We start from the raw sequence: 118,503 nt of genomic DNA, 5'->3' as shown, positions 1-118,503 counted from the left end.
TTTTGGTTGAGAATATTTTAAGATCAAATGTTACCATTATAAACGCTGAATTAATACCAACATATGAAATTCAGTGAATGACAGAAAAATTAGGAATATTCCAACTGGACAACAGCACAGATACACAGAAATAGACAGAATAACAACGAAAGAGAAGTCAAAGTGGAATAAAAGAATGCAATGTTGGGCAATCCACTGCAAAAGCTATCAGTGTGACAGTAAAAATAATTATTCACATCGTTTTCCCAAAGACCCTGACAGGTAATTATTCAAAAATATTGTATGGTTTGAAGTGGGACGTAGCGCTGTCTTATGCACCTGCTAACTTGTTAAAACTGTTTTTAGTCTAACTTAAATCCTTTTAGGAACTGTAGGTCCTAGCCATAGAAACCATAATAATGATTTATATGGATATGACACTAGGTTAGTATGAACTCATGTGACTTTACACATTTACTATTACTATAGCTCCACTAGGTCTGAAATATATATTGTACATTTTAATTCCCTGGAACACATTACAAACATGATGATCTTATACAACATGATGCATTGCTGTGTCTGTCATAAGTAAATTTTAACAATTGAATTAACAATTCAAAAATTAAATAAGTTTGGAGAAAGTGTCTGTACGTGTTTTTTTTTTTTTTTACAGTCTTCCTTTAATACATATTAATATAAGACAATACTGCAAAAACAGTTTACTGTCAAGCTGTTATATTCCTGTTATATATATTTATTGTCCAACATTCCTTAGATTAGAAACACACTAAGCAATTTTCTGTGAACTCTGTCAATGCCATCCTTTATGTAATTCTATTATCACAGATCTCTTGCATAAGGTCAATGCTTGGTGTCAGTAACATTAATAAAAAGTGGAATCTAACAGACATCTGCTTGGTCTTGAAAGTCTCAAGGGCAGACTCTACTGATAGGTTTGTGCCTGTTCTGATGGCAGGTGAAGCATACCTTCATAATTATACGCATCTGCTACATATGAGATTGACATTAAAGAAATTAAAATATAAAATTTTAATTCTAATAAAAAAATTGACTAGCATCATTTGATGAGAAACTGTATTGTAAAGACAACTCAATTGTTTTAAAGAATGTGCTCTTTTAAAAAATAAATACATAAAATCATTTAATACTAGATTAGAATGCAAAGACTCAGAATCAGAATCAGACAAGAATATCAATGTCATTTACAAAATCCCCTAAACAATAAATGACAGGGAAGCAGAAGGGGAAATCACACTGTTGTTTGCCAGATGAGGAATTGTCTCTGGTTCAGTGGAAAGACGTGACACTTTTTTTTTTTTTTTTCTTTGAATGTCATAACAATATGAAATGTACACTGGACTTCTGCCAGGGTTATTTCAAGGAGGAAGAGGATTTATTCCATTGCTGATTATTTTGATACTGGAGGTTTATTACAAGAGACAAACTCAAAGGTTAGGATAATCCACCTTGGTTGACAATATAAGAGTACATTTATTTCTAATGCAGAAATAACCAGCAGAACTTTGGTGACAAACTTGGCTGGAAGACAAAAAGTACATCAAACTGTACCTTAGTAGTTAAGAGCTCTCTGCTGTGAGAAACAAATATGAAACCAAAACTGATTCTGGGTTACATACTAAAATGTCGGTGTCTTGTTTTTTTATGCGTTTTCAGTTTCATACAGTAGATCCTGAAAGCCCCTGAATTTACCTAATTTTATTTCTAACCTATATGGAACATAATCTCTTATGTAATATTGCAGCAGGTTTGAACAAAGCCTCAGGCCTTTTCATTAAGCAGTGACAGTCAGTTATGAATCAATCGGATTCTCGCTGGGCCCTACAGCAATTTCTAGAGAGATCTGGTCATGTGTTAAAATTTGATCTGTCGAGGTTAATATAGGCCACGGATAAAGATTTCCCAATTATCAACATCACATCTTCATAATCTGACACAAAAGAATATTACTATCTCATAACTACTCTAGGAAATTAAAGCGTCCTAGAGTGGCTTACAGTATTAATACAACTGTATGTGTGATACTGTAATGTAACAGTTTAATAAGTTAATATTGCGAAACTTGCTTTAGATACAATATCGCCAGTTAATTTGTTTTTGCTCCCCCAATGAACATAATTCCAAAAAAGCAACCACAGTCAAGTCGTTGCTAATCAAGTGAATCATTGTTTGAATCGGTTGAATGAATGATTCAGTGACTCACTCATTAAGACACCTGCTGTGTTCCAATTTGCATACTATCTGTCATATAATATTCAAAATTTGAATTAGTTTGTCCCAAAGCGTAGTATGTTGAAAAAGGAAAGGAAAGGAAGTGACATCCCATTCCTGGAATTTGAGATCTGCATTTAACCCACCCAAGTGCACACACACAGCAGTGAGTAGTGAACAAACATGCACACAACATGAACACACACCCAGAGCAGGGGACAGCCAATGCTGCAATGCCCAGGGAGCCGTTGGGGGTTTGGTGCCTTGCTCAAGGGTCTCATTTCAGTCATGGTACTGAGAGCACTGGTAATTCACTCCCCCCATCTACAATCCCTGCCAGACCTGAGACTCAAACCCACAACCTTTGTGTTACAAGTCAAACTCCCTAACCATTAGGCCATGACTGCACGACTGAAAAAAAAAGCATCCCAAAGGTACCCAGATGGTTTACTATTTCTGGTGGAAGTGCAGATCCATGCACACTGTAATGGCTGATGTTGCTGGAGACAGGATGCATGTAAATAAGCAACTAAGCCACAGAACTGTCCATTACAGATGTAATTATAACAAAGTAGTGTGTCCCAAAGCTTATTCTGCTACACTCTCAAAAGAATGTTCTTCTTCTTCTTCTTCACAAAAAGAGTGCATACATTCAGGGCGTAATACAATGCAGGCAAATTGGGTTAAGTGACTGATTCAGTGACTCACTAAAGACAGTCTGTTCTTGAACGAATCAGTGATTTGAACGAATCATTTGAATGAATGACTCATTCATGACTTGTTCACTGTCACTTGTCTCCACTTACTAGCATATCGACGTTAATCTGCGGAAAGAGTTATTGAAAAATCCCTACCACTAATGCACAGACGGGACAGTCTGTGGTACAAAACAGTGAAAAGTCTGCTGGAGTGAATGCTACTAGCATACTCTATACTCTCTTCATGTAAATTTATTTCTTTAAGAAATAGTAGTAGGCCTACAAATAGTATTTCAGTAGTAAGTAATAATAAGTAATTCAGTCCAATCAACTCTTATGGAATGCCTCTCTGCCAATCAGCTTCGAGGACAAACTGTTGAATATATAAGTAGACAAACACACACATCTACCCACCATGCCACAGCAACAACAGTGTTTTAACTTTTCATTTTCACACTTAGAAAATTGTAAAAAAGAAAAAAGACTGAGGGTTTGAGAAGCTTGAGCAAGCGTAATGTTGCTATGTTTACTTTATCAAGGTAGGTTTCTGTTTATTTGGATCCCCATTAGCCTAATTGACCATATAAATGCACTTTTTTGTACATGTGATTAAAAAAAGAGATACGGATGAATAACCTTATCACATTCTCGTGGGAAACAAATTCTGACTTCTCTGTTTTCAGGACAGTTAAATACACTTGCCACTGGCAAACAGGAAGATGTGGTGAAGATTACTTATCAAATGCAAAATCATCTTGTGAAAAAATTAACTCTTTCTTTCTGTATTTGTTCATGTATACTGCTAGTGACATAACATTCTGTATTTCTCTCAAACACTCTTATGTGAAACGCACACACACACACACACACACACACACACACACACACACACACACACACACAAAATTGCTCCTTTTGATCATTGTGATGATAGTTTAGTTTCCACACTGTCATTGTCCAACATAATCATACATACTGAGAGGGACATACATAGAGCTTTCCTGAGAAGACCACTGTGCTGAGGCAGCCGAAAACTGCCTAACGGTGATGAACAAAGAGCAGTGACCAGCATCACCAGGTCTCTATCACAATAGTCCTAAAAACAAAGAGCCTGCTTTCCAGAAGGCCTGAGCACAATAAAGAGGCATGCACTCTTAGCTGTTGCTGTTTAGCAGAAGGGAGGTCAGTGGATATTTACGCTTGCATTGTGGTCATGTCTATGGACTGATAGTGGCCTGTCACTTAAAAAGCATCAGGACAGGAATGCCTCTGCCACGACGCCGATCCTCCTTCCTGGGCCAGGCTGCTTCCGAGCGGCCCGGCGGTGTGGGCCACATGAGTGCAGCAGGCACCTCTGCGCCTCGGGGAGTGTTTGTAGGCATGGCTCCCACCGGAGGAACCAGCAGCCTGGGTGCACGTGTGTCCCGCAGAGCTCTGGGCATCAACAGTGTGTTTTTGCATTGCCTTAGAAGCACCAGTATTCCTGTGGTGACCCAGCCCAAAGATATTGGCCACCAGTTTGGCTTCGACAGCCTCAATACGTGCCTCCTGGAGTACCGCGATAAAGTTCACGCTCTGGAGCAACTCAACCAACAACTGGAGGAACAGATCAGACACTGCTTGGATCGTAAAGCCGTCAGCGCCGGGACATGGACTGGCCTGAAACAAGACTGGGAGGATGTTTATATGCAGGTAGGAAGATGTTTGACAGGGTTGGATTAATACATCATGCATATGGCGCTTTTCCACTGCAGTGGAAACACAAACTGTGCCGATCCGAGCCGTGCCATGGTATGCTGAGCCGTGCTGAGCCAAAACCAAAAGTGCCAATAGAGGTCACACAGCAAAAAAAAAAAAAAAAAAATTTATATATATAAAAAAAAATATATATATATATATATATATATATATATATATATATATATATATATATATATATATATATATACACTAAATGATTTTTCATTTATATAAAATTTTTATATATAAATAAATGAACATATATACAGGTGTACAAGCGAACCTATTTCTTCTTTCTCTCAGGTCAGTGAGGCTATCCTGGACAACGCTAGACTTATGCTCCAGACTGAGAATGTTCAAGCCAATGCAGAGGACTTTAAAGAAAGGTGTGGGTGTGCTTAAAATAGAGCAACAGATTTTAATCATTCCACTAGCTTTTATCTGCATCAGCAGATTTCCTTTAAATGTTTTTATGCATAATTGTGTAGGTATGAGAGTGAGCAGCCTTTCCGTAAAGCTGTGGAAGAGGAAATTAACTCTCTGTACAAAGTCATAGATGACGCAAACCTGACCAGGATGGACCTGGAGAATGAGATTGAGAGTATGAAGAATGAGCTGATGAATCTGGAACAAAATCACATTGAGGTGAGATAAGACCAGTTCAACAACAGAACCCTCTTCATGAGGGAGATGTTTCAGTGGTAAATTAGCATCTTCTTTTGCTCTTCTTCAGGATGTTAAAGTGCTCTATAAGCAGATATCCGGCCATGAGGTTGATGAGCCAGATGCTCCCACTGAGACCAGCCTGGACCAGATTCTAGCTTTCATCCGCTCCCATTGGGAGAAGGTCATTGAGAGGAACCGTGCTGAGACTGATGCCTACCTGGAGTGCAAAGTAAACCATTGAACACAAGCCTATATAGACTATTTTATCACACAGTGCTCTGCGATTCTTGATTCTAAATGTTTTTGCACAATGACCACCAAACTATATATAACTTTTAATGAGTTTTCATTCTGTAATTTCTTTCATTTCACATAAAATACTTTGAAAACATTTAAAGGTCATTTAATGCATTAGGTATCAGGAACAACATCATTTATGAATCTTTTTCTTGAGCACCAAATCTGCATATTAGAATGATAATAAATAACATGAAATATATGAAAATAGAAAACTGTTACATTGAATACTAATATTTCACAATAATTCTATTTTTCATATTGTAATTCTATTCTTATATTGTATATTTGTGAATGTGCAGCAAGCTGACAGTGTGAAGAGTAAGCTGAGTCGAGAGGAAGAGGAGCTTGAGAGTCTGAAGACTGAGTGCAACGATGCTGGGTGCAAGATTCAGAGTCTGCAGGCCGAAACCGAATCTATTAGAGCTCTGGTAGGACAACCTTCTCAAAGCAAAGTTCATAAAGCACAACAGTATTCAAAACCCTAGACTGAACTATGCATGATCCCTACAGAAACGAGGCCTGGAGAATGCTCTCAACGACGCCAAGCACTGGCATGACATTGAGCTCCGAAATCTGGGCTCCGTTGTCGGAAAGCTGGAGGCTGAACTCAACGACGTCCGCGGGGACATCGAGCAGCAGCGTCGTGACTATGAAACCTTACTCGACAATAAGATGAAGCTGGAGATGGAGATCGGAACATATCACGGAATCCTGGATGGAGAGGAAAGCAGATTCTACTCCTCAACGTAAGGCTTGTTTTCAATGCTTACTACTGCAGACTCAATCTTCTTCCTTGTTCCTTCCGTAACTTCTTAGAAAGATTCCCTAGATTCAGTTTCTGTGATCCCAGAATCTCAGATCTCTCAGATAATCACAATGTTCTTCTATACTGCAGGTTCTCCGGTTGTTCTTCAGTCCCTGAGGGACGAACTGATCCCACATCTGGACCACAAAGCAGTCCACAGACTGAAGGTACTGTTTCCCTCTACAGAATATAGTTCTTAAATGATCTGATTGTATTGTGAGTAATAGGTTTAACATTAACGATGAAGATTAAACATGTTTTGATCTTTTCTATCAGGTTCTAATGCTCCTGTTGCTCCAGAAGAAAGCAAGCTGGATTGATATATTTGATTAATCCTTGCAAAAAGCTTGATTTTCATTTGTTTCTCTTCACTTGTAATTTACACCATCTGTAGACTACATGATTACTGTGCAGGTTAGAAATAAATAAAAATATAAGGCAAAAACTAAAGATGCACTCATAAAATATACATTTTTATTGAGCATTTAGCTAAGATTTTATATATGAAGACTAGCCTCTATGATTCCATATTCTGATCCTATGTGCCTATATCCTATTTTACTCCCACGGGTAGCAAAGCCAGAAATGATAGAGTGGGAAATACGAATAATTGACTATGGTCAAAACTGAAGCTCCTTAACACGATAATAACACCTTGTGGTTATAATGACACGTCTATGAAACAGCCACTTAGACATTACTTCAAATCCATGTTATCGTTCTGAACTATCATTTCTTTGTTTAGGAAATCTTCAAATAGCAAGTTTACTGCATGCATGAAAAAAAAAAGCTCAAAGCTATAACAAAAGTCAATAGGTGACTGACATGTCTAGGACAAATACATAACCATATTTTTAAAGAAAAAAACAGTCCTGCACTTACACTGAATGTTTTTTGAATATTTAATTTAAAAAAAAAAAAAGTGCGGTCTTGCAACATTTTAAGAAGTGACAGTCTAGAATAGTATACTAAAATATAGTTGCATAAACAGATTTCCAACAGAAACTTCATATTTAGGGTTATTCATTCAGCAGATACAGCAGATTTAATTTCTCTGGTCTCGTTGGGTCTCCAATGACAGAGAAGCATCCAGCACAGTAACGGGCCGGTTTCTTTGTGTTAACAGAACTGGCTCTTTTCAGACGAAATCCAAGACTGCTGACCCTCATGTCCTACGAACATCAGCATAGCTTAATATTCCACATACAAACAAATAAGTCTGATTATGTCACATCATAAACACTCTTCACACCTGGGAGTTTCCTAGTGTTACACTTTCTGACGGCTGTGGATCTGATGGTTGGATCAGTACAGGGGTCTGTAAGATGAAAAACAAATGCAATGCATCAGTTACAGTTAGTATTGTCAATACCAGACAGTTCCAATTATACATTTTGGTTTTTTTCTAAAAGAAAAAAAAAAGATTCTTATACCTTTTGAAGTGGCTCCATAGGAAAAGCAGCTGAGAGGTTCAGCACAGAGATGATCAGCAACAGCAGCAGTAGGGCTCTTTTCATGTCCCCAGTCATCTTCAGTCTCATACTAACAGTGACCAGACAAACGCCTGTTTAATTAAAACACCACTCAAAGGGTGGGACCCAAAGCTGTTGTGCGTCACAGAGAAAATTACAGCACAGGGCGGCATCGTGTCCTTAAAATCAATGTTTATTTAAGACATTTAGGAATTACGTGAAAAAGAATATTTTAGTCCCACACAAAAGATCTCAGTTAATGCTGTTCCTTCGGGTTTAATGGAAATGTTTTAAAAGGGTACAGGGCGGCAGATTCGATATTTGTCCCTGTTGAGCTCTCCCATCTCATACGGAGGTAGCCGAGGAATATATTCAAACACATACAGACATGTGATCCATATATATATATATATTAGATTTCTGTAAAACGTAAACTTGATTCTTATTTATGTGACAAACTAACATGTGCAATGCTATAAAAAGAGGACAAATTACAGCTAATAATAAATTAAAAGCAGAAATACTGCATCACAATTGGTTAATACAAAATAAATCATCAAATATAATCAGCAGAGAAATGCAGTATTGGTAATATAAGAAGAAAAATATAAACCGTGTTAAAAATTCACAGTCAGTAATTCTAATTTCAGATTTGTTATTTGAAATTAAAAGCATCACGTTGAAAATGTATACGTCTATACAGTCATAAAACATAATTTGGATATTTTTTGCACAAAACGTGAGGGAATGTTCCATTTAAATCTTCACACTCATACTTCAATAAGAGGATTTGAAGCCACTATAGTGACTAATCCTTAAAGCACGTGTCTGACAAGAGTCCTACGTCAGTTTCACTCTCCCTGGTATGTGTGCTGGTTCTCAGAAACACACAGGACAAATTGAAAAGTAAAAGCAAGACATGGGACTGGATGGGTGCACCACAACCCATCTATACAGGAAGCAGAGCTGGTGATCGGTCATCCCCAAATTGAAAAAGAGCGCCGTTTCAATAAAAGTGGTGAAATCAAAATACAGTCCCATGTAAAGTGTAAATTCATGGCACATCTAGCAGATGTTTTGCACAGACACATAAGAGGTCAGTTGCTCACATTAAATTTCCATTAATATCCCAAATAAAATACGATTAGTACTTCGAAGTAAGAAATATTCTTGATAAAATATCATGTCTATCCGCATTAATCAAACCTTCTTGATTATACTCTCCCAATTATGGCATGGTTTAACAGTGGTTAACTTTCACCTGTCTAGAAATCTAAATTGGCTTCCAGTTTTGAGGAACAAAATTGCTAATTTATATGTATATATGATTATATTCCCCAACAACTGACGCTTTAATGGGCCTGCTATACCCATTGATCTGATAACAGTGCAAAAGTGTGGTTTTTAGCAGAAGTGTGCCCCATTTCCTGTAAATGTTTTCGTATGTATTGTATGAATTCTATATTTGGTTGTCAAAAAAAAAAAAAAAAACGGGACTACATCACCATTAAAGGTGTACTGGCATATCTGCTTTAGGCTTTTTCAAAAAAAAAAAAAAAAAAAAAGCCTGAAAAATAGTACCTCTGATACAAACATGAGAACCAAGGTTCATGAATGCATTTTGTAAGACCACACAGTACAAAAACCTGTTTTTTTGTTTAAATAATTAAAATGCCCTTATGGGCTGAGGGAGACTGTGGCATTAAGCGGGCTGTAAGGGTATACAGCCCACCCCTACCCCGCCTTCATGGCAAACCATCGGTGCCATAAACATCCAGCGGTTCGTTTCTGGGTCATACATTTCCATAGAGCTGAGATTGGACTGTCCATCATAACCTCCCACTGCATAGAGTCGACCACAATTGGCCACCAGAGAAACGCGACTGCGTCGAGTGTTCATGGCCACTAAGTGGCTCCACTGATCTGCTACTGAGCTGTACACCTCTGCACCACTGAGGAACGCAGAGCCGTCATAACCTCCTGCCACATACAGACTGCTGCCCAAGGCTGCAGCACCATGCCGACAGCGCTTGTTTATCATGGGAGCGACAGGATGCCATAATGCTGTATGATGGTTGTAGTACTCCACCTAGTGGCAGAAACATGAAACAACAAGGTTATTTTTTTCAAGGCCTATAGAATTTCACAACGTTATATTGTAGCATTTTGTAACTTCCATCCTGAAAAGACCAGGAAAAACTGTGCAAATTGCATCCTCTAAACTGAAAGATGTTTACTTACCGTGTTGAAGATCTGTAGACCATCATGACCACCTGAAACATATATTCTGCCTTCAAATACAGTAACACCAGCAGCACTGCGGCTTGCGCTCATTTCTGTAACTATCGTCCATCTGGTAACAAACACGCATAAACACATGAAATCAGACGCATTCTGATTCCGAAGAAAGCTACAATAATTGTTGAGACAGAAAATAAATGAACACCTAAATGGATAGTTTAATAAACAGAAAAATAGGGCTGTCACAGGCCTAATACCAGTGAAAGGATTTTCAATACCAATACCAATCTGCTATTGAACACGTCTTTACTTAAAACATGAAATATTTATATATTAATAAATTAAATGATGAAAATAAATATGGTTTTTAATAAGTAAACACTTAATCCTTTAAGTAATCGGTTAGTAATACATTAATTTTACACATCTCTTTATTTAAAACATATAATAAGAATAAGAATGGTATATAATAAAAATATAGGTCCAAGTAGTAAGTAAGTAATAAAATTAGGAACAGAAAAACAAATCATTAGAAAAGGAATAAATAATATTAACAGCATTATTATTTGATAGACAGTAGCAAACCTATTAGGCAGCATTTACATTTTGTATCTGCTCAAATATTGAAGACGGTGTAATTTTGAATTAAATATAGTTTGGCCAAGATTAAATAAACATTTAATTATAGTGTCGTGTGTAACAACAATGGTCAAGTTGTTGGCGCCCTCTGCAGGCTAGAAAGTGTATCCACAATCATTGTTACATTACAAGTAACGATTTCAAATTCAACTGATTTGTATGATGTTAATGTAATAGTTTTTAAAAATTATTATTAATGGTCTCTTTTACAATATAAATGGGCACACATACTATTACACTATGCATTTTAATGTGTTTTATGTATGTTAGCACGTTAAATATGTATTATTCAAAATTATCATAACATTTTAGATATTATTGTTCCTCATTGTTATTATATATATATTTTAAGTTCGTCTTCATCTTTTTTTTTTTTTAACAAAATCTTTTCCCTTCCTAATTGCTTGATAAACAAATTAATGTAAGGTGACAGCCCTACATTAACCCTGAATTTTACTTGAAGAATGTATGACTTACCTGTCAGTCTCTGGAGAATAGCACTCAACCGAATTTAGAGAAGATCTGCCATCATATCCACCACACACATATATATGCCCATCAACTACGACTGTCCCCATTGCACTAATGCAGAACCAAGAGAAGAAATACCAAAAGCATCAGATATATATCACATGTACCAAAAACTCTTTGTAAAACCTTAAAAAAAAAATGTCAATTCTTTCTCACTGAACAAGTCAAGTTAGCTTTCCAAAGAAAAATATTTCCCTCACATATTAAATATGACAATTTGAGGATTTCCTACCTGCGTTGAGTATTCATGCTAGCAACTTTGGTCCATGTGTCAGTTTCTGGGTTGTAAACTTCTACAGTTCTAAGCCGTGATTGACCGTCGTAACCACCAATGGCATAAAGCATCCCATTCACGACAGCAACACCCACTCGACTGCGGGCTGTGCTCATAGGTTGGCATCGCTCCCAACAGTTTCCAATGGGATCAAATACTTCCACAACATTTAATGAGTCACCTGTGCATAATATATTGACTTAACAAAACCTGACACTCACATATTGCAGTAACTAGCACATGAGGTTTTTAAAAGGACAACATGAAGAAATAGATACCAGCACTATTGAGGCCCCCAACTGCATAGATTAAGCCTGCGATGGATGTGCAACATCTCTGTCGGGTCTTGTAGGCTGGGAGATGTGGCCTTCGCTCTGGCATCAGATGGTAATCTTTCGCCTCATCGACAAGGTCCCTGTTAGAGGAGTAAAATTCAAATGAATCCCCAAAAATGATTAATCCCATATCCTTTCAAAAGTATTACTAAGAACTAAAACTGTTACACAGAGTTAGTCATCTCAGTGAAAATCAGTGATTCTCTTCAGAGATTTTGTTGAAAAATATGATTTCTATAGATTTGGATCTGCAAAAATCCATTAATGTCATATTTTGGATGTGTTTTGCCAAAAGGTCCAATTATTGACCATAGGTTATATTAGAAAGAAACATATTTTATCTAAGAAACTTGCCTGCATTTGTGGCAGCAGCGTACAAGCTCGTCTTGTTGGACTCGGTCAGCAAGGAACTGAGGTCGACATAGAGGCAGACGGGTTTTAGACATTAACTCTGGTAACTGTGACTCCCGATCTTCACGTGAATGTCGTACCCAAGCAAGTATGGCCTCAAACACCTACAAACAACAAGATCAGGTTTTCTCTTTAGTAATGTCTCAAAAGAAAATACCCAAAACTATGACACAATGAAAATGTCTGATCTACATCCATTCATTCAGCAACATCCTTTCTTGCCATTACAATGTCTCCAGAGACTCTGACCTGCTCCTCTGCTTGGACGTTGAGCTCATCACAGCCCACAAGCTCAAGCACCTCCTCGGGCCGAAGGGTCAGGAACTCCTCAGACATGGATACCTCCACAAAGTGCTGGTGAACAAAGCTGTTGGCTGCATCATAAAGCGTGGTGCACATCATAGTCTCTGCAAACTGGCGTACACCAAGGCAATTCTTTGGATGCAACCTGTAAATTAGGAGCAAGTCGGAACAATGAATCTTCTGAATGAATCACTTTAATAACATAACCTGACAGAGTCTTGTAACAGTTATTACATAATGGTCTGTCATGCTTTTCCAAAAAGCAACTATGGTCGAAATTTCTGTCATTAACAATTAAGTTCAGTGGAACTAGCAACCATAGTTACCTAACAATGCTTTTGGAAACCGCACACCTGATTGTGATTATATCATGTTATCACTTTTATTTAATATAATATTGATATATATATATATATATATATATATATATATGTGTTATATATTTACTGTTTTTACTATATATATATATATATATATATATATATATATATATATATATATATATATATATATATATATATATTTAGTAAAAACAGTAAAATTGTGAATTATTACAATTTAAAATAACTGATTTCTATTTGAATTTATTTTAATATGTAATAAGTGCAAAGCTAAATTTGAATATATTTTAATATGTAATGAGTGCAAAGCTAAATTTTCCAGTCTTCAGTGTCACATGATTCTTCAGAAATCATTCTAATATGTTGATTTGGTGCTCAAGAAACATTTCTTATTATTATAAATGTTAAAACAGTTGTGTTGCTTAATATTTTTGTGGAAATAATTTTTTTCAGGATTCTTTGGTAAAATTAAAGTTTTTAAATTATTTGAATTCAAATAATTGTAATTATTGTAATTATTAATTGTAATCTTCTTTGAAACCGAAGTAGAAGTCTTTACTGTTAAATTCTGATCAATTCAATGCATTCCTGCGGAATGAAAATATTAATTTCTGTCTTGCCAAAATCTTACTGACCCTTTGGTCTTATGAAGAAATCAACTTTACCTCTTTTGTAAAAAAGTGCAACAGGCATCTTTGACATTTTGAAGCTGCAGGAAACTGGCCCCTATCAGGAGGGCCTGGACGTTTTGTTGGTCTATGGCTATGTGTCCATTGTAGGCAAAGTTTATTAGGGCTTCAAGTGCACTGTTTAGAGGCAAAACAGAGATGAAAACTTTAATGTACATTTACAAACAACAAAAATAAGAGTTCTCAATTGTCCCTTTGAGGTTTGTATCTTCACCTGGGGTCCATGCCCTGCATGACGATCTCATCCTGTTTGCATTCCACCATGTCATTGGTGAACATGGCATGGAAGTATGGAATAGAAGCAGCAAGGACTATTCTGTGAGCACTGAATTTGTGCTCTCCTACCTGCATAAACACAGACATAACAGATACAGAAATCATCTCACATACACATAAAAAAATCTCCTGGTTCAATGTTGATCATTACTGAGGGCCAACTGAAAAATCTGAAACATTACCACCCAAATAAAAACAAATTATGACCTTTCTTCAGACAACAGACAACAATTTCAATGAATAAAGAAGCAAATGTGAAAAAATGGAGCAGTGAGCAAGATATCCATCTTTTTCATCAACGTGAAAGTAAACCTAAGGGCAAGACTAATAAGTTGATTAGTCGCTATAGAGAAATAACGAGAAGAATAACAACAACCACCAGTGTGTTCATAATTAAGATAATACATTAAAATAATATGGTAAGACAACCCAATTTTTTTATTTTGTATAGCTATAAATAGCTGGACACAGATGAGACCAGAAGCTAGACCCATAGAATTTACAAATGTCCGCGCCCGCTCTTATGGGAAGAAAAAGGTGGGTACTGAAAGTGCACCATAATGCTCAGCATCATCTGTAGTATATGTCATATAAGCCAGCTGTTAGTCAGCAAAGACATGCATACAGCAGGTCAGGTGAAAGAGATAAAGAGGATTATTGCTCTCTGTGACCCACATAAAGGGCTGATGAGATCAGAGACTGAGCACAGCTTTCATCACCTGATGCTTCTCCTAATGCTTCTTTATACAGAAACATAATAATATATATGCAGATCACTATAAAACAAGGAGGCATCAGCAAACCACCTCTATTTTTATTCTGGTAAAGAAATCTTTTTCTGAAAATTTGCCCCATTGATCACTGTATATTACATATTGTATATGCATGTAATATAAAATATATAGGAAATATATACACATACATGTTTACATTTTTAAAAATGTTATATTCTGCATCTCTTTTCTTCTACATTTCTGTTCATTCAGTAATACTAATGTATTTATGTTCCCTGCAGTTACTGATGCATGCTTTATTTATGTGCTTTTGATCAATAAATCTTAACTTGACTCGAAGCAGGCCTAATTTGGCATGTTATAATGAACCTGAAGAAGTGGATCCCATTTGGATCTTGAAGCTTCTGGAATAACAGAATACAATTATTGTAATTTTACCTATTCACAATTATTTTACTAACTTGCTCGTTTAACACATTACCACCTCCTAGTTTCTGTAAATAGAGAAGTACCAGAAATATCTTCGTCTAAAAGGGTACATTAACCTTCGAAATTTGTCTGGGGCCCTTGGTGTCAAAAAGGTTGAGAACCACTGATGTAAAGAGCTTATAGACACTATAATGTCTGATGTAAAGAGCTTATAGACACTATAATGTCTGATGTAAAGAGCTTATATACACATTGTAGTAGTATTTAGTCAGACTAAATAATTATATATATAAAGCAATGCCAGAGCTAGAAACTGTTGTTTAAAATAAGTCAAACAGATCAAGATATGTTGGCTGTCACAGGTGTTTCTATTAAACTCAGCCTAACAATATAGTTAAACATTAAACATAAGGAAGTGACAACTTCTTAACAGACCATGGAAGGCGAATTCACAACCAAAGTCGTTTAAAAAAAATTCTACAGGTTAAAATAATAATAGCAATAACTGTAGAATGTATTGTTTCTCCTCCGTGTTTTACTAGTTTATGATATACAGTTCATGTGCAGCTGATGAGGATGTTAGCCGCACATGCTAACTAAATAACACTAGAACAACAACTCACTCTACAACTGATACAAAATATACAAAAATCTATTTTAAGAGCCATCTGCAATGACACACATTAACAAACGACCTTACAAGCTGGAACATTGCAGCTCTTTCTTCTGCTAACAGTGTCTGTACTTCACTAGCCTCTCCCAATGCTGACAGCCCAGTGCTACTAGGATAGCATTTCACCAGCAAATTAACCCCAACAAAGAAAAGCGCAGTACTTTTAGAGTAACGTCACACAGTTTCCCTTGTCGTCGGATCTCCTCCATCACTGCATATCCACGAGCGGGCAAATCCTCAACAGAAAAATGCATCAAATCTTCTAATTCTTCAAAAATCGTGTCACCCATCGTCATTGATGGACTGGAAACGACACTTTTTGTCCAAACCGAGACGCCGTAGCTTGAGCTGTATTACTAAGAGCCAGCCCTCCACCGGCGGTGTCAGTTCCCTCTCATGCAGGGGTTATATACAGCTCAAAACAGATTTATATGGATGTACTGGTCTTATTCGTCTGATTCACATGTACATCATGGCTTAGGTTGAGTTTAGACTACAAACCAGACTACAGTTCCTCACAGAAACCCACGTGACAAAAAGATAGTGGCTGAATTCTAATATAGGATAGGCTACTGTTTCTGCCATATAAAGATAGGTCAGCCTTTTTAGGACAATATTTTGCTAGTATAAAGCAAAGGACAGATGAGTTATAACATCTTTGTACTATAAAATGGAGGGTTTTGTCAATCATACAAGTATCTAATTATTGAGCAAATAAATTCGTTTAGTTAAGCTATACAGTTTTAGCTTGGAGGTAGGTCTCTTGAAGGATCTTGGAGACGTTGCCACAGTTCTTCTGGATTTAGTGTGTCTCAGTTTCTTCATGTGATTCCAGGCAGACTGGATGATGATGATGAGATCAGGGCCCGTATTCACAAAACATTTTATCTTACCACTAAGAGTTCTCCTAAATAGCAGTCTTCTCTTAAAACCTATTCACAAAGCTGCTGAGACAAACCTTTACTAAGGAATAGAGAGAAGTCTAAGAGAGAAGTCTTGAGCTAAGAGAAAGGTCGGGGTTGACCTCGGTGCTATGGATGATGTCAGGGTGCTTACTAACTATGCCCACAGTGATTGGCTGAAAGTCTGTCAGAGATTTATTCATAGAAATATTGAGGAGCCCAATATTACGTTGCCATATTCAAATAAAGGTTTAAAAATAAAACTGCTAATTGTCACATTCAATTAAAGATTTTAAAATGCAGGCTACGTTTCACTAATTATATGTATATGTATAATTCTAAGTATATGTTTAGCTAACTGTCAGCCTCTGGTTAATAAAAACAGATATAATAAAGGAAAATTTGGAGTTGGGATAACCTCTAAAACCAAAGGTGATACCTTTTTAAAAGCTCATTATCATCAAATGTTTTTAAAATGTTTATATTCTGAGGCAGATTGCCAACAAACAGCCATTTAAGGATAGTTTGTGGTTTCATTTTAGTGACTTCGGAGTCCTCTTCACTACTCCTAACCTTTCACAGATTTAGGGGGTAGTTTTGGAGCTAAAACACTTTGTGAAATACTCTTAGAGCAAAAAATTAGGAGTCCTAAATTTAGCATTTAATCGCCCATTATTTTTATGATTTTCTTCTAAATCGGTGAGTTATGAGCTACGTTTAGCCTTAAGATGTTTTGTGAATACGGGCCCTGATCTCTGTGTGGAGCACTGGCTATTGTCAGAGTCCTTGTGCAAACAAAAATCTCACTGGACAAAAGATAGAAATAACTGACTTAAAACCATTTTTAGCTGGTGAAAATACTAATGTTCTAATCATTTTGGCCACCACTGTAGTCGCCAGCACTGATTCCTTAGACATTAGACAACTTTACCTACCATTATATTAAAATAACACTTCCATTTTAAAAATTAGACTATTCTTAAATCAATAGAATGTTCTTAACATAGATCTGCCATTTAACATAGTTACCTCAGTATTTATTTTAATAAAATTATGGCATAACAAATTTATCACTACTACTCTTAAAACTGTTGGTGCTCATAAAGTAATTACATCATATAGATTAAAACAAATAAGAAATAATACAATTAATCATATGAATAAGCTCATTCTCAGGCTAGGAACACTCAAAAAGCAGAGCAGATATTTCCACTGTCAGGTTGTCATGCTTTTGCTAACATTTTGGGGGGAAAAAAGAAGAAGAAAAAAAAAGAAAGAAGAAAAAACACCTCCTGGAAAATCTTCTGTAAGCCCTGATGGACTCCAGGATACTCGGACTTGTGCCCTTGTTGTGTTTTGTGTCAAAGCAATGCAGAAGTTTGTGGCAGAGAAAACTGGTTTTGAAACAGTCAAGTTGATTGTCTATGACTCTTCTCAAGTTCTCCATATTCTAGTTCCAACACATCTTCAGAGCTGTATGTGACTAGTGTCGTTAGATGATTGTTTAATGATAGACATTTGAAGTTAATGAGTTGCATGAACAAATCATTCTTGTTTACTCTTAATTATTGAAAAGGACTTATTCCTGTTAGGGTGACAAAAGCTACAGCCCGTACATGTGAACACACAACCAACACAAGTACCCATGTTAGCTAAGCATATGTCAGATGTTAGTGTTTTATTAGATATTCATTTGTTACTACAAACCACAAACTACAAACTTGTTACCAGCAGGTGGCGCAAAATATCCAGTAACAGATGACTGAACGTTCCTATGAATTCTATTTACAAAAATAAACAGAGAACAGACAGTCATTCTGGCAGACGTGAACTGACAGGAAAAAAAAGTTTTTCAGAGCTGTTACCCCAGGGAGAATTTAGTAGAAGTGCTTTTCTAAGAAACAAAATTGAAGATGATTTCAATGAATTAAACTGACCGTAGTAAAACTTTTTAGAAAAGCAAAACAATGCATAGAACCGATGTAAGTGGGATACCTGGTCAAATAAACTTTTAGTATCTGATTAATAATGTGGTAAAAAGTGAGTATTTTCATATATGTTAATTTCAAACAAAATATTAAAGCGATGTTCAAGTACAATTGCTGAAGACTGGCATATTAGCAACAAATTTATTCATACTAGTAGTAACTTATGCAACTTCTGCATTTTGGACACTTAAGACACTCTTAAAAATGTCTAAATGTCATACTGTATGAAGTTTCCCTCAAGTTTCTTAGCAGAGTCAGGTGTAGTAACTTGTAAATAATAATTTATCATTTAAAATAGAAGCAGAAATGTATTTTTGTCACGTGTACTTGTACTATATTTCTTAAAAATAGAAGTAAATGCCCTTTGGTTTGAAAAACTGGTAAATACCCTGCTGAAAAACAAAAAAACAAAAAAAACAGCTAAAACCAGCCTAGCTGGTTGGCTGGTTTTAGCTGATCATCCAGCCTGGTCTTACACTCTAAAAAAAGATGTGTTAATTTTTAACACATTTTTTGTGTTGTCTATTTTATTGTTTTGTGTCATTTTGTGTACATAATTGACACAAATTGTGTAACTATAACACATTAGTGTGTAGAAATTAGCAGGAGTAACACATTTGGTTGTGTTAAAAGTAACAAAATGTGTTGTACTTAACTAGACACAGAGGTGTGTTAAGAAACAACACAGCTTGTGTTGTTTTTAACACATCCTTTTTAAGAGTGAGCAACTGTGGCCAGGCTGGGAGACCAGCTACTTCCAGCATAAACCTGCTAAGACCAGCCAACCAGCTTAGGCTGGTTTTAGCTGGGTTTTTGTCTTTTGTTTTTCAGCAGGGTAATCATTTTAAGTGTGTCTTAAGTGCCCAAATACATTCTGGGGCCACTGTATGTTATCCGAGAAAGGGTATTAAGAGGATGGGGAAGGTTTTCATTCATGCCTATACCCTGTCACTCATTTTAAATACTAGTTGCAACACTCATGCAAGCCTTGACATGAGGAAGTCTAAATAACATACACAATTCACTGTTTACACCCAGTCACTATTTACTAGGAACTCAATACAATACTGTGCTAAATGGCATGTTAAGGCAACATTGCAAACGTGTATTGTCATTTGAAGCGTTATTATAATGTATAGGCTATTTTGTTTATAGACCAATCATCCTTTGCATTGTGTAAATTACGACTGGGGTTGAGTAATCTGACATGCACTGAATTGTTTTATGACACAAGACAGATCACTGTGCATATTGTCTAAGCTTTACGGTAGCATATTAAAAAGAGGAAATTCAGAACGCTGCAGCCAGTAGGGAAAGCTGAACTGAGATGAAATGATGCCTGTAGGTCGGGCTCTTTAGTACACTGAGTATGTGTAGGGTGGACTGCGTCTCTCACGTACGAGACTGTCTATTATCCGGAGCCTTATTCTTTTTCTGAGAATCCTTAAGGATGGGATTACATTCACCATAGCACTGAATATTTTTTGTCGCTTTAAAAACGCTTTTCGCAAATCGCGTCGCGTGTTGCAGTATTTATAGACTATGCGATTGACGACTAAACTGTAACTTGAAATCGTGACCAGCGATATTCGTCAATGAAACACGTTTGCAGCTACAACATTGCAGCAAGCCTCAGGAGGTCCTGTGTGCTCAGTTGGTCTTAAAGGAGCAGGCGAAGCAGCACGCGAGGGTAAAATGACTATGTCCGTCCCAGAGAACATATCGGGGTCCGGGGGGAAAGAGGAGGAGAGTGAAGATGAGAGTGAAATCTTGGAGGAAAGCCCCTGCGGCCGTTGGCAGAAGCGACGGGAACAGGTAACGTTACGTCTGGAGGCTAATAGGCACGTGAAGCTTCGCTGTCATTTTCTTTGCAAAGACGATGACTGGATGAAACTTAAATCTGTATTTAACTGTTATTAAATCATTTAAAGGGCTCTCCAAATGCAAACACATAGTATGGTGTGTTTGTGGGTGTCTTGTTTGTTTCTGTCCACATGGAGAGTTTACAGTGATTTGCCGCTGGTAAACACTAGAATATCTATTAAAAAAGCAACACGTACATCGATGCACATCTGCTCTAATAACTAGTGTTTGAGTTTAAAGGACATTTAACAGCATTTCAAAAGTGGTTCATGTAGTTTTCGTAAAAGATTTAATGTAAACATTTTGACCTCACGTACAGCCCCTCCCCTTCCGTGCACATACATCCAAATATACACATACAGCGCATGCAGAGTATAAGTTGCTATTATTTTTCAAAGGCTTGTGTTTCATATTCTTGTTTTTTCTTTTGTTTTATGAGATAAAGGGGCGTGTTCGTGTCAGCCCACTCCAGTCGGTTTGTGTTGAAGCGTTAAGAGCTCGACTTTCTTTTAGATAAGTCACAGATACAGTATATCACAGATACAGCTTATCAGTATTGGCACACGTTCAGCATATCTATCTTACACTGGAACCTTATAATCTTCTCTTTTAACCACACACACTACTCGTAGTGTTAACTGTAAAACTCTTTTCGTATGTAAATTAATGGTAATTAAGCTTTAGCCAACCCCTCCCACCTACAGTGTAAAACCTAATTGGTTGATTTTTACTTTTCAGAAGTACAGTATGCAAACCGATTGACTTCCAAGTAGCTTGGTAAGCATACTTATTTGACTCAAGTAAAGTGGACTAGTTATTGCATGTATTTCTCTAAGGAAGTACTTGTCATTAAGAAATGTTTTGACATTTCAAGTAATTTTTATTAGGATAGTTTGGTTATTTTTGTTTGTGACAACTTTTGGGTTTAACTTTTAAGATAAGCCAAAAAAAAATGCGCTTGAGTAAAGCCAAACAAATAGTTTGAAATTCCTGTTAGTATTTACTGTGTGCTTAAAAGCTTGGAACGTAATGCATTCACTTTACGTGCATATTTGTGAAAGTTTTCCATTTTATGTTACAAGCCATCTTAAGTTTCTCAGAGGTCAAGGGTGAGTCTCAAGAGGGGGTGATTTATGTGTTCTTTTTCCATGACACTTGATTGTGAGAAGCAATAAAGATGCAAAATTGGATAAAAACAGTGGGACAAAGTGGCTGGAGCACAACAAGCAATTATTTCCTGCATGTGTATAGTCTGTTAGTACAAGAATGTTATTAGTATGTGGCCTGCCCTTTTATTGCATCAGTGTTGTTAAATGGTGCCAAAGCGCAAGCTAAGAGGAGGACTGACGTGTGCTTGTACAACAAGAGTGAAAGTTTTGTTTGTGGTGATGTGGTGATGTTTTCTTTCCTCAGTGACTCTGACATTTAAATGGAGAGACATGGATCGCGCCTCCCAGCTTCTGTTCTGCAGGTTGTTTCAATGTGCACTCTGATTGTTAGAAGCTGTAATGTTGGGAGTTTTTTGGGTAGTTGCAAAACGCTTGCATTATTGTTTGTTTCGACAGTTTTAACTTTGTGACCTTAGGATTGCCTCCATAAAAAATGAGAACTACCAAATGTTTAATTTTTTATATTTTAATCAATGCAAAATGAAGACTTCATTTGCAGAAAGATTGTAGCACACCCCATAGTTAAAAAAGGACAATTTTGATCTGAATGTGTCTGTAAAGTTTCAGCTCAAAATACCCCACAGATCATTTATTATATCATTATGAAAATGCCTATTTTGAGTGGAAACAGAAACACACTGTTTTTCGTGCCTGTCTCTTTAAATGCAAATGAGCTGCTGCTTCCCGCCCCCTTTTCCAAAATAGAGCTGCATCATTACAGCTCAGATCTGCTAAAAACATCTGTTTTGATTCTGATGATCATGTTTATTGCACTGAAATCATGCGTTTTAAACCATATTAGTTTAAGCTTCTGATATAGGGTTTTCTGAGGGCACACGGACAGAAAGTGGCCCATGTGAGTACTAAACTAAGTTCTTATTGACACACAAGTTTACATTAAAAACACATGAGTTACAAAAACAGTCGGTTATGTCTGTGAAGGTTTTAGATATGTGTGGCAGCAGCAATATACAGTAAATAAATCAATAATTCCACTGCTTTCTTATTTCCTCTGAGGCTGGGACTCTAAATAGTGTTCTGTTCTCATCTGTGCAGCCAAAGACAGAACAGTTAACATGTTTTGCTCAAACTTTCAACATGGCATTAGAACTGGAACACCGTTGTTGCTTGCAAAATCAAAATGACGGCACCAGATGGAACCTTACAGATTAAGGGGCGGTAATTTTATAATGAGATCCCTTTGCCACGTCACCAATGGAGTGAAATCAGACTTGCTCATTTTCTCAGACGCTTGCTGAAAAAGGCTTACCAAAACAAAGTTACTGGGTTAACCTTTTTCACGTTTCCTTGGTTGGTAGATTGGTTAGATAGATAGATTGGGACCTGATTATAGCACTTAAAACCTGGAAAAAAGTCAGATTTTCATATGTCTCTTTTAAATTCCATCTACACCGATTCACAATAGCATTCTTCAGAATGAAGTAAAATCACTTTGCAAGTGGTTGCAACGTTATTGTTCTCCTGTGCCATTATCATTGCAGTTGGAGTAGACTTCTTTTAAATGTACAGTGATTTTTTAAAACTATATCTTAATTGTTGTTATATATGAGCCTTGATGTGAATAGGCCCTTACACACCTCAGATGTTTCTGAGGACATGCATACCGTTTAGAATTTCAGAGATCTCATATTTTGCTTTTAATAAACAAATTTATCATCAAATTCCTTTTATTTAATTTTATTATTTCATTTTAAAAAGTCTCCCTTTGGGAAACCACCTCAACAGAGTTTTTGAGCAGATGTTTACCGCGGTTCATCCCCTACACTTAATTAGCACCGAGCACGTGTGTGTGAATGAGAAACTCAAAGTGAAAATGACTCAGCGGATAGATGGGTAAACGATGATGTTTTCTGGCAGTAGTGTGTTATTTTTCAAATAGGAATGACACATACAGATGAGTGCAAATCAAACCATTGTTGGGTTCAATTAGCTTTTATTCAAATTTTCTTTTTATCTGTATTCTGTTATGACATGTGAAGACGCAGAAATGAATTAGCACATTTTCGAGTTGAGCTGTTATTGAGGAGGCAGAATAGAGTCATTATTGGAGAGATTTCTGTGATCACAGCCAGCTTGGCATAGCTCTTGAACACTTTTGTTATGCAACTGTTTTCCAACGTTTTGCTGTTTCTCAGAAGACTTAATAAAACCTATCTTAGCAATTTCATCAGAAGAATTAATACATGATGGGCGATAAATAAGCAATACATACAATTATGCTGTTCTACTGGGTATCAGCATGGCTGTGATTTGGCTGCAGATGACACCACAGTTATTTTTTCTTTTTATAATTGGATTGCCTTACTTTTTAGACATAATATTTCCAGTTATTCTATCTATTTTTGCCTTGTTAACAGTAATAATTCCAAACAAACTGTTGTATAATGTGACATTTAAAATTAATGCTTGCCAGTTTTTCAGCAGCTGTCTTCCCTAAAGATTAAACCATGCAATAATGAAATCCATTCCCAGGGAGTGTGCTGTATTATATATTACACAGTCAATAGAAAATGGATTGAAAGAGGTTTTAAAGGTGCACTCCCCTATTTTTGGAAATAGGCTAATTTTCCAACTCCCCTATAGTGAAACAGTTGAGTTTTACCATTTTTGAATCCATTCATTGAATCCATTCAGCTGACTTGACTCTTCTGTAGTTACATCGTGTACTAAGACAGACGGAAAATGAAAAGTTGCGATTTTCTAGGCCGATATGGCTAGGAACTATACTCTCATTCCGGCATAATAATAAAGGAACTTTGCTGCCGTACCATGGGTAATATCATTGCGTCTGCTGCACCCATGTACGGCAGCAAAGTTCCTTGATCATTACGCCGGATTGAGAGTATAGTTCCTAGCCATATCAGCCTAGAAAATCACAACTTTTCATTTTCCATCGGTTTTAGTACTCGATTATATTTAAATATTTTCCCTATTTAAAACAGAAGAGTCAAGTTTTAAATAGGGAAAATATTGAAACTCTTTGGTCATTTTTGCGCGAGATGCTAACGGTCTAATCTGATTCAATGTCTGTGTTAAGCTAAGCTAAAAGTGCTACCGTCAGACCCGGAGATCAGCTGAATGGATTCAAAAATGGTAAAACTCAACTGTTTAACTCTAGGGGAGTTGGAAACTGAGCCTATTTTCAAAAATAGTGGAGTGTTCCTTTAAGACAGAGAAGGTAAAAAATATGCTTGAGTTGGGCAGATCTGCATCAGCATCACCGCTTTGCTGTAATCTCAGCAGATAGCAGGTTTCTTGTCTGAACTAAATGAGCCACATCCCAGAGACTAAAAAAAGCCCAGTCATCATCACTTTTACAAAGGACATCAGTAAAGGAAAATAATAATTACCCTGTGAGGAGGCTCAGTAGCACTAAAGTTCACCCAGTCTCTGTGTTTAATGAGCAATGCTTATTAAGTGTTCTAATAGTTAGATCTGTGACTGTTAAATATTCCCAGAGGCAAGTGCTTTTCATGGCTGTGCCTGCATTTACAACCATCTTAAAGCTACAGGCACCCTCATTTGACACAAATCTGCATACACTTAGTCATTCTGCTCAGCATGCACCAGTTAACATCTCTGTCTCAGTCTCCCTCTCTCCGTCTTTCTGTCTCTGACCCTTACACACCAGCGTGAATGATAAGACATAGTAGATGTTGTCTTTAAATGCATGTTGCCAATGGATTAACTCTGCCAATTCACTGGTCTCATGATGCAGTTCTCGTAAACATCGATTGCTTTACTGGATATTTCACTTCCTTTGACATGGCAATGTAACAGGAAATTGCATAGTAGCATTTTGTTCCATCAAAAAAATTGGGCCATGGCTAATATTAGTGTATGCGATACAGATACTATCTATCATATAAACAATAATAGAAGCATTCAAAACCTTTATCAGTTTCTAATAACATGCAGTGTCTTATGAACACTGTTAAAGTTAAGTTAGTTTTGCATTCAGACATTTTTCAATTATGTCCTCACACTGACAAAAGATTCCACAAGCATCTGTGAAAAATGCTACCTGCTTGAGAGCCTAAAGGTGAATAAGCCTTTAAGGGTAGTTTGCATTTTTCACAGTTATTTCACAAGTCCTTTGTCATTCCTCAAAAAGAAGCAAACCTTTCTACTGGAGGCCCTCCTAGCGAGGCTAGAGGAAAAAATAGCTTGGCAGGTCTTTAAGAGATTCGCCATGTTTTAAGCGAGCGAACAAAATGTTCCTGTATATCTCAGGATTAGATAGAAACTTTGGGTGCTGACCACTTTATTTCATGCAAACTTCCAAATTTTGGATAACACTTTGTTATTCTGATTCACATAACTCTTGATTTACAGATCAAATAGAAATCTGATGTTTTTAACTTTTTTTCTTTGCACTTTTCCTATGGCAGAGTGACAGTATATGTATTGATGGTAGAAGTAGTAGATACCTGTTTATGCCATTGTTTTTTTTTTGTTTTTTTTTTCGGATTCAAAAAGGTGTTGTTGGTAAAGGCTATTTTCACCCCATGCCTGCTGTTGCTCAGACAATTTATCATAAGTACAAAAAACATGTCATGTCTTATATCTAAATATGTCTAAATAGTATAATTTATATATACTATTTAGTATTTAACATTAAACATTACTGTTTTATGTGTTGGTATTTTCTGGGACAAAGTAAACTGTTTAGCGGTAGTGTAAATAGCCGCTGCCAACAGCTTTGCTGATTATGATGTGAGCAACCATGCATTGGTGGCTACGTTTGCCAAATAACATCACAGTAGTTCATTAACAGAGAATTAATAGAGGTAACTGTGTGCAAATATGTAAGTTTTTGATCATACTGCCCACTCCTGGTGTGACTGTATCGGTATTATTATTATTAAAGATGGTGATATTGCATTTACACAAATTAACCCAGTGGAAAGGAACAGCAGATTCATTGGTGTGTGTGAGGGAGAGAGAGAGAGAGTGTGCCTTGGCTTATGTCCAGTGTAAAGCAAAACCAGCAAGCGCCATCTGTCTCACTGCATTAAGCCATCCATATGGTATTCTCTCTCTTACTCTCATAGCATGTTCATTTGTCCAGATTCTAGGAAAGCAATAACGTTGGTCTTCTTATTCTGACCACTGCTCATATTTCTTTGACAGACTATATTATCAAGATGGCTTTCAAAGCCCCTCTCTGATTTGTGTTTGGCATTGGGCTCTAAAAGATCGTGCCAACTGCTAACCTCTTTCAAAGATCCCCAAGTCCCAGAAGACTGGCAGAGTTGGTTTCCTGTGACAGCCAGAGTGTTAGTGGTTGGTAGGAGAGGATTTAGATTAGTTCAAGGAATGTTCAGACCTTCACACTTCAATAATAAAACAATGGTTTTTGTTGTTCTTTTGCCCATTAAAAAAAAATGGCAAGTCAATAATTGTCAAAACAAATTATACATTTTGATTATACTTTTCCAGAGCATCACTGTGTTAAAAGGATCTCTTGTTTTAGAGGTTTATTTTGTTTACTCGTAGATTATATTTTAATTGCACCGCATTTGCGTTCCAAATCTGTATGGCTTGCTTTCTTTTACGTTACGCAAAAGAAGATACTTTGCAGATGTTCAGGTCCAAACAGCATTTATTTGACCCCATTGGCTTATTGTATGGCCAAAAAATATGTGTTTTTTTTTTTTTTTTTTTTTTGGTTTCAAAGGAAGCAGAAGAAAGTCAGTAACGCAGTTTTGGAATGATGTCGCAGAATCCCCGTTCAAGGCATCTGATATAGAAATAGTTTTAATACCTATTGTATTTTTAAGCCACATAGGTTTTCTATATCACTTGTGAAATTTCCTCTTTTGTGGATTCAGTGTAAAACTGAACTTTTTGTTTGTGTCCCATTTAAAAATCCATCTGTCTGTTATAAATTCACAACTGCATTTTTTTTTCAATTGCCGTATTCGATTCACTCATTCCCTCAGGAGTTGGTCTGATTAATTGTGCAAGAGTAATCTCCCGTGCTTCTTCAGTCAGTCGAGACAATGCATCTATTCAGAGATTTTAATTCAGAGACGTTAGATGACAATGATAGGTTGTCTGAACTTATTAGTGTCATGTGTTATACTGTAGAATTAGCTTTTGATGACAGCTTGAGTATTTCAGCTCACTCATGCTCTGAGAATCCCAAATGAATCTCATGTGACTGACTAGCAGTAACTAGACCAGAACTGTCAGATTTCACAGATACAAGATTTAGCTGGAATTTCATCCAGCGTTCAGCTTTACTTCCACTGCTAGGGGTTAAATAATGGCTCAAATCATCCATAATGTATGGATTTTTACACAGTTCCCATGGTCTTGTAAATATCAAATTGTTTTTTTGTTCCACTTAAAAAAAAAAAAAAACTATCAGCTAGAAGTTGTGCATGTGTAAAGTAATGTAAAAGCCATTTATAATTTTTGATTTGTGAGTGAATATTTTTTTAATTTACTTGACCTTGATATTTCATCATGTACTTGGTGTTTCTAAAGATCTTGCATTGAGCAGATGGTATTTTTGATTCATATAGCATATAGATTACACTGTGCCATTGAGTGTGTGTGTGCATGCTTTATTTAAGCATTTTTCCTTTTTGTTTTTTCAGAATGTCACAAGTAAATACACTCCTTTATTGCAGCCACCCATATTCATGTGTCACTCTTGTAATCTAGAACTTTGCTCAGCTCTCCATTCACTTATCACTAAGACTGCAATTATGTATGAGTTCACTTTGTTTTAAGACAAGATTGTGTCTAATAACGGTGATTGTTGTACTCAGGTTGATCCTTCAACCATCCAGAAAGTTAGGTATAAACTACTTGTTTATCTTATTGAAGCTAGATAGTTTTGGTTTGGTTGCTGCAGGTGTTTCTCTCTTGGCACAGCGCTGGAAAATACCGGTTCTCCGAACTTTGCGACAGAAGCTATTTAGAGGAAGAAAAAGAACTGCTAGAAGAGCAGACAAAGCTTTCAGTCCGTTCACACCATGGCTTCCCACATCTCCATCATCACAATGCGGGGCATTCATGAGTCGTGAGTGTGGTGACTAACACTGTTTTGCGTGGACATCACATCATGCTTATATTCTCTAATGCTCTTTGTTTATATCCCTCTCATCGTCTTTCTCTCTACTTCTCTTTTTGCTAAGTCATATGATGTCGCCGCCTGCTACATATTGCACTGTTCTTTGTTTATGATCCTTCCAAGTCCTTCAGCATTGATCGCTCTTTGCATCAACCCCTCATTCAGAGTCAGAGCTCTCAAATCTTTAAATGCAGCAGACTTCGATCCTACAAGCCTGCTGTGGCAGTTCCTCACTTCAAAAGTGCCTGTCATATTCAAACCCAGTGGCGCACTTGACCTGATGTAGCTTTTAAAATGTTCCGGTTTCTATAATAAAGTGGTGCATTAGGCACCACTGGCCTGAATTTGGGCTTCTGGTGTACAGAACAATACTATGTTCTGCAGATCACAAAGAGCAACTAAGCACATATTTACAAAAGAGCGCAACTGTAGACCTGCATTAGACTCCTTAAATTCCTGGCATACATTTCATCCTCCTACTTCCACAAACACACCTACTTTGCTCGGTTTACCCAAAAGCAGAGCTATTCATCTCTTAATGCTGATTCTGCCAGCTCTTTATTTCATACGTGAATGCAAGATAAAAGGTTGAGCGCTTTGGGAGAGGGATGCCCTGAGGCAAGAGCTGAAAATACGACGCCTCTGTCAGCACTCTTTCTTTGGAAAAAGTTACCCAATACAGCTTAAGCTTGTAGAGAATGAAATGAAAGCTTGATGAGTGTGACACTTTACTCATAGGATTATCATGTTGAGGACTCCTTTTGAGTATCTGCCAAGTGTGTCAATCTCAGGAAGGTCAAACTGTTAACGTGTTTATGTACATTTCCTGAAGATCAGTGGTTTTTATGCTTGTCCTGTGCTTGTGATTTAGTCCATCCAGACAATTTCTAATTTCCACTAGCTAGATGGGAAGTGTTTAACCATAGTCATTTTTAAACCAGGATTAATGCAACTCTGTGTTACCTGTTCATATTTAACACTGGGTTAGCTGTTAATCCTGGTAAGACTTTCAAAAAGATTTCACACTGTACATTGATAAACACTGAATAATTGTTCATTGGTTGGACAAGTGTAAAAGTGGCCTGGGTTTTGATGCAGATTTCCCGATTTATATAGGCCTCGTTTACACTGAAGGTCTTGATGCCCAATTCTGATTTGTTGCCTATATCCGAGTTTTTTTTTGGGTTTTTTTGGCTGTCTGTTTACACATTCTTTCAATTGTTACCCATATCCGATTCATGTGTTTACACTTGCTATACCACCTGAAACATCGTGCATGCATTGTTGTCATTTACCACCTTCACATGTGCTTCCTCATGAGAATACTGTGACCTGTGCTGACAAAAAAAGAAAAAACGAGCAAATAAAAAAAAAAAAGACATTCTCCATTAAAAGACCTTCAAAATTATTTATAATTTGTTGGAATCAGACAAAAAACAACTGAGTCACACCCATTTTACAGTAAGTCAATATGTGAAGTCCTCCGTCTTTTCTTATTATTAATTACTATATTTATAATCACAATACAGATTTTTTTATTTTATCTTTGCTATTATAAATAAGAACTTATGCAAAAAAAAAATTGCATAACCTTTATTATTTTATATCTAAACTAAAGCATTCGTGTACGAAAAACAAATAATCAAACGTAAAAATAACAAGTGTGTTCTTTACAAATAAATTGATTATTCAAACTACAAAAGCAGTTCAATGAAGTGCAGCGAGTGATTCCCTCTTTTCTTTTGTTGTTAGATTAACATTATGATAATGATACAGACGTCCTATACTGTAATGCACGGACCTAATATAATGTTACACATCAGATGTTTTCTGCGTGCCGTCAGAAGTGCCCTTATATGCATGCACTTCGAAAGACAGTCAGCGCGAGCGGAGAAAAGGTAGCTACTGTAACGTTAATCCTCTCAGAAAATATACAAATAAAGATAATTTTAGATGTTTAAATTACTACTTGGAGCATTTTTCCCTTTCTTTGCCTGTAGCTCAAAATAGCCCGTGCAAATTTACACTAATTTTGTCTGCACAGGTCACATATGACGTCATTAAACCACGGAGAATTACCAAATTGTCGCAGTTTTAATGACGTACAGAACGCAATGCCTCAGAAAATCCGATCTCCCTGTTTACATGACAGTCGCATTGGCACATATCTGATTTATATCCGATTTATTTCCATATATGAATGAGGCCTGAAACCAATCTCACAATATCCGAATGCATGCGCTTTTTTCCTGTTTACACTGTCATAGAACAGATCCGATCTGTGTCACATATGAGCAAAAAATTGGAATTGGGTTACATTTAACTGGCAGTGTAAACAAGGCCTTAGATTCTGATTCATTCATTAACTCTTGAGCAATGGTTTTCAAACCATTTTAAGGGCAGCCCTATTTATTTTTATTTTTTTAAATTGACACGACACATACTTTCATACATACTGTGCAGCGTGTACACCAAGTTGGTCCTCTTAGCAACATGAAAACCAGATTAAAAAAAAAAAAATCTAATTCTGATTGGATTATAGCCACGAAAGTGCCCAAAGAGTGCTCCCTTTATAATAATTGAAAACCTGTCACTCATTTAAGTTTATCGCAATCTTTGGAAATTCCTTTGTAATCAATAAATCTCTCTACACCACACAATTAATCTCTTGTTTACATCGCGTCTACACTTTGTTCATTATAACGAGAGGGTTCATAAGCTTGCAGTACTCATGACTGAACAAAAACTTCTGAGTTTTGATCGGTGAGTAGATTCTGACTGAAATGCCTCTGGTTGGCCATTGCGTTCCAGAAATCAAAAGATATGTCTGTGATTGGCTACAATGTTTAACAGTGCAAAAATGTGTTGTAAATAGAAACCTTTGATGCTCTCAAGAGCACAGACACAAATATGCATTGGAGTCTGCTGTGAGATTCCAATGCATATTTGAACTTTTATTTTGTTGTTTGTTTGTTTGTTTTTATTTAAGTTACGTATATGGTATATACATATATATATATCTTGAAGTTAGTTACTACATGCGCATATATATATATATATATATATATATATATATATATATATATATATATATATATTATATATATATATATATGTATGTATATATATGTATATATATATATATATGGGCTGTAAATATGTATCACGATTAATCACATCCAAAATAAAAGTTTTGTATTACATAATATATGTATGTGTGTATATATATATATATGTATATATATTATATATACATATAAATTATATATTTAGAATATATATTATATGTATATACATATATATATATGTATATATCTATATATGTATATATATATGTATATATTTAATATATATATACATAACATAATATATATATTATATATATATGCATGTATGTGTATATATATGTATATATATATATACACAGTATATATGTATATATTATGTAATGTATAATGTATTTATATTGGATGTGATTAATCGTATTAATCATTGTGCTTAAATAAAAATTTTTTTAAGTCTCGCTGCCCACCCGAGGGTCTCGACCCAGGGTTTGAAAACCACTGCTCTAGAATGTATTTCAGTTACAATGTCTATTTTGCTTGAATATAAAAGTAAGTCCATATTATAATGTATATTTTGCTTAAATAATACTTTTTTTTTAAGTCTCTCCTACCCACCCGAGGGTCCCGAGGAACTGCTCTAGAATGGTTTCAGTTACAATGTCTGTTTTGCTTGAATATAAACTTAAGTCTCAAATCTTAGCTAGCATACTTTAATAGGAAAAGCTGCATTTTATATTACAAAAATATCAGTTTTCAACATGACTCAAACTTAAATTGATTATTATATCAATGTTGGAAACAACAGCTCAAAACATTATATTTATAAACTTTTAAATAAATAATCATTTTTTCAGTATTGTTTGATAAATAGAAAGTTCAAAAGAATTGCATCCTTTTTAAAATATAATATATTTTGTTAATTATATTTATAAACTTTTTTTTAAATAATTAGGCCATTTCTAAAAATTTCTGACACCTCATAAATTGATAGCATGAAACACTCTGCAGATTGAAGTGCCTTGTTTTCCATTTCCATATCTGGGTGATCAAAACAGATGGAAATACCAGCATTTCTGCTCATCTTAGGCAACTCCTTAATTCTTTTCAAGAACTTTACCACAAGAATGCAGAGCAGCACGTTTGTATCTCTGTCATGTCATGTCATGTCATGTGTTCATCTCCACCTCCAGACCCCTAAGTAGGGTGCCTTCAGGCTGTACTGGTGGTCTTGAGTGACACTGGCAGTTTAGCTAACAAGAGTTGCTTGTTTTCACATCTGGAATTGGGTCTCTCTCCAGCTAAGTGTGTTTTACACAACCTGTTTTGTTCCAACATTACAGCAAAGTGCACACACAAGTGTCTCCTGTATGTCAGTTAAACCTGTTGCTTCAGGTCACCATTCTCCATCACAAAAGATAGCCACCCCATAGAGAGAGGCTTAGCATTTGTACTCGGACAAGACTTTTAGTTGTGTCTGAGGGGCCCAGTAGGCATCTAGGGTTAGCATGCTGAAATCAAGCACCATTCGTGATGATAATTGTATAGCTGGAAAGCTGTACCTGCATATAAAGTGCAGAATTATCCAGTTATGCATGCCAATCCATTCACATTTTCTCTCTGTTCATCCTCAGAGATGTTTGATAGGATGTATAAGGGAAAATTGAGCATGCACGGTTAGGTTTCCAGAGATGAAAGTAGTTCCACAGTAGAAGAACTTATTAGATTTCATACATTATGCAGGAAGAGGCAATACCGCTGGAAGTGTATCTGTGACAGACGCAGAATAGGGGATTAAAGGGCAGGAAATGGAGATTGTAATGTTTGTTTTCATTGGGAAAGCTGTGGTGTGGGTTTATGTCAGAAAGGATTTCGAAGAACCATGCGTGAGATGATATCAGCTGGTTTTATGGGCACAATGTTCCCTCTTATTTGGTATTTAAGAGTTTCTAACAACTTACTCTCAAAACATTCTTTATAAACACCCACAAAAGAGAAACCAGAAACCAAGAACTAAACACCACAGCTACATTATTTTGAAAGCAGCTTACTTCATTTGACTCGTTACATATCAATGGGCTTTTTTTATACACAAGATGTTTTAGGATTCTTAAGTGGACAACACTGGCTGCGCTGTATGTTTTTGATTCACTGTGAAACGAACTGGCTCATAAGATCATTCATTCAAGAATGAGATTACACAGGTCTTACTGTATGTTTTTTGATTCACTTAAAAGAACCAGCTCATAAGAATCATTCATTAAGGAATCAGAATACACTTATCACTGTATGTTTCATGCTGTAGATTCACTAGTATTGTGGTGCAGAACTGAACATCCATTATTTTGTAACCGGTTCTGAATAAAATTAAATAAATAAATAAAAAAACTTCTAAATGATATAGTATTAAAAGAACATTACAGTTTTAGTTACATGCTTATGTCAACAACCCCTGTGCATATAGTTTTGAACACTGATTTTTAAATGCTCTAGACAATAACTGAATAAATCTTAACATCCTATCTGTGCATCACTAGAGTGCATTGAGGTACAATATTAGCCAGGCTCAGCTGCCTGTGATTGCACATAATTTGGAGACACCAGCTGGGTAGAAGGACACTGTCTGGCTTTCAGAGGAAATGGAAAGTTTTTCATATGTTTTCAAAGACATTCCTTGCCTGTTTGTGTGGCATCTAGGGAATTAACTAACTACAAATGTAACTGGACATGCTTTTAGTGTCCTTGTGTTCTCTGACTTACATAACCGAGCTTTGCTGTGCTCAGCCATTATTAGTAAAATTGTCATAAAAGTTATTTTACTGTTGTCCCTTTTAATGGCCATTATTCAACCTGTGAGCCTGGCACACACTGGCAGTTGACGGTCAGTGTGCTTAAAATACCAAAATAAACTGTTCATTTATAAGATAAACCTTCATAGAATTAGACTTTGGGATATTTAATCAATCATGCACATTATTTGTGCTTGAACTGCTACTTGACTTGATGCTGTTTAGCCTAGTAAACTTTACAGACATTGACACCTTGTTCTGTTCTTATATTATTGTGCTTGAATGCCCTGACCAATTAAAACAACTCTTTGTTTGAAGCATACCAAACAGTATTATCAGTTTATAGTCATATGTTTCTGAATCTGAGATAAAGTGAAATCCAAGGCCTTTTAGAAGGCAGCTGCATCACAGCGTGACTAGAACATGTTGTGTCTGTCTCCAAAACACATAGCTTTAGTTCACCGATCAGCGGGAGGGGAGCAAATTCAGCCTGTAAATATAGAAAATAAAAATCTGAAAACATTGGGTTTGGGTTTGTTTTCTTTTAAACAGTTGAATCTAAAATGACTGGTTCTGTCCAAAAAAGGTGGGGACTTGAAGTGTTTGGAGAGCAAACAGCAGTGTGTTCTTTTCTGTATTATGAGCTTTATTTACAACATTACAAAGTAAAAAAAAAAAAATCAGACAAGAATTTACAGGCCATTTAAAGTCTGTGTTGTCATGCTTGCTCTGAACAGCCCAAACCACAACGTACATCATGGGAGAGTTGTGGAGCAAGGGGGCGGAGAAGGGGGTGTGACCTTCTTCTTCACAGAAATACTCATTTCCTGTACTAACAATACTAAGAAGTTGATATTAAAATATCACATTTGCAAATACTGTTAAAAAGTTGTGCAATGAGAAGTAAATATTGCAGATATCACTGACTAAATGGTACTTTGTATGAACTTGGCTGAGTCTGGAGTGCTAAACTCACTTTCCACCCTTAACTCTTTCTCCATGTCCTTTTTTTCTGGTTTAAGGTCAGTCAGGGAAATGTCCCAGGCATTGAGAGTGCGTACTTGGCCATGGACACGGAAGAGGGGGTGGAGGTGGTATGGAACGAAGTGCAGTTTTCAGACAAGAAGGTTTTCAAGTCCTTTGAGGTAAGACCATGTTTGTTTTCTAACATCAGTGTTATGGGTGGGATACTTAGTATGCTGCACCACAAACATCTGTGAAATGTTACTGTATTGGCATCATGTCATCATGCTGGAATGGTGACAGAAACAAGATGTGAAACCAAGAGTGGGTGCACTTTGTGTTAATACAGGAGCGGATAAGAGAGATGTTTGAGAACCTGATGCAGGTGGAGCATCCGAACATTGTGAAGTTTCACAAGTACTGGTTGGACATGAGAGAGAGCAGAGCGAGGGTGAGACACGAGACCCACCTGGTAGAAATGAAAGCCTCTGTGAACTTTACTCTAAATTCAGACATTCACGTTTTCTTTCATTTCGTGCCACACAGGTGATATTTATCACTGAATATATGTCATCTGGAAGTCTCAAACAGTTTTTGAAGAAGACCAAGAAAAACCACAAAACTATGAATGTGAAGGTGAGATGTTTATCAATCATTGAAATTGAAAAACCTGTATGCAGAAAAGTTAGAGAACAATGCCACCTTCTGGTACAAAGATGACAAAATCATAACCGACTGGTACTACCTGTATGTCTCAGGCATGGAAGCGTTGGTGCACGCAGATACTCTCTGCACTCAGGTAGGACATTGAGGATTTCATATCATCTGAACTCATCTGAAAATTTTAATCTGCTTTTAAAGCTGAAATGTGTGAGTAAAAGAAAAATCTTTTCCTAGCTTAATACACAGAGGCAACTATAAGTCAGTAAACACTGGCTCAGTGCCGCTGTCAAAACATTGCTTTGTTTGTTTGAGCATCTTGACCATCCCAGCATAGCAACACTGACTCAACCAATGGTGTGAGTTTTGGGGCGGGGCTGTCTGTTTGTTTGGCCAATGACAGACAAGGGGAGTGTTTGGGGGGGGAAAAAACGTTGGAGGCATGTTTGCAATTATGTTTTATGACACGAAGTTACACATTTCATCTTTACAGCTAGTACTTTTTTCTCTTATTGTATGGAAAAAATTATTTGTTATTTTACTAGTTTAAACTTTTTATTTTTCCGTGTATTCATTATTTTATTTAAATACATAAATTGTTTTTAAATGTTTATTTGTATGGAATTGCTTTTTAACTTTCAGTGTGTTCAAAGGAGGCTTTGAGTACAAGTACTGATGTTTTCTCATTTCTGTCTTTTAGTTACTTGCATTCATGTGATCCACCCATTATCCACGGTAACCTGACCTGTGACACAATCTTTATCCAGCACAATGGCCTCATAAAGATCGGCTCAGGTTTGACAGTCTTTTAATCCTTGTGTTTTAGGTTTAACTCAAAACAATTTGATGTCTGTTTATTTTTTTGAATAAAATATCTGTTTTTTAGAAAAGTTAAATGTCTCTTCTTTCTTTTGCAGTTTGGCACAGGCTGTTTGTTAATGGTAAGTCCATTCTGAGCTCTCTATCCATGTGCACAGGAACTTGGTTATAACGTCAGAAATAAAACACAGACCATACTTAGACTTTCTTTTCCTTCCTTCCTTAAACAATGCTTTGCGTATATTGGCCCAAAATCCTGGCAGTTAAGTAATGTACTGTAACATTTCTTGTCAGCTTTAACAATCTAAGACATAAATAAAGAAAATATGGCCCACTTCCCCCTTTAGAGTATTTATCTTGGACTCTACCCCATGTGCTGGAGGTCTTATATGTTTACTGGCTATAATTTTTCCATTCAAACAATGTCATAAATAGAGTTTGAATGTGGTGTGTTTCCCTTAGTGTTTGCTGAGGCGATTCATGGGAATGTGCATCAACATCGAGATGAAGTGCGGAACCAGCATTTCTTTGCTCCAGAGTATGGTAGTGAGTATTGAATGCCTTTACCATATTATCATCTTTCTCAAATTGGAAAAAAATCAGAAATCTAGAAAATATCTGGAATGTTTTTAATTTAAACCTAGGCATAAAAAGAAAGGTGTAGGATTAATATTTTATTTTATTTATTTATTTTTTGAGCAAAGTTTTGCTTATAATTTTTAATATTTTAGAAAAATGCGAAATAGAAATATGTTCATTTTCATGACATTTCTTCATTTTCTTTTTCTGAAGTTGCTGGAGATGATTACGCCATTGATATATTTTCATTTGGCATCTGTGCCTTGGAGGTTTGAAAATTATTTTATCAGTATAACTAAACTATCAAAAATGGCTAATTATAATAATTCCAAAAGAACAACATTTTAAGTATGACTTTTCATTTTGTTTTCCCCACTCAATTTTAGATGGCAGTACTAGAAATCCAGGCCAATGGAGACAACGCCGTTTCGAAAGAGGCCATTGATCATGCTGGACAATCACTTGAGGACCCTCTCATGAGGGTAAAAGACATTAAGCGTATATTTATAACTAATACAGCTCTGTTAATTTTTTTTTTTTTTTGCTTTAATCTAATGCCTTCATGATTTACACTGACAGGAATTTATCCAGTCGTGTGTACTCACAGAAGCCAAGACAAGACCTACAGCTCATGACCTGTTGTTCCACAGAGTGTTATTTGAGGTCCACTCCTTAAAACTGCTTGCTGCGCACTGCTTTATCAATAACCAGTGTAAGTGGGACATGGAAAACACTGTTCATCCCTTCCTGACTCCTCAGAGAAAAAATGCTTTGATTTTGATCTTAGACATGACAGAAATGTTATGTATGGCCCATTTAAGCAAAGCAAATTATTGCTCTTTCGCATTTCCATTTCTCTTTAGTTTATGTCTTAAACTTATTTTCATGTTTTCCAGATCTACTTCCTGAGAATTGTGTGGAAGAGAAAACAAAATCTTTTGATCCTAACGGCATCATGGCAGAGATTAATCATCGTGACCGACCTGGAGTCCATCTAAAGTGAGTTTCTCTAAATAGGAAGTTTCTGATTCTCTTTTCTAATTGTTTCCCACTTTCCTATGACGTCCTTCTAATTTTTTTCAAGTACTCTCATGTTTCTCCTCTGGAGCTGGACAAATTCCTTGAGGATGTGAAGTGAGTCACAGAGAACATCAGCTGATCTTAGATTTAGACTGTTTTTGTGTCCATGCTTGAGCATTTGAAACCTTTCTTCTTCTGCACGAACAGGAACGGCATATATCCCCTCATGAACTTTGCTTCCCAGCGGCCGCATCCTATCCCCCGCGCTCTTTCTTTGTCACAGGAACAGATGGAGACTGTGAAGACCCCAACCCCAGAACCACAGGAGACTGAAACCAGAAAGGTTAGAATAAGATTTATGTTAGAAATAATATTGAGGGTTACTAATCCCAAGTATTGCTATGCCTCAAACAAAGCTTTGGGGAAGACAGTTTGTGTAAATAATGCTCAGATTCACAGTTCATCTTAAACTTAAAAGTTGTCTAACAAATGTTGGCAGACTGATGGAAAGTGTGTGCAGATCTGATGCTGACGTCTTGATTAAATATTTCCCAGAAATGGTGATTAATGTATCTCATCCATGTACAAGCAGTATTTCACTTACTTTATAATAATCCATGACACTCTGGCCTCTAAAAAAACCTGATTTGTGTAACAGAAAAGAGGCATTAAATAACCAAATCATCAAATCGTTTTCATACAGGTTGTCCAGATCCACTGTAATCTGGAAGCGAATGAGGAAGGCACAAGGAGTCATGTGAGTTAATTTATTTGGCATGTAGTTTTGCTTAGTTTCTTCACCTTAAAAGCTGTTGACATTGTGCATTATCTATCCTTTATTTCTCTGTAGCTCTCTCTCTTTTTAAAAATGGATGACAGGCTTCACCGGCAGCTTAGCTGTGATGTTTTGCCATGTAAGTCAATTTAAAAACATTCAAATGTGTTCTTGTTGCATTTACTTTTTGAGAATAAAATTGAGAATATATGAGATATGTGTAAAAGTAAATTCTTTTTTTTTTTTTCAGCTGACAGCCCCAAAGATTTGGCTAGTGAGTTGGTTCACCATGCTTTCATCAGTGAGGTAAGCACAAGATCTTCTAACCATCAGGCCTTTTAGTCGCATTTGAGCAGATAAGAGCTAGGTGATAATATAGTTCACATTTTGTGACCATATAAACACTCAAGCAGTTGACATTTATATAGTATATATAATAATATAGTATATATCACTTTATGTGAGTGTACTGTATGTATGTAGGTAAGGTTGGCTGTATTATCCAACTTTAATATATTGCAAGGCAATAATATTGTTATCAATATTTTGCAATAGTATAAAAAAATCAAGCAGTTGATATTTGCTATGTATTATTTTACATGAGTATATTAAATGTATGTGAGAAGTTGATATAATTATAGTAGTTGTAAGTTAGAGTTATTAATTTCTTATGTGATGAAAACCAAATGAAACCTGTAAGGTTTTGTTCAATTTATAGTAATTATGTGTCGTGACATATCACCCAACCCTAAGCAGTTTAACTGTGGAATTAATAGAAAGTCAATAATTACACATAACACATTGTAGATAATACATCTTTAGTCCTGTAGTACAAGTCAAGGAAACTGTGGCAAGGAACGAAAAACTTTGATGTTACCAATTCTTGTTTAGTATTTTCTGATGAACCGAATAGATTTGCTTCATGTGTGATTATCTTGTTTTTGTGTCATGCAGGAAGACTGCGAGAAGTTGGCATGTTTTCTTGAGGATGCATTATGTAAGCACTGGTCAGGGACGTCTACCTCCCCTACTGCCATGGCTGTGATGTACTAAGCCCAGCTGGTCCCATTATAGACAAACAGAGATTAAAGACTGGGCCAGAGGTTGAGAAAAAGTGATGGCGAGAGATCCAGAAGAGGGAAATGAGACCAAAAGCGCAACATTACATAATGAAGGTCATGGCTTCAGAATAAGTGATGGGCCTGGGGAGAAAAGCTTGCACCATACCGCATGGTACCTGCACAAACCCCAGAGAGCTCATACTGTTCATATTGATCTTGAAGGTCGAATAACTGCTATCATCTCACCATGACGAACATTTCTGTCACTCGCAGAGATTCTGCTTCAGTGACAGGATTTTGGTTGTAATTTTTTTTATGGTTTTAAAGGATTTTTAATAACATCACTCCAAATCCATCCTCATCTCGCAAAGGACAAAATCTCAAACAGACAGTTTTGTTCCAGATAAGTGTGTTATTTATTATTTTAAACAATTAATGCCTGGTCTTGGTATACATGTTTAAAAGTTCAAGCAAGGAAATTCTTTAAAATGTTTGATTCTGCATTTCTAAATGATCTTATTCTGTATGCTTTAACAAGCTGAGGTTGAGCAAACGAATGTGCAGTACTATGACAAAAGTTCTCTTGGCACCTATTATACTAATATATTTCAATTTCATTACTTAAACTTCATTTCTTGTTCTTAATCTTGAATTTGTAATCTTAATCTTTGAATTTTACAGTTTAAGATGACTTTTTTTATTATTGGACTATGTTGATCTCACTTGCTTTTTTCATGCAGATGGTAACTTTGCAGATGTTTGTAAACAGTGGCAATAGCGGTATTCTTAAGTAGTACGTTACCGTTCAAAAATTTCAGGTCAGTAAGATTTTTGGGGATTTTTTTTAAAGAAATTAATACTTTTATCCAGCAAGGGTACATTAAATTTATTAAAAGTGACAGTAAAACATTTACATTGTTATGAAAAAAATCTGTTTTGAATAAATGCTGCTCTTTTAAACTTTCTGTTAATCCTATAAATTTGAAGAAAATGTATCATGGTTTCCATAAAAATATTAAGCAGCACAACTTAATTTTTTTTAATACAATATTATTTTTTTTACTGTATTTTCGATAAAACTTAATGCAACTTCAAAGACTTCTTTCAAAAAATATTCAAAAAACTCTTTCTGACCCCGAGTGTACAAGATGTTCTATCTGATCATTTCTCAATTTTAAGCAATAAAGCAGAAGAGCACTTCATCCAGATGTCTTTTACCAAGAAAAAGGCAGAACTAAAATCTATAAATTTCAGTAAGACATTTGTTTTTATTAATTTAGCAGAAATTTGTAACCAAAGCAACTGATACAAACAAACAATTAATCATAAGAGCATTTTGAGCAGCTAATGACACAGGGGTGCTGTTCATGTGTCTAACAATGTTGACATGGGATTTTTTCATTTGCCTTCTTAATGTGAATGTGACCTGATCCTAGATCAGCTGACTGCTCAGAGGTGTTTAACATATATGGGCTCTGTTTACTTAGTTATTTCTATGTCCCTTACACTAATTAATGCATAGCGATAACATACAATGAACTGACTGTTGACTGATCAAAAGAAACAATGGTTTACTTTAATAAATCCCTCCACTGGGTATGAAGGGCTTTTATTCTGTTTTGCATTTACATATTACCACAGTATGTGTATGTTTTATGTCATGTAAAATGATTCATACACTACTTTGTTTGTATTCTGTATGGTAGAGCTTGAACCATGTTTAGGCCAAAGATGTCCTGGGTGCAGTGCTGGCAAGAGTGGGTACTACACTGCAAATATAATGTCCTGTATATGACTGATACTTGCATATTTACAACGGTATTCATTCTGTGAAAACATCTACCGTATGTTGCCATGCCGCCCAAAGCAATAGTATCTGTTTTAGGGATGCTTTCAGTACTGTATTCTCCAATGGCTTTGACTTCCCAATATTACTTAAAAATATGTGCATGTCAGGAAAGGAATGCTTTTACAGAATTGTTCATTTTTTGTTATATTGGCATGGTTGTACAATGGATGTATTGCAGCTTCAGAAAACTATTACAAGGGATTTGTAATCTCCATTTATTCTTGCAAGTACAAATAATTCAGATGTCAAGAAAAAAAGTCACCATCCTCCCAGTGTTATTATGAGACTCCAAGGTCAAGAGATATGAATGTACAGTGAGTAACTGTTTTAATATACTCTTCCTAATTCCTTTCTCATCTTAATCAAATGCATTAACCAGACTTTTGCTTTGGGCAGTTTTATTGTTTGTTTGTTTGTTTTTTTTGTGTTGAAATTGTATACTGTGACATGAAATACTATAACATTAAAATATAAAATTAACACTTTAATATGGCTGAATTTATTTTATTTTTTTGAGTAAAAGCTCTAATATATAATGAACGTAGATTTCAAATTAAATATGTATTGTGCTTAGTTAGGTACAGGTACAGTTGTCAGTCAGTCACTAATGTATATAATAATTATAATATGTATTTTTATAAATTTAAATTTTACTGTTGAATGATTTTTGTTTTTTGTCTGTTCTCTTTTCATATTGCTAAAAAAACAACATGCTGCTTAATGTTAGATGATCACTAATAGCCTAATATCTATTAATATATAAAAATTACGCGTATAATTGAATACGTGCGTCTAGAAACATACTTTCATAAACCCATTTAGACAAATATTAACTGCAATAAAAGAAATGTGACAACTAACCCGGATCCTCTATAGACTTTTACGTTATTTCTCTTGATTAGAAATATTGATTCATCTTTTGCTATCGTCTTAGCAATGGCGACTCATATTAATAAAAGAAAATGAGAAATTAAGTTTTATTGTGCTCGCTAACGTACATCATTATATTTTTGTTATTCAGCGAGACTTGCTTTCCTCTAATCACAGCCTGGTGGGCCACACTGCAGCTGCGCGCCTCTCACCTAACGCTCTCTCTCGGTATCGCGAGATTTCATAGTCTTCCTCGCCGTGTGGACGTTAGCGCTGGAAGGTGTGCTCTATGGCGGTGGCTGTTTCAGCGGTAAATGTAATATTTTGTTTACCTTCTCTCTTAATATGCACACAGTTATATTTCAAGTGCACATAGTAATGTTTTTGGACAGAGGTTTCATTTAAAAAGTCAAAAAGAACAGGGGTATGGCCAACTAGCCTAGCGCACCGAGAGCGGGATTTTCTCTCTGGCCTGCTGCTGCGTGTCTTTGTAAAATCACAGCGATTAAATCATGCTCGACTGACCAAGTCGTTTCTAACTGTTGGGATTTGTTTATAATGGTTGTTTTCAACGAAGTATTAGTACGTTTGTAACCCAAACGCCTGCGCTCACTCGCTTTCTTCATTCGTTACTCGAGCTAGCGTGTTAACGCGTTCACATTGTCCTCCACGAGCTCAACCTGCACGACCCACAAGAAACTAAACGCTCCCGTTTAATGGGTTAAGATTTGTTTGCATTTACTATTCGCTTTTGAATAGTAATTCTGCATTGAAGTGGAACGATCTTTTTGAGTGTCGAATTGAGTATCGTTAGACCCAACATTACATAAGGCCTAATGGCCGATGAAAACGTATGGGACATATTCATATTTAATTGAATGCTGCCTTTTTGACCTCCTAGTCCGTGTGGTTACTTGATGTTAACATTAACTAGGTAACGTGTTTGTAGTAAATCCGAGCAGGCCGCTTAAATGGTTAATTTAGAGTTAATTTCTCATCACTATTCTGTTTACAGACATCTCAAAACCCATGCTTTTATAAGTAACGTTAGGTTGAAAAACATTTAAGTTCACCCTTTTAACTTGGGAAATGTACGCAGTGTACATGAGTTTACTGAAACCTCTCTCTTTCCTTATAGACTCTGTATTGAACTGTAAAAGCTCCCCATATATAATCTCACAAGACACCCCAGCGGAGAGCAGGTGCTAGGTAAGGGGCCTATCCACTGCTCACCCCGAGACCACTCTTCCCCTGTGATATGAAAGGGGTTTGCAAAGAACTATGAATGTGTCTGATTGCTTTTCAGTTATTGGAGTATTACACATATTTGGTAAACAACAGGTTGCATCAGACAACATGTACCTCCTTTCTATGTCGTTCAAGTGACACCAGTATATGTGTAATAAAGTGTTACAGCTGTTAGGGAATGAAAAATAGTAAAAATTGTGTTTGCATAGGCATCGCAACAAAAACACGTTTTTATTGTTGTTGATCTTTATTTGTCATCCAGGCCAGTCATACTATACTTGTAGTTCAAGTACTGTAATTTTTGGATGAGTTTAAATGGTTAGTTCACTCAAAAATAAAAAAAGATTGTCATTAATTTACTTTCATGTCGTTTTAATGAAGTCCAAGAGCTTTCTGACCCTGAAACAGTCAAAGGCCAGAAAGGTAAGAAGGACATCGATAAAAAATAGTTCATGTGACATCAGTGGTTCAACCATAATTTTATGAAGCTACGAGAATAGTTTTTGTGCACAAAGAAAACAAAAATAAGGATGGTATTCAACAATTTCTTCTCTTCCGTGTCAGTCTATGCAGGGTCAGAAAGCGCTCAGATTTCCTAAAAATATATTTTTCCAAAGATGAATGAAGGTCTTATGGGTTTGGAATGACATGACCTGTTCACATGAATAACAAAAACTAAATTTTAACCAAAACAATCAAATAAAGCAATATGAATGTTCTTTGTGCTTATATTCATAAATTGGTCAAATTTTGTTGTCAGTCAAATTAAGGAACAATTCAGCTAAAATTAACTCATTTACTCATCCTGATGTTGTTCTTAAACTTTTTTGGTCGCGCCCCCCATTAAACCTATAGAACACATTATAAACCGTGACTCAGTTTACACTGGATGTGGTGCAATACAACAAATCCCCCAACATTAAACTGATGCCTTGTTCTATTTTTGACGTACTGACACAAAGTTAAAATGATTTGCAACGGTCACTTTGTCGCGTCCAGTGTAGACTTGCGGCGCGACGTAACAACTGTAGCGTCTGGTGTAGTTACCGGTGAGTGAAGCCGAGACCAAGATATTGCTCGTCATATTTTCTGCATTTAGTTTTGAATGACCAGCACCTTGGTCTGTGCGACTTCATCTATGGCTTTTCTCTTCCCTTTCACAAACCGATCCTTTGGCTGTTTACCCTTTTATTTCTTTTCTTTTTATGCTGATGGCCTGTGCAACGTTACAACTTAATCCAGATATTTTTATCAAATCCGCAAATTTGTTTTTAGATCTGGCATCTTTCAAATGATCTCATGTATTAAGTGAGGTATGAAGAACGGGCTCCAGGAATGATAACTAAATGACTATATAAGCATCCATACCTATAGACAATGATGTTTTGTTTAATTGTAAGCATGAATTTTGATTGGCTGGTCATGTTTTTTTTTTTTTTTTTTTTTCCTATACTGTTTCTCATTTGTTATAGTTGTAGTGTGTCCCTGTTGTCATGAAAGTAGAATGATTATTGAAGTTTTATACTTATCACCCTTACTGTGAATGGGCCGTGAGTCACAATTTTCATTATTTGGGTGAACTGTCTCTTTAAGGATCACTGCCACAGAACTTATGTGTACAAAATATATTGCCTTAAAGTTTGTCACCCAGGGCTTCATGTCCTAAACATCTTATGCCGCTTTTCCACTGCACGGTATGGTTCACTTCTTGGGGGTTTTCCACTGGGTACAGTACATGGTACTTTTTTTTTTAGTACCACCTCGGTTGAGGTTCCAAGTGAACCGTACCGTTACCAAAATGTGGCATGGTAAATACTGCTGATCACTGATTGGCTGGAGAGAATCGTCACTACCTGGGTCACTGAACTTGCGACGCAAGGTTTGAACGAGCTCAACTCTTTTAACAACCAAAAAAATGGCTGTTTTGTGCTCTTACGAGGAAGTACAGATGTTGATAGTAGAGGAGCGGATCCAGCGAGAGCTTGATGGGGCGACGTGGGATAAAAGTTTTTCAGGAGTCACGGCAGTAGAGGCGGCGCAACCATAACGACATGTGAATAATCCCGCCCACTCTAAAGCGGCCGTGCCGTACCACGCAGTGGAAAAGTGCCATCAGAGACAACTTTTTTTCCCCTGAATTTGAATGTCAGTGATCTCAAATTGTTGTCTCCCTATCCAGTTCTGTTGGTCTAAGTAGGTTGTGTTTTTCTTTTCTTGTTTTCTTTTTTGTCGTTTCTCTCTATGTGTCGTCTGTGCTGTAGAAAATATCTCTTGACTGTACTATATTTCCAAAGCCAATGGCAGAAAATTTTGGGTTCAAACCTCCTTAAGGGGGTGGGCAGTGCACCACTCTGGAGTTCATTTGAGCAAAGGTACTTAAGTTTTCTCTTGTGTAGTAATCAATAAGAGGGCTCACTGTAGCATATGAACTCTAAGAGTATATGGTCCTCCAGTGACCGACAGAATCAAATATCTCAGTGTTTCCACTGAGGAGAGAAATCACCATGTGGTACAAATTCATGGTTCCCCTTACAATACTGTGAGAAGCCTGTTAATTAAATGTATACAGCCTTTCAGTTCAGTGTAAAATATCTTTAACAAAGCCCTACACTAAACTGAAGGTGTCCAACATTTGCTAAAATGTAGAAAGCTGTTTTAGAGCAAACTCAAAATTATTTAGAATCATTTGCAGTCATGTAAATATGAGAACTTGTTTCCAGCTCTAATCTTAATGCTTTTATATTTTTACGCTTTTGTAAAAAAATAAATAAAATAAAATCAATAAATTGTAAAAAAAAAAATCTCAGAAAAAGGCATAATTTATACTGTACTATGTTCAATAGAAATATTGTCCAGATTTATTGTATGACTGATGTAATTTGAGTTTGCTCTTAAACTAGATGGTTTTAAAGCTGTAAGCTGTCCAGTGTGTGTCTTGAGTAGATGTGCAGTTTCCTTGCAGCTCACGTTCATCAGGTCTGACAGATGCCTGTGCTCTGTGCAGGGAGGTGAGGCTCTGATGATGGAGAATGGACAGAGCACGGCCTCGAAGCTCGGCCTGCCGCCCCTCACCCCAGAACAGCAGGAGGCGCTACAGAAGGTGAGACTTTCCCCAGACACTGCTTCTGCATATGGGTACTGAAATCCATTATATTGATGCGTGACGTGACTTTACCATACTCAATAAGTGTTATACACAAGTGTATCAGTCAGAGGCTTTCATTTATGGTTTTGTGATCTTTTTCATGTCCTCTAGCTTTACAAGCATGTGTTTGTTCAGTGCACATGTAAGCAAGCAGTGGACAAGAGCAGAACCAGTGTTATGCCTTCGGTGCTAGTGGCATCTGATTATCTGCTAGTACTATTCTCAATAGCTGGGACACTGTTTAAAGTGGATGACTATTCTTATTTAAAATTTGTGAATTTTAGAAGATTTGTAAAATTTCATATGTGACAAAATTTTAGAGATGTACAGTTGGTTTACTTGAAGCAGGGCTTAACGTTAAGCCTTGACGTGCTTGTCTTTCGGACAAGTAAATCAGTCATTCATCTTGTCAATAAATTAAATTTATTCAGAATAGGGCTGCACGATTATGACAAAAATCATAATTGTCGATTATTACCTTGAAACTGTAATTGCGATTATTAATTACGATTATCACAATTTACATTTAATGATGTTTATACCATCTTCTTAAAAAACTAAAAAAGTAAAAATATGAATGGTATTAAGTATTAGGCCTCAAATGTCAACTATACATTGGATTGTTTTCTTCTTTAAATTCTAAAAAAGTAAAAATATGAATGGTATTATAATGTTATACTAAAACTAAAATTTAAATAATGGGAAAAACCCTTAAGATAACATGCAGAAAGAAAAAAACGCACCTTAAGCATGCAGTAAAACATAAGTGGACTTTGAACGATTAATTGCAACTTTGAACGATTACGTAATTGTGGCATCCATAATTGTAATCGCGATTAGAAATTCGATTAATTGTGCAGCCCTAATTCAGAATCAGTATTATTAACTGTTCTGTTAGCTTTTACTTAAATGAGCATATTTGTTACTTAACTTAAATCCTAATTAAAGTTTTCAGGGCATTTATTTATTTATTTATTTATTTATTTATTTTTTTAGCTTTTAAAGTGGTAATTTTATCATAAACGTATTAAAAGTGTGTCATTTTTCCATGTTAAATTCTGAACTTTTATCAATAAATTCAATTAGAATACATTAAATTAGAAGACACTATAAGGTTGTTACCAATCAATATCAAGAGAAAGTGGCTTTTAGATGCATTTACACAGACTGAATGAATCTCAGAGGTAACCTGAATGCATTTACATTGCAGAATTACTGCATAAGTAATGGTGATACTGTTTTTAAATTTTGAATATACAAATATAAAATGTTGGTGACAATGCATTGATACATGAAAATAGACCACCAGTAGGTGGCAGCTGGTGGAGACTCTCTAAATGAGTAAGTAATTGAGTAATTTATTCATCCAATTCATTAAAATGACTGGTTCATTCAAAAATGAAGACAAAGACAAGTAAATCGCTGAACTGTTGATTCACCCAATTTGTTCAAAAACACTAAATCAGTAACAAAAACGCTGCTGTGTATTGCTTGGAGATGTGTGACTGTTCTGCTGTGATCTTTTATTTGAACTATTCTTATTGGTCAGTATTTTCTAAAATTTAAATTTCTTTAACTACTTGTTAAATGAGCTGTTGTATAAAATCAATGTAGTTTGCAATCGTGCTGATGTTTGGGAAAACAGAGAAATTCCCTTACACTTGCCATCTTCAAAATATCCACTTGTCCTGGACATGCAGACAAAGGTTAAAGTCAAGTATCTCAAGATCTGGCTATTTGTGGTCCTGCTGAGTTGGTTTGAAGTTATGTGCTCTCAATTGTAGGCAAAGAAGTATGCCATGGAGCAAAGCATCAAGAGCGTCCTGGTCAAGCAGACCCTCGCCCATCAGCAGCAACAGCTTAGCAACCTACAGGTAAAACTGCACGAGAACATGGGATAGATGTATAGTATTATTAAACTTTTATTATACCGAATATATGCTGATGTCACTCACAGCTAAGCCCAATTACATAATAGTTCTGTAACTGTACTTTTTTTTTTTCAGACTTCTGAAAAAATATCATAGTGAAGCGATGTTTACATTTATAGTTATGAGGGAAAGATTCAGTTAGAAAGCAACTGTTGAAAAAAACGAAACACCACAGTGTAATTAGTGTATACACAATCTATTCATGATTGTAATTCTGTATCGTACTGTGAGTAATATGTTGTCTCAATGACCCTTTCTACCCTCATCTGACAACTTCCAACCGTGGTACAAAACAAGCTGCACAACAGTGGTAGACTTACCATGTTGGTTTATTTTTCCTGACAGCTCCCTAATTCCCTTCAGATGGCCTCATTAACGATGGGCTTTGGAGATCCCCTCTCACCACTACAGTCTGTAAGTCCAGCACAGTTTCTTCCAGTAATCTCATTAACCTTCATTGACTTCCCTCCTTTTATCGGCATACATGTGGTTGTTCAGTACACATGTCTGTAATGGGGAGGAGGTAAAGAAAAGCCAGTGCTATGTCTTCGGTGCCAGCATGTTTATTGTCTGCTGGTTCTATCCTCAATCACTGGAACAAGCCTATGAATGATGAGCGCTATGGATGATGAGTATATGCCAGGCATGGCCCCATCTGATCAACTGAATTGCCCATTGCAGGTTGCAGCACAGAGGCAACGGGCACTAGCCATAATGTGCCGTGTTTATGTTGGGTCCATCTACTACGAGCTAGGAGAAGACACCATCAGACAGGCCTTTGCTCCTTTTGGTCCCATTAAGAGCATTGACATGTCCTGGGACTCTGTTACATTAAAACACAAGGTCAGAAGGTCATTTATTTATATATATATATATATATATATATATATATATATATATATATATATATATATATATATATATATATATATATATATATATACACCATTTTGTGGTTTTCACTCTTTGTTTTTTAACTAACATTCAGCTACTCTTTCTGTAGGGTTTTGCATTTGTAGAATATGAAGTACCAGAAGCAGCACAGCTCGCTTTAGAACAGATGAACTCTGTTATGTTGGGCGGTAGAAACATTAAAGTGAGTACTTCGTAAGTGTACTTGTAGTATTTGTTTTTCTCAGTCTTTCATATTCAATAATGTCTGATCTCTTATTTCAACACTTGTAGGTGGGGCGACCAAGCAACATTGGTCAGGCTCAACCCATCATAGACCAGCTAGCTGAAGAAGCGCGCGCCTTCAACCGGATTTATGTGGCATCCGTGCATCCCGATTTGTCAGATGAGGACATCAAGAGTGTGTTCGAGGCTTTCGGAAGAATCAAGTCATGCACCCTGGCGCGGGACCCCACGACGGGAAAGCACAAAGGCTATGGCTTCATAGGTAAGCGGGCGGCTGCTACACCCATTCGGTTGCATTTAAATGTATCTGACTGAGAGCAGTCAGTCATGGTAGAATGCTGTTCTCTACATGTCTCACAGGGGATAGAGAAGGGTGGGGGCAGGTTCCTCACATGCTTTCATAGTAAGTTTTTATTTCTGTTGTCGTTGTTTTCTTAGGCTCTGTTACGGACTTTTGTGCCATAAGTGCCCGCTGGTAATTACACAGTAACTGTCTCAGAGCTCTGGTAGATTAATGCTGAGTCTTCTTAGAAGCTGTTGAGTCTTAGTCTTCCTTGTTTCCCCTGTAGAATATGATAAGGCCCAGTCTGCGCAGGATGCCGTGTCCTCCATGAACCTTTTCGACTTGGGCGGCCAGTACCTGCGAGTGGGCAAAGCAGTCACACCCCCCATGCCTCTTCTGACGCCAACGACGCCGGGTGGCCTTCCTCCTGCCGCTGCCGTAGCAGCTGCGGCCGCCACCGCCAAAATCACAGCACAGGTGAGCATTTACACACCTTGATTTATCTATTGTTAGTCAGGGAGAGTGTGTGTGTGTGTGTGTGTGAGCAGCTGCATCGTTTGGCATTTAAAAGCCTTCCTTTGTAAAGTAAGGCAGCGTGATTTTTTTTAATTCGCTTAGCAGGCTAGAGCAGGCACTTGGTGCTGTATGTGAGGGCTTGAGTCAACTTAGGCATTGACTGGCATGAAGACTCAGTTATGACACAGCATTACTTATTTGAGACAGAGCTTTTATACATGCAGAAAGATAACATAGCGTGTAAACTCCAAAAACAGATGGCATGGAATCTGTCCCAGCCGGAGAATCGGACAGAAGACTTCCTCAACTGTCTGGTAAATCCTTCAGGAAATTCTGTTCAAAGCACGCTGGTGCCTTTTTGTTTTGTGTAGAATATGAGTGTGGGGAGAGTCTTGTCTTCAGGACTTCCCAGTTACAGTGATGCCCATTGCTCTATAGTGTGCTAGGTAGAGAATGTTTACTAGACAGGCCATATGCTTGAAAGCTGAGCAGTTTTAGTTGCAGGTGACTTTAAGTAGCACCTCTGACAAAAATTTTCAGCTACATTATGCCTCATATCTGTAATTTGGGTTTTGGCCCACAAAATAATGAGTATATATTTCTGGATGTCCGCTTAAACTCTTAAAGCTTTTCATGATAGTTCTTTGTTAATGGGTGTGCCTTTACTATTTTAATTCTGAGATACCTTTTTTGGCATTTTCTATTGTGGGTTACTTCTATTTTAGTGAATTTTACTGAATCTATGCTACAGCATAGACCATGCTAAAATTGCCATATTTTATGATACTAAATATATATTGTAAATTTGTATAAGTGATGTAATTGTCCTGTGTTGTCTCATGCTTGTCATACATAGTTTATATTATATGTTAAGCAGATAAATGCATAATTTTATAACTTAATGTATAGTTAATAATTTTTTATAAAGATTTCTAATGATTTCTAATGATTTAGCTTGTTTTGTCATGTTCTTGACCTTTATTTCAGGTCTTGGGCCTAGTTGCATGAAATGGCTGAATGTTTAGATGCACAAACACTATCAGAGCAGACACTAAACTGATGCGTTTGTCAAGCAACTTTCCATTTCTTTTAGCTGTTAGCTATTTTGGCTGTTTTTTAATGCATACATTACTGTTCAAAAGTTTTTTTTTTTTTTTTTTTTTTTTTGTTACAATTGTTAGATTTTGTATTGTATTTTTTTTTCATATATATTATATAATATAATTTGAAATCTAAAATTTGCCATTTAAAATAGGGATGCACTGAAATAAAAATTATTGGCCAAAGCAGATCAAAATGAAACACTGTGCCGAAGGCCGAATACCGAACACGTTTTTTCACTTAAGCCCGAGATTTTAATCTGTTAACACTCTTTGCAGTTTGATGCCTTCTAGGTTTTCTGTATAGACTAGTGAACAAAAACCAACTTTGCATCAGAAATCATCCTTTTTTTTTTTTTTTTTTTTTACTGTTTTGCCATATAATTTGTATGTTCACATGGTTAAGGGACAGCTGAGCATATAGCACAAGAACCCTTGTTGACTGTTGAGTATAACCTTTTCTGCTGTGAAGATATGAGTACTCTTAGAGACAGTATACTACAGATATTTTATTGCTTAATATAAAAAAAAAAAATTCTCAATTATGGATGCTAATTTTGGTTAATTTTCTCAACTGACATTTAGTATTAAATAAAAAATAGTGGATGCTTGTCTGTGACTGTTAAAAAGATTATATATATATATGAGTGCTGTCAAACGATTAATGGCATCCAAAATTAAAGTTTTTGTTTTTTAGTAATATATGTGTGTATACTGTGTATATTTATTATGTATATATAAATACAAACACATGCATGTATATATTTAAGAAAAATGTTGTTAAACATTAAATGTATTTATAGGGCTCCAGACTCATTCTTCCTACTGGTCGCTCTTTTGTGACTAACTTTCTCAGTTGGTTGCACGAGCGCATGATTTGGTCGCAATTTATTTTTTATTTTTTCTACAACCTGTTCTTTTTCTACAGTATTTATGATTTTAATTTCTTTTGCTATAAGCCGGTAAAAAGTCGAATTCGCGATCTTGTCACATTTTACAAGAAATGATAAGTGCTAAAGATACGTTTGCTTGCATACATCGATACATTTAACTTTTTAAGACTAAAACAAAAGATGGATTCTTTGTTATTCTTAATTAAAAAGCACAACAACAATAAATCAGTAAGATACAATGACAAACTAGCTTACAAAACGTTTATTAGCAAAAATGAATAAGATGAGGCTTGGCATACATCACATGCTGTATTGTATACCGACTAATAAATTAAAGAACGTTTAGCAAACACTGAGGAAATCAAATTTTAAAAAAATTAATAAAAGAGAGCTTCCATAAAATAATGTGAAACAGCAAAGATAAGCTTTTCAAAATAAAAACAAACAGAAAAGTAAAACTAAACTTGGTCAATGACAGTGCTTGTGTTTTATTTTGGATGTGATTAATCGTTTGACAGCACTAATGTATATGCGTGTGTATTTATTTATATATATATATATATATATATATACACATGTATATCACAAAATACCTGCACTAAATATTTTTCACATAAATGAACAGATTAAGATGACAAAACGCAAACTGAATTTTTTTAGGAGCTTTGAAGAACTAGCAAATTTTCTTTTCTCGTCAGAAAAAAAAAAATAGCAGGCCAACCTCAGTGTACAACATGTGTAGTTTTTATTTTAAAGTAACATGTCGATGTGTTGTGGGGATCGTCTGGAGCGCAGCCTGTAGAGCTTCATTGAATATAATGGAACTTTGTGAGATCACGATAAACTAAGATGAGTGACAGCATTTTAGTAATAAGGGGGAGTGCTCTTTGCATGCTTTTTAGGCTAAAGTCCTTTAAAAATTTGTAATTGAAAGTAAAAAATTAAAGTTGAACTGAAAGTTAAGTTAAATGGTCAATATGAGTGTTGCTATTCTCAATAGCCCATAAGCTCAAACTTCCCATTTTTATGCAGCTGGCCCAAGGCTTGTCTGTGTGTGCGAAGGTCTGTTTGTCTCGTGTCCTGTCCCGTTACGTGCTTGTCCACTCGTGTTGGTGTTATGTGTGCTTTTAACGGGCGCTGTCCAGGCGGTGTTCCTATATGTCCCACTCTGTTCTTCCAGGAAGCAGTAGCGGGAGCATCCATTCTGGGGGCGATGACCGCGGGGACGGGCCTGAGCCTGCCTCAGCTCCCACAGGCCGTCATGGCAGCTCAGGCCCCAGGGGTCATTACAGGTAGGTGCATTCAGATGTGGTTTGTCATCATTACTATTTTGTCATCACTGTGGCCCTCTATTACAAAGTGTTTTCACTGGGGTGCCTTAATCGTGTTGTATGTCTTCAGTATTTATGTTCTGCATGTGGTTGACTTGTGTTGTGTAAGAGTGGGGCCCTTCACTTGGGTGTAATTTGCATGAATGTTAGCATTTCATGTATTGTTTTTGAAAACCGGATTGTTAGAAACATGTACAGGAGTCCTTATTTTTCTTTTAAAGCCCTTATTCTGCAGGCATGTCCTCCCACACATTACTTGGGGCTATACAGTGTAGGTCAGATCACTAATTTTAAGTGGTTGTACTCAGACCTGTCTGTTTTACTTCTAAACACTGTCCATGATCTCCCATTTCCACATTAGCTTAAATGTGCACAATCTCTCTCTCCCTCAGGTTTCTGTTGTCCTACACAGTACTCAGTTTAACGTGGCCTGTCGTGGGACGTGTCCACTAATAGATTTCTCTTTTATTTTCTCTTCTCTCCTTGTCTCTCTCTCTCTTTTTCCTTTTTTCTCTCCTTTCTTCCCCTCCCTGTCTTTATTCTCCACATTCGCCATGACCCTTCCCCTTTGCTGCACACTGATCAACCAAGTTTGAAGAGGACTGTTTCTAACCCCTCCCCTCATAAACAAATCTCTCATTCCTATTGGCCAGTGAGTCTCTCAGATCCTGTGTGTTTTTGTGGAATTGATCTTGAAGCCAAGCCCAGAGAGAACAGATGCTGCATCAGAGATGGGCAAAGTGACCCCGTCTTAATTTTTTTTTTTTTATGTTTTGATTAAATGCTCAACATTTATAGTCACAAAGGCAAGAAGCAAGCAGGTATAGAGGAATAATGTTGAAACTGTCTTATTTCTACATGGGTGTTTTTTTTTTTCTTCGTTTTTTTTAATGAATGTTTTCTGTGAAATAGATTTCTGTTAGGAATGGTTCAGCCAAATGTTCTGAAAATTAAGTATTATTCAGTAAAAAATATTGGCATCCGTTCTAGCACTCCTTGGCACTGTAATCCATTTTCATTAACAAATTGAATATTCTATTAACAAATTGATTCTCACTGACCAAATGTGACCCTGGACCACAAAAACAGTCATAAGGGTCATTTTTTTTTAAATTGAGATTCATACATCACCTGGAAGCTGAATAAATAAGCTTTCCATTGATGTATGCCTCTTAGGATGGGACAATATTTGGCAGAGACACAACTATTTGAAAATCGGGAATCTGAGGGTTAAAAAATATATATATATATTGAGAAAATTGCCTTAAAGTTGTCCAAATTAAGTCCTTAGCTATGCAAATTACTAATCAAAAATTAAGTTTTGATATATGTACAGTAGGAAATTTACAAAATATCTTCATGGAACATGATCTTTACATAATATCCTAATGATTTTTGGCATAAAAGAAAAATCGATAATTTTGACCCATACAATGTATTGTTGACTATTGCTACAAATATACCCATATGACTAAAGACTGGTTTTGTGGTCCAGGGTCACAAATATGATCCAGTCATTACAGTTAGCTTCGCACTGGAGGGGAAGATTATCGGTAAAGCACCTAAATGTTAATTTTCCATATTGCTAATTCTGAAGACAGCATCTTTGTAGATCAGTGGTTTAAAAAGTACTTGACTGACTTTATCCCAATCATTGTATTTGTGTAAATGACGGCTTTTTCTTAAACCGTGCTTCAGATTTTTGTTAGGGAACCGTTCTTAAGGCTGTAGAGTCTGGTAAAAAGCCTATTTCGCTCGCATAGAGAGGGATTTTATAGGTGTCTAGCACCTATAGCAATATACTGACTCCTGTGTTTCTGTGCAGGGGTGACACCAGCGCGGCCCACGCTCCCTGTTGTGCCTCAGGTGGGCCTTGTGAACCCGGTGTTGGCCTCTCCGCCATCACTGTCAGCTGCAGTGGCTGCAGCCCAAGAGGCGAAGAAGGAAAAAGAAGAGGAAGAATCCGCACAAGATGGCACGGGTCAGGAGATGCTCAGTGAACAGGAGCACATGAGCATCTCTGGCAGCAGCGCCAGACATATGGTCATGCAGAAACTGTTGAGGAAACAAGAGGTTAGTTCTCAATTAAGTAAAATACCTGGGTTCTCTGAGCTCTACGCCTAAGAGCACAGTCAAAAATTTAGGAGCACCTCCTGGTCAATGACAGAAATTAACCTTCCCACTATGAGGCGTTTACTCCTTAAATTGATTTTTTTTTTTTTTTTTACCTTTTATAAGGGCATATTTCTAACCTTTTTAAATGTGTCCTTTTTTCTTAAACTTTTTCACAATGTGTAATTAAAACGGTTTAATGAGGCTCAAAGGAGGAATGAATGCATTTAAGTTCATAATAACAATGTTATGAAATTGTTTTAAATATAAAGTTTTGCATATAAAAATATTAAATTGAACTTAAATTATACTTTAATGAAATTACACTAAACCGCCAGTAGGTTGCAGCAAGTCATTGTCTGTTACTAAATCATAAATTTCATTAGTTCAAACAGCTGAATTATTTAGGAACAGTGTAAGTGACTTTATGAATGGGTCATTGAATTTTTGACCTACTAGATTGTCACTTATCTCAGTTCATTGCAATCTCACAAACGTCTTATAGTTAGTGTAGTTGTCTACATTGCGCAATGAATAACTTTTTTTACAAAGTGTCCATACTCACTTAGTTGTAATGAGAGGATTCACAAGCTTAAAGAGCTTGACACTGAACAGAAAGTCTGGTGTTTTGTAGGGGTATAAGAAAATATCGATACACGTGAGTATCGCGATATATTGTTTGGCGATACTGTATCGATTCTCAAAAACGGAATATTGATATTTTTTTAAAAAATCATACAAGATTCATGGCAGTTGTTTCGTTTTGGGTTTACATCCCGACCGCTAGATGGCAGTCTTCATCTCTGAATGACAGTGAGAGTAACAGGAAATACTAGCATATAGGGCACGCCACTAATGTTAGCATTAATATCGCTGTTTGCTGCTAGTAATGGAGGATGAAAGAATTGTCCCTGTTCCTGGTTCAGTGTACAAAGCTGAAGTGTGCCGTCATTTGGGCTTTTGTGGTAATGTCCACCGCGGGAGTGTGGCGAGGTGGGCGGTAGGGTCGCAGTGCGGCTGCAGCTTTCTCTCTTTTTGGGGGTGTTTTGTGCAGTTGGGGCGGTGCTCGCGTCACGGTTTCGGCAATTCCACGCAGAACATAAATACAAAATGAAAAACCTGTGAAATCCAAGTGGAAAGGTTCGACATCTGTATTTATTTTATTGTTTTACAATTGTTTTGTTTTCTTTAGGAATCCTGTAAGCACTTTTTTATTGATATTAAGCAGATGTAATTTTTCGTTCAGATCAAAATGTTATTACATTGTATGTCACAATTGTAAACTGAAAAAAAAAAAAAAAATATATATATATATATATATATATAATATATATATATATATATATATATATATATATATATATATATATATATACAGTATTATACATTTAACTAAAGGATCCTGCAAGCACTTTAATTCCCAACCCCACCCTTTACTCGTACTGCACAAACATTGGTTCAATAACGTTGAATGTTACAGGGACTGATTATTGCAAATGCAGATCCCACTGTGTTCTGGTTAAAAAAAAATTATTTACTTATTGCAAAGGTTTGCATATGGTGGTGTGTTCTTACAACATAAAGAACTACCAAATTTTGCTATAAGTTTGATTGCATGACATAATTTCTGTTAATAGTGTTCATCGTCTGTTTATGTCTTTAATTTATTTTTCCATACATTTCTGCCATATGTACATAATCTGACAGTCACCACTGATAAGTGACTACTAAATATTGTAGAAACTTAATTTTCTGTAAAGTTGCTTTGCAACGATTTGTATTGTAAAAAGCGCTATACAAATGAACTTGAATTGAATTGTGTTCTTAATGACAGCTTTCCTAAAAATATATCCTATTCCTAAAATAAAAAAAATATCCCAATATATTGCCTTGCTGACAGTATCACAGTGTATTGCAACATATCGTATCGCAACCCTTGTATCGTGATGGGTATCGTATCGCCAGATTCTTGGCAATACACAGCACTAGTGTTTTGGGTGCTGAGTAGATTCTGACTAATCTAAACACCTCGGATTGGCCATTGCGTTCAAGAAATCAACGGATATATCTGTGATTGGCTACATTGCTCTAGGGATATTATCGTATATCGAAGATGTCTCTTAAATAGAGCTGCATGTTTAATCGCACGCGATTAATTGCGATTGTCATGCGCATTTATTCAGTAAAGCCGGTTCAGTGAATAGCAGTAAATCTCCATCATCTGCTTTCAGGTGGAGCAGCATTTACTACACAGAGCCATAGTTATCTGACAAGCTATGCAAAATCGCGTTCATAATCGCAGACAATATAATTGTAGGATTGTGAAATCGACAAAATCATTCTCGATTATGACAGCTGTTTGCGTATCTTCTCAGTGAACTACGGCTCTGTGTAGTAAATGCTGCTCCATCTGAGAGCACATGAAAATACCGCAGAAAAAAAAAAAAAAACGCTTTAATTCCAAATTCGCTAAATAACGTCAGTCGAGTGTTTAAATCCTTCTGTGAGATGATGTGGCTTCTTAAACAATAATTAAGGCACACAATGTTTCATTGTATTCTAAGCAGTGATAAAGGCTATGCAGATTAGCATTTCATTATAGGTATTCTTTATTATGATGAAAATTATAATAAGAACTCAGATAAACCGTATATTGCCGTAGTCGTGTGTTTATTAGTCAGTCACTTCTGCACTCGCATGCTGTTTTCTGTGCTGCGCAAAAGCCGCCCCTTATATACGTGACCACTGGAATGAGCTCTCTTTCACGCATTCTTACACATTCGAATGGACAAATACACACAGAATTATAAAGAACAATATAAACGAAAATCCTTCACTGATCTTGACTTTTGTAACCTCAGTTTATATTTTATTTGCCTGTTGTTCGGCGCAACTGTAATGGTAAAGTGCATCTGTGTATGAGATTATTTTGGAGATGCATTCCAATATAATTTATCCTTATTTAGGGTATAGGCCTATTCTATTTTGATCTGCAGATCTGCAATAAAATTCAAACAGAAAAAAGACAAAGTAGCACTGTATGTGTTTCTGAATATTTATTTAAACAGACTGTATAATGATGGAAAACCACAAACATGACAGGTATAATTTAAAGACGCATTCTTCACAGCCCATTCATACAGCACACACATAGTGCCCTGTTTTTACAGATTATTTAAACGGTGTATATAGTATAATTGTTTAAGCTGAGATACAGTACTTTCAATTCTTAATTCATGAAGACATTATAGTAGGCCTTTATCTCAGCTCGCCTCTCAACATGCAGGCGTTCTGAGTTTTGGCAGCCCAACACTGAATATTATATTGTGGGCATGGTATTTTGATTAATAAAATAAAAATTATAAAAGTTAAAATACAGAAATAAAATTAATTACCCCTGCTTCTAACTAAAGCAGTTATTTTTATTTAGTTAAAAAGGCCAAAAGAGACCTCCGAACTAGGCTCTCAGGAAAAAACTTAACTTTTTTGCTCAATTAATTTTTAATCCCTGCATGATTTGTCATACATGATGATAAATATCTAATAGCCTATGCTATAGCTTGACTACATGTTTAAAAACAACACTTCAATTGTTATAATCAAGGAAATTAAACTTATCATGAAATATCTACAAAGGCGATAATGCTGTGGTGGAGGTGGGGCTTGGGTAGACGATATTATCGGATAAGATATTTTTGACACATCGCCCAGCCCTACATTGCTCAGCACTGCAAAAACATTCTAAATAGAAACTGTTGATGCTCTCCAGAGTGCAAGCACACATACACTTGTTTGGAAAGTCTGTTCCACCATCATGCTATTATTAGTTTTAACTGAGCCCCCTGTCAAACCTGCCCTGATCAGTCACACAGGTGCTCCTAAATATTTTTTCACAGTTTGCATGCAGTAATTTTGGTCGGACTGTAGAGTCCTGTTTCTATTTTAATACATTTTAAAATGTCATTTATTCCTGTGATGACAGCTGATTTTTCAGTTTTCAGAATCACATGATCCTTCAGAAATCATTTTAATATGCTGATTTGGTTCACACAAAAAATTTATCAATATTGAAACCGGATGTGCTGCTTAATTTGTGGAAACAGCCAAACATTTTTCCCAGGGTTCTTTGAATTAGAAATAATTTGAAACACTGTCTTTTGATCAAATATAATCATCCTTCAGAATAAATATATTAACTTTTTTTTTTTTTCTTCAAATGTACTTTTGAATGTTGTAGAGCAGTGACATTGAAACACTTTTCTGGATGCTCTTTTCACAGTCTACGGTTATGGTGCTCAGGAACATGGTTGGACCTGAGGACATAGATGACGATCTGGAAGGAGAAGTAACGGAGGAATGTGGGAAGTTTGGAGCTGTTAATAGAGTGATCATCTATCAGGAGAAGCAGGGTGAGGAGGAGGATGCTGAAGTCATTGTCAAGATCTTTGTGGAGTTTTCCATGGCATCAGAGATGAACAAGGCCATTCAGGCACTCAACAACCGCTGGTTCGGAGGTCGCAAGGTCATCGCTGAGGTGTATGATCAGGAACGGTTTGAGAACAGTGACCTCTCTGCATAGACTGTCAAAAATACATCCCGCCCTTCATAACCTTCTCTTCTCTCTCCATCTCTCCCTTTCCTCTCTCACTTACACAGACGCAGCCGCCAGCCACTCTTCCCAGTGGTATTGGCTTCTCTTTATAACTTGTAATTATTTTTTATCGATGTTGATATTAATATTATTAATGATCCCTTCTTGGGACAGAGGCAAGGAAAACGCTTTTTTTTTTTTTTTTTTTTTTTATTGTTGCTGTACATTAATGTGAAAGACTGGATGCCCTCTCCCCTTCCCTCCTTTTTTTTGGGTCATTGGTTTACTTCCCATTCCATCAGTCAGATGTTTTTCAAATTCAGTTGCTTTGTCATTTTCCCTCCTCTTATTGTTTAAAATATTCTCATTAGCCTGTTATGATGCTCCTGGGTTCAAATGTCAGAACAATAAATTCTTCAGATATGACACTTGGGTCTGTTTCAGTCTTTTCTCTTTATGAAATTGTAGCGTTTTGTGATCGTTTCGTCTGTTTAGAAGAATAACAGCCACTGGAATTATGATTAAAGTGTAGTAAAGTGAAATACATGGTATAAATAGTGCATACAAATGCATCCATGAGTCATGGGTAATATTTGCATATGTTGCTCTGAGTTCAAATCAAACATTGAATGTTTTATCAGGGGTTACATTTTAACTTTCCTTTTGTACTCTGAAAGCAGAAAAACAGATGGCAAACATCAAATAAACCAAGGTCATGGATGTCCTTGAGAATCTCATTATTTAATATTTTTTTTATTACAGACTAATATATCACTACTGATTATGCAGCCTTTTTTTGGTATGGTAGTTGATCGGAGTATGAAATTTCAGAAGGCATAAAAAGTTTGAATCATTTTGAAAGTCCTCGTTTTTATTTAAGTAGTTAATGTTTTAGGCTTATTTGTCAGTTGAAAAAGAATATATATTTTTTTTTAATTGCATACAATTTTCATCATCTGGTTAAGGAAATTAAATTGATATGGTAATAGACAAGCATACCTATGACACTAGGGGTGGGAATTATAATATTTAAATGTATACTTAATACATTAATAATTATTATTTATTAATACTGTTTTATACACAAGTGCAATTGCATGGAATAAATTACCAGCGTCATTAAAGGGTTTTAAAGAGCTGTTAAAGGATGGCTTCTTGGTGATTATAGATTGTTTTTCTCTTACATATTTTCTGAATACTGTGGTTTAGAAATGTAGTTGAGTTGGGGATATGTTGTTTGTACCAAATAGTATTTGCAATGCTAGTTTTGTTTTATGACCAAAATGTTTTTAAAAATATTATTTGTCTGACAATAAGTTTGAAATGTTGCTATAAATACAGCTCAAACATTTAAAGAATATATATATTGACACATTGTGTTCCCTTTATTCTTGATCTTTTCTTTACTTGATCTTAAAAAGTTCTTTAGAGCGCCTTAAATTTACTTTATAAAACCTGCACAAACCCTCTTATTCTCATGATCTTAGGGGAGGCCCACTGCTTACAAAACAGACCAATCACAGCTGTTGTGATCTGTGTAGAAATAACAGCAGCAACTGATTCTGAAAAACATCAGGAAAACAGCACAGCTCTTCAGTTACTGGTCAAGATGAGAGGCTTACTGTTTCTGCTTAGCGCTCTGTTCCTGCTGGAATTAATAAAGGGAATGAAATATGATGAGTTAAACAATGATGAAAGAAAAATTGTTGACGAAGCAATAGAAGAAGGCAACACGGTTCACGGACAAGGCAAACACCTCGACTATTACAACATTTTCAAAGGAGTAAGTTATTTAATTCATAAGCTGTAATTTGCTGGTTTGTTTTGATTGATTATTTTCTGTTCATGTTCCTTAAAATACTCCATAAAATGTTTTAGCTTCTACATGTATATTTAGTTGTCATTTTTATGCTAGAGTTACATGTACCTGTATATTTCCCATTTATGACAGAATGACAATGTGCTCGAGGTGATACTGAGACCCACCTCATGTGACCAAACAACACAGCGTGTCCATCAGGAAGAATGCAAAATCCTAAATGAGAAAGTAGGTATTTACTATCAGAGAATGATTGTCGAAATGCCTGTAGAAGTCATTGTAGAAAAACCTGACAGTTTCACATATTTCTATGGTATTTTTCTCAGCCTTGGGTTTCCTGTATTCATTGTAATGGAGCCGTGAAATCATGTTTACTTCTAAGACAAACAAAAGCGGTAAATCAAATATTACTACATTAGTCCATGTGGACAAAAATCTACATTCACAGAACACCATCATGATCCATCCTCTTTATTGTCAAGATATTCCTTTACTAAAAGGCTTTTACTCTTCTTCCAGATTGAAAAAACGAAGAATGCATGTCTGAAGCATTTGGCTGGGGGAAAACATCTATTGTTCCAAAAAGGAGGAAATGAAAAGGAACTAACTGGATGTCTTGGATGCATCTGAGCTGTAAAAAGGATCAAGAACATTTGCAACTGGCCATTTAAAAAAAAAAAAAAATACACACACACACACACACACACACACACACACACACACATATATATATATAAATATATAAATAAAAACAAACATATATATATATTACTGAAATGTAATGTGTGAAGTATTTTTTTTTTTATATTAATCATTTTTAATTATTTTAATTATAACTAACATTTCTTCTCTTGCATTCTTAACATCCGTATGCTTTTGAGTACTAAAAGTCTTCAACACTTTAGCCAAGTTTTGTGCTGAAATGTCGAATGTAAAAAAGGCTGCTAGACGTCTGCCTGAATATAAGAATAACCATAACAACTCATAACTTGAGTAACAAGCAAACATAGGAAGAACCAATGATATTAAACAAAAATGATGTAATGAATCATGTCATCTTTGTCATGCACATATGCAATATAACTGTTATATACTGTTATACTGAGGTCCTCCTGGTCGTGATTAAAGCATATCTAAAAGCATTGTCTGGAGTCTGTCTTGTTTCTGCTGCAGGTATACAGCAGGTGGTGAATGAGAATGAGATTTAAATAGAAATTTGGATTTGAACAGACAAATAACAGACTTCTCACAGTTTCTAGTAAATGAGAAAAGATGAATAATTCTTTGCTATTACATTAAACACCAAATTAATTAGAGATGACTGATGTTTTCTGCATTTTGTAAAAAAGAAATTGCTTGCTCTTTCTCTGCGAAGAAGAACTTGCTTTATTAAAATAGAATGGGGAACTGCTGTTGTCAACCAGACGAGACTTTTGAAATTAAGGGACAATTGAAAGAGAAAGTTAAAAAGTGGAATTTAAATGAAGAGAATTTACAAAGAATCAATTTGCATGTGGTTCTCTGAGTCTCTCCTGGAGCAGCCGCCTTGACAAGAGACAGCGAATAAACTGGAGTGAGAAAGAAGCAGTAACTGCTGTAGAGAGAAAGGAAAGTAGCTGATGGGCCTTCAGCTTCCTCCTGAAAGAAGAAGTTGACACTTCTGAGGAGTCACCATGGAGACAGACTGATTCAATGCAGGAAAAGTTGACACTTTCACATAAGACTTTTCTTAAAGACTAAGAGAACATCCAGCCATGAAAAACTCAGACTGATCGATCAAAAGTTTAACTGACCGACAATCCACAAAGAGATATAGAGAACTTCTAGATTCAATAAAAATAATAATTACAAATTACAAAGTTTTAAGATCACATACGCTGTCATCCCCATGGGTTCAGGATAGGAATGTCTTTTGTCCATGGATCCAAGATTGTGTGAAGATCTTCTTCTAAGTAGCTGTGGGAGCAACAACAAAGATTTAGAAAAAATCTAATTGCACAATGAATGACAAATGGCATTTGACGATTTGAGAAATTTATTTTGTCTTTCTCAACTGCAGGCCTAAGTCTATCTTATTATTCTAAACCATTTAATCTATTTCATTTTGAAAAGCAAGGTTTACATCCATTGTGTTAAACCCAACATGAGACAATTGCTATTAACATCCTAACGTAAAGATAATATTGTCACATGGAGAATGTCCAGCCATCATATGTATTTGTACGAATGACCTACACCTAAACCTGCCCCTAAACCTACCTATCACTGGGGTTTAGACAAATCGTACAAAACCATACAAGTGTAAGTGTGTGTGTGTCTGTCCATCACACACCTCACTTTCTTTTATAACATTTCAGCATGTCATGATGGATTTCGTCCATGATGGATGGATGAAATATTGCACCGTTACTGTTAACATCAACAAAGTGGGTTGAATTTTTTTATTTTTACAGATAAAAAGCTCTATGCTGCTGAATAAAGTGTGCTTAAATAATTATCTGGTGATAATAGTTTGGAAAACAAGGTGAAAACAGAATTGAATTGGCTCATTTTGGCCATGTCTGTTAAAAAGTCTGTTAGAAATTTTAGGATGAACTTCCTGTAATCTGTTTGAACAATACAGAAATGTTTCATCATTTGGTTTCAAGTTATTTAGGAAGTTATTTTGATATGGTATTAGATCAACATACCTATGACCCTGGGGGTGGAAATTTTTCTATTTAAATGTTTGATGGGGAATAATAATGTTTTATACACAAATGCAATTGCATGGAATAAATTACCAGCGTCATTAAAAAGTTTTATAAGAGCTGTTAAAGGATGGCTTTTTGGTGATTATAAATTGTTTTTATATTTTATTTTCTGAATACTGTGGTTTAGAAATGTAGTTGAGGGAAAATGTTCTTTGTACCAAAGAATATTTGCAATGCAAGTTTTGTCAGTTGTGTTTTTATGACCAAAATATGTTTAAATAAACTCTTTTTATAATTTATCTTACAAAACTTTGAAATGTTAGTAAATACAACTCATAAATTAAGAGAGTATATGTATTGACACATTGTGCTCCTTAAAAAGTTTTTTAAAGCGACTTAAATTTACTTTATAAAACCTGCACAAACCCTCTATTTTCATGATCTTGGGTAGGGCCACTGCTTACAAAACAGACAAATCACAGCTGTTGGGATTGCACCCATATTTTTAAAATTTGCAGCAGAAGTCATTGCTGAGCCATTGACTTATATTTTAAATTTATCACTGGAACAGAATATTGTTCCTGAAGATTGGAAATCTGCCCTGGTTCTGCCAATGCTGAAAGGTGGTGACCCATCTAATTTGGACAATTATCGTCCAATTTCTAAATGATCAGTGATAGCTAAGATTTTGGAATCTATCGTCAGTGAACAATTAAAACAATTCTTGGTTAGTAATAGTATTCTATCTGTTTTTCAGTCTGGCTTTCTAAAAAATCATAGTACTACCACTGCTACTATGAAAGTACTTTATGACATAATCAGTGCTTTAGATGATCATAAATCATGTGCTGCATTGTTTATTGATTTAACAAAAGCCTTTGATACAGTCAATCATGCTATCTTATTATCACGGTTGGAATGTATTGGCCTATCTGATGCTGCTATTGGTTGGGTCAGTAGCTACTTAAATAACAGATGTCAACTTGTACTTTTAAATGACTGTATGTCTGAGAAACTTGCTGTTAACTCTGGAGTACCGCAGGGCTCTATTTCGGGGCCTTTGCTGTTTACAGTATATATTAATAATCTTAGTGAAAATGTGATTAATGCAAAAATGCATCTGTACACTGATGATACCATTATTTATTGTTCTGCAAAATCACCTGCTGAGACAATTTTAAGGCTACAAAAAATATTTGAAAATATCCAGCTCAATCTACAGGCATTAAATTTAGTTTAAAATGATAAGAAAACTAAATAGATGTTTTTTAATAGAACCCGTAAGCCTGGACCTTCCTTGCCTCAACTCCACACATTACAGGGCAGGCCAATAGAATTAGTTTGCTCATATAAATGTCTGGGTTTTATACTAGAGGAAAACATGAATTTTAATTTGCATATTAAACAGTTACTCACTAAATTGAAATTAAAGCTGGGTTTTTATTTCAGAAACAGTTCCTGCTTTACACAGAAAGCTAGGAAAAAGCTGGTTGAAGCTACGTTTTTGCCGGTTTTAGACCTTGTTGAAATCATTGGATTCTGTATATCATTCAGCATTGAGATTTATAATGCATGCAAAGTACTCTGTTCATCACTGTGTTCTATATAAAATGGTCGGTTGGTCCTCACTTAACACAAGAAGGTTCAAACATTGGTTGATCTTTGTGTATAAATCAATAACTGGACATACTCCTTCATATTTAATTACACTCTTGACACCTAGTAGATCTGAATACAAGCTAAGATCAAGTAGATACATACTGTATGATGTTCCACAAATTAAAACAGAGTTTGGTAAAACTGCTTTTAGTTATAGTGCTCCAACTTCATGGAATGAGTTGCAAAACCAGCTAAAACTGGAAGTTTTTATTTCAGATATTGAATTCAAGTCTTATCTAAATCAAATTTATCATCATGTTTGTGATTGTTTTAAATAGTGATTTTTGTATATTTTAATATTTTTGAGCATCCCTGTCTTTTTGTTTTTTGTTTGTTGTTGTTGTTTGTTGTCTGTTAAAGTGTATCTTCCATGTGCTGCCTTCTTGGCCAGGGCTCACTTGTAAAAGAGATTGTAATCTCAATGTGATTTTCTTCCCTGGTAAAATAAAGGTAAATAAATAAATAAATAAATAAATAAATAAATAATGAAATGTAACGTGTGAAGGATTTTTTTTATATATTAATCATTTTTAATTATTTTAATTATAACTAACATTTCTTCTCTTGCAGGCTTAACATGCTTTTGAGTACTAAAAGTCTTCAACACTTTAGCCAAAGTTTATGTGCTGAAATGTCGAATGTAAAAAAGGCCGCCAGACGTCTGCCTGAATATAAGAATAACCATAAAAACTCATGACTTGAGTAACAAGCAATCATATAAAGAACCAATGATATTGAACAAAAATGATGTAATGAATCAAGCCATCTTTGTCATGCACATATGCAATTATATACTGTTATACTGAGGTCCTCCTGGCCGTGATTAAAGCATATCTAAAAGCATTGTCTGGAGTCTGTCTTGTTTTTGCTGAAGGTATACAGCAGGTGGTGAATGAGAATGAGATTTAAATAGAAATTTGGATTTGAACAGACTTCTCACAGTATAATAGTTTCTAGTAAATGAGAAAAGATGAAGAATTATTTGCCATTACATTAAACACTAAATTAATTAGAGATGACTGCTGTTTTTCTGCATTTTGTAAAAAAGAAATTGCTTGCTCTTTCTCTGCAAAGAAGAACTTGCTTAATTAAAATAGAATGGGGAACTGCTGTTGTCAACCAGACGAGACTTTTGAAATTAAGGGACCATTGAAAGAGAAAGTTAAAAAGTGGAATTTAAAGGAAGAGCTTTTTAAATGAAGATAATTTACAAAGAATCAATTTGCATGTGGTTCTCTGAGTCTCTTCTGGAGCAGCCGCCTTGACAAGAGACAGCGAATAGACTGGAGTGAGAAAGAAGCAGAAACTGCTGTAGAGAGAAAGGAAAGTAGCTGATGGGCCTTCAGCTCCCTCCTGAAAGAAGAAGTTGACACTTCTGAGGAGTCAGCATGGAGACAGACTGATTCAATGCAGGAAAAGTTGACACTTTCACATGATACTTTTCTTAAAGACTAAGAGAACATCCAGCCATGAAAAACTCAGACTGATCGATCAAAAGTTTAACTGACCGACAATCCACAAAGAGATAAAGATATGTAGTGTATCAGACCCGAACCAGACAAATTAAAGATTTGATCGGGAGCATGGTTGAAACATGAGCCGAATTCCACAGAAAGGCAACAGGATGTTGTGAATCAACTCCTAGCACCACAGTCTGAAGCAAAATAACCAACCAACTCTTTCACAGAACAGCTTTCAACATTAACACCATTAGATAGGGTGACCATATGCGCCGTTTATACGGGACACGTCCCGGCCAGGATTTTAATATTGCCTAAAACATCCAAAGCAGTTTGACCAATAACATGCAGGTATTATACATAATCGACCAATCGTGGGGCTGCGCATGAGAAGGTGAGATCTGGAACAATCAAAGCGATGCAAATATGCGCACGTGTTTGTTCGTTCGTTTGACTTGAAGCGTCGCTGCTAAAATAAAATAAAAAATAAGACAGCAGGTGCGACAGCTATCCGAAAGCATAAGGAGCCGTCTGCTCTGCTCTCTAGCTCTCATGAATGTCGCACAACGATCGACCTGCAAACAGCCAAAACCTGGATATTTTAGGCAATATTAAAATCCTGGCCGGGACGTGTCCCGTATGAACGGCGCATATGGTCACCCTACCATTAGAACAATTATTGACAGTTTCAATTCAGAGAAGAGATTGTCAAATTTGGGGCAAGTAATCCAGATTGATGGTCAAAGAGATGCACAGCCTGACCATCACATGTAAACCCATGATAGTAATCATGATCACAAGAATTGACTTCCCCCACATAGACAAGAACCAGATTGAAATTCCTTTAGGGGGACTTTTAACCTGTTGTCTCCACAGAACGTCCTTATGTCAGAGAATGGCACAGTAACTGTCTTTTACAGATGTAGATGCACCAAAACGAACTCAAAAAAGACTTATAAAGGAATATCAGTCCATTGCTTAACTCCATATCATAATATGAAACCCACACATTTGACTATCATGTTTCTAATCACTTATTGTGTATGTCTTTTTAATAACTATTGAATAGCTTAAGTATTCATATTCATGTTTAGTATGTGTGTGTTCGAATCTTCTTGCTTGAAACGTTTCTGACAATCAGTTATTTGTCAAATGTATCATATTCTTATCATAGGAATCATGTCCAAAATTATACCCTGCAAGAGCGAGAAAATTCGGACCACGTGATTGATAAGATAACATATGATTTATGAATGGGCAGGACAAACATCGCAACACCTCGAGCAAAGACAATATCTAATTGGTCAAGACAACATTTGAGGTGTGGCCAAAAGGCCAGTTTAAATACTCAGGACACCTTCAAATTTTGCTTTTAGTTTTGGCTTTTAGCTTTTGCTTGTAGTTTTAGCTTTTAGCTTTGGCTTTTAGCTTTTGCTCTTAGCATATGCCTTTAGTCAACACTATTAGCATTCTTTGAGCGCGGTTCCAGTGTGCTTCGGCTCGCACGCCTGCTGCTACTTAGCCACGATGAGAAGAAACACCACCTAGTCTCGTCAAACTTTACTTCTGTTCTTTTACTTTAGTTTCTTTTCTTTTCCGTTTGAGAGTTTCGTGTTCTGAGTTAAGTTTTGTAACGCAGTGTCTTCGAGTCTGACCTCTGTAATGTATTCAAGTGTGATACGTCGTGATGTAAGAATGTAACGTAAAAAAAAACACGTGACATTGTAAGAGCAAGAAGGTAGATAAAGCATGAGAGTTCTAGAGCCATAGCCGCTGTGTCCCAAAGTTGAGTGTACACACTTCGAAGGCCACGGTGCACGAAGGGCCCTCCGAAGTGCGTGAGATGCTTCGCCTTTTGCACGATTTCCTAATTGCAACACTAGAGGTTCCCGATTAGCGCTCTGTCGCATAGCAACGGTGCTAGAGGAGAGCAGACAAGAGGACAATTCTGCCAGGATAGGTGGAGACAGAATTGCTCATTTTTGTTTTTATGTTTTACGTCATAATGGAGGAGACGGTGATGTACCTCAGGCTTAGCCAAGACCGAGGTAAGTTACTCTGGTTTGCTGCGTCCTTAGTCGGATTACAACTTTAAATGCAGGCACTGGCATGGAACATACTTGAATAATGTAATGATACACATGAAAAACTACAAAATACACACACACTTAGCAGTTCAAATGCTGACTGAAATCTTACAAAGTTGCGATTTTATATAGTTTATTGTGTTGACCATGGTGTTCACATGTAGACAGGTTACCAAAAATAAAACTGTGAATAAAAAATAGAGCATAGTACAGCTCAATGTTCAGCAGCAGCTGTCACAGCTGAACAGTGCTCTGTTTGACCGATCCGAGTCCTTCAGATGCAGCCTTTGATATAGTTAGCAAAATGTGCTAATATTCTGACAAAATGTTGATACTTTCATTTTCAGAATGATCAGAGGTGGACTGGAAGTACATTTGTAAAGTATTCTCGAACAAATATAAAGTACTAAGTTTGAAAATGAAAATTCTGTAATCATTTACTCACCCTTAAGTTGTTCCAGGTTTGGAATTTTCATTTTTGGGTCAACTATCTCTTTAGCTAAGGTTTTAAATATGACTAGTAGTTTTTCCCCCAATGTGGTATTAGTAGTTACTAAAAGTAGTTTACTAAAGTATCTTAACATTTCTTCTACTAATTACTTTGTAATAGCTTTAAACAGTTTATCTTTTCCTTCTTTCCGTAAATCAGAGCAGACCCCTTTACTGCAGGATAAAGCTGAATGTGGCAGCGCTGGACAGGTGTTTAATGGTTTTGGGCTGAGCAGAGGCCCTGACAGTGCTGATGGATCTTCTGAGAAGTGCCACAATCCAGACCCTGGTGTTTCTCTTCTGTCTGCCAGTAGTACATCATACAGAGTGGTCTCCTGAGTGTTTGACATGTGCCTCGTTCCACTGTCACCGCATTGTCCTCAGAGTCACTGAGGAGGTGCTGGACATTCACCAAGAGATTCCCCTCCTGAAGACCCCAGAACACATGGAGGCAGGGCTGGGCTCAAAACTGATGTTGTTTTCTGATGTTAAACCTAAGCTATGTTGTAAATAGTTGTAAAAAGTACTTTCAGTAATGTATTGAACTTTTTGATTTAATGTGTAAAATAATTATTTACAGGACAAAAAAATAAATAAACATAGAATAATTTTTTGTAAGCTGCATTAAAAAAAAATAAAAAATGTAGGCTACATAATTACTTTTATTTACACATGTGAATATGCAAAACAAAAATACAAAATGTACAGAAAGTACTCAGGCTCATTTACAAATAAATTACACTACACAAATGAATAATGTATACAACTTATTCATTTTTTATTTTTAACTTGCATCACAAAAATAAACTACAGAAAATTAAGTTGTTTCATTGACAATGTGAAATTTAAAAAAAAGATATTGAAAACTTGTAATGTACCCATTTTTCTCCCCACTGTTTTCTCTTTTTTAGAGAAAGGTTAATAAATAATTTATTGTCTCTCCATTCTCTCCCTGCGCTCTTCTCTCCTCTGTCTCTCTCTGGAGCTTGAATGACAGCACCACAAAAAAACAACAAAGGGAAAGACTACTGCCTTATACAGTGGTTGTCTTATTGTTTGTGGGCTTTGTGTTAAAAAAACCCTGGCGTTTAACACTTTCGCTAGGTATTTAAGTAAATGAAAACACAATACTTACATTTCAATGTGAATTCCCCCACAGAACTCTCACCCACCATGTTCTTTGAATATAAACACTGTCGTCCGCGCAAGTGATTTTGGGATATGGTAGGGTGTGAAGTGTCCATCAGATGTACACTTCATTTTCCCAGGAAACGGAGGGCGCATTTGACGTCGCTTTCGAAATACGCTGGCCTTCGTCACGCCGCAGTGACGCAATCAGCCTTTGGGACAGCTTATGTTGTGACCAAAGACTAGGCTTGTTTGAGATGAGCAAAATCTGCACAGAACTGATCACCACTGATCACCGCGAGATGCATGCCGGTTAGAAAAGTGTCCGAGTTACGTCCGCCTTGCTCTGATGTCATGCTGATGTGTGCCAAAAAACTCTCGCAACGGCGAGGCGGCTGTGTCGGACTGAGCAGTCGAGTGCAGTTGCTCTCCACCGACTGCGCTATTCAAAAGCATGATGGGAAACGACTGACTGATGACACAGCATCATGCTCATTTGCTGAGAATCTCAACTGATACATTTTCTCTTTATTCTAAGAATTAGATTACCCATTTATTTATTTATATTTACATGTGAACTAAACAAAAACAAAACACGCCTAGTGAAGTTAAGAATTAGGACATCGGTTTATTTAATTTTTCTCTTAATTAGAATTCTTCCTTGCAATTTTCACTTTATTCTATTGTACTGTATGTTTGTGTGAATTAATAAATCAATCCAATAAAAATATACATGCACACATACATATCTAAATGGACTGTTTAGCCATCATGCCTCATCTTTATGTGGTTTCATCTGAGAAGTGTCAGGGTCTGGCTTAAAACAAGGGAAGAAATTCTGAAGAATGTTTGCTACAAAACAGCTTTGACTTGCATAGTATGGAAAAATACTATGGACGTGAAGCTGTGACGCAATCGCACTTCACATCCGCACTTCAGAGGCCACACACTTCAGTTTGGGACAGCCTTCGTCACGCCGCTGTGACGCATTCGCACTTCAAATGCACCCTCCGGAGTCCATGCACTTAAGTTTGGGACACAAGCTAGTGTGTCGTCTCATTTATTGGTTATACATACAGACGGTTGGTCTGGGAACGCCCCGTCACGTGAAGTGAAGTTAGCCCATGGGGGAAAACATTGCCTTGGCGCCAACTGAAATACACGGGACAATCATGCCGAAGAGTTGCTGTGTCGTTTTCTGTACCGCCAATAAACTAACAAATTATGAATTGAAGTTCTACATCCTTCCTAATAAACATATACAACCGGAAAGGAGGACAAAATGGCTACAAGCAATAAGGCGTGAGGATGATCAAGGGAAGTTGTGGAATCCCAAGACTAAGCATGTGTATGTGTGCAGTCAGCATTTCATCACATGTAGGCTACGTTAACATTGTGTTCATTATTAACGTTATCAAAACGGTGTAAGGTTGTTTCAGAAAGTGGCATGCATATATAATTAGCCTTATCATTCTACCTTAAGCAAAACTATGTAGCCTAGTGTCGAACCTAAACCCACATGAAAACAAGTCTGCTAAGAGGTGTAGTCTATGTGATACGCAGGTATACACCGTATAGCCACTAGAAAAGGCCAAGGATTTCCGTATACCCACTTAAAAAAGCGTGAGGATACATAACAACTTCGTTTTGTGGCAGAACTTTCACACTTTCATTCATAAATTCACCCCGTCTTTGTTTGTGAAGTGAAACGGATCGAATCGCAGAATCCGGTCAAAAATGGAACTTGCTAATTAAAGCAGAACGTCACGGAATTTGGCTATTTTTGAATGAATAAATCTAAAGTAGGGCTGTACAATTAATCAGATATCGATATGGACTATATGAGTATTAAAGTTAAAAGAAACTACAATTGTTCTACGCGTCTCTGGGAATGAGCGCTCAATATGTGCTCTCCATTACACACACACACACACACACACAAACGACACCTCCGGCCATTTGGTTAGGTCATTGACCCAGGTTTAAATTAAATAAGGACTATCATAAGCCATTGCAGTTAATTTTGCAATGACTCGCAATAAACATTTTTGTCATTCAAATACACACAATGTTCGTGGTGTTCTCCCTGATGCTGACTCCACCCTTGCCACGCCAGACCACGCCCCAACTATGACTAGATGCCGACTGTATGTATAAAACAATAAAACATGGTGTCAGAAGTTGTAAGTGCATCGAAAGAAGAATGGCACAGTTACAGCCACCATCGACCTGTTCCTGACGGCTAGCGGTAGCGCAGAAAATCTGAAAAAGTGCAGTGTGCCACATTTCAGCACGTAGCCGGTGAGGATGCAATAAAAGTTTGCAATACTTTTGAATTTCACGAAGATGAGAGAGACAAAATCGACGATCTCAAACAGAAATTCAGAAACTATTGTGAACCAAGAAAAAAAACGTCCTTACATACGTCACATGTTCTTCGCGAGGGCTCAAGGACCGTCTGAGAATATTGATGCCTACGTCACGGACCTAAAGAACAAGGCAAAAGACGGTGAGTTTGGAGAATTGCATGTTTCACTAATCAGAGACAGAATTGTTTGTGGCATAAGAGATGACACAGTACGAGCCAGATTGCTAAGAGAAGCAGATCTCACACTAGCAAAAGCTGTGGACATTTGTCGGGCTAACGAAATAACGTCTAGCCAAGTAAAAGCACTAAATGAAGAAGTAGACATGCACAAGATCAAAACTGTGCAAAAAATCAACAAGAGTATGCCAATGAGGAGTGATTCGAGTGACAACATAAAGTGCAGCAGGTGTGGTTATAAACATGAACAGAGAAAATGCCCTGCCTACGGACAAACGTGCAGACAGTGTAATAAAAACAACCACTTCGCAAAAAAGTGGGCAAAAATGAGCGAAAAAACCCTAGAAAGAAGCACAAGCTTGACAAAGGAACAGGTGACAAAGGAAGACACAGACAAAGGAAGGTGACAAAAATATGTTCCTGGGCACACCAGAAGTTCAGAGAAACAAGCTAAAAAACGTACAGTCTGTCACTACTGAGATCCAGAAAGAAAAAGAAGAGTGGTCTGAAGTGCTCAAGATAAGAGGCAAACAAGTGAAATTCAAGTTGGACACTGGGGCAGAATGTAACGTTCTCTCATTAAAGACTTACAACTTGCTGAACATAATGGACAAGCTGCTAAAATCCACCTGCAAGTTACTTACATACTCTGGACACCAGATGTCGCCATTGGGATAGAAACAGCTAACCTGTGAGTACAAAGGTCAAAAACACAAGATTCAGTTCCAGATTGTGGAAAAAGATGCTCCTGCAATATTAGGAAGAGCCATTTGTCCGACATAAGGCATGATAAAAAGGATACATGATGTGTCTGCTAATGATGATGACATTCTGAAAGAGTTTGAAGATCTGTTCAGTGGCTTAGGATGCATGCCAGGATATCATCAAATTCAACTTGATCCATCAGTAAAGCCTGTTGTACATGCTCCAAGAAAAGTTCCAGTTGCACTGAAAGAAATAATAATTGAAGAATTGCACCGGATGGAAGACATGAATGTAATAGAAAGACAAACAGAGCCAACTGACTGGGTGAGCAGCATGGTAACGATTGTCAAGCCAGACAAAATATGCATATGCCTCGACCCACAAGATTTGAATAAGGCAATCAAACGTGAACCCTATCCTCTACTTACGGTGGAAGAAGTTGTGTCAAATATGCCAAATGCCAAAATTTTCTCAGTACTTGATGCTAACCAAGGGTTTTGGCAGATCAAATTGGACAATGAAAGCTCCAAGTTGTGTGCATTCAATACACCTATAGGAAGATACAGATTCCTGCATTTACCTTTTGGAATATCGTCAGCATCAGAAGTATTCCAAAGAGCTGTACAAAACAGAAACAGTACAAGAGCATGATGCCAGACTGAGAAAATTGCTCCAAAGGGCAAGAGAATACAACCTCAAACTGAACAAAAAGAAATGTCAGATTAGAACATCACAAATCAAGTATATCGGTCATATACTTACAGCAGAAGGACTGAAACCAGATGAAGAGAAAGGGAGAGCTGTAGTTCAGTTACCTCCACCAGAAGACAAGCAAGGGCTGCAAAGATTTCTGGGTATGCTGCAGTATTTAGCCAAGTTCATTCCCAACTTGTCAGATGTAAGTGCTCCACTCAGACAGCTGCTAGAAAATGATGTGGAATGGTCCTGGGGAAGTGAACAAGAGAAAAGTTTTCAGTGGCTCAAAGCTCTAGCGAAGAATGCTCCAACCTTGAAATTCTACAATGTCAAAGAACCATTAACATTGTCAGTAGATGCCAGCTCTGAGGGCATGGGTGCAGTCTTGCTACAAGATGACAGACCTATAGCATATGGTTCGAGAGCGCTCACAGATTGCCAGCGCCGGTATGCTCAAATTGAGAAGGAACTACTTGCAATTGTATATGGATGTGAAAAGTTCCACCAATATGTATATGGCAGAGACATTCAAGTAGAAAGCGATCACAAGCCACTTGAGAACATCTTCAAAAAACCTCTTCATCAGACACCATTGAGGCTGCAAAGGATGTTGCTCAGACTCCAAAGGTACAATCTGAATGTTACATACAAGCCAGGCAAACAGATGCACATAGCAGATGCATTGAGTCGTGCTTACCTCGATGAACAGACCGAAGACCTGCTTGAAGAGGAGTTAGAGGTAAACTATGTCACACCTCAGCTACCTGTGTCTGAAGAGAAACTGAAAGAGTTCAGAAAAGCAACAGCTGAAGATCCTGAAATGCAGAGACTGACAGAATACATCATGAAAGGATGGCCAGCAGAAAAAAGTTCAGTGCACAAAGACCTTCAGAAATATTGGACATTTAAAGAGGAACTCAGCTACACATCAGGACTGGTGTCCAAAGCTGCAAAACTCATAATTCCAAACAAAGTGAGAAGTGAAATGCTGGACAGAATTCATGAGTCACATCTGGGCATGGTGAAATGCAAGGAAAGAGCAAGAGACATCATATATTGGCCAGGCATGTCAGCTCAAATTGAGAAAATTGTATCGCAATGTCCCATATGCAACACTCATCGAAATAGTCACACAAATGAACCACTAATACCTCATGCGCTGCCGAGCAGACCATGGGCAAAGGTTAGTACTGACTTGTTTCATCACAATGGTTCTGAGTATTTGTTGTGTGTAGATTACTACTCCAAGTTTCCAGAGATTGCAAAGCTGAATGACACTACGAGCACAAGTGTAATCATTGCATCGAAATCACTGTTTGCAAGACATGGCATACCTGATGTGGTAATATCAGATAAAGGTCCACAATATGCAAGTCAAGAATTCAAGTCTTTTGCAGAAAACTGGGAGTTTGAGCACAAAACATCTAGTCAAGGATATGCTCAGTCAAACGGACAAGCAAAAAGAATGGTTCAGACAATCAAGAGAATGCTTAAGAAATCACAAAGTGAGAATGGACATCCGTATATTGCATTGCTGGAATATCGCAATACTCCCCTTGATGGCATCGGAATGTCACCAGCACAACTTCTAATGGGCAGAAGGTTGAAAACTAAATTGCCAACTTCCACCACGCTGTTGACTCCAAAAGGAAGTAAACATGAACAAATTCAAGAAAAACTCAGCCACAGACAGTCAAAGCAGAAATTTTATTATGACAAAAACACCAAGCAATTGCCAGACGTATCACCAGGAGACAAAGTGAGGATACAGCAAGGACAAATCTGGATTCCTGCAACAGTTCTGAAGAAACATGATTCTCCAAGGTCATACATTCAAGAAGTCAAGAAGAATTGCATTATTTAATGTTGAGATAACTGTTTAAAAAGGGAGATGTAATGTATTCAAGTGTGATACGTCGTGATGTAAGAATGTAACGTAAAAAACCATGTGACATGTAAGAACAAGAAGGTAGATAAAGCATGAGAGTTCTAGAGCCATAGTGTGTCATCTCATTTATTGGGTATAAAACAATAATACAACCTCAAGTGCCCGTTCAACTTCAACCAGCCCACAACCCCGCATCGTCAGCCAACCCCTTTTCAACGACAACAAAGGGACCCCCCTTTACACAGGCAACAAGTAATGTACCTCCAGACTCTGATCTAAGCTGGTGTAGCTATCTAATATAATTTTAACCTCATTGAGGAACTCAATGCGAGGGTTAATTAAGTGATTGATGGTTGTTCATATCTATGCAATTTCACGTATTGCTGTAAACTTGGGATTTCACATTTTCATTCTCTTAAACCCATTCTTCCCTAACTTTCTATCCTCCTGCAACTTGTGTGAATGTGTGAGTGCGTGTGCTTATGTGTTAGATTAGTTTATATGTCTTAGATTTATCTAATAAAGCCTTATTCATATTGAAAAGAGAAGTATCTTTTGTTTTGTGCTTACAAGTTAATGTCTTAAACTGCCGATCTTGTTACTGTGCTAATTAATAGTGTTTTCACTATACTTTGGATATTAATATCCATTGCAGAGTTGATGTTATACGGTTCGTTCAATGAATCGCTGGCCGTCGCAGTGATCAGCCGTGAAACAGTGATTCTGTTCAAATTCCCTTTAAAATCTTAAATGATTCCCATTGAGCTAAACTGACCTGTTTCCCTTACAGATAACTTCTAGATTCAATAAAAATAATTACAAAATTTTAAGATCACATACGCTGTCATTCCCATGGGTTCAGGATATGAATGTCTTTTGTCCATGGATCCAAGATTGTGTGAAGATCTTCTTCTAAGTAGCTGTGGGAGCAACAAATTCAAATTGCACAATGAATGACAAATTGCATTTCATGATTTGAGAAATTTATTTTGTCTTTCTCAACTGCAGGCCTAAGTCTATCTTATTATTCTAAACCATTTAATCAATTTCATTTTGAAAAGTTAGGTTTACATCCATTGTATTAAACCCAACATGAGACAATTGCTATTAACATCCTAACGTAAAGATAATATTGTCACATGGAGAATGTCCAGCCATCGTATGTATTTGTACGAATGACCTACACCTAAACCTGCCCCTAAACCTACCTATCACTGGGGTTTAGACAAATCGTACAAAACCGTACAAGTGTGTGTGTGTGGGGGGGGGGGGGGGGGGTCACTATAAAATAATGTTCACGAATGAATTGGATGAAGTATCCTGATAATTACCAGGGTTATCACTGTGGCAGAAATAAAACAATGGCATATTTGCACAGTGTATAACAGTGGAAGGCAAAGCAAGCATTGCTCTGTCCATCACACACCTCACTTTCTTTTATAACATTTAGCATGTCATGATGGATTTCGACCATGATGGATGGATGAAATATTGCACCGTTACTGTTAACATCAACAAAGTGGGTTGAATTTTTTTATTTTTACAGATAAAAAGGCCTATGCTGCTGAATAAAGTGTGCTTGAAAAATTATCTTGTGATAATAGTTTGAAAAAAACAGGTGAAAACAGAGTTGAATTGGCTCATTTTGGCCATGTCTGTTAAAAAGTCTGTTTGAAATTTTAGGATGAACTTCCTGTAATCTGTTTGTACAATACAGAAATGTTTTCATCATTTGGTTTCAAGTTATTTAGGAAATTATTTTGATATGGTATTAGATCAACTTACCTATGACACTGTGGGTGGAAATTTTTCTATTTAAATGTTTGGTGGGGAATAATAATGTTTTATACACAATTGCAATTGCATGGAATAAATTACCAGCATCATTAAAAAGTTTTATAAGAGCTGTTAAAGGATGGCTTTTTGTTGATTATAAACTGTTTTTATATCTTATTTTCTGAATACTGTGGTTTAGAAATGTAGTCGAGGGGAAATGTTCTTTGTACCAAAGAATATTTGCAATGCAAGTTTTGTCAGTTGTGTTTTTATGACCAAATATGTTTGAATAAACTATTTTTTTTAAATTTATCTTACGAAACTTTGAAATGTTAGTAAATACAACTCATGAATTTAGAGAGTATATGTATTGACACATTGTGCTCCTTAAAAAGTTTTTTAAAGTGACTTAAATTTACTTTATAAAACCTGCACAAACCCTCTATTTTCATGATCTTGGGTAGGGCCACTGCTTACAAAACAGACAAATCACAGCTGTTGGGATCTGTGTAGACGTAACAGCAGTAACTGATTCTGAAAAACATCAGGAAAACAGCACAGCTCTTCAGTTACTGGTCAAGATGAGAGGCTTACTGTTTCTGCTTAGCGCTCTGTTCCTGCTGGAATTAATAAAGGGAATGGAATATATGGAGTTAAACGATCCTGACAGAAAAATTGTTGACGAAGCAATAGAACAAGTCAATAAGGATCAAGGAAAAGGCAAACACCTCGACTATTACAAAATCAAAAGAGTAAGTTATTTCATTCATAAGCTGTAATTTGCTGGTTTGTTTTGATTGTTTGTTTTCTGTTCATGTTCCTTAAAATACTCCATAAAATGTTTAAGCTTCTTCTACATGTATATTTAGTTGTCATTTTTATGCTAGAGTTACATGTACCTGTATCTTTCCCATTTATGACAGAATGACAATGTGCTTGAGGTGATACTGAGACCCACCTCATGTGACCAAACAACACAGCGTGTCCATCGGAAAGAATGCAAAATCCACAATAAGCCAGTAACTACTTACTATCAGAGAATGATTGTCGAAATGCCTGTAGAAGTCATTGTAGAAAAACCTGACAGTTTCACACATTTCTGGTATTTTTCTCAGCCTAGGGTTTCCTGTATTCATTGTAATGGAGCCATGAAACCATGTTTACTTCTTAAACAAAAGGAAGAGGTAAATATTACTACATTAGTCCATGTGAACAAAAATCTACATGCACAGAACACCATCATGATCCATCCTCTTTATTGTCAAGATATTCCTGCACTAAAAGGTTCTTACTGTTCTCATTGCAGATAAAAAAAAGGAGGAATGAATGTCAGCATTTGACTGGGTCAGGATATATATTGTTCTAAATTGGAGAAAATGAACAGCAACAAACTGGATGTCTTGGATACACCCAGTGCCGGCGCTGTGGTGGGGCATTCGAGGGCCGTGCCCCCCCTAGCGGTCATTGATGCCCCTCCTACAGGCCATGGCGTGGCCCAAAAAAAAAAAATCCCTTTTAGTTATTATTTTAATATTAAATGTTCAAACTGTAACTTAAATTAAATAAAATAAAAAGAATGGGGAAAATGCATAATTTTGGTTGTTCATGGCACGTTACTAGGCTTCGTCATGGTGAATGCTTATTGGTCGCCGAGTAAACTTTACATTTGATTTGCAGCGCGCGCGCAAAATCCATTTCAAGTTGAAGAACAGTTTGTCCGTCTATATTATAGACAGTTGTTAGCAGCTAATTTAAAAAAAAGCAGGTGAATTGTTGATGAATGTTTGTGGGTTCTAACTGCATTTGTGTTTTATACTTGGCTGTCTGTAAAGATATATGGGCTTATGTCATTTCTGCTTGGTGCGTGCATAAACTGCTGCGAGGTGTGTAACCCAGGTTAAAAACAAGTATTAGCATAAAGTAATAGCAGAATATACATTTATTTTTGTCCTTTATTTATTTTGTTAAGAAAATGAGTCCTTTAGAGTATTTAAAGTCCTTGAAACCCTAAGAAAAAACGGTGTTTAAAGAAATTATTTTATTTGTTGTAGCACACTTTATACTATCCTAATCTAACTCTTAAAATCTCCCTCAACTTACAATATCATTAACATTATCCTCAAGTTCTACAAAATTTGCATTCTACGCAAATCAAAAACTAAAAAATCAGTTAAACCTTATACCTTGTGTGAGTGGCTCATTATTGTTCTGACATCCTTATTCTCTGCAGGCGAATTTTAGTCTTCTGATTTAATTGGTCCATACGCAGACATTTGTATGATGATGTCCAACTCGTTTTATGAAGAAAAAAGCCTTAAGTTTTCAGAAACATCTATACGAAAAAACTTTGTCTGATGGGGACTTTTTTTGCCGGTTTTTCAAAGCTTCAAACTGATTCAGTGTTTTTTTTTTTTTTTTTTTTTTTTTTTTTTTTTTTTTTTTTTTGTCGTCGTAATTTGTTAATTATTTAAGTATAAAAATATATAGCTATTCATTGTAGGCCTATTTTATGTTTTTTATTTAGCCTATATTATATTTATATTATTATTTTCTGTCCTGTTCTGTTGTTTAGGCTATCTGTTCTGGGCCGGGTTTCCCGATATCGATGTAGCCTAGCCTGTCTTAGCTCTTAAAAGCGCTCTCTACATGCAAGGTTATGAACGTTAGCCGCAATTCCTCGCGCGTTTCCCAAAAATGTACATTTTCCCAAAAATGTAGGCTACTGAACTCGTAGAACGCGAGAATAGGTTACTACGTGCTACTTGAGTCGCTGTCCATTCGCTGACGTGCTGAATTAGGCTATACTAACCTTATATGGAAAAGTATTCTGAACGTTTAACCTAACAATCGTCATCTGTTGTGTATTAGGAATCAAGACAGGTAAAAAAAAAAAAATTATATATATAATAACATTCTATATAGATAGATCATTGGAGCTAACATTCTAGGGTAGAATGTCATTCTATATAGATCATTGGAGACGTATCCGGTCGGCAAACAGCAAATTTCAGCGCTTTCTTCTGTTCCTCGTTTAGATAAAAACCTATATAGATTCTATATAGATCTTTCAGATTTAGGTCTGGATTTCCATGCTACTATGATGTTGCCAATGCGTCAAAAAAATATTTATCAAACGACAGTGCCCCCCCGCCGATGATCCAATGCCCCTCCAGTAGATCTGCTCTGACGCCGACTCTGGATACACCTGAGATGTAAAAAGGATCAAGGACATTAGCAACTGGCCATTTGAAAAAAAAAAAAAAGAGAGAAAAAAAAAACGTAAAATTAGTTAGTGTGTTGCAAAAATGGATGCATATGGACAAGGCGACTAGATGTCTGTCGGAATATAAGAATAACAATAACAACTCATGACATAACAAGCTGAAGTAAAAAAAAAAAACTAATTTGCTTTGCCAGTAACAGAGAGTAACTATATGTAATTTTTGCACCTGTAACGCATGTGCTATATAAACGGTTGTATTCTTTTTGTTGTGAGGATTCTCTGTGATTAGTATGGGGTCCTCCTGGCTGTGATTAAAGCATATCTAAAAGCATTGTCTGGAGTCTGTCTTGTTTCTGCTGCAGGTATACAGCAGCTGTAGTGGAACACTAGAGATCTTAGTCCTGAGTGATAGTGATCATAGGGGCAAGACAATGTCCAACTCAGATTGAGACTCTTACGTGTTGGGTAACAGTAGTTCTTAACTGAACTATCTAAGGCCTGGTTCTCCAGTGCAGTCAGGTGCGTATGTGGAATTTCTACCAACACAGGAAAAATTTACTTCTCTTTTGTGATTAAGTGCTCCCAGAAAGCTGTCAAGAAAACTGCAAAGAGCAACCTGTCATTTATACTGCAGCTTAGAATTAGAAGATTCTCATCTGATCACAGTGATAGTGTATAGTTATAGAGATCTGACACTGTGGATTCGGGCAGGCAGTCATAGCAGCTTCTTGTCTGAATGCTGTCCTTATATTCAGCAAGGGAATTACCTTTAATTTGGTTGTGTTGTGAGAATTTGCAGCTCGTGTGTTGTCAAATTGATGAAGATGTTTTCTTAATATGCAGATGTATTTTTCTATTTGCATGTGTTTTTTTTTTTCTTTTTCATTTGAAGTGCATTGAGCTCTCTCGGCCAACATACCAATCAGCTCATGAGCAACAAGTAGCTTCAGTAGCTTCTGCCTGAATATTGGCTTTGTTTGGGTTCCTGCTCATGTAGGAGTTGTGGAAAATGAAACTGTTGATAAGCTAGCTAAACTGTCATTGAAACGACAAACTGTGGGTTTAAATGTCCCATTAAGTAGGACTGAGGGAAAGTGTATTATAAAATCTTGAATGTCGGAAAAATGGCAGCAATACTGGGATATAAACAATACGGGTCGACACCTTTATAATATTAAAGAAAAAGTCGGTGTTGAAAAGAAGAGGTTTTGTTCACTTGGCTTAGAATAGGACATACTGGACTGAATCAGACAATATTTAAAATAGGCAAACATCCAACAGGTTTATGTGAAAATTGTGAGGTAATGGAGTCAGTGTTACGTGTGTTATTGGAATGTAGGAAATATGAGAAGGGAAATGTTTCAAATGCTAAAGAAAGACATTGTAAATGTTAATGTTCAGACGCTTTTAGAAGGAAGTACTTGGAATCTGGTCAAACATCTCATGATTTACCTAAAAAATACAGGATTGATGGAAAGAATATAATTAGTTCCCTTGTTTGTCATGTACTGCTCTGGTATGTGGCGCTAATACACCTTTAAAATTGGTTGTCAGCCACCAATCAAATCTAAAGAAGAAAACGATTTGGTCAAATCAACTCATATAAAAGAATATAGTCATTTTTTATTTTTATTTATTTTTCATTTTATTTTATTTGTTTTGTTCTTAATTTCTAGTTTGTTTATTTGTTTTGATTGCTTTTTATGGTTTTTTTTTGTCCTAAAAGCAAAATCCTGATCCCTAAATTTATTCCAGTTGGTGGTGGTAATGCATCAGTCAGTTAGGTTGCCAACCGCCAATAAACACCAAAGAAGAAGAAGTAGCTTCTGCAGTTGTCAGTTGTTATCACTGATCTATAATAGATTAGAATATAGATCAGTGGCTGTTACCCGTTGTGTTGTTGTGTTGCCCATTCAGATTTAGTGGTACTCCACTCCTGACAATGTACCCATTCAGTTCACAGTGTGCTGAGGCCGACAAAAATGATGATGTTCTGGCCAGTATGTGATGGTGTTGTGTGGAATGAGAGATAGTGTTTGATGAGACACTAAAGCCCAGTTCACATCAAGAAGGATAACTAAAGGGAACGTTATTAGCGTCCGTCCACACCAGCAAACGATGTCGTCTGTTTATTATTAGCGCACACGCGTCTGCCACTTTAAATTCTCGCGCTCGTGATGATATCAGGGGTGTATTCCAGAAAGCAGGGTTAATATAACCCTGGGTTAACCCTGAACTTTCGGTTGATCAACCCCAAACCTTGCTTATTCGAGGTATGTGGTTCCAAAAACGCGTCCGGGAGTAAGTTCATTCAACTCAGAGTTTGTTCCTGGTTAAGAGACTCAAGACATTCTCAACAGAGCGACGAATCGACGAGTCACTAAAGAAACGGATAGTGTTTCTTTCTTCTTCTGTTGTTCAATGGTCGTTCACATCATAGACATGTAAATATTTATATGTCTATGGTTTACATGCTTAGTGCATATCACCACCTGATTGATGGCTGTGCAGAATATGAATTATATTGTTTGTTTGATGCTAATATCAGATATGTATTTTGATTTAGAATTTAGACATTATAGAAAATGCCGATCCATGTGAGATGATGATATAAACTGTAATAAATAAATATATATAATATAATAAATTAAACATTACCTTGTCATAGTGTTTTATATATATATATATATATATATATATATATATATATATATATATATATATATATATATATATATATATATATATATATATATATATATATATGTATGTATATATACACACATTTTTTTACATAGTGTAATATTTTATAATGTTGTGCGCTATCTGTCACGCCCACTGAAGGCTCGTCAGTAGATCACACGTGCGCTGAAGTGAACATATTCAGAGCAAGTTGCTCTGGTTACTTACATACCCTGAAAGTAACCTCTGATTTTGGAACCGAGAGCTGAGGTTATCTAATCGTTTGTCCACAAACATACCTGGGTATGTCACATAACTTGCTTTTTGGAATACAACCCAGGATCGATTCTTATCGGTGTCAGTGTTTTTATCATTTTAGCTGGAAAAAAAACGTTCTGAAAGTGATTCCAAGAATATCGTTTCTCTTTGCCTTTATCGTTATAAAGTGTGGTGTCTGGTGTGGATTCTGCTATTCTGTAATACTGAGAACGATTTTAAGAACTTTATCTATATTGTCATCTTTATAGTTATCGTCCTTGGTGTGAACGGGGCTTAAGAAAAATAAATAATTCCATCAAAACTGTATTAAATTGGCCCACAGGGGAGAATATGGCCAATAAAATATTGGACATGGATAAAGTGGATGAAGTATCCTGGTCATTACTGAGGTAATTAGCCTGCTCTATCACACACCACACTTTCTTTTATAACATTTCAGCATCATGATGTCATGATGGATTTCGTCAAACTAATCCTGTGTCAAAAACATTAAATATTGTCTTGTTACTGTTAACATTGTTACAGGTAGGTTTTTAGATTCTGTTAGAATTTAGAATTTCTTTCACACTGTATTTGGTAATGTTTTTGACCATTGCTTAAACTTGTGTTACTAGTGACTGCTGCTTTATTCATGCAAAACCTATAATTGGATGATGTAAGATTCATTTGATGAATGAAGGTTAATGATCATGTATAAGAGAAATGATCAGGATGGGGATTGTGAAGGATTTTTTTTATATTAATCATTTTAAATTAATCATAACCAGCATTTCTTTCTTTCTTGCAGGCTTAACATATGTATGCTTTTGAGTACTAAATGTTCACAACACTGGAGCCAAAGTTAGTTAGTGTGTTGCAATAATAGATGCATATGGACAAGGCAGCCAGACTTCTGTCTCATTTTAAGAATAACCTATGAGTTAGGTAACAAGCTGAAGTAATCAAAAACAAATCTGCTTTGCCAGTAACAACGGAGGGGAAGAGTGGGTATATAAACTGTTGAAATCTTTTTGTCGTGAGGATTGAGGCATGAGGTCAGCCTGGCCTGGAACACTTAGAGATATTTGTCCTTTGTTATATGGCGCTTTTGCACTGCGTGGTACGACTCGACACGGCTCAGTACGGTACGGCATGGCACGGTTTGCGTTTCCACTGCAGTTTAGTATCGCTTTAGAGTGGGCGGGATTATTTACATGTCGTTATAGTTGCACCGCCTCTACTGCCACGACTCCTAAAAAATCATTTTTCTTTCCGCGTTGCCCCATCAAGCTCTCACTGGATCCGCTCCTCTGCTATCAACGAGAGGAACGTCTGTACTTCCTCAACAGACAAGGAAACTTTTTGGTTGTTAAAAAGGTGCACTCGTTCAAAACAGTTGCGCTGTGCTGGGGTGTATTCCAGAAAGCAGGGTTAACTTACCGTGAACTAAACCCTGAACTCTCGGTTGATTAACCCCAAACCTTGCTTACTCGAGGTATGTGGTTCCAAAAACGCGTCAGGGAGTAAGTTCATTCAACTCAGAGTTTGTTCCTGGTTAAGAGACTCAAGACATTCTCAACAGAGCGACGAATCGACGAGTCACTATGGAAACGGACGCTAAGAAAAAGCGCGCCAAGCTGTTTCTTCTTCTTTTGTTCATTAGTTGTTTACATGCTTAGTGCATATCGCCACCTAACTGATGGCTGTGCAATCATTTTTATTTTTTTCCATTTAATCTTTAATCCTTGAGAATGTGAATTATATTGTTTGTTTTATGCTAATTATATATTAAGTCGTATCAGATATGTATTTTGATTTAGAATTTAGACATTATAGAAAATGCCGCTCCATGTGTGAGATAATATAACATGTAATAAATAAATTAAGTAAATATATATGTTAAACATTACCTTGTCATAGTGTTTCATAATTTATACAAATAACTCTTATATATGCCAATAAAAGAAATAATCATATTAGAATAATATATTACCTTATTTATTACTTATATTAGCGCTTCCTCATTAACATATCAAATATATATATATATATATATACATATACATATATACATGTATATATACACATGTGTGTATATATATATATATATATATATATATACACACACACATACATACATATATATATATATATATATATATATATATATATATATATATATATATATATATACATATATATACATATATACACATATATATATACACACATACACATATATATATAAATACACATACATATATATACACACACACACATATATATATATATATATATATATATATTAGGGCTGTCAAATGATTAATCACGATTAATCACATCCAAAATAAAAGTTTGTTTACATAATATAAGTATGTGTACAGGGTATATTTATTATGTATATATAAATACACACACATAAATTATATATTTTAGAAAATATTTACATGTATATACATTTATATATTTATATTCTTATATTTTATATTATATATAAATATATTTAATATATAAACATGACATATTCTTCTTAAATATATACATGCATGTGTATATATTAATATATACAAAAAAGTATTCACATCAGTGTTTGTTTTCTTCATAAATTAATCTGACTTTTGAACGAATTGGATGAATGAACGATTTAAGTGGCTAACTCATTAAAACAGTGAAACGCTGCCGCCTACTGGCGGTTTCATTACTTAATTTCTTTTGATAATCTCTACTATGTTAGAATTTTATGAATGATGATTATACACAAATTTCATAACGTTATGAGGTGTATAATCTCATAACATGTTTTTATAACAGATTCGAGGTAAATATAGCAGCAGGGTAGAAAAGTCAGCAGATGGAGAGGAGGAGCAGGTGATCAGGTAAAGAAGATGCCATTCAATCAATAAAATAAAATAGGAAACAGTATAGACAGTTGTTCAAGAGCCAACGTTTTTCCCTTTAAAATTTTTTTTTAAATGTATTAAGGTGGAATGTAAAAATCTTAAAATAAATGTCTAAGTGTTGTCTCTTTCATATTTGTATATGTTAAATTTGTAATCAGTTAAAGTATGTAGATAGATAGATAGATAGATAGATAGATAGATAGATAGATAGATAGATAGATAGATAGATAGATAGATAGATAGATAGATAGATAGATAGATAGATAGATAGATAGATAGATAGATAGGAAGAAATAAATTATCCAATAACAATACACATAAAAAAAAGAAACTGAAAAAAAAATAACAGGCAGCATATAACAATCAACCCTCCCAATGTTCAAACCAAATCTACGCCCTTGTGTCTAAATATTAGAAAACATATTGTAAAATTGTCCATGAAGTTTCCAACAATAAAATATGTACAAATCAAGATTTTTGTCAAATTTTGGTATACCTACTGAATTTGCCTTACAACCATCATCTTGAAAAGATGTGTAAACAGTATGTTTTGCTGTTTTAATTTGATTGTTAGAGGTCTAATTTTATGTCCTGCAATGTGACGCTGTTATATTTAATGGTTTAACACAAATTACATAAAGGGACTTGAAGGTCAAAGCTAGAAAATGTCATTGTCATGCAATGTATGAAAATGTCAGATTTTAACTTAATTTAAAGCTACTTTAAGCAACATTTTTCAAACTGTTAGCACTTGGGCATACCTTGTTTTCATGACCTCCTATTAACTGAGAAGTTACATGGAATATTAAACAATTATTCAAACTGAGGGACCACTGAAATTAATTAATTAATTAATTAGTGAAATTAATTAGCAGCTTCCGGCTTTGCTACCGTTCGGACGTTCTAGCTTACTGCTCTGTGCTTTGCTTCTTATTTCTGTACTTTTCTCTGATTTTTCTAAGATTTTTACTTCAGCAGATCAGCACGGTGCTCAAACAACAGATTTTTGGCACAAACACTAAAACTAAAAACTGGACTGGAATAATACTACAAAAAGAAAACTTTTTCTCCCACTGCCAGCAGCTTACATTACGGAGACGGGAAAACAACTGCCTACATTCAAACAGAAGAGAGAGAAAATGCCTCCTGTTGGATCTACTTGTTGCATGAACTGCTGCAAGCTTCTACAAAGGATTGTGGTTCTTGAAACAAAGTTACTTGCCGGACTTCCAAAACAGACGGAACACTCAGCAGACCGTCATCATGGACCCTCTCAGCATACAGCCGGTGAGTCCCATGAATCTTCTGAATCTCAACAGTTTATACCAGGTGTAGAGGAACAAGCCGAAACTGATCGCCACACTAATTGATGGCACAAACAAGGAGCGAGACACAAAGGAACACGAGACATCAAATTGTCACAAGTTTCTGATATTGCTGCCATAGCATCGTCTACCCCATATTCGACTATGACAAGCCTTGTGAATACTGGTATTCTACCACCCCCTATACATCTTGAGAACAGATTTGAAGCATTAATGAATGCGGGTGAGGAATCCCCAAATGTGATTAAACATGGATCGGATCGGCCAGCAGCTAACACCGCTGCTAACAGGCACTCAAGGTCGAGCAGACAGCGGCATTCAGCTCAGAGCTCAACCGAGCCCAGGACTCTGATAGTGGGTGACTCTATTATCAGAAACATTAGTAGCAGAAATACAACAACATGCTGCCTTCCTCAAGCAATGGTCTCTGATGTGAACAAGGAAATTCAGAACATTCTAATGAAGCACAAGACTGCAAATCGAATCATCATCCATGTGGGGAAGAATAATATTCAGAAAGAGCAGTCAGAACTCCTTTAGAAGGACTTCAGTGAACTCTTTGAAACACTTCAAAGACTCAAAGTTCAGTCGTTCATCAGAGCACCACTCCCAGCAAAGGGAACAAATATGTTTTCATGGTTGCTTGGGATGAACACATGGCTACAAAGATCTTGCAATATAAAAGGAGTAAATTTCATCGACAACTTCAATCTTTCTGGGGCCATAGACAACTGTTTAAACCGGATGGCCTCCACCCAAACAAACTTGGTGCTAGAGTGCTCAAGGACAATATCTACTTCTCCCTCCGCCATCCTTCAGCAGAGTGTGTCAATCCATTCAGCACACACACACCTGGTCCGAGTTCTCATGTGGTTGACATATCCCACAAGACACTGATAACACCATGCAGCCACAACAAGCACTGCTGATGGACACTATCCCGGCTGAGCCCTGCTCACAGAGCTCCTCACAGACAGACTGTGATGTATCAAAACAGCTACAAGACTCAGCACCCAAGGACGACTTTCTGGAATACAGCAAAGGAAGCCAGGACAACATATCACAGTCACCGGAAACACCAGAGACACAGCCCCGCTCACCAGACACATTATCCCTCTCTCCAGCATCTCCACTTCTGTGCTTCTCACAGAAAATGGAGGAATTGGTGTATGCTGGGACTAAACTCTCTCACTCATTCGCTGCAAGCCAGCAGATATCAACAAAAAAAACGGCGGGCCCCCCAACCACCAAAGCCTGTGGGCCCTGCTCCTGTGAGAGCTCTCTGACCGCTGCCACAACGGCAGGGCCCAAACCCTCCATCTGCTGTAGGTGAACTAAAAACAACTGATAGCAGCTCTCAGTGATATGTGTCGGGTTCCCGCTATAATAGCAGCAACATTCACAAATGTTTACAGAATAAGCAGGAACCCAGTGTGCCTGTAGCTTTCTCTATTTCAGTTTTATCACGTGATAGAAAGTCCAAGGCCTTTTCAAGCCGAAAGGCAAAATCATCTAATCTGCGGCCTATTATGCATCAAACTAAGATTAATGTAAAGACACAAAGCTCTGCCATCAAGTTAGCATTTTTAAACATTCGCTCACTAAAAAATAAATCAGTTCTAATCAATGACTTTATAACCACAAACAATGGATTTTATGTTTCTAAACGAAACATGGCTAGAAGACAGCTGCAGTGCAACAGTCCTCAATGAAGCAGCCCCTCCTAACTTCACTTTCATGAGTGTCTGCAGGACTGTTAGGAGAGGTGGAGGTGTAGCTGCTCTATTTAAAGATGTCTATCAATGCAAGCAAGTGTCATTTGGTCAGTACTTGTCTTTTGAATATCTAGGAATTTTGCTGAAAGGTGCTCCACACATTCTGTTTATCATTATTTACAGGCCTCCAAAATACTCTCCAGCCTTTGTTGAAGAGGTCACAGAAATGTTATCAATGATTTCCTCAGAGTTTGACTGTTTTGCTATTCCAGGGGATTTTAATATTCACAAAGATAATGCAGAAAACAAAACTAAAAGATGAAGTTCTCAAGTGAATGCATACCTTGACTCTAGGGGTCAAACAACTTAAAATCAAGTCAGGAATCTTGGTGTGATTTTGGAGACAGACCTTAGTTTCAGTAGTCATGTCAATGCAGTAACTAAATCAGCATGCTATCATCTTAAAAACAGTGCAAGAATTAGATGTTTTGTTTCCAGTCAAGACTTGGAGAAACTTGTTCATGCCTTTATCACCAGCAGTGTGGACTATTGTAATGGTCCCCTCACCGGCCTTCCCAAGAAGACCATTAGACAGCTGCAGCTCATCCAGAACGCTCCTGCCAGGATTCTGACTAGAACCAGAAAATCTGAGCATATCACACCAGTTCTCTGGTCCTTACACTGGCTTCCAGTTACAATTAGGATTGATTTTAAAGTATATTTACTCGTTTATAAATCACTCAATGATCTAGGACCAAAATATATTGCAGATATGTTCACTGAATATAAACCTAACAGACCACTCAGATCATTACGATCGAGTCATTTAGAAATACCAAGGGTTCACACAAAACAAGGGGAGTCCGCTTTTAGTTACTATGCCGCCCGCAGTTGGAATCAGCTTCCAGAAGAGATCAAATGTGCTAAAACATTATTCACATTTAAATCTAGACTCAAAACTCATCTGTTTAGCTGTGCATTTATTGAATAATATAGATAGATAGATAGAAAAAAGCCATCTATACCTTAATTGTGTGATAAAATATATGAATAATGTATGTACCTTTTGTATTTTCTTTTTGTTTTTTTTGTATATGTTGTTGTTCTCTCAATTAAAATGTTGCGAAAAACAAGAGTATTGAATAAGTTGTATTGTATAATGAATTCAATAATTCAACAATATTTTGTTGTTTTTCATTTAAATCAGAAAAACTAATATTATGACAGAGGGAAAAAAATTCTCACCGCAACAGGAGTTACAGGTGCTGCAATTGTAATTCCCAGCCAGAAGAGTGAGATGAGCAAGAGAACATCAGATCACTTAAGTGTATATGCTGTTGAGATGTTTGCCATTTTGATGGCATTAGAATGGATAGAATACACTAAGTCAAACAGAACTTTAATTTGCAGTGACTCTGTCTCAGTACTGCAGAGCCTCAAGACCGGTATGGCAAAGAATCATCAGGAGGTTTTTTATGATATTATGTCTGCCTATTTAAGAATTAAAAATAAGGGAGATGATGTTATATTTATGTGGGTCCCAGCACATATGGGTATTATAGAAAATGAAAAGGTAGACAAAATAGCTAAGAAAGCACTTCAAAAAGAGAGTATAGAAGCAGTTATCAGCCTTTCAAGATCAGAAGGAAAAAGTATAGTGTGGGGAAAAATTATTAAAGAATGGCAAAAAAGGTGGGATCAAGAACAAAAAGGAAGACATTTATACTCAATTAAAAAAAAAAGAGTTGGTACTGTGGAAAATAAGGCAGAAGAGAAGAGACTATTGTAACCAGATTAAGAATAGGGCATAATAAATTAAATAGCACTCTTCATATAATGGGGAAACATCCTACTGGGGTTTTGTGATCAGTGCCAAATACCTGAGACTGTAGAACATGTGCTTATTAATTGTTCAAAATATGGATTACAGAGGGTAGATATGATAAAAGACATGGGAAAAATAGGACTAACAGGACGTGGAGTAAAGAGTATAATGGACTGCAGTAGGAGTGAACAAGGAGTGAAATACTTGATTCGTTTTCTGACTAAAACAGGACTAATGACAAGAATATGATGACTAAAGTATATGGGAAATAACTAGAACCAGAAGATGGCAGTAATGCAACGTCAAGGATGCAAGCTGCCGTTAAAACCCAAAGAAGAAGAAGAAGAAGAAATTCTCACCGCCCGACAAGCACGTGTTTCCGGACTGCCTCTGTTGACTTCCGGGAACATGGCGATCACCGGGGCGGCGGACGACCACTGGCGGAGTGCAAGGGGAGTGTAACGGAAGGCTGGGCGCCCCGAGGTTACAGGCCTGACCGGACACGAGTCTCGTGTGTGGATCTGTATCGAGATCACAGAGAGCAACAGTTCCGCTCATGCAGCTTTACCTTCACCTACACTGATAACCACTGAGTTTAGCTGCTGGAAAAGAGTCGCGCAGGTTGATCAAGCCATGTCCTACCGGATCGCACCAAATTCACGCACTATATTAGCCGTATTTTAATAAAACTCTCGCGGTTTCGTGACGCGGAGCAGATCAACCGCGGCTTCAACACGCAGACACTGTGAAATCATCGTCGGTGCAGCAGTCTGTTAGCAGCGCGCAGCTCTGCTCTTCTTCCGGGGCCTCAGCAGATGCTCCATAAATCCCGCTTTTACAACATGTCAGTCCCGCTAAAGCCTTTATTAAAAATCAGTTTGTAAACCCACGCGGCTGTGCAGCACAGTTAGCCGTCGAATGATTTGAATCGAGAGAAATAATCTTGCCAATGCCACCAATTCCTGCGTCCTGACCCTGCACATCCATCCATGCGCCAGCCTCTGAGACAAACATGTAAGCCTGCTTTTAACGACATTACAGCTCCTATAGCAGTGTTGTAAGGGAAACATTATAGTGGTACATTTATTAAGACAATTCAAGCTTTTTACTGTCACTGTACAGGTACAATGAAACTATTAACAAGTCTTAAAGAGAATGCTAGATGTTTGAGTTAAAGGAACAGTACTGCTTGAATGAAATCTCCTTCATCATTTACTCACCGCCTCGTGTCGTTCCAGACCAGAATGACTGACTTTTAACTGTGGAACACAAAGTTTAACGAATGAGTACAAAAAACATAATTAAAGTAGTTCATATGGCAGTATTCCAAGCTTTTTTTGTGAGCTCAAAAATTGTGGTATTCAATGAAAATCATTCTTGACAGCTGTGAGGTCACCATTGAGGTCATTGTATGGAAAAGAGCAACTTACAGTTGAAATGAACTTGTAAAATGTATTTTAAAACCAAATTATTCCTTTGATGGCAAAGCTGAATTATTACTCCAGCGGCCATTACTCCTGTTTTAGCGTCACGTGATCCTTCAGAAATCATTTTGATATGCTGATTTGATGCTCAGGAAATATTTCTTCATAAATCAATGTTAAAAATAGTTGTGCTGCTTAATATTTTTGTGGAAAGCTACAATTTTTGACATCATTAAAGTTGTTTTTATGACTATATTCCAAGTCTGAAGGCATGCAGTAGCTTTCTGTGAGGAACACGGTTAAGTTAAGTTGAGTTAAAAAATTTACTTGGCCATTGTAACATTGTAACAAATCAATAAACTAAAACTAAATTAACCACCGCTGAGTTCCTTGTATGGAAAAGAGCACCTTGGACAAACTGCTGTAAATATCTCTTTTTGTGTTTTTGAGTTTGAAACAACATGAGGGTGAATAAATGATGACAGAATTTTCATTGAAGGGGCAAATGTTGTGGAAACAGCATTAAACTAGTCTAAGATTGTTGTTGTTCTCAGAGACAACCATTTGATTGGCTAACTGATGATGTGGTCACAGGATCAGTGTTTCCATAGTGACCAGTCCAACCATTGACACAGCAACATGAGGCACTGACAGCAGATGCACTTGTAATGCCAGGCTCTGTTTAGAGCAGTTGGACTCATAATGCAATATTCAGTATAACATATTTGGATTAGTGCTTGTTTGAAATGCTTTTTTATATTTGGTCCCTTCAATCCAGAATATGTAATTCTACTCTTACATAGTTTGGGGTCGGTAATATTTAATGTTTTTGAAAAAAAGTCTCTTATATTCACCAAGGCTGCATTTAAACAAGTATGAACAGTTATACTGAGAAATATTAAAATTTAAAATAATGTTCTATGTTTCCATTTCTGTGATGACAAAGCTGAATTTTAGGGAGCCCATTACTGTCTTCAGTGTCACATGATCCTTCAGAAATCATTCTAATATGCTGATTTAGTCCTCAAGGATTTTTTTTTTTATTGTTAATTATCATCAATGTTGAAGACAGTTGTGCTGCTTTTTGTGGACACAATGCTACATTTGTCAGGATTCTTCAATGAACAGAAAGTTCAAAAGGGCAGCATGTATTAGAAATATATTTTTAACAATGTTTAAAAGCCTTTACAGTAACTTTTGATTAATTTAATGCCTCCTTATTGAATAAAAGTACTAATTTATTTTAAAAATCTTACTGACCTCAAACTTTAGTGTACATCCTTGTCTGGATAGCTGTTTTTAACGTTTTGTTTCTGGATCAACTTTAGAATCAGTATCATTTTATTGTGTTATGAAAACCATCCTAATTCATAAATGAGGTCTGGTTCAGATATGAGGATGGGATATCCTCTCCTCCGCTCAGCCCCTGATGGAAAGGGCACATCAGCCTGACAATTCTCAAGTTACTGTCTATTTCTGGAGCACCTCCTGCCTGATTCATTAGTGTGGAGATGAGTTTCTTTAAGCACTGAACCATAATGTTGCACCTCACTGAGATTCAGCACTAAAAGCTGCTGGATAAAGACAAAAAAAAAAATGTACTGTGAAATATGCTCAGTAAAAGATGTGCTTTCTGTTTATAGGAGTGTTCTTTTGAACTTCACTGTTGGACCACCCTATATACCATGCTGGGGCTGCCTGTATGCTCTGGCCTCTTAACCTGCAGGAGATTCTCCTCGCCCCACCAGCGTTCTCGCCTACTGAGTCTAGGTGCTCTCACTAGTATGTACACCACACGTATGTACAGCGGTGGTGGGGGCAAGCCAGGTCGCCGCATCAGCCTGATGGGAGGAGGGCCGCCCATGCTGGAGAACCACCATCATCCGCTCCCACCTCATCACCCCCATGTCCATCAGCCGCAGAACTACCCACCTGTTTATCAAGCCCGTCTAGATGCCCACCGGCCCCACTACCAGACCCACCAGCACTACCACACACACCCTCAAGTCACCCACCTCCCCCCTCCACACTACCAGCCTCATGCGCATTTGCACCACGGCAAGAAGAAGACCTGGAACTTCATCCACGAGAAGATGAGCTACGACACCTTCTTCACCATGAAGCGGCTGATCGATCGCTCGCGCACCGTGGATGAAGTTCTGCGCTGGGTCACCCAGAATCCAGGGAAGATCTCGCACAATCATTACCCCATTGCCCTACAGAAGATCGGTCAGCTCCTGGTGCTGCAGCAGGCTGGAGGTCAGGCGGGTGGGAGCGGATCAGGCGGCGGTGGAGGAGCGGGTGACGGGGCCTCACCTGCATCCTCTGCTGGAGGTTCGGGGGAAAACGCCATACGACAGATTCTGGATAATCAGGATTTTCAGGCGCTCTGTGATGCCATTGTCAATGACTGCTCCAAGTTTGACAACTTCAGCATTGTTAACTGCCTTTATGCTGTAGCTGCTCTTGGTGAGTCGCCACGTTTCATTCAGTAGCTAAAAAGAATGTAGTGTAGTTAGATAACATGGACAGGCACTTTTAATATTACATTTTGCACTACTTTTTATATTACTTATTAATTAAGCAAATGACATTGACATTAAACATGACCCTTTCATCAAAAGGTCAGATTTCCTTACTTCCAATTAACAGGGTTGATTGAGATTATGTGCTATAAAGAAAAAAAAACCCACACAATACATATATATAATTTATTTTTTCCAGGAATATTTAAGAGAGAAAAGGTGTAAAAAGTCACAAAGTGCTCAGTGCTAACACAATATGTTTTCTGTAACAGCTTGCATTTATGCATTTATTAAAGTCCAAATATTAAGAAAATGTTTCAAAAAAATCAAGATTTTTTTTTTAATAACAAGTCATTGAAATGGCTTTAGATGGCAGTAAAGCACAGTTATTTTTTTTAATTATATTTAAAAAATGTAAAAACAAATAATTGCTAAATATTTATTTATAATATTTATTAATAATAATAATAATAATAATAATAGTTTATTTAAATAAAAAGAATGCCTGCACACAATATTCAAGGGGCAAAGAAGTGCATGGTGCATGTCTTCCATAGCAGCTCTTATGCTGTTATTGAAGCAAAAGGGTGCCCAAATAATAATAATTAAAAAACAAAATTAAAAAAAGAGATTGAAATTCTTGTTGTTTGAAACATTTTTAGTATAGCTAACATTGCTTGATATGCCATGTCAAGGACCCAGTTACAGTCTATAGCTTCTTGACAATATTTTAATAGAAAAACATGTATTTTGTATTGATCCTTCTTACTCAGGGCTGCCCAGTGACTCTCAGATCGTACAGGTTCTGGAGGAAGAGTCCCAGGCTCGCCTGTCCCAGTTTAACCAAAAGGACATCTCCATGGTTTTCAGCAGCAGCATGAAGCTTCATCCGTCCAGCCAGCATCCCTTGATTGAATCATGTCTCGCCGGGCTAGAGAAGAACATTGAGCGGGAGCGCCACCCCCAGACGCTCTTCCTCCTGCTCTCCTACTACCGCACTAAATGGAGAGCGCTGCGGGCGGCAGATGGAGTTTCTCCTGAGCAGCTGGTGGTGAACCGGAAGATCCTGAGGCTGGTGAAGCACACACTGGCCAGTGTTAGCAGCGTCAGGGATCATGAGATGGCTCTGCTGGATGAGATGCTGTCAGCATGTGCCAGGGAGGCTAGCAACAAGAGCCTCGAACTTATCTTCAGCTCTCACCTCTTCTACCAGAACAGGCAGGAGAAGTTTGTGAGCAGCCTTGCAGGTGAGTTAACGACAGTGCAGCTGTAATACACAGTTTCCTGTTGCCACGAACTGAATGGGGGATGAGAAATGAGGCTGACTTGAAACCCTTTTTATCTTTTTAGAGGAGTTACCTAAAAAGGTTGATAGCATTACGCCTTACACCATGGCCCTCATCGCCAAATACATCGCTCGCCATCGGCTCAGAGAAACACGCTTGCTAGACACAATCGCTGACTTCTTGGTCAAGAAGGGTGAATACCTGGACAGCAAGGTTAGAGAACTTGTCCAGTTTCGGTACTAAAGAGTTGTTTCTAAAGGAAAGAACCTGAGTAAAATAAAAACTCATTTTCATTTTCCATATTATTACAATGCTGTTAAATCCACATGGGGCATTGTATTGTATTTAACCTTTCCCGTTTCAACATTTTCTCTGTCTAGGTGATCCAGAAGCTTGTTTTCCCGTTCAGTCGTATGAGTTATCGGCCGGCTAATGAAGCTCAGTTTTTCTCCAAGCTGGAGATGGTGCTTGAACTAAAGGCTCTGAGTTCTCCGCTGGCCACTGTAAACATCCTCATGTCTTTGTTTCAGCTGGGCCATTTTCCTGGGCTTGTTCTTCACCGTGTCTTCTCTCCATCGTTCATCAGTAATGTCACCAGTGAGTTGGAGTTCGTCATTACTGAATGCTTGTTTGTGGAGTGCTAAGAAGACTAGTGCTGTTCTCTTGAAAAGATAAAATAGTCAGCCTTTAAATATCCTTATTTGCTCAGATGGTTTTTTTAATGTTTAATGAAACTTATAATATCCTGGTCACACATAAGTAAACACTAAAACTGAATTAGACCAACACACACTCTTGCAAACACATTACAGGTGACGCATAGCAATAGTGACCTCTGCTGGTGGACTTATTTCTTTACATAACATTCATTGCATTTCTTTAACAGGGTTTATTTATGCTGTGTTTACTATAGTATAAATAAAGACAGTATTTTACTGTCTTTTGATACAAAGTCCCACATAAAAAAATGAAACTGAATTCCAAAAAGGATGAATGCATATCTAGGTCATGTTTTATATTATTAATTTATATAATCAAGTAAATTGCAATTAATATTTTTTTCAGCTTACTGAACGAAGAATAGTTGTTAATTTTTATTTAAATAAATTTAGAAGTTTCTTACAATAGACTATCAAAAGTTATGTATGTAGTTTTTAAGATTCAGTAAAAAAAAAAAAACAGCAATATTACAAAATATTATTGCGATTCTGTTTTAAAACAATTTAATTTATTCCTGTGATGCAAAGCTGAATTTTGAGCAGCCATTACTCTAGTCTTCAGTGTCACATGATCCTTCAGAAATCATTCTAATACACTAATTTGGTGCTCAAGAAACATTTTTTTTTTTTTTATCAGTGTTGAAAACAGTTGTGCAAATCGTGCAGATTTTTTGTGGAAATCATGATACTTTTTTTCACAATTCTTTAAATAGAATAAATAGGTAAATAGAAAGCTCAAAAAAACAGCATTTATAAGATTTTTTTTTGTAACAATGTAAAAGAGTTTACTGTCACTTTTCCTCTTGTCTCTTGTTTGTAGACAGCCCATATGCCCTGATTGTACGACGATACCTTTCACTACTGGATGCAGCCGTCGAGCTGGAATACAGGGACTACACTGGACCTCGCCTTCAGGATACCCACAAAGTGCTCATGTTCGACCACGCTTTAACTGCGGATGAGGTGAACCGCAAATACAGGTTAGTGACTTAGAAGTCTGCCAGTAACCTGAAATCCATCAATTTGTCCAGGTAGCAGTGAGCTCAGAGTCTTTGTATTGCAGTTATAAAGGTCTGGTTGCAGAGGCACTCCGGCAGCTTGTTGGAGAGCACGGCTACAAACAAGATGAAGTTCTCGCACCAGGATATTACACAGGTCATTTTCTTCTTCTAATCCATGTATTTGTGTAGAAGTCAACTGATATAGATTTTTGGATGTCCAGAGAGCCAAGCCAATATAGGTCTATATGATATTGCTCTATTTAATTTAAAGATGATTAAATAAACATGCATCATTTCTGCAGTGAAGTTTATATTTATTTTATGTTTTCTAAAATAATTAGAAATAGATCATAAAGTTCCAAAGTAAACTAAAGCCCTAAAAATAAATCAAAATCCCACTTCTGACACTTGACAGCCAAACAGAAAAATGTAACGGCCGATGCTGATAATTTAAGAAAAAGGGGAAAAAAAAGCCAAATATTGGCTGTGGCTGTATGCATGAATTTAAGTATTATTAATTTTTGTTGTGTAGAATTATAATTGTTTGGTGCTATTAGGAATTCATGTGTAGTTTTCTCTTATGGTAGTAGTTATATAGCTTTATTTATGTTATGTACATATATGTTGACTGTGTTGACAAACTATTGATTTTAAAAATGTAATTACACTTAAGTGTCTTATGCTCCGTCTGCCCTTATTTGCTCAGGAATAAAAAAAGTAAAAGTTAGCTTACAAAGTGTAGTAATATCATGAAATATTATTACAATTTAAAATAACTTTCATGCAATTTTACATACAGTTATTAATATTCATTTTAGCATTATTAGGAAATTCATGTGGAATTTTTCTTATGGCAGATTTCCTGCTGTGGGTCGACAGCACGGGCCGCGTCCTCCCCATCAGAACAGGCACACCAGCAGCAGGTTCAACCGCGTGTGTAGTACTGAACCTCAAATCTCCAGAGGGGCCCGGCTCTGTCACAGCCCTTACTACTGACTTCCAGAAGTTCTCTCCCTTTGCCCCGTCACTGGAGGAAGAGGCTGACAAACGAGCAGGAGAGGAGTCTGCCTTCCTCTCTGCTCACATGCGTCCCCCAGCAGCAGCAGCAGCAGCAGCAGGAGGAGGATCTCAGAGAGTCGGTCCTAATGGAACGGTCCCGCTGGACTACAACCCATATTACACCACTTCAGATTATTATTCGACTCTAGCCAAGGAACACTCTCTGGAGAGCCAGGACAGCTCCACTCTCAGTAGCCCCTCAGACTGCCTGACCCAGACAGGGCCCTCTGTTCCAGGCACGGGTGCTCCTCAAGACTCCCTGTTCCAGTTCTCCATTGGAAAAATCCTGGAGGATGAGGGAGGTGCTGCAACAGGAGCAAACCCGGGGCCAGACTGTGAGATCGGGACATTTTACGAAGGTGTTTCGTACCCAGAGGGTGGTGAGAGTGATGTTGTGGCCGCTTCTCCACTGCAGCTTCACAACCCAGACAACCCTGAAGCTGACCGGACCACAGGAGAGCAGGTGAAGAGGTCAGTCCTTCCTTAATCATTCAGTCAAATATACATCTGGGCTTGAATGTCTTGCTCATTATCTTTAACCCATTCTTTCTGTCCTTCCTCACATGCAGGGTTATTATGTCTGTAAATGATAAATGGCATTACTGCCATAATTCTGACGTGCTGGTCGGATCCAGGGCAATGAGAGACCGTCACCTGCAGTTACTGGGCTACGTCATACTACAGGTGAACACTGAAGAAAAAATAGTGGGGACACACCAATATTTGGTATCTGACTTAATTTAAATAGCAGAATATAATGTTTTATGTTACATTCAATAGTACAACCTAATCTGACTGCAGCTATTTTCTTTTTAAAAAAAAAATAAAACACTATACTAAAATCAATAGACTAAAAGTCAATGTATATGTACATATTAAAATACATATTAAAACTATCAGCTTTCATGGGGAAAATATAGCAATTTTTTATGTATAAAAAAATCTTTTATTCAGCAAGGAGACATTAAATTGACCAAAAGAGACAGTAAAGACAATAATAATAATAAAATAAAAAACTTTACAAATAAATGCTGTTCATTTGATTCATCTTTTTATTCATCTAAGAATAATGAAAAAAAAAAATCACCATTTCCAGAAAAATATTAATCAGTTTTAAACTGTTTTAAACGGTGAGGTAATAAGAAATTGAATAGTATATGAAGGAATAAATAAATAAGTAAAGTTTCTTGAGCACCAAATCAGCATATGACACAAACTGGAGTAATGATGCTGAAAATTCAGCTTTGTGATCACAGGAATACATTTCTGTTTTAAATTGAAATAATATTGTACAAAAGTACATTTTACTGTATTTTTGATCAAATGAACTTGCAAAATAGAGTTAAATCTTTACTACATTGTTAAGGTAGCATTAGATTATGGCAAAAAATATCAAAAATAAGGAATTTACAAAAAAAATCACAATATTTGTAAAACTTAATTTTCTTGTATTGTACTTGCAGTTGCCCTATTTGGAGTTGGAGAAGCTGAACGGGATCGAGGAAGTGAAGCAGTACCTACACAAAAAGCTGCTGGAGGTTCCTTTATGACGACATAAATGCAGTGTGTTTGTGTGCTTCAGAGAGCATGTGCGGCAATCCACAGTTTCAAGAGTTTCATTGTTTTCAGAAAGACTGGTGTACTTATGTGTCTGTGTGTGTATGTGAGCGTCTGTCTGTGCGTTTGTACACAGGATGTGAACAGTCCTTGATTTCAGGACTAAACTTTGGCTGACACAAGGAATCTGGGTGGGTGTTATTGTTATTCTTTAATTACACAAAGATCTTCTTTGGGCAAAATTCAAAATAATATATGTAGTCTAACTGTGCCTGGATGATGCATCTTATTCAACATCATCAAGCAAACATTACTTCCCTCCATTTCATTCTCAATGAGCATCACAAAACATCAGCAGCAATTCTGAAATCTTTTGTATTTTGTCCAGAGTGAGTGTTTTTTGGTAATTTGGGGGTGAGAAGAACGGGCGATTTGTTATATGTTCCACAGCATTTTATTTTAGTTTTTGATGGCATTCCCACATCCACCTTTTGTGTGTGTGTGTGTGTGTTTAGGTGCAAATTTGGGAGCAGGAACTAAGTTTGTCTTTTGGGGCAAGTACAGTATATTTTATGGATGTGGACACAAGTTTGCAGGGGTCTGGTGATGAGCCACAGCTATTTGTATTTCAGACCACCGCTGCTCCTTGGTTTTAAACCTAAAAGAATTGAGGTTTTGGGGATAAATATGGACGTATATGGTAAGAAATAAATGGGGATGTTGATTAAAAGTCGTATGATGTGAACTGTATGGATTAACAGAATAGATAAAGATGGAATGTACAAGAATAATTATATGCAGGATTGGGTTATGTTTATGTATTTTATTTTCTCAAAATGATTAACCGGTTTGGTGTCATGTGAGGGGAAAAAGCAATGCACAAAGTTGACTGCAGGATAGTTATTAAATAATGTTTTCATCTCTCCCATGTGGAGAATGTTGCATTTTTAGATTGTGCCTTTAGTGTATGAATCTGTGCTCATTGTAATTTCAGACAAATTCTAAATAAAAAGCTTAATGAAAGTCTTTTATGAAAAGACAAGTAAATGTAGCTGCAGTTAATTTCATCATTAAAAAGAAATTAATTCATGGAATCCAGTTGGATTTGTCATATTAATTTTTTGCCACAGTGACAGGCAACAATCTAGTGTGATGTTTAAGTATTATCATAGTTTATTTTAATAAGTACAAAATAAGTTTTGCAGTTAATTTCAACTAAAGCCAGGAAGGTATGTTAAATCAAGGCCTTGCTTACATTCATGTGATTCGAGAAGCTTGATACGAAAAGCATGATCCTGAAATCAGATCTTAATATGGACGATGTTTTTTGTTCGAGTCAACCATATACCACTTTCTCGGTGTGCATTTGCTTTGCTCTTTCTTTAGAGGGAAAGATAATTTATTATGGGAAGTGAATGTAAGTGGACCGTGTGAGTGAATGTCTGTCGGGTAGCAGGTGGGGAAATCGATTGAAATGTCTGTTTATATATACGTATTAAAATGTCTATATAAAAAAGATTATTAAAAATGAAAAAGCAGAAAATTTAGTTTGTCTTCAATTTATTTTTTCAAGCCAGGTAGATATCCCTCTATTACACCCTACACTTATGTTAAGTTGCAACCAATATGCAGTGTTATTTTAGTATTATTTGTATATTATTATAGTATTTATTAACATTTTGAATTATTATTATTATTAGCTTATATATATACTTTCAGTTTTCATTTTATTTTAGTTTGGTAACTATTTTGTTGTCCATTGAGTTACATTCTGTTCTATATTATTCATTATTCGTATTATAATTAATACTTTTATTATGAATATTTTGTTCCAGTTACCCTTATGTTGTTCCGTATCGGTATGACTGACTTCTGCAGAAGACTAAGGAAGATATTTTATTAAATATTAGTTTTTTAATCTAATATTAATGATTATTAATTATTAATTTTATTTCAGTTTCATTTCATTTACCAAAGTGGTAGTTTGTTAACAATTTGTCTAATCTGTGGATAAATCCTCATCAGAAGTTGAATATCTAAATCTTAAAAACTGACTTTAAAAGGGGTTTTACCACAAGCTCAAAGCTGTCCTGTCAAACATAATGGATTCAGCCTATTTAACTCAGTCTGATCAGGTGCTAGTGGCAGCTCTGAGTTTGTCATTTAGTGTCCAACACATCTAAGCATCTGTGTGTGAAGGACAGACAGTAAAAACATCATCTTCAGATGATCTAGTTGCAAAATACATGCATTCACTAAAAGAGTGTCCTTTATTTTGCCACAGCTGCATTGACAGGTAAAGTGTTAGAATTTTCTTAAAGAAACAGTTCACCCAAAAATTACACTTCTGTCATCCTTTACTCACCCTCACGTTGTTCCAAATATGAGTGACTGTACAGTTGATTACATATGATTAATAATATTGAAAAATGTTTTGAATTTTAGACTAGATTATTACTATTAGTTGTCTTGAAGGATTTGACTTAAACCAATAAACCTTTATTTTGAAGGTAGGTTTTTTTTTTTTTAGCCGGAAGTAGTCGTTGTGGCATCATTCTATCTTGCCAGTGATCAGGAAGCGCAGACGTTAAACGGTGCGAATCATGGACCATCAAACGATGTGATATGTCAACGGTAAGTCGTTTTCGGAGCCTCATAGAGGCTTTTACAAAGTTTTAACTCCACTCAGTGTTCGTTGACACATTCAGTTGAGGCGTAGCTAAAGGAAACAGCTGTGTTGAGCGCGCGTTAGCTGCTCTGTTTGGTGCTTTTACGTTCACGGACAGATTTTCACTAATAAACACACACCTGATGCTTATCAGACCAACACTCATGGCTTTAGAAAAGATTAAAAAATTGGCCTTTTTTGTTAAAAAAAATAAATAATAATAATTAAACTTTTTTTTGTGGATTTAATGGTTACGTGGCTGTTGAAATCTGTTGTTGTTTTTTTCGTTTCCTGTTCGTGTTCTTACCTTTACATTACGTTTCGTGATTAGACGCGTAAATTCACCTGTCGTTCATCTGAACGATCACACCTGTGTATTTAAATGATGTTTTAAAAAGGTATTGCCGTTAACGCGATAGTTCACCACCCAACGTTAATGAAAAGTATGTCACCATGTACTCAGCCTCGTGTTGTGTCAAACCCGTATGTCACTGTTTCTGAGGAACAGAAGAGGAGATGTTTGATAGAGTGACAGCTTCTCTTCACTTTCATTGTGTGGAATAAGATGTTATGAAAGTGATAAATGATTAAGACTGTCAGCCTGTAATGTTCTGCCTAACATATCTTATTTTGTTCCACGGATGAAAGCCGGTCATAGAGGTTTGAAACACAATCTGAGGAACACATTCTACCCTCTTTGCTCTTGAGAAATGTGCTGTGCAGTGAACTGCATGCATAATGAAAGCAGCTGTCATCAGGAGGCATGAGATCCTACCTGAAACACGCTGACGTCCGCAGTTAAAGAGGGGAAATATCTGGTTAACGGAGGGACCACTTCACTGCCTCTGTTCAAAGGTTGCGGCTTATGCTTGTAAGAGTTTAAAGGATTGTACACAGACTATTCCTGCTTTCGTAGTCATGCTGTGGGAAAACACATTTATAGACCAATAGGGCTGTCACGATTATGAAATTTGACTGATGATTAATTGTCTAAATATAGTCACCGTTATAGGGCTTGGGCGCCGCGTTGCATTCTGGGACGTGGCGGCCATGTTGATGGCGTCGTGAATGTAAACATACAGCAAAGTCCAACGAGAAGAAACAGAGTTGGGAGAAAGAAAAAATATGTTAAAATCGCGAAAAGGTTGTGGGATTTACAGGGATACGCTAAGTAGGGATGCCAGGGATCGGTATGTGGACAAAATCGGCACTATTAACGGTTTGGATCTATATGAAAATCCCAACAAAGAGTGGAGCACCGACGAGGAGTTGCATTACACTTTTGCATTACAGATATATTCGGCTACCTTGTTTGTTTTGTGAGCGCCTACACTTCAGAACAGTTCCGAAGCTACAAGTCATTGGAGTATCATGTGCAGTTCACAAATGGATGGGTTAAGGAGCTGCAGATCATAAACCCGGCAAACAGTATACAGTAATCCGGACAAAGGTAAACTGCACTCCGCCTAGTTGCAAGTTTAGTAACCGTTAGTGCTAACAACCATTCACATGTACTTTTAACTAACTTATGTGTTTCAAAAGTTTAGTTAGTAGCTGTCAACCCTCCCATTTTTTTCAGGGGTTCTCATGTATTTGAGCTCTTTTCCCGCTGTCTTCCCGTTGTAGTATTTTCCTGTAAAATATCCCGTTAACCCTTTCATCGGACCTGTCAGTCTCTGTGCTGTTGTCCTGTTGCTACACAGTTGCCCTTCCAGCAAAACAGATATTTTCAAACCATCGTTTTGCTTAACGTTACTTGAAAGCAACCTTAGCGTGATATTTGCCTTTTTAAGATAACAGCGTGGTTGTTGTGAGAGCACGATTTCACACCAATGTAAGCAAAGTCACGTTAGACATAGCTTCACAATCTCGCTTAGTTAATGCAGCAGTTTTTTAGTACGAATTTTTGCTGTCAACAGAGGGACAGCAACAGAAAGATGAATGTAGAAATTTTCCGGTTTTTTGGATGAGTAGCCCAGGAAATTTCCCTTATTTTCAGTGTTTACTTAACCTATATAAATTAATATTCAGATATTATACCTCACTTGGTCTCCGTGGTCGCGCCTCCAAGCAGGAAAGCAGTGGCAAGTTAATCCATTTTTTTTCAAAGGGCGATTATGTGTTGCGCTATTACACCCCACAATACAGCAACGGTTTACCATGGTTGAAATAGATTTTTAATTAATCAAATTAAGACACACGGCTGAGAGGGAGTATGTCTAAACACTGCGCAGTAGTCCGAGTAGCAGTAAAGGAGGCCATCAGCATGGCGGCCACGCCAAGTAATGACGTCACGACGCCCAAGCCCTATTGCGATTTTTATGGCTTTCATTATATAATTATGATTTATTTAAGAGTTCAGTAAACAGTTATGATGTTATCTTTTAATCTTTTTTGAGTTATTATTTTGCAGTGTAAGTGTACATAGAGTATTCCAAATTCTGAGAATACCGGCGAATCTAACACCAGCGCTATTTTTTTTTTCTACACCGCTACAGAATATCAAACTGTGTTTGTGGAACTAATGGTCACTCTTTTTAAAACCCTTTGTTAAACACAATCCACTAAATACTCATTTCCTCATTACGGAGAAAAACAATCCATTTGAATAAAAAAATATAAGCTATGAAATGAAACTAGCTGACTATAATTTAGCAGCAAAAACAATATCTTGAGAAAAATTCTTTGGCGCACATTTAAACGTTTATTCTGTTAACTATTTATATTTTTTACAAAATACATTCATGAAAATATTATAGAAATCATTAGAAAAATAAAAGCTTTTAATAATCTTTTTGTGTGCAACACTTATGATAGTGTTAAACACTTCAGACAGAGAGGCACAAAGCTCTTATGCACATCTGGAGTGCAGAATGATGTGCTTGAAGCATCGTAAGTCAAAGCATGCTGCTCTCCACATGATACAAACAAAGAGAAGAGAAATGACAGAGCAATGAACTCCAATAAGATGACCTTTATCTACACATCAAGTATTATAATGTGTATATATATCATCTTGGAGAGAGAGTTTTACCGTGCTGACTGTCATACCTTAACGTGACGTGCTGTTTGAATGCTTAGCGGAGAATAACTGACAGCTGCAGCTGAAGGAAGATCAGTTACAGTAAACATCGATTTAACAATGTAGATATAATTCTCTCCCTCACATTAAGATATGGAATGGCTTCTGGTGATATACAGTGCATGAAAAGCAAACTGGTGCTCTTCTGTTTCTTTTGGTGTATGACTCCCCCTTGTGCCGTATAAAAAGCACAATAATCGCGGTTGTCTGAAACAACCACAGTTAGATCAAATAATCGTGATTAGACGGTTATTTAATTATCGCGACAGGCCAATAGACCAACTTATCGGCCTAAAATGATCCAGATGGTTATGGCATAGTTTTCTGAGGCAAGACACTACAGACAAAACCATTGATTTTTCATGTGCTGGTCAGTTTTGAGATTTAGGGGTATTTGGCTTCGGTGGCATGTCTGCCTAAGAGTAGCGGAAAGAAAACATCCAAAATACACATTTAAGTATTTATGTTACGCTTTATTTCCGTCTGGAGATTTCATTGACAATAAACATCTTTAAAGGCTGTTTTCTCAAAATGAGTTTTTTTGTCATGCACTGAGCCTAAAATCTCCATTTAAGTAGTGCTTGTGTACACCTAAATTTCAATTTTTATTCCCATGTACGTTCTAAAGGTTTTTACAGAGGAGTTTGTTTATTTATCATTTGCCTGATATAATACTGGTTAATTCACGGGGAATGTTTTTTCCCTTGCTGATGAAACTTGACAGTATTTTCTAATTTATGGGGTAATAGAAGATATTCAGAATCTCCTCTATAAAAAAAATCAGTATGTCAGAAAATGAAAGAGGACCTGGCTTATTCCAATGTTCATATTTCTGGAAATAAATGCAATTTAGTGCATTTTAATTAATACATTTAATGATGCATTATTGACATAACATTTCAGAAAACATAAATGTTCTGAAAAAATATAAGAGCTGTCTTAATGTGATTAATCAACTGGAGAAGTATGATGATATATGTTAGGTAACATTTGTATGCTTTTCACCTGTGGTGTTTTGCTTTAAAGATTATCTTGCTATTGCCCCGGCAAATGCACCCACCTGTGATCATTGGCTCATTAATAACTCATCAATTCTTGATTAGGGTACCAGAATTTTAAAGATTCCTCTTGATGGGAATTTTTTTTCCTGTTATGGTTATTACCGAAAAAAGACTTGAATATTAATGATTACAGTTTGTGTAAAAAAACAACAACAAACAAACAAACAAAAAAACTGCTTTGAGATACAAATTCAGTAAAAGGTTTTTCGTTTACTTTTGGGATTTCATAAAGTTTCATATTTTATAACAACATATGCTATTGGTTATTGAATGTTGTACATCTTAAAGCTTCCACTGTATCTCATGGATATTTCACAATATATTTCTGTTGTCTGTTGCAGACATTTTGAGTGTAAGGGGCTAAATCTTAGTACATGTCAAATATTTGGGCTGTATTATAAAGCTGGTAGGATGCTGAAAGGTCGTGAATGAGTCTTCAAATAAGGACAGTGTTTGACCTGTATAGACCATAAGTGCAACTTTATTTTTTAAATGGTTATTTTTGTAAGAAAACTGGAAGCTTGTTTGGTGCTTGTTTATTTTTTCACCCCACAATTACCAAATACAAACTTTGTATTTGTATCTTATACTTAACTTATACTGTGTGGTACCCTTGAGTTTTTAATCAGGTTAATTCAAATTTAGTTTTAGAACGTTTGAGACAAAGTGTTCTTAATTTTCTATTTTAATTTTTAATAACATTAAATAACCATAAGTATGGTTTTCACTATGAAAATAGCCAAAGCACCTGGCATGTTGTGTTAAGACAAACAAACAAAAAATGTCTTTAAAAGTTATTTAAATTTCTGTAGTGAACAAATTATTGAAGTATAATTGTTAATGATTTTAATTGTTGATTTTTATTATTATTATTATTAATATTGGGTCAACTCAACCAGAGGTCCCCAGCTCAAATTTGTGATTTTGCTAATATTTTTTCTGAAGAAAGATAAACATGTTTAGTGATGAAAGCCAAAATATTAAATGTAGATGACTATTTACTGAGTAATCTGCTTTTTTGTAGAGGGGGGTCAAAATGGCAATTTTCACCTGAGATTCAGAGCCAATTTACAAGGGGAATATTATCACTGAAAATGGGTAATATTCAACAATGTGAAGCATCATTGAGACCTCCCTATCTTTGGGACTGAATGATGTAGGGCCTTGAAAATGAAGATTCCAAAAGAAAAGTTTATTAAGAACTAGAATCTAAAATCATATTGCAGTGTCTTTAATACTACTTGAGTTATAGGCATGCAAACTTGGGAATAATAATATTTATGGCACTCGGACAATTCAATGCAGTTGTTTTGACAGAAAGAAAAGAGAGACATCTCTAGTTTCACCATTATTTGGTCTTCAGACATTACTCTTTAAAAGAAAAGTAGAAATTAAAAAGTGCTCTTTCCCCATTTTTGAATGGTCACCATTGGCACATAATGCAACAGTCAACAGATTTTACTAACAGACCTACCGATCTCTGTGTAAAAGTAACATTATGATGCTGCCATATTTCTGAAGCCATTTTGACCCCCCTCTACAAAAAAGCAGATAACTAAGGAAATATTCAACCATGACATTTAATATTTAGGCTTTCAACACTATACTGGCTTGTCTTTCTTCAGAAAAAATATTAGCAAAATCAAAAATTCAAGCCTGGGAAGTTTCTGAAATTTGGTTGATTTGACACGGAATGACCCTATTGTTTGTTTTAAAATCCTCTTCTAGTATGGACTAGAAAGGTCAAGAAATTTGGGGTTACACTTTATTTTAAGGCATCCCTCCACACATTGTAAATATAAACACAATCACTTATAAATACAAACTAACACCGGTGGCGCTACTCTAGAGTTAGGATGAGGGTTTGGTTTAGGGTTACTAGCATGTAACTATGTATAATTAATTGTTATTATAATAGTTAATACATGTAACGTGTCGTAAAATAAAGTGTTATCAAATTTAGTTAGAACTGTAGAAACCCTGAATGATGCATAATGCTTAACTTGTATTTGATTGAAATAATTAACTGTCAGGAATGTCATCAGTAATTGTGAACATGTGCTGTAGGTGCCTAGTCTGAAGTTGCCTTAGTCCAGGACACAGCAGACCAGGATGGCTCTAATAGAGGGGGTGGGTGATGAGGTCACCCTGCTCTTTGGAGTGGTGTTCCTGGTGCTCGTCCTGGTTCTGGCCTGGGTCTCCACTCACACTATTGAACCCCCTGAACACCTCCTCTCACCCAGCCCAGGGACCTCCCCCTCCACAGAGACTGACAGAGAGGAGCCGCTTCCCCCGGGTAACACGGACTCGTTGCCCGACGAGAACAGCGAGAGCGATAAGAGTGAGCCTGGAACAGAAGCGGGAGCGGCGGGACAGTCCCCAGATGCTAGTAGGGCTGGAGGAGGTGAGGGAGGCCTCCTGGAAGAAGCAGGGATTGGGAGGGATGGGTTGAGACATCGAGAATCAGCAGGTCCCTCGACTCAAACTCCAGCCAGCGCCCCAAGTGCCACACAGCCTTCGGCCGAAGATGCATCGAATGACTCCCAAAGAAACATGGTGCTCAGGCTGAAGTTCTTGAATGATACAGAGAGGACAGCACAGGTGAATCCTCAAGACACCATTGGTTACATTAAACGGTAAGCAGCTGAAAACGGTTCATAAAATACATTTGTCTGTTTGTTTTTTGGAATCAAATGTTTTTTATTAATGTAAGATTAAGATGCTCAAGGCAGCATGAAAATTACAGCAGACAGATGGAAGCATGGTAACTTTTATATTTATTTATTTATTTATTTTAAATGAACAAAAACAACTTCTGGGCTGGGCAATTCAAAATTAAAGAACTGGACAATTACTAGTTGCACCACTGAATGAATAAATTTCACTCATATTTATATGAAAATGTTCTTAGTTTCTAATTATTTTATATAAATTTTATCTAAAATTTTGTCTTAATTACCTACAAGTAATTTTTAAATCATGTTGTTTAAACCATTTTGACCTAAATATGCTGATTGTAAAAAAAAAGTTTCCATCTGATAATAATTATCAATTATTTAATTAATTATTATTTTAATTATTTAAAATTCCTCAAGTGTTTTTTTTTTTTCATATAAATTCCCCTTTTTTTTTCTGGAAAAAAGTTCTAGTTTGCACATTTCTTTTTTCCCAGTTCATTGTAATTCTATGTCCTTAAATTCAGAATTGCAGTTCTGTGTCCTGTGTGTCCTGCTACCTCAATTTAAATTCAAAACTTCAACTGGACTTTAACAGGCATTTCTCAATTAAATTCTAAATGGTGTTTGCGCTGCTTCTGTTTGTCCTCTGTTTTCATGCTTATATCAAGATGGCAGTTGTACAGTGAACATTCATGCTCTTGCATTAGCCGTTGTTAACTGACAAGCTGCGCAAATCCAACCTGATAATGAACGTGGATTTGCGCAGCTTGTCAGTTAACAACGGCTCTGTGTAGTAACATCTGCTCTATGTGAAATCACACACCTGATGGAATTTACCGCTGATTAGAGAACCGGCTTTACTGACAAGATGCGCATTAATCATCAGCCAATATACAGTCGTGGCCAAAAGTTTTGAGAATTACATAAATATTAGTTTTCAAAACGTTTGCTGCTAAACTGCTTTTAGATCTTTGTTTCAGTTGTTTCTGTGATGTACTGAAATATAATTACAAGCACTTCATACGTTTCGAAGGCTTTTATCGACAATTACATGACATTTATGCAAAGAGTCAGTATTTGCAGTGTTGGCCCTTCTTTTTCAGGACCTCTGCAATTCGACTGGGCATGCTCTCAATCAACTTCTGGGCCAATTCCTGACTGATAGCAACCCATTCTTTCATAATAACTTCTCTGAGTTTGTCAGAATTAGTGGGTTTTTGTTTGTCCACCCGCCTCTTGAGGATTGACCACAAGTTCTCAATGGGATTAAGATCTGGGGAGTTTCCAGGCCATGGACCCAAAATTTCAACATTCTGGCCCCCGAGCCAGTTAGTTATCACTTTTGCCTTATGGCACGGTGCTCCATCGTGCTGGAAAATGCATTGTTCTTCACCAAACTGTTGTTGGGTTGTTGGAAGAAGTTGCTGTTGGAGGGTGTTTTAATACCATTCTTTATTCATAACTATGTTTTTGGGCAGAATTGTGAGTGAGCCCACTCCCTTGGATGAGAAGCAACCCCACACATGAATGGTGTCAGGATGCTTTACTGTTGGCATGACACAGGACTGATGGTAGCGCTCACCTTTTCTTCTCCGGACAAGCCTTTTTTCCAGATGCCCCAAACAATTGGAAAGGGGCTTCATCGGAGAATATGACTTTGCCCCAGTCCTCAGCAGTCCATTCACTATAATTTCTGCAGAAGATCAATCTGTCCCTAATTTTTTTTTTTGGAGAGAAGTGGCTTCTTTGCTGCCCTTCTTGACACCAGGCCATCTTCCAAAAGTCTTTGCCTCACTGTGCGTGCAGATGCGCTCACACCTGCCTGCTGCCATTCCTGAGCAAGCTCTGCACTGGTGGCACTCCGATCCCGCAGCTGAATCCTCTTTAGGAGACGATCCTGGCGCTTGCTGGACTTTCTTGGACGCCCTGAAGCCTTCTTTACAAGAATTGAACCTCTTTCCTTGAAGTTCTTGATGAACCTATAAATTGTTGATTTAGATGCAATCTTAGTAGCCACAATATCCTTGCCTGTGAAGCCATTTTTATGCAACGCAATGATGGCTACACGCGTTTCTTTGCAGGTCACCATGGTTAACAATGGAAGAACAATGATTTCAAGCATCACTCTCCTTTTAACATGTCAAGTCTGCCATTCTAACCCAATCAGCCTGACATAATGATCTCCAGCCTTGTGCTCGTCAACATTCTCACCTGAGTTAACAAGATGGTTACTGAAATGATCTCAGCAGGTCCTTTAATGACAGCAATGAAATGCAGTGGAAAGGTTTTTCTGAGATTAAGTTAATTTTCATGGCAAAGAAGGACTATGCAATTCATCTGATCACTCTTCATAACATTCTGGAGTATATGCAAATTGCTATTATAAAAACTTAAGCAGCAACTTTTCCAATTTCCAATATTTATGTAATTCTCAAAACTTTTGGCCACGACTGTATATCGCACACCCCTACCGTTTATTCAGTTTTTGCATATGGATTATATCCTTGGCTACCTGCTGAATTAATTGTCACTAGACAACTTATACATATTTGTCAATCAATAAGAAAGCTTCTGCGAAGAAAATGTCTGCAGCAGCCCACACACAGTTACCGGCCAGAGACCTTTTGTTCCAACACTGCTACTTCATCCTATGCAGTGTGTAGCACTAGCTTTCAGTCAGAAGAGTGAACCAAAGAGAGACCTCCTTAAGCCTCATGAGACACAATTATCTTACAAGCAGTACCATTCTATTAAAATCAGGCAGAAGGGTTCTTCAATGTCTAGTGGATATATGAGGCATTGAGTGTGGGAGTCCACATGATGTTTACAGTAGGTGAATGCACCCTTTCGCTAGGTGAGAGGTCAGATTGGAGAGTTTTTAGTTTTGGAAAGTAATTCATTGGAAAGACAGCTTGTGTTTGCAAAGAAAATCACTGCACAATAACTATTCACTTAATTTATAGTGGAGTTTTCTTCTGTTTTGAATTGCTGATAGTATTTAAAACACTATATCATTCAGTTTTTTACAAATGCTTCAGATGTTCCAAACTCCCCAAAAATGTTCCATTAAAATAGTTTAAAATGCATTAGCACAGCATTATTTAGGGATGACAAAATTTAATGTGCATGCATTTCTGCACTATATGAACTTCAAAGGTTTATTTTTATTTATTTATTTATTTATTTCTATTTATTTACTTTTGTTTGGAGCTACATACCAAATCATATTGCAACAATTTTGACATAGTAATTATGATTTGAACTGTGATATGGTAAACGTTTAACGTCTACTTGGATATCAAAGTTAAAATCAGAATGAAAGAGCAGCTCTCATGATGAACCAGGTGTACAAAATCTTCAAGCAATTATTTTTTTCTACAAATTAAGTCATGCTTGAAGTCATGTTTCCCTTTAAAGGTGTTTACATGAGTCCTCTTTAAAGAAACCAAATATAGAATTCCCGAAACTGACTTAAGCCATATACAGTATATTTGACAACCATTTATAAGGTGAAGCAGTCTTATATTATTCCTTAATCACCAGAAATCATTTTTTTTACGTGTATGAATATTCTAAATACATTTTTATGCTTATTCCTGATTTCTCATCTTTTTTTCACTCCTTTGTAGATTGTAAGTTAAATTATACATTTTAAATACTTATTTTTTCTCATTAAAACGCTTACGAAACTAACAAAACTTTTGACATTTGACTGATTTTATTATACTTTAATATTCAGACCTTTTCTGTTTCTGTGTGTAGTTATATAATAACTTTTAACATTTTTAAGTTGAGCAGCATGTGTAGGTGTTTGTATTTGTGTGTTAATAAACATCTATGTGTTCGATTACATTTTCAGGACTTACTTTGCTGGACAGGAGCACCAGGTACGTCTGATTTACCAGGGTCAGCTCCTTCAGGATGATGCTCAGACGCTGGCCTCCCTCAACCTGGCCGACAACAGTGTTCTGCACTGCCACATCTCCCAGCACGCCACGCGGGCCATGCCTGCCGGGGCACGGGCTGCTGACCAGGTGCATGTGGCGCTCAACGTGGGCAGCCTGATGGTGCCTCTGTTCGTGCTTATGCTGTCTGTGCTCTGGTACTTCCAGATCCAGTACCGGCAGTTCTTCACTGCACCTGCCACCGCCTCACTCGTGGGCATCACCATCTTCTTTAGTTTTGTTGCGTTTGGGGTGTATCGCCGTTGATGGCTGTTTCTGTCCACTTATATTCAGCATTTACGTGTTTGCGCACATACAGATACACATTCTTTGCACTTGCTCACTCACCAGCGCCAGTGGCAATGTCTTCTGTGAATTCTGGACTTTTCAGGTTTGCTGAAGGCTGTGATTTCAGAGAAATTTCGTCTGTTTTTTTTGTTTTTTGGTTCATCACTTTTGCCATTTTTCATCTGCACCAAGTTTATGCTTGTCACAGATAGAAATATGCTATATATTTGATTTTTTTTTTAAAAAGAAAAATAGAGATGCTGATTGTGCCTGTCCTCTTTTTCTTATTTTTGTTTTCATGTGCATGCTACCAGTGTGAAACTGGGGCTTGCTTGTTAGAGGGTATGTGAGTTGAAGGTGTTTGAGTTCCAAGCGGGGCTCGTCCGGCTGTCTGCCAGACTCAAACTGTAGTTAAGCAGTTCAGCTAGAGCTGCTCTTCTGTGTTGGGACAATTACAATAATTTGTGTACAATAAGGCTTTTGAAATGGAGATATAATCTATTAAATCATTCTTTTTATTTACTGGTGAGTGGTGTCATTTTTAAAATGTTTTACCGCTGCTCATGTAATTTTTAGACTCATTTGTCTATTTTTTCAAAACAGCACACAATTTATTGTATACTGTAGTCCCCAAAAACATTTTTGGAGCCTAAGGTCAAACTTAAAATGTCTGAATGTCATTCAATTATAAATAAAATATATCACACCATGTGGCATCTGCAAACAAATGGTGCTCAGAACTAATTTTATTTTTCTGAGTCATCTTTCCAATTACTATCAACAGA

General features: G+C 36.6%; 6 protein-coding genes, 1 long non-coding RNA gene and 2 other non-coding genes across 17 annotated transcripts; 7 read left to right on the top strand and 2 right to left on the bottom strand.

The window, feature by feature from the left end:
• The first annotated feature begins 3,579 nt into the window (after positions 1-3,579).
• On the top strand, positions 3,580-6,891 carry LOC109102743 (phakinin-like). The gene is made up of 8 exons (XM_019116110.2): positions 3,580-4,622; positions 4,974-5,056; positions 5,159-5,315; positions 5,404-5,565; positions 5,936-6,064; positions 6,147-6,382; positions 6,532-6,608; positions 6,718-6,891. Exons 1-8 carry the CDS (start codon positions 4,194-4,196, stop codon positions 6,759-6,761), a joined length of 1,317 nt encoding a protein of 438 aa, XP_018971655.1. The 5' UTR covers positions 3,580-4,193; the 3' UTR covers positions 6,762-6,891.
• Positions 6,892-8,088: 1,197 nt separating this feature from the next.
• Positions 8,089-16,181, bottom strand: LOC109096632 (kelch-like protein 18). Its single transcript, XM_019110251.2, has 10 exons — positions 15,951-16,181; positions 13,892-14,022; positions 13,654-13,794; positions 12,594-12,792; positions 12,288-12,448; positions 11,877-12,013; positions 11,557-11,779; positions 11,271-11,375; positions 10,155-10,266; positions 8,089-10,002 (listed from the first exon to the last, which is right to left on the bottom strand). The coding sequence occupies exons 1-10, from the start codon at positions 16,083-16,085 to the stop codon at positions 9,616-9,618; spliced, it is 1,731 nt and encodes a 576-aa protein (XP_018965796.2). The 5' UTR covers positions 16,086-16,181; the 3' UTR covers positions 8,089-9,615.
• Positions 16,182-19,972: 3,791 nt separating this feature from the next.
• nrbp2a (nuclear receptor binding protein 2a) lies at positions 19,973-41,488 on the top strand. Of its 2 annotated transcripts, XM_042718507.1 has the most exons (19): positions 20,360-20,494; positions 21,281-21,319; positions 35,693-35,815; positions 35,983-36,084; positions 36,180-36,269; positions 36,392-36,432; positions 36,994-37,088; positions 37,211-37,234; positions 37,575-37,658; positions 37,905-37,960; positions 38,078-38,173; positions 38,271-38,403; positions 38,588-38,690; positions 38,775-38,825; positions 38,919-39,054; positions 39,415-39,468; positions 39,562-39,625; positions 39,737-39,792; positions 40,441-41,488. In XM_042718507.1, the coding sequence occupies exons 3-19, from the start codon at positions 35,738-35,740 to the stop codon at positions 40,537-40,539; spliced, it is 1,362 nt and encodes a 453-aa protein (XP_042574441.1). In that variant the 5' UTR covers positions 20,360-20,494; positions 21,281-21,319; positions 35,693-35,737; the 3' UTR covers positions 40,540-41,488. The 2 variants fall into 2 exon arrangements, with proteins under 2 accessions (XP_042574440.1, XP_042574441.1); XM_042718506.1 differs by lacking the exon at positions 21,281-21,319 and having other exon boundaries at positions 19,973-20,494.
• Positions 41,489-43,424: 1,936 nt separating this feature from the next.
• On the top strand, positions 43,425-61,979 carry puf60a (poly-U binding splicing factor a). 8 transcript variants are annotated; one of them, XM_042718502.1, is made up of 14 exons: positions 43,435-43,576; positions 44,405-44,475; positions 46,776-46,886; positions 47,519-47,614; positions 49,444-49,533; positions 49,936-50,004; positions 50,272-50,433; positions 50,594-50,686; positions 50,776-50,989; positions 51,297-51,487; positions 51,784-51,840; positions 54,700-54,811; positions 56,676-56,923; positions 61,242-61,979. In XM_042718502.1, exons 4-14 carry the CDS (start codon positions 47,534-47,536, stop codon positions 61,539-61,541), a joined length of 1,617 nt encoding a protein of 538 aa, XP_042574436.1. In that variant the 5' UTR covers positions 43,435-43,576; positions 44,405-44,475; positions 46,776-46,886; positions 47,519-47,533; the 3' UTR covers positions 61,542-61,979. The 8 variants fall into 8 exon arrangements, with proteins under 8 accessions (XP_042574433.1, XP_042574439.1, XP_042574436.1 ...); XM_042718503.1 differs by having other exon boundaries at positions 43,518-43,582; XM_042718500.1 differs by lacking the exon at positions 46,776-46,886 and having other exon boundaries at positions 43,436-43,576.
• On the top strand, positions 47,767-47,899 carry LOC122136402. The gene has a single exon (XR_006154102.1). It is a non-coding gene; the product is annotated as a small nucleolar RNA SNORA57 (small nucleolar RNA).
• On the top strand, positions 50,056-50,193 carry LOC122136401. Its single transcript, XR_006154101.1, has one exon. It is a non-coding gene; the product is annotated as a small nucleolar RNA SNORA57 (small nucleolar RNA).
• Positions 61,980-64,333: 2,354 nt separating the features above from the next.
• On the bottom strand, positions 64,334-72,947 carry LOC122136213. The gene is made up of 3 exons (XR_006154027.1): positions 72,896-72,947; positions 65,249-65,328; positions 64,334-65,010 (listed from the first exon to the last, which is right to left on the bottom strand). It is a non-coding gene; the product is annotated as an uncharacterized LOC122136213 (long non-coding RNA).
• A 21,532-nt stretch (positions 72,948-94,479) lies between these two features.
• LOC109088211 lies at positions 94,480-105,540 on the top strand. The gene is made up of 10 exons (XM_019102387.2): positions 94,480-95,440; positions 97,494-98,319; positions 99,149-99,622; positions 99,726-99,874; positions 100,042-100,258; positions 101,201-101,360; positions 101,444-101,535; positions 102,239-102,911; positions 103,010-103,124; positions 103,904-105,540. Exons 2-10 carry the CDS (start codon positions 97,536-97,538, stop codon positions 103,988-103,990), a joined length of 2,751 nt encoding a protein of 916 aa, XP_018957932.1. The 5' UTR covers positions 94,480-95,440; positions 97,494-97,535; the 3' UTR covers positions 103,991-105,540.
• Positions 105,541-106,527: 987 nt separating this feature from the next.
• LOC109048565 (transmembrane and ubiquitin-like domain-containing protein 1) lies at positions 106,528-118,240 on the top strand. The gene is made up of 3 exons (XM_042718497.1): positions 106,528-106,631; positions 112,876-113,444; positions 117,346-118,240. Exons 2-3 carry the CDS (start codon positions 112,921-112,923, stop codon positions 117,695-117,697), a joined length of 876 nt encoding a protein of 291 aa, XP_042574431.1. The 5' UTR covers positions 106,528-106,631; positions 112,876-112,920; the 3' UTR covers positions 117,698-118,240.
• Positions 118,241-118,503: the final 263 nt, after the last annotated feature.

The sequence above is a fragment of the Cyprinus carpio genome, chromosome B2 (assembly GCF_018340385.1).
Source record: "Cyprinus carpio isolate SPL01 chromosome B2, ASM1834038v1, whole genome shotgun sequence".
Taxonomy (NCBI): Eukaryota; Metazoa; Chordata; class Actinopteri; order Cypriniformes; family Cyprinidae; genus Cyprinus; species Cyprinus carpio.
This window is presented reverse-complemented; position numbering and strand designations above follow the sequence as displayed.

Excerpts from the sequence above, each read along its gene's own strand:
- LOC109102743 (XM_019116110.2), top strand. The coding sequence starts at position 4,194 with ATGCCTCTGCCACGACGCCGATCCTCCTTCCTGGGCCAGGCTGCTTCC. Across the intron at positions 6,065-6,146 it reads CCGAATCTATTAGAGCTCTG|AAACGAGGCCTGGAGAATGC; the intron begins GTAGGACAACCT and ends TGATCCCTACAG. Across the intron at positions 6,609-6,717 it reads AAGCAGTCCACAGACTGAAG|GTTCTAATGCTCCTGTTGCT; the intron begins GTACTGTTTCCC and ends CTTTTCTATCAG.
- LOC109096632 (XM_019110251.2), bottom strand. The coding sequence starts at position 16,085 with ATGACGATGGGTGACACGATTTTTGAAGAATTAGAAGATTTGATGCAT. Across the intron at positions 13,795-13,891 it reads ATGCAGGGCATGGACCCCAG|TGCACTTGAAGCCCTAATAA; the intron begins GTGAAGATACAA and ends GCCTCTAAACAG. Across the intron at positions 10,267-11,270 it reads TATTCTCCAGAGACTGACAG|ATGGACGATAGTTACAGAAA; the intron begins GTAAGTCATACA and ends GTTTGTTACCAG.
- nrbp2a (XM_042718506.1), top strand. The coding sequence starts at position 20,375 with ATGACTATGTCCGTCCCAGAGAACATATCGGGGTCCGGGGGGAAAGAG. Across the intron at positions 20,495-35,692 it reads GGCAGAAGCGACGGGAACAG|GTCAGTCAGGGAAATGTCCC; the intron begins GTAACGTTACGT and ends TTCTGGTTTAAG. Across the intron at positions 38,691-38,774 it reads CGACCTGGAGTCCATCTAAA|GTACTCTCATGTTTCTCCTC; the intron begins GTGAGTTTCTCT and ends AATTTTTTTCAA.
- puf60a (XM_042718498.1), top strand. The coding sequence starts at position 43,556 with ATGGCGGTGGCTGTTTCAGCGGTAAAT. Across the intron at positions 47,615-49,443 it reads AGCAGGAGGCGCTACAGAAG|GCAAAGAAGTATGCCATGGA; the intron begins GTGAGACTTTCC and ends TCTCAATTGTAG. Across the intron at positions 50,990-51,296 it reads CAAAGGCTATGGCTTCATAG|AATATGATAAGGCCCAGTCT; the intron begins GTAAGCGGGCGG and ends TTTCCCCTGTAG.
- LOC109088211 (XM_019102387.2), top strand. The coding sequence starts at position 97,536 with ATGCTGGGGCTGCCTGTATGCTCTGGCCTCTTAACCTGCAGGAGATTC. Across the intron at positions 98,320-99,148 it reads TTATGCTGTAGCTGCTCTTG|GGCTGCCCAGTGACTCTCAG; the intron begins GTGAGTCGCCAC and ends CTTCTTACTCAG. Across the intron at positions 103,125-103,903 it reads TGGGCTACGTCATACTACAG|TTGCCCTATTTGGAGTTGGA; the intron begins GTGAACACTGAA and ends TTGTACTTGCAG.
- LOC109048565 (XM_042718497.1), top strand. The coding sequence starts at position 112,921 with ATGGCTCTAATAGAGGGGGTGGGTGATGAGGTCACCCTGCTCTTTGGA. Across the intron at positions 113,445-117,345 it reads ACCATTGGTTACATTAAACG|GACTTACTTTGCTGGACAGG; the intron begins GTAAGCAGCTGA and ends TTACATTTTCAG.